Source organism: Mustela nigripes, chromosome 14 (assembly GCF_022355385.1).
Source record: "Mustela nigripes isolate SB6536 chromosome 14, MUSNIG.SB6536, whole genome shotgun sequence".
NCBI classification, from domain to species: Eukaryota; Metazoa; Chordata; class Mammalia; order Carnivora; family Mustelidae; genus Mustela; species Mustela nigripes.
In genome coordinates, this window is record NC_081570.1 from 33,458,262 (window position 1) to 33,562,994 (window position 104,733).

The 104,733-nt window shown below is 51.0% G+C and overlaps 5 protein-coding genes, 1 long non-coding RNA gene and 1 pseudogene across 11 annotated transcripts; 3 read left to right on the forward strand and 4 right to left on the reverse strand.

Moving 5' to 3' along the window:
* The first annotated feature begins 4,600 nt into the window (after positions 1 to 4,600).
* CDC20 (cell division cycle 20) lies at positions 4,601 to 9,404 on the forward strand. Of its 2 annotated transcripts, none has more exons than XM_059374423.1 (11): positions 4,601 to 4,711; positions 4,816 to 5,045; positions 5,162 to 5,310; positions 5,388 to 5,484; positions 5,622 to 5,750; positions 5,851 to 6,047; positions 6,162 to 6,256; positions 6,402 to 6,630; positions 6,790 to 6,915; positions 7,875 to 7,992; positions 9,140 to 9,404. In XM_059374423.1, exons 2-11 carry the CDS (start codon positions 4,865 to 4,867, stop codon positions 9,316 to 9,318), a joined length of 1,500 nt encoding a protein of 499 aa, XP_059230406.1. In that variant the 5' UTR covers positions 4,601 to 4,711; positions 4,816 to 4,864; the 3' UTR covers positions 9,319 to 9,404. The 2 variants fall into 2 exon arrangements, with proteins under 2 accessions (XP_059230406.1, XP_059230407.1); XM_059374424.1 differs by having other exon boundaries at positions 4,607 to 4,711; positions 4,789 to 5,045.
* A 139-nt stretch (positions 9,405 to 9,543) lies between these two features.
* Positions 9,544 to 14,283, reverse strand: ELOVL1 (ELOVL fatty acid elongase 1). 3 transcript variants are annotated; one of them, XM_059374426.1, is made up of 8 exons: positions 14,147 to 14,283; positions 11,605 to 11,664; positions 11,243 to 11,433; positions 11,037 to 11,117; positions 10,841 to 10,897; positions 10,651 to 10,756; positions 10,427 to 10,563; positions 9,544 to 10,265 (listed from the first exon to the last, which is right to left on the reverse strand). In XM_059374426.1, the coding sequence occupies exons 2-8, from the start codon at positions 11,648 to 11,650 to the stop codon at positions 10,044 to 10,046; spliced, it is 840 nt and encodes a 279-aa protein (XP_059230409.1). In that variant the 5' UTR covers positions 11,651 to 11,664; positions 14,147 to 14,283; the 3' UTR covers positions 9,544 to 10,043. The 3 variants fall into 3 exon arrangements, with proteins under 3 accessions (XP_059230409.1, XP_059230408.1, XP_059230410.1); XM_059374425.1 differs by lacking the exon at positions 14,147 to 14,283 and adding an exon at positions 13,589 to 13,836; XM_059374427.1 differs by lacking the exon at positions 14,147 to 14,283 and adding an exon at positions 12,202 to 12,304.
* A 302-nt stretch (positions 14,284 to 14,585) lies between these two features.
* LOC132000721 (uncharacterized) lies at positions 14,586 to 18,589 on the forward strand. The gene is made up of 3 exons (XR_009399443.1): positions 14,586 to 15,024; positions 17,637 to 17,862; positions 18,436 to 18,589. It is a non-coding gene; the product is annotated as an uncharacterized LOC132000721 (long non-coding RNA).
* A 6,486-nt stretch (positions 18,590 to 25,075) lies between these two features.
* Positions 25,076 to 30,560, reverse strand: MED8 (mediator complex subunit 8). 3 transcript variants are annotated; one of them, XM_059376462.1, is made up of 8 exons: positions 30,483 to 30,560; positions 28,836 to 28,954; positions 27,991 to 28,135; positions 27,327 to 27,467; positions 27,045 to 27,126; positions 26,423 to 26,671; positions 25,399 to 25,459; positions 25,076 to 25,324 (listed from the first exon to the last, which is right to left on the reverse strand). In XM_059376462.1, the coding sequence occupies exons 1-8, from the start codon at positions 30,486 to 30,488 to the stop codon at positions 25,321 to 25,323; spliced, it is 807 nt and encodes a 268-aa protein (XP_059232445.1). In that variant the 5' UTR covers positions 30,489 to 30,560; the 3' UTR covers positions 25,076 to 25,320. The 3 variants fall into 3 exon arrangements, with proteins under 3 accessions (XP_059232445.1, XP_059232444.1, XP_059232446.1); XM_059376461.1 differs by having other exon boundaries at positions 25,076 to 25,459; XM_059376463.1 differs by lacking the exon at positions 28,836 to 28,954 and having other exon boundaries at positions 25,076 to 25,459; positions 30,483 to 30,526.
* A 58-nt stretch (positions 30,561 to 30,618) lies between these two features.
* On the forward strand, positions 30,619 to 83,120 carry SZT2 (SZT2 subunit of KICSTOR complex). Its single transcript, XM_059374431.1, is given in 73 exon segments — positions 30,619 to 30,719; positions 42,777 to 42,902; positions 43,208 to 43,381; positions 43,670 to 43,840; positions 47,652 to 47,783; positions 48,542 to 48,683; positions 49,066 to 49,172; positions 52,137 to 52,347; positions 52,576 to 52,746; positions 53,135 to 53,369; positions 53,626 to 53,755; positions 54,442 to 54,584; positions 54,804 to 54,956; positions 55,097 to 55,211; positions 55,427 to 55,558; positions 55,560 to 55,645; positions 55,742 to 55,957; positions 56,348 to 56,426; positions 56,650 to 56,738; positions 56,998 to 57,166; positions 57,360 to 57,474; positions 57,585 to 57,698; positions 57,886 to 58,056; positions 58,231 to 58,325; positions 58,563 to 58,683; positions 58,772 to 58,936; positions 59,026 to 59,230; positions 59,528 to 59,643; positions 59,776 to 60,022; positions 60,877 to 61,018; positions 61,175 to 61,267; positions 61,410 to 61,488; positions 61,595 to 61,888; positions 62,051 to 62,192; positions 62,379 to 62,486; positions 62,575 to 62,638; positions 62,853 to 63,038; positions 63,374 to 63,541; positions 63,631 to 63,709; positions 63,842 to 63,913; positions 64,101 to 64,302; positions 65,037 to 65,136; positions 65,845 to 65,974; positions 67,730 to 67,882; positions 67,964 to 68,066; positions 68,156 to 68,261; positions 68,349 to 68,460; positions 69,099 to 69,217; positions 69,323 to 69,487; positions 69,740 to 69,824; positions 69,972 to 70,136; positions 70,216 to 70,383; positions 70,753 to 70,886; positions 71,282 to 71,448; positions 71,571 to 71,668; positions 71,761 to 71,893; positions 72,005 to 72,135; positions 72,236 to 72,336; positions 72,410 to 72,586; positions 72,789 to 73,056; positions 73,136 to 73,215; positions 73,304 to 73,429; positions 73,530 to 73,729; positions 75,876 to 75,966; positions 76,350 to 76,430; positions 76,506 to 76,580; positions 79,013 to 79,226; positions 79,594 to 79,747; positions 79,911 to 80,033; positions 80,143 to 80,548; positions 80,678 to 80,794; positions 82,063 to 82,131; positions 82,255 to 83,120. Coding segments are annotated over 73 exon segments (10,281 nt in total). The 5' UTR covers positions 30,619 to 30,692; the 3' UTR covers positions 82,399 to 83,120.
* Positions 32,994 to 34,130, reverse strand: LOC132001525 (small ribosomal subunit protein eS1-like; annotated as a pseudogene).
* On the reverse strand, positions 83,121 to 85,715 carry HYI (hydroxypyruvate isomerase (putative)). Its single transcript, XM_059374432.1, has 8 exons — positions 85,462 to 85,715; positions 85,272 to 85,383; positions 84,250 to 84,364; positions 84,015 to 84,093; positions 83,848 to 83,897; positions 83,665 to 83,734; positions 83,400 to 83,534; positions 83,121 to 83,278 (listed from the first exon to the last, which is right to left on the reverse strand). Exons 1-8 carry the CDS (start codon positions 85,658 to 85,660, stop codon positions 83,205 to 83,207), a joined length of 834 nt encoding a protein of 277 aa, XP_059230415.1. The 5' UTR covers positions 85,661 to 85,715; the 3' UTR covers positions 83,121 to 83,204.
* Positions 85,716 to 104,733: the final 19,018 nt, after the last annotated feature.

Sequence of the window (104,733 nt, forward strand, 5' to 3'; positions counted from 1 at the left end):
CTAGAGGCTAGAAGTTCAAGGTGTCATTAGGGTTGGTTCCTTCTGAGAGCTGTGAGGAAGAGTCTGTTCATGCCTCTCCACTAGCTTCTAGTGGTTCCCTGGCAATCTTGGTATTCCTTGGCTTGAGGATGTATCACCCTCATCTCTGTCTTTATCGTCACATGGCATTTTCCTTGTATGTCTGTGTTCAAGCTTCCCCATTTTATAAAGACACCAGTTTCACTAGATTGAATGACCTAAATGACCTCACCCAAATGACCTCATCTTCACTAATTACATCTGCCATGATCTTATTTTCCAAATAAGTTTCCACTGTGGAGTACTGGAGCTTAGGAATTCAACATATGAATTTGGGGGGGGGGGATTTAATCCATAGTATCCTTCCATTGGTGGAATCCAAACAGAAACCAACCCAAGGGAATCCATTGATATAAGCCCTATACCTCAGCCTCACAAGGCACAGGCCATGGTAGAGATGGATGGAAGAGTAGGCCTGAGTGGGACAGATGGAGGATATCCAATATACTCATTGTTCCACATTTCCTTCCCCTAGCCATGGTCAAGGCTCCGACTGCAGTGCTAGGGACTCAAGACGAGGATTGAGATCCAAACCACTGAACTTCTCATCTTGTCACTCACTCAGCCATCATGTCCTGACCACTTTTACTTCCTAGGGTCCATCTCCTCTGTCTCCACTGAACTATTGCTACAGCCTTCTAACTAATATCTTTGCCTCCAGGATTTCTCTTTAAACTCAACCTGTATGGTGCTTCTAGATTGATCTTCCTATTCATCCCACTCCATACCCCTAAATCTCCAGCTTCACTCTGCAGCAGCTGACCTCTTCTTCATCTAGTCTTTCCCTATGTTAGGATTAAAAGTATCAAAATAATACCAAGCACATAGTCAATACTCAATGTTTATTGAGCTATTTTTATTATCATCCCAACTGTGCTGGTCTACCATCTAGATGCCACCTATATTTTATTCCTTCCATGCCCTTTGCTTTCCTAGACTCAAGTCCTTTAGGTGGGAGTCTTCCACCTAACCAGTTCCTTGGCTTCTAATTACACATCTCTAAAGCCTTGTTCTCCTTCCCTCAGTGTATAAGGAAGTGATCTTTCTTTCCTAGACCGGAAAGCTCCCTGTGTTTTCTATCCCATTTCTTCCTGGGTGAGGTAACCCAGGCACCTTGTTCTATCAGCTGGCCTTTGCTCACTTTCATTCATTTCCCTTGGCTCTTTTGCCTTCACCTTCAAACATGCATCAGCCTCTTGGTACTGGTTCCCTTAGGTTCCCATGCACTGCCCCTTTCTCAGTGCCAAATTTCTCACGCAAATATCCCATGCTTGCTGCCTCTACGCTCTCCCCATCCCCAGCCTTTTTTCTGCAGCCCCTTCCCCCAAGCACACACTTTTCTGATCCAGCTCGCTCTCCAAGGTCACTGATGATTTACTTGTCAGTGGCCAAATCTGACCTCTGTCTTCAGTCTTCTTGACCATTTTGCATATCTTAGAATTCTTCCCTCTTCAAGGTCCTTGTCAGGATAATCTCCACTGGCTTCTTTCATTCCTTTATTTTAAAATGTATGAATTCCCTGAGGTCATCCCCTTATTTATAACCCTATCCTTCTTTTCCTCTAGTCACCCTTACTCCAGAAGCTTATTGGCCACATCCTATGTTCAGGCATGTTTTGATTGGCTCCTCTCTACGCAGAAATTCACTGATTCCACAATGCCTAGCAGATAAAGTCCAAACTCCTTAACTTAACATTTAAGGCACTGACCAGCCTTACTCTAAGAAGCCTCTTCTATGTTCTCTGAGGTTCAGGGTCCCCCTGTTGCCAACCCTTGGTCATCCATGTAATTGGAAATAAAAAAGTAATAATACGGGGCGCCTGGGTGGCTCAGTGGGTTAAGCCGCTGCCTTTGGCTCAGGTCATGATCTCAGGGTCCTGGGATCGAGCCCCGCATTGGGCTCTCTGCTCAGCAGGGAGCCTGCTTCCTTCTCTCTCTCTCTGCCTGCCTCTCAGTGTACTTGTGGTTTCTCTCTGTCAAATAAATAAATAAAATCTTTAAAAAAAAAAAAGTAATAATACTTCAAAATAAAAAATAATAAAAATAATAAGTTTGGGCTAAAACCCCTAGATTTTTCCCTGTCATCATCAGAGCCAATCTAAGGTAGTGAATGAAAATGTGATTTTTCCGGTCTCTCTCTGGGACAGCATTAGCATATGGTTAGACGTGCAGGCATAAGCCAGATAATTTGGCTCTGCTATTTATTTTTGGCTGTATGCCTTTGGGCAAGTTTCTAACCTTTTTCTGACCCAGTTTCTTTTTCTATAAAAAGGGAAAGGGATATCTGCCTTATGGGACTAAGGATTAAAGTCAATAATGTGTGTAAAATGTTTAAACACAGTAGTTAATAGATGGCCAATAAATGGTACCCATTATTATCTTTATTATTGCTGTTTCACCTCTAAGCATATTCATACAACTCATTCAAGTCCTTATTAGAGCACTGGATTGACTGGGAATCAGACCTGGCTTCCCACCAACTGTGGTCTCAGGCAAATCCCTTCCCTGGGCCTTGGCTTTTTCATCTGTAAAATATGGGTATGGTGCCAGGATGGGGAGGATGCACCACATACAGATAAGACTAGTGGATCTACAAAATTCCTGACACCACTAAAGCCCCATGGAGATAAGCCCATAATGTCTCTCTGAAGGCAATGCAGTCTTAGCTCCAGATAGGCAGGTCTGAGTCCTGAACTTTTTTTTTTAAGATTTATTTATTTATTTATTTGACAGACAGAGATCACAAGTAGGCAGAGCCGCAGGCAGAGAGAGAGGAGGAAGCAGGCTCCCTGCTGAGCAGAAAGCCGGATGCAGGGCTCCATCCCAGGACCCTGGGATCATGACCTGAGACGAAGGCAGATGCTCAACAACTGAGCCAACCAGGTGCCCCCTGAACTTTTTTTCCTGACCTTAAGGAATTCATCCCCTTTCCAGCCTCTTGTTTTTCCCCGTTTGTAAAACAACATTTTCCCTCTTTCCAAAAACAAACACACTTGCTACTTCCTTTCTAACAGTTCTCCTACAGGCACTGAGCTAACTAGCTCTGGCCTTCTTCCTGCTCCTAAGCTTCTCAGCTCCTTCCCCACCCCTGCCCTCCTGCTGCTTTCCCCTTCTTTGAACCGCTTAATTGCATTTGGTCACTCCACTGAGATCTGCACTTCTGTATCATTGATACAATCCACAAGCAGGTTTTTAAAAAAAAATATTTATTTTTGAAGTATAGTTGACATACAGTGTTATAATAGTTTCAGGTCTACAACACCGTGATTTGACAATTCTATGTATTACTCAGTGCTCACCATGATAAATGTGATCACCGTCTGTCATCATACATTATTCAATATTATTGACTGTATTCCCTATGCTGTGCTTTTCATCTCTGTGACTTATTTTATTTAATTTTTTAAAAGATTTTATTTGAGGGCACCTGGGTGGCTCAGTGGGTTAAGCCGCTGCCTTCGGCTCAGGTCATGATCTTAGGGTCCTGGGATCGAGTCCCACATTGGGCTCTCTGCTCAGCAGAAAGCTTGCTTCTCTCTCTCTCTCTCTCTCTACCTGCCTTTCCGTCTACTTGTGATCTCTCTCTCTGTCAAATAAATAAATAAAATCTTTAAAAAAAAAAAGATTTTATTTGAGAGAGAGCACAAGCACAAGCGGGGGGTGAGGTAGTGGTGGCAGAGACAGAGGGAAAGGGAAAAGTAGACTCCCCACTGAGCAGGGAGCCAGACCTGAGGCTCGATCCCAGGACCCTGAGATCATGACCTGAGCTAAAGGCAGACACTTAATCAACTGAGTCACCGCCACCCTCTGTGACTGTTTTATAACTAGAAGTTTGTACCTCTTAATCCCCTTCACCTATCTTACCCATCATCCCACCCACCTCGTCTCTGGAAATCATCAGTTTGTTCTCTGCATTAACTTTTTTTTTTTTTTTCACTTGTTTGTGTTTTGTTTTTTGGATTCTACTGTAAATGAAATTACATGGTATTTTCCTTTCTTTGACAATTTCACTTAGCATAATACCTTCTAGGTCCATCCATGTTGTGCAAATGGCAAGCTCTCATTCTTTTTTTTATGGCTGAGTAATATTCCACTGTATGTGTGTTCATATGTATCTTTTTTTTTTTTTTTAGTTTTTATTTTAATTCCGTTAGTGAACATACAGTGTTATATTGGCTTCATGGGTACAAAAAAAAGTGATTCAACAATTCCGCAGGTCACAACAAATGCACTCCTGGCGCACATCACATGCAGTTTTCTGCGTGAAGGGCTGATGAGGGGAAGCTGAGAAATGAATGGAAGAGGCTGGGGAATGCGGCGGCAGCGCAGGTCCCGCCCCCAGGCGCGCCCCGCTCCTCTCCGCCCCGCCCCTCTCGCTTTCATACACCGGTTCCCCGGGGGACGGGCCCTCACCCGCTCACTCTTCAAATCACGCTCCTTGGCTGGATTCTCGTGAGATCTATGACTTCACCGGAAGACCCGCCTCCTATGCCGTAAAAGACCAATGGGCGAAAACGACGGTTGCGACGGTTGGGTTTTGAAGGAGCCAATGAGTGCTCGGAGCGGAGAGTTTAAGAAGCGTAAATCGGCACTGCGGAAGCCGGTCCGGGATTGGAACCTGCTGCGGGCTGAAGGTGAGAGGCGGCCAGGGGGCCTGGGTCGGGTGGGGCTGCGGCGGGGATGCCCCTGAACGAGTGGCCAGCCGTCCCAGATCGAGCACGGTCACCTTTTATTCCAGGACTCGGCGGGCACCCACTCCAAGGACCCCTCCCCTTGCATACGCTCCCATGGCGCAGTTCGTGTTCGAGAGCGACCTGCACTCGCTGCTGCAGCTGGACGCACCTATCCCCAATGCACCCCCCGCGCGCTGGCAGCGCAAAGCTAAGGAAGCCGCGGGGCCGGTCCCCTCACCCATGCGGGCGGCCAACCGATCCCACAGCGCGGGCAGGACCCCAGGCCGAACTCCCGGTCAGTGGGGTGCGGCGGGACATCGGGGAGGGAGAGGGGACGACTGAGAAGCGGGCTTCGTGCCTCCTCCCGCAGAAGCCTGGTCAGACTCTCTGGCTTCCTTCCTTCAACCCCAGGCAAATCCAGCTCCAAGACCCAGACCACTCCCAGCAAACCTGGCGGTGACCGCTACATCCCCCATCGTAGTGCTTCCCAGATGGAGGTGGCCAGTTTCCTCCTGAGCAAGGAAAACCAGCCTGAAGATAGCCAGACGCCCACCAAGAAGGTATGTGTCCCAGAGGGGCTATAGGCAAAAGACCCGCCTGTGTAGGGATCATGCCTCACCCTCACCCTTTGTGCCAGGAACATCAGAAAGCCTGGGCTTTGAACCTGAACGGTTTTGATGTGGAGGAAGCCAAGATCCTTCGGCTCAGTGGAAAACCACAAAATGCCCCAGAGGGTAAGACCCCAAGTTATAGAATTGAGGAGTGATGCCTGTCTGCCATTCCCACCTGAGACTGAGGAGAGGGGAGGTGCTTGTCTGGGCAGGGGGAGGAATCAGTTGTCCCACTGTGTGGACCCACTCGGTTGCCACAGGTTACCAGAACAGACTGAAAGTGCTTTACAGCCAGAAGGCCACGCCTGGCTCCAGCCGGAAGACCTGCCGTTACATTCCTTCCCTGCCAGACCGAATCCTGGACGCCCCTGAAATCCGGAATGACTACTGTAAGTGCAGCCTTCTCTTTGCCCATCGGATGGAGGAAGAGGGCCTGGGGACCAGGCAAACAAGGAAGCTCATGCTCTACCCTTTCCCTGCTCTGGCAAGACCTGAACCTTGTGGACTGGAGCTCTGGAAATGTACTGGCTGTGGCATTGGACAACAGCGTGTACTTGTGGAGTGCTAGCTCCGGGGACATCTTGCAGCTGCTGCAAATGGAGCAGCCTGGAGACTATATATCTTCTGTGGCCTGGATCAAAGAGGGCAACTACCTGGCAGTGGGCACCAGCAGTGCCGAGGTGCAGGTGAGCCTTGTCCTCTGTGCTGCAGTTCTGCGGCGCCCAGACCCAGGGGGCTTGTCGGGGAGTTGGGTGTTCGTGTCAGGTCACCATCTGGTCCTAGCAGCCTTGTCTCTCTAGCTATGGGATGTGCAGCAGCAGAAGCGGCTTCGAAACATGACTAGTCATTCCGCCCGTGTGAGCTCCCTGTGTTGGAACAGCTACATCGTATCCAGGTTTGTGGCTGTCGCTAGTCTGTTGCAAAATCCGTCTGTGATTTTTGCCAGCTCTCCCCAGAGGTACATCTCTGAACTGAAGCAACTTGGTGCTGCTGGCACTGTTTGGCATTACCGCTGAACCTCATTCCCCTCCCCTCTGCAGTGGCTCACGTTCTGGCCAGATCCACCACCATGATGTTCGGGTGGCAGAACACCATGTGGCCACCCTGAGTGGCCACAGCCAGGAGGTGTGTGGGCTGCGCTGGGCCCCAGATGGACGACATTTGGCCAGCGGCGGCAACGATAACTTGGTCAATGTGTGGCCTAGTGCTCCTGGAGAGGGTGGCTGGGTTCCCCTGCAGACATTCACCCAGCATCAGGGGGCTGTCAAGGTGAGAGTGGGGCTGGGTTGGGGGTTCTGCAGACCCTCCCCCAGAACCTGGAGACCATTAAGGGGAGATGGGATGGTAGGATTGGACGGGATTACCCTGTGACCCTTGTAGCTCCTTGTCTAGTTCTATGGCAGCTGACCCCATCTTTATCCTATCTAGGCTGTAGCTTGGTGTCCCTGGCAGTCCAATGTCCTGGCAACCGGAGGGGGCACCAGTGACCGACACATTCGCATCTGGAATGTCTGCTCTGGGGCTTGTCTGAGTGCTGTGGATGCTCAATCCCAGGTAGTCTTTTACCTGTTATGTTCCAGCCTCTCCCTCTCAGAAATATTCTTACTCTGTCTTGGTTAACTGTCCCCTTGGGCAACTGTCCCCTTCAGTGGCTTTACCAACTCTATACACTGATGACTTCCAAAACTCTAACTCCACTCTCGTTCAAGAGGTCCAAACCATACTAATGTCCATTACTTAACCCCATCCTCCTGTCCTGAAGGTGGCAACATGCTAGTATGTCCTAAATTGAATTTGTCACTTCTTGTCTCCCTGAAATGTATTCCTCTTCCTCTTACATTGTTTGAGAGTGATAGAACTTATTCAGAAATCTGCACAACTTCCTAAAATCTTTAGGATTTTCCTCCTCACCCAGTCCCTAAAACATCATTTTTCCTTCAGTATTATTCACGTGACCCCCTCTCCCCTCATGGAGGCCTTCCATGTGGAAGGCCTTCCGAGTGGAGGCCCATTTTACTAGTCTCTCAGCATTCTTTATTTATCCCCTCCAATCTCTCCTCTGCACTGGGTCTGGGAGGTCTGTTCCTGTCCTAAAACCCTTCAGTAGCTCCCTATCACCTACAGCCCTTAATCCACATTAGGTAGAATGACATTGGAGGCCCTTGCTGGTGAGTCTCCTTGCATCTGCTCCAGCTTTCTCTCCTTCCACCTTCATCTCCCCTGTGCCACCTTCATTCTATTCTAAACTTGGGCTCTGGAGCCAGAGTTCAAATTCTGGCGCTGTCACCTACTAAACTTGCATGTGGTCTTAGGCAACTTGCTGAACTTTCTTCTGCTTGATTCCTTATCTCTTAAAATGGATAATAATTCTAACTCTCAAAGTTTTTATAAGAACTGTGGTGATTCAAGTCTGAGTCTGGCACCTGGCAGGGTGCCTAACATTCAAATGGACTTAGTTCTCATTTGAGTAGTGCTGGCTCTATGTTGTGCCCACACCCCAACCCCCTCCACAGGTGTGCTCTATCCTCTGGTCTCCCCACTACAAGGAGCTTATCTCAGGCCATGGCTTTGCCCAGAACCAGTTGGTTATTTGGAAGTACCCAACCATGGCCAAGGTTGCTGAACTTAAAGGTAGGTGCTTACCAGGTATTTACCCCAAAGATACAAAGGTAGCGATCTGAAGGGATACCCGCACCCCAGTGTTCATAGCAGCAATGTTCACAATAGCCAAACTCTGGAAATTGCCCAGATGTCCATCAACAGATGAATGGATAAAAAAGATGTGGTATACATAATACAATGGAATACTATGCAGCCATCAAAAAAGAAACCTTGCCATTGCAGTGACGTGGATGGAACTAGAGGTATCATGCTAAGCAAAATAAGTCAAAGATAATTATATGATCTTGTGGAATTTAAGAAACAAAACAAGATCATAGCGGAAGAGAGGAAAAATAAATAAAACAAGACAAAAGCAAAGAGGGAGACAAACCATGAGAGACTCATTCTTAATCATAGGAAACAAACTAAGGGTTGCTGGAGGGGAGGGAGGTGGGGGGATAGGGCAACTAGGTGACGGGTATTAAGGAGGGTATGTGATGTAATGAGCACTGGGTGTTATACCCATCTGATGCATCACTAAATTCTACCTCTGAAACTGGTGGGGGGAACCCATGAGGGGAACAGGTTTGGAGTGAATGGTGGGGAGTTTCCTTTTGAACATGTTAAATTTGAGTTGCCTCTGAGATATTAAGTTGAGGTGTCAATCAAGCAGTCTTATATAAGACTGATGAGTCACTGACCTCTACCTCTGAAACTAGTAATAGATTATATATTAATTTAAATTTTAAAAAATGGCTCAACATAAAAAAAAATAAAGGTAGGTGCTAAGTGACCAAAGCCAGACACAGAAGGCCACACACTGTATATGACTGTTTACATGAAGTGTCCAAAAGAGGCAAATGCAAAGAAATAAAACAGATTGATGGTTGCCAGGGGCAGCGGGGGAAAAGGTGACAAGGAGAGACTTTATGGGGTGATGAAAATGCTCTGGAATTACTGTTGTTCACAACATTTGTCGTTCGCAACAATTCACAACTTTGTGAATATACTAAAAACCAATGAACTGTATACTTTCAAAGGATGCACTCTATGGTGTGTGAGTTATTTTCTTGGGGGTAATTAAATAAAAAAGGTAGGTGGTTCTCAGCACTGGTGGCTGGGGGCTGTGTCTGCATTCACATGCTCCGCTCTCACCGTCTCCCTCCTCACGCCTCAGGTCACACGGCCCGGGTCCTGAGTCTGACCATGAGCCCAGACGGGGCCACTGTGGCCTCGGCAGCAGCAGATGAGACACTGCGGCTGTGGCGCTGCTTTGAGCTGGACCCTGCACGGCGGCGGGAGCGGGAGAAGGCCAGCGCAGCCAAGAGCAGCCTCATCCACCAGGGCATCCGTTGAGGACCAACTCATCACCTCGGTTGTTTTGGGTTTTGTTTTGTTTTGTTTTTTTTTATTTTTCTAATAAAGTCACGTCTCCCTCTCTTCTCTTTGCATCACCTCTGTCCCAGCAGCCTTCCCAGAGGCTCCTCTCCACCATGGTCCTCCGAGAGCCAGAACCATCTCTCCTGTTGGCAGACAGGGCTGGCACACCTCTTCCATTCCCACATGTACACACACAGCCTCGATGGTTTCCTCTGTCACTTTTAATGAAGACCTAAGCGAGTGAGCACAATCCCCCCAGCCACCCTGACCTTTGGCCAAGAAGCTTCTGCTTCAGTGTGGGGGAGAGAAGGAGGGATCATGGGTGCACAGTGACAGATTATTGCTGACCTCTTCAGTGTGAGGAAAAAGGCCACAAGACCCTGGTGGGGGCCAGTCCTGAGTGCTCCTCTCCCAAGTTTAAGGCAGGGAGGGGGAAATGTGTCCAGCCCTTTTGGCCCCCCAGCTCTGGAGTAGCAGAGGGCAATGAGGCCATGTCCTTGGTGCCGGCCGGGAGAAGTGGGTGAGGAACAGAAGCCATGGTCCCTGTGTACCAGCTGTGGTGAGGGGAGGGCCTGTCCCCTGCTCTGTCCTGACCACGTAAGCCCTGGTCACAGGTCACTGGTGTAGGTGGGGAGAAGTCAGATGCTGCCCAAGGTGCAGTCCTGAGGCACTTAGGTGGGCACCTAGCTAGGCCACACTTCTCAGTTGGCCTTGACTTTGGTGGTACCTGGAGCTCCATTCTGCTGAAGCACACGGGGCAGCCGCTTGCCTTTGGTGTAGGAGTGATACCAGAAATTGGAGAAGAGCACGAAGAAGATGGTGCCGTACATCCAGATGAGGTGGATGATGATGGGGTACTGGTAGTTGCAGCTGGGCATGAAGTAGTACTGGGAGATGTGCAGTGAGACCAGGACAAACTGGATCTGGAACGGAGATGGGCAAGGGTGAGAGGGAACAGCAAGAGGTGGTGTAGACCGACTGGATGTTGAACGCAGAGGCATGCGGTAAGAGGTGAGGCCAGCTGGATAAAGGGAGGATCCAGGCCAGGGAGGTGGGAGGTATGGCTACGGGCCAGGCCCCTCACCAGCTGGATGGCTGTCATATGCTTTTTCCACCACAGGTAAGGCTGAGCCACAGGGCCGAGGGCAGACAACCCGTAGTACAGGTACATGATGACATGCACAGAGGAGTTGATCATGGCGTGGAAAGAGCCCATTCCTCCTGTCGGTACAATGAATAGGGTCAGGAGAGTTGAACTGCTGGTCCTTCATGCCTATCCCTCTTCCCCCAGTGGCCTTTACCACTCACCCGGGGCAACTTGTACCCCCCACCACCAGCTCCAGGGAAGCACTGAGTGGTGGAAGACATGTAGGAAGGTCACCTGTCCATCTTTTTTCCGGAGAATGAAGATCACCTGAGAAGAGTAGGGATATGGGTTTCCGAGCCAGGGCCTCTCCTTTCTCCCCCCAGGGTCCCCGTATCTCTTATAACCACTCACCGTGTCCATCAGCTCGATGAACTTGGAGAAGAGGAAGAGCCAGGCCACTCGAACCATCTGCAAGAAGTCAGGCAGACTTAGGACACCCATGCTATTCCAGAAACTTCCCTGAACTGACCCATGAGACAAGGGCATGGCCAAACTGCTATCCCCAGAGTGCTTCTATGCTAGCTCCCCACCCTTGACCCCCACTTACCCTTAGTGCCTCCGGGCTATTGGAATAGTCCACAGGATCGCACCGCCATGTGTAGGTACTCAACCAGCCAGACATCAAGAACTAGGGAGGGGAGTGGATTAGGCCACCAGAGATCCATCCACCCAGCCCAACCCCTCCTGCTATCTAGCTGAAGAAACGGATCTGAGCCTGGCAGGAATTAAAACCTAGGCACCCCAGAGGCCTACCTCATAGACAATGTAGAGGGAGAGAGCCACCAGTGAGAAGTTATAGACAATCATGAAGCCCCGGAGCTGGAAGGGCTTCCGATTGGCCATGATGCGAGGCCCAAGTGAAAGAACGAAGTACACGTAGGTCAGGAGGATAGAGGTCATCAGCAGGGGGGACCCCATCAGAGGGTAGCCCTGGATCCGAGGATCTGTGGATAAGGGTCAAGGAGTCACAAAGAGTCACAGGGTCCAAAGGGTCCCCACCAGGTGTACAGGCATGGGGTCAGGTCACAGAGAGTCAAGGGGTTCGTAGGGAGTCTCCAGCAGGAGACAGCCCTAGGTTCAGGGATCCTGAAGCAGGAGGGAGGACAGCGTCTTACCTGCATTCTTCATTATCTCCTGGTACAAGTTCACAACCGCCTCCATCCTGGCTAAGGATTCTGGGGAGGTATGGGGGGTGTGGGTCAGGGCCGACTGTGCCCCCATCCCACCCCTGACCCACACACAGCTCACAGACCAGGTGGGACAGCTCCCGACACCTCTTTGCAGAAAGGACAGAAGAGTGAGAGGAAGGAGCTGCGAGGCGCTGGGGGTAGGAGACACACCGCTTTCACACGGCTTCCCGCACACCCTGCCTGCCTGCTGGGAAGGGCTGTACTGCCCTCCTCTCCGCACCTCAGTCGCCTCCCTCACTCCCTGCTCCACCGCCGAGATTCTTACCACCGGGCCTCACCTTCCCTCTTCCTCCACAGGAGGACTCTCCATTTCTGGTCTCTTTATGGAGAATCTTACCTCTCCACTCCAGAATGACCGCCTCTCCTTCCCTGCCAGTCTCCCCCTCTCCAGCCTCGAGAGGGTCCTCCCCCCCTCCCCAGGGATCCCCCCGTTCAACCGCTCCTCAGGATGCTCCTCTCCCGAGGGGGGATTCCCCCCATCCCTGCCCCTTCCTCCTCTCCCCTGCCCTCCCGGGCTCTCACCCCAGCGACTCTCTCCGCTCCCCGCTGCCCTCTTCTCTGGCACTCCCCTTCAGCCCTTCCTCTCCGGAGCCCGGCTCTTTGAGACTCCTGCCCTGGCGGCTCCACCTGTCTAACTAGCTCTGGGAGCGCCCCGCCCTCCACCCGCCCCCGCTGCACTAGGCATGGGGTGGAGGGTGGGTCCAGGCCACAGGTCAGGGCCTGGAGGAGCAGGACCCACCAGGATTGAGAAAGCCAAGAGTAAAGCATGGGACTCACCATCCACCCACCCTGGATGGCCAGATGAGCAAAGGATCTAGCTTTGTTTTGAGCCAGAAACCTCACAGGGCTCCAGCCAATCCCTAGCCGTGGCCCCAAGAGGACTGCTGAAAACCTACACCCAGCATCCTCTCCTAAACTAGCCATAAATTCTCTGTCCTGCTTCAGAATGGGTACGAGCACCCTTCTCTCCCTGGGAGGGGCAGAGAGGCCAGTGGCATGTGAGGAGGTGGGGGAGTGGGGGAGGTCTCAGGAATCTTCCCCTCCCTTAGGGAGGGTCCTAATGAGTTAGGCCCTCTCCCCCTCAGAATCTGAAGGAATGTCGGGGGAGGGCACCCTGGGACACAAAAGCCTCGGGCCAGACCCAGGAGAGCCTGGGATGCCAAGGCTGTCCCAGAGGGGCAAGGCATTCCCCAGCCAGTGAGGGAAGCAGATGCCCACCAGGTTCCCTCTTTCCAGAGAAAAAGCCATGCACAGGCACTAAGCGAAGAATGGCCACCTTCTGACACCTCCAGCGAGGCCATCCACGTGCCCCTCACACACTGAACTGGGCACACATCCCACAGGAGCTCCTGCAGCCACAATAGGGACCCACAACTGCCCCCAACATGGTCAGGCCCCAAGTCCTCCCTCTCACGCAGCTCTCCCCAGCACCAACGACAGGCTGACCCAGGGCTGACACGCCTATGTACACGCAGGGCCCACACACCTCCTACTGGCATTAGCCGCCCACCTCTGACACACCACCCAAACAGCCTCCACGGACTTTGACATGCAGAGCTTCTGATACTCAGACCCACTCCTAACTCCATTCATACTCACAACACACCCAAAACACTCACCCCGCCACCTTCTCTGGTCCTGCTAGTATTACCATGTGCAAATACTCACGCTCGCACCCCCGGGGCCCACACGCAGCTTTACTCACAGGTACGTTGAGTCACAGATAAATGTGGTCACAGACATAAACTCAGACACCCCACTTAGAGATGAATAAACATAAAATCCCCCTCACCACACTCAGACACACCGGCCTTCGGTCATGCACACAGATCACTTTCACAGACCACAATGACCATTCATTCATTCACAGGCAGACCTCGCTGGCTGCCTCTTCTGTGGCGCGGCCCACCTGACGGAGGCCTGCGCTCACACACACAGTTCCTCCCTGACCCAGGGGAGCCTGCCAGCTGGTTATCTCTCCCGCTCTCTCTCCACCACCACCTCGAGTTCACCCCCTCACAAACACTCATGCGCCCTGGAGGTCAGGAGTGGCTCCAGGCTCTGGAAAGGACCTCTCCCCTGGCTTGAGGAGCGCTGGGTGTGTCCCTGGTAGGGGAACTCAGGCGGGTGCTTCCTTCCTTTAAGATGGATGGAAGGGAAAGGGAGACAGGCAAAGGAGGGGGAGGGGAAGGGAGGAGAGAAGAACTGGGAGCCAAGGAGAGGGAGGGGAAGAGGCGGAGAGGGACTAGAGCAGGAGGTGGTGGAAGATGGCCTAGGTTTAAACAAATGGGGGCCGGGATCGGAGGGAGGGTACCGGCCAGGCCCGGCCCCAGAGAGCTAGGACCTCCCACCCACGGTCCCCGGGAACAGCCTCGCCCACAGGCTGGGCAGGGCAGGGCAGGGCAGGGCTAAGCGGGCAGGGTGCCCGGGCACGTGGACAGCCCGCCCGTGGAAGGTCCAGACTCACCAGTGGGGGGCCAGGCGGGCAGCAGTGAAGGGCTCGGAGGGAGCAGGGCCAGAGAGAAGTCCCCAGGGCCAGCCTGCCTGCCACTTCCTCATCTGCTGGGCCGACTTTCTGTCACCAGAGGGGGACGGGGCGGGCCGGGCGGGGGGCGCCTGCTGATTGGCCCCGACTCCGCTCGGCCCGAGGGGCGGGCGCAGGGGCGGGCCGCCAGATTCCGGGGCAGGAAGCAAGCCCAGCCCGGGCTCCCCACGCCTTCCTCTGCTTCGCGCTGCCCGCCTCCAGCGGCTCTCCCTGGGCCGACCCCGGCCCACCAGAATTGCACCTGGCTGCTTCCTGACACTCGGTCTCATTCTGGGACCTCCGGTGACGGTCCACCAACGCGACCGACACATCTTCAGCTTGTGGCAGGCCCACCCTGGGGACCCGGAGGAAAGTTCCAGCCTTTTCCTACTGTGCTTTCTCCCCAGGGGTTGGTGGGAGGGTTGGGCGGGAGGTAGCACGTGTGTGCGAGGGTCTGACCTGGAGTGGCAGGGAGGTCTCAGCCGGAGGGAGCAGCTGGGCAAGGAAGCCTTCTCCACTGGCCCATAAACTTGGCTGAGCCCTAGCATTAGGAACTAAGAGGACTTTGCAGTGGGAGAATACAAGTGGCCCGGGGCAGGAACAGTGAATCATTGGCTAAACTGGCCTTGAAGGTACTGAAAGGAAATAAAGGGAAGGGAGGCCAACTGTGGCCGAATGTAGTAGGGCTTGAAGGCCAACCCGGCCAGTTTGGTTTTATTCTGGAAGCAGAGAAGACAGAAACAGTGAAGATTTGTGAGGAGCCTGCCATCAGGCTTGCACGATCAAATACTGATTGAATGCCTACCATGGGCAAGACTGTGGTAAGTGCTAGGGACACACGGGTGAAGGGGGCAGGTGCTGCTGTCGCAGCACAGGGTTTAGGGCTGGCTGAGTCACGTCACTCTGATGGCAGGGGCCGTGGGCTGATTGAGGCCGACCAGGTGAGAGCTAACAGGCTGACCTAAGCTTTGGAAACTGATGGGATGGGCGTGGCAGACACTGGAGATGTCTCTGAGACAGGGGGATTGACTCTGTGCGGAGCTGTCCATCTGGCTTCTTGCATTCCCCGTCTAGCTCCACAGTGTACACACCCACTCCACTCAACAGGGTAAGGACTAAGTTGGAACAGAATGAACTCTGCAGCTCCAGCAGCTCCCAAATGGTTCTTGGCATCAAGTGGCTGGATGCCTTCTTGTCAGATCGGTGTAAATGTGGACAGAAGGAGAATTCAGAAGAGAGGGTGGTCTGGGAGAAACAATATGCTGGTAAATGGTGGGATGTAACTATGCAGGAGTTCAGTCTTCAAGGTAAGAGGTCAGAGCCACACTAGAGCCATGATCCAGCCCGAGAGCAGCTACCCTTGAAAGGAAACTGCGGGAGAATTCAAAAGGCTCAAATTTCTTCGAGTTAGAACACTAAGGCTTCCCTGAGCTGGCCCCTGGCCTCCCATTCTACCTGTGTTATTCTCCTGTGCTACATTTTACCTGTTCCCCAAGGATGTCCACATCTTGCATACACTCCCACCCTTCCAAGCCTTAGTCCCTTGGCTCGATACAGGGTACACACAGCTCCCCACCCCAGCTCTGGTGATCCTACAAGAATGCAATTATCTGCCACCTCCCCCTCTCTAAGTTCCTCTCAGCCAGAGGCATGTGTTAGTTGTCTCCATATCTCTTGTACCTGGCCCACTGGCTGGCTCATCTGATGCTTCGTGATGTTTGTGGAGTGAATATGAGAATAAATGAGACTGTGAGAAAGCCCAGAGAGGTCATGGGACCCAGAGTCAGGCGGGGAGGAAGCTGAGAATTCAGGCTTTCTGATTCCCTGGGGGTCGCAGTCTCCCTTGAGTCAATAAATATTTGTTGAAAGCCTAATGTGTCCCAGGTATAATCTGGTGGCTTTGGAGTCAGCCCTGACTCCACAGGCCTGAGTTTAAGTATTCCAGCGTGTACCTGCGTGTCCTTCTGCAAGTTGCCAAACCTTTATAAAATGGGAACAGCAGAGCCTCCCTCATCATCGGGCAGAGTGAAGGAGCCGACCCCCGTGCGATGCTCAACATTTCAGACAGGACAGGAACCAACCAATATGTCAAGAACATACCACTACCGACAACCAGTAGGTCAGTCTTGCGTGTGGACTCATGAGGACTGGTTCGGCAGATACTTCCTAAGCGCCTGCTGTGTGCACACACTGCTCTTAGATCTCTACTGAGCAGTTCTGGATTCAGTATCCAGCTAGAGACAAATGAGAGACGAACCAAGCAGACGACCAGAGAGGATGTACAGTGCCAGAGGTCAAGTGTAGTCAAGGCAGGGAACTTCAGCTACCCATTTATTGGGCCCCAGTGGTCAGTGAGCACAGCAAGCCCCCAGCCCACGTTGACCACATGAATGAACAGGCACCAAGACTCACTTCGCTCAGTTTCTGTCCCAGTCCTGGGAGAACTCATCTCTGATAGAGATCACTTGGCCCCATGTCCTACCAAATGGCATCTCTATAGCCCTGGGTTTTCCTGCAAAGCACTCACTATCTAGAGGAGGAAACAGATATCGAGGAGACCACTAGTAGTTAGCATGTGGTGAGTGTTCCCACAGAGATAAACACAGAGGCTTATGGAAGTACCGAGGAGGAGGGTCCCCCTGCCCCAGGGTGGGAGTGAATTCTTGAAGGCTTCACAAAAGGACACCACAATGAACGCTGAAGGGCACTTTCTAGAAAGCAGCGAAATGCATTCCAGGCAGAAGGAAGGATGTGTGTGAAGGCACAGAAGCAAGAGATGTGGCAGGCTGGGGGAACTCTAGGGAGTTCGGTGTGGCTCCAGCTCAGAGGGCAGAGAGGTCAGGGTAGGAAACATGGGCAGGAACCAGTTGCTACAGAGCCCTGAAGGCCACGGTGGGAAGTGTGCATTTTGTTCTGTTTATGGTTTTCAGCCCTGGCTGCACACGATCACCTAGGCAGCTTTTAAAATATCAGCGTCTGGCTCTTGCCTTCAGACTGATTCTAAAGGCTGTTTTTAACGGGAAGAGGCCCAATCATGTTTATGTGCAGTGTAGAAGGAGACCATGGGAGCCAGTATGCACACGGAGGGATTAGCCTTTGGCTAAGGAGAGCACCTCACAGACTGACATGTATGGAAAAGAAGAGTCAGTTTGTCAGGGGACTGGGGGAGAAGGAGGTCGTTTGGGGCCTGCAGAGAAGCTGGGTGGAAGGGGCAGGCTGATAAAATGGGGAAACCGACGGGGTCCAGGAACTCACAGGCTTGATAAGGATGAAAGCCAGGTGCTGGGGAGGGGGGGTGCAGGGGAAGTCTTTGCCAACCCAATGACTAAAATTCCCCCTCCTTCATGGAAGCTTCCTAACTAACTGGAAGTGAGGTGACTCCCCTTAGGGGTCCCACCCTGTGTGACTCACTGCTCACTCACTGCTCTCTCAGGGGCCCTTCTCCATCCTCATTCCCCAGAAGATAAGCCACTGATGTACTTTGAGCAAGGGTTCAGTCTGAAAACCACCATCCATATGAACGCAAACAACTCCATTCCCGTGATTATCTGAGGCTTTATACGTTTCAGCAGAAAAATTAAAAGGAACTGGGATCAAAGAAGCAGGAATGGCAATGAGGAATAATGAGGAAAAAGGCATGCCTGTGTGTCTATGAGCAGGTAGGTGACGCGTGAAGGGGACACAGCATGGGAGCCGCAGGGAGTCAGCTAAAAGGGATAGGAACTGAGGGTCTAGGCTAACGGCCCCCAGGAGCAGCAGAGAGAGATGGAAGTAGTCTCCTGGGGGCTGCATCAGGCTCCTCCCTTCCCCAACTTTCTACACAGTTGCCATGCAGAGGAGTTGGGGGCTGACTCTGTGAGGACAGGGGAGTGAAGAGAGGGTGAAGGGGATGTCAGTTAATCATTCTGCATATCCCTGGGTCTTGGCCAGCTAGCTAGTGTCCTCTGCCTAAGGCTGAGCCCTCTGCTGAAGGAACCGCAGCTGGAAAGACATCCAGCTGGCAGAAGGGAGAGACCGCGTGCGAACACTCATCACGTCTGGCTGTGGGTAACATGCAGTGTTCACTGAATGGAACTAAAGAAACTTGGGTGGGGGGAAGAGGGTTGTGACAGATCTGGAAGATGCGTTGAGAAGAGCCAAAGGGGAAAGAGAAAGCGTAGCTTATTATTCAATACTTTGTCTGGCAAGAGTGGGGCCCTAAGAGCTCCTTTCCCTATGTTCTTACAATCCAGTCCTATAACTACTATTACTGCACTTCATGGATGAAGAACTGAATGAGAAAGGGTGATGGATTTTTCTCAAGGTCACATGGCAAGCAAGGCAGAAGCAATGCAGGTGTTCCAGGCTGAGGAAAAACTGGCAAAAAGGGACGGAAGGAGGAAAGCACAGCACACGTGATTCTGCTACACGTGACTCTGCTTGGCCAAACCATCCGCTGAATAAGAGACCTTTATATGTAAGAAGGTGAAAAAGTTGGTTGGTCCCAAATTATTAAGTGGTTTGAATAAAAGAATAAGTTTTGTTTGTATCGGGGCATCCCAAAGAATTTTTAAGAAAGGGATTTGTGTGATCCCCATTGTTCTTCAGAAAGGCAAACATGGGGACAATATGTCACCAGGAGGAAAGGAGAGGGAGGGGAGCCAGCTGGGAGACCAGCCACAGTGCACAGGTGTGACGCGCAGGTATACACACACACACACACACGCACACACACACACACAGCTGTGACACATGGAAGGCCTGAAAGCATGGAGCAGAGAGAGGAAACAGAACTGACAGGAAGGTGGTTGTGCTGGGTAACTCAGGTGGAGCAGAGTGGAAGAAATGCACACATTGGGGGACATCTGCAGTGTGCAGAATGATGCCACATGCCACAGGCAATCCTGAACACAGTTCTGTAAGTTTGGAAGAAGAGATAGGGCTCGAGGGAAAAAAAAAAAAAAAAAACCCGAGGATTCCCCGAAATCACATAATGTGGGCCATGAGAGCTCACTTTCCCAGCTCCTTGCTTTCATTTCCTTTAAAATTCCTGCCCCCCTCCACTGGCCGGTTTCCCCCAATCCGAGCTCCTAGGAAGCTAGAATCCAAGCCAGAACAATCAGAGTTCCTGCACGAGGTGAGCCCTACTGCTGCAGAGTACAGAAATACAGAAACAGAGCACCTCGGACCCCCCAGCCCCTGAGCCCACCTGCAGCCAGTGACCCTTCAGCCCCCCACCCGAGTAATCTAAACACAATTGGGTCCCCCTTTCTTTGTTTTTGGCTAGGCTAGTTTGATTGCAATGTGCTACAATCAAAGCAGTCTAATATATCAGGATGCAATAAAAAATAAAATTGCTCAGGAGAGAGTAGGGGAAAAGAACAGTAGTTAGCATCTGAGTGCTGACTATACTTCCAGGGCTTTTTATGCCCTTCTGAGAAGTTTGGACTTTATCCTATAGAAAATTAATGAGCTACTTAAAGGTTTCACTTTAATTTTAAATATGTTCAGTTGAAGGTACCCTTCTGCCGTCTTGGCTATAATGCCATTTCACAAAGAGAGAAACTGAGGTTCTTGGAAGGGAGGTAACTCACCTCAGGCCACACAGTGGATGTGTCCAGATCAGGTATAACTGAAGAACGGTCGGGTGTAAAAGACCCGACAGGAGTAGGTGACACTGGCAGGATGAGTTATTAATTAGATGAACAAGGGAGCTGGGAGCAGGAAAAAGAGAGGGCAGACAGTCCAAGTAGAGGGCAGAGCCTCTGTCAGCATTGGTGGTGTGACACAGCACCTGACTCCCAGTCCTGACTCCAGCTGAGAGTACTTATGGCTTAGCGGCAAGGACAGCGGAGCAGCTGGGACACAGCAAGGCCTACAGGACTGGTGGGAGTGTGAAGAGAGGCAAGCATAGGCTCTGGTCGGTGATACCCGGGGAATCCCAACAGCAGCCCATGAAGACCTGCACCCAGACCTAGTAAGTGTGGACAAATGAGGAGGGAGCTCATCACAACTGCAGAGAGGGCTATGCGTGGTGCAGAGCCCCCTTTAGGGAGAGAACTGTAGGCAGACTGGAACTGAGCCTTCAGCTGGTTGGGACAGGAGATACAGTTTAGGAGGGAGGACAAAAAACACTTCAGGTGAGGGAGCTTGTCATTTGGTCTCAAAGCAAAATGACATGATTTAAGAGACCGAACTGGGCTTTAATGGAAGAGCATGGGTGTCAACTAAGAGGGAGAAAAAAAATTCACAAAACTAGATTCGAAAATGACTTATTACACCAGGTAAACCAATGTGAAAATGCTCTGCATTGGGGGCTGGAGAGACACCGTGGGGGATGAGATGTGCGCCAAGGATCTCTCTGGAGGCTGAGTCCTGAGGCTGAGCATTACGTCAGCATAGACAAGCTACAGAGGGAGGAAGAGGTGATCTTCTCAGAAAGGGACTGATTGATCACTGGCTTAAGCAACAATTACGGACAGCAGAGTTCTAGATGCTGCCCCAAGGATAGCGAATATTTATCAAGCTTTCATTGTAAAGCACTATTCTGAGTACTTCATTATGTATTAATCTCTTTAAACATCACGATATAGCAACCCTATGATATAGCCACTAATATCATCATCCCCAGGAATGAGGAAACAGGCACAGAGTAAATGAGCTTTACCAAGCCACACAGCTAGTAAGTGGCACAGCTAGGATTTGAACCTAGGCAGTCTGAACATGCTCATTTAACCAAAATGCTAGCTCCCCCAAGTCAACTAAATCACACTACTACTGCTAATAGTAGCAGCTAGCATTTACGGTGTTTATGATGGGCCCGATGCTGTAGGACACCAGACACAAAGATCATCGAGCTCCCAGGCAGATGAACTGCAATTCAAACCCTGACAGTTCAGGGTGCTTGAACTTGGGGGACAATAAAGAACATAAAAAAAGAGGTAACTGACCTTACTTAAGAGTGGCACTGAGTTGTGCCTGCACTGGGTTGTTGAATAAGAGACCTTTATATGTAAGAAGGTGAAAAAGTTGGTTGGTCCCAAATTATTAAGTGGTTTGAATAAAAGAATAAGTTTTGTTTGTATCGGGGCATCCCAAAGAATGTTGTTTCAGAGGACTGGCTTGTGGGCTGAATTTTGAAAAACGACTAGGTATTCATCAGACAGAATGATGGAGCTAATGTTACTTGCAGAGGGAATGGTGGGACTAAAGGAACGGAGGCTAGAAAGTTTGTTCCTTTCAGGAAACTTCAAGCAGCTTGTATGGCTCAGGAGCAGAATGGGCAGCAGGACAATAGAGAAACTAAGTCAGGAGAAGTCAGGGGGCCAGATCACACAGAATCTTACTTGCCTTTCCAGGAAATGTGAGAGGTTTTCAATCTTTTTCAATGAAGTAAATGTAATGGCAGAAAAGACAGAAAGAAATATCCCACAGGAAATCTGGTGGCTTACTCTGAACTCCTTCAGATTAGTAGGAACTCCCTGAAGTCTATTTTCTCCATATAATGTATACGTGATAATTTTGTGTTCTCTGTTTAAATTACTTACCCTCAAGAAAATGAGTGTTCCGGGGTGATTTGATCCTAGGACTTTCAGCATGCCTGGCACACCAACCTGCCAGGTGCGTGGACTCCAGTTTGAGAAACGAGGAGGGAACTATCAAAAGGATTTTAATCAGAGAAGCAATGTGATCTGATCAGCTGTTTAGAAAGACCTGGCAGCCACAGCAAAGATGGGTCGGGAGTGAGAGACAGGGAGCCTGAACAACACTTTCAGGGAAAGAGGCCCAGGGCCTTAAATGCAGGGCAGGATGGACAGTTATCAGGGAGCAAGAACAGATAGGATTTGGCCCCTGACTGGGTCATGAAGGGCTGGGACAGAGAGGGAAGGGTTTAGGATGGCTTCCACCGACATGGATAGGTCACACCCAGGAAACTACGGAAAAAAAAATCAGGTTCAAAGGGAAGGATGACTGGACTTGAACATTCAGAATCTGAGGAACCTATGGATCCTAGGGGCAGAGAGCTCTGAGCTGAAAATAAAAGCGGTAGTCACAGAGACAGCAGGCAGATGGACAGAAGGCCAAAAGCTGCAGAAATGGAATGGTCAGAGACACAGGGGCCAAGTGGGGAGAAAGAGATGAGAAGGAAGTGGTCAGTTCTAGGAAATGCCATGGAGATCAAGTAAAATGGACCCTGAAAAAATTCTGGATTAAGCCAGCAGGTCAACGTACATCCCTTAGTGATTTCTCTGGACAGTAATTAGGAGTTGACCCAGGGTGGGCGTTTGGAAAGGTTCAGCCTCCCGTCCTGCCTGGTGCTGGGATCAGCTCACATGGCTCCTATGTCCACAGGGCACAGAGAATACATTGTCTGTAAGGAGGATTATTCTGTACAAGAAGCTCAGACAAAGGGAGAGGTTGTTCCCAGCTGCCTGGGGGAGGTGAGAATGGGGTGGGAAAGGGGACCAGCCTTGCACTAGGGCATTCCTGCAGAGTTCAGCTTCCTCCCCAATAGCAGGACAGGAGGTGGGCAATCAACACCTCCAGCTCGGTCCTCAAGCCAGAACCCATTACAGAGCTGGAAGGAGCACTCAGCTACAATCGATTGATTTGGGCTGTTTCACAAGAAAGCACAAGGTTAAGTAAAGTTGGCTGGGTAGGGCAGCAGTAGACCTCAGAAGGGGTAGAGAACGGGGTGACTGGGGTAATGAGTAAAAGGGAGGGTCAACAATGACAGAATTCTAGCCACAGGGCAGAGCTGGGGACAGAGTGGTCCTAGGCAGTGGCTTTCATGCAGAAATGCATTAAGCTTCTGCCTTCAGTGGGATGAACTGTGTGCTGTAGAAAGCTCTCACGGTTTCACAGGGCTGCTTTCTCCACCCTAGGCACAATCCCGATTAGATGGCCTAATCTCCTCCTCCAGGCGCCCCAAGATTAGGAGAAAGCACAGTACCCAGGCAAAACCGAGTAGTCAGAAACAGGAATACCACCAAAGAGGAGCAAGAGAGCCATCTTTTACAAATCCTAAATCTGAGCAAGTAAGCACACCACTTCATCTTCTTCAAAGAGGGCGCCATATATATTCACTCCTGAGGGAATGGAGGAAATGCGTGTGAGGGGAGGGAGATACTTTCCACTGGGGCATTTACTGGGCTGTATAGGTCCCAAAGTTGGTGATGCTACACAGGTGTATGTACTCCAGAGGATGCAGGGGTGTGAGGGGGTTGGAAATAACGTGTTTCCAGAGTGAAGAATATAGGGATGTGAGTGCCTCCAGAGTATGGCTTGTTTGCATAATGGCCCAAGATGTAAGTGAGGTCCTGCTCATGCTTCTGTTGGGGCAGGAGGATACTTCCACCCTAGGAGGACAAGGAACCCATTTCAAATATTATGGTGGGAATGAAGGTACTATTGGTCCGAGACAACAAAGAAACTTGGGGTTGGTGCCTCTCAATAGAAGGGAATCTTCTGGTAGAATTAAGGACAGCAGTCCCCAAAAGCTGCTTCAGGGGTTTCAAAGATGAACTTTATCCAGTATTGACAGTTAGCTTTGACACTTCCAGTGGCGGGGGTAGGGGTAAGAACCTAAGGAACACTTGAGCAGGCAGGCAGAGCAATAAGGCAGTATTGCTGAAGTGGGGGAAAGGTCTGGCATTGCCTCACAGCTGAAAACAGGAGGCCCCCATGCTGCTGTATGCTATGACCACTGAACTCTGCGGATCCCATCTCGTCTTGATGAGGCAGGAAGGGATGACATCAGGGACCACTTTCCCAGTCCTTTGCTGCCACAGCCTGGCAGAATTCTGCCCGGCACAAAACAAATGCCAATGCCCCGCTGTGTGACGGGAGAGAACAGAAGACAGGCAGCCGGCAGGTATGAGCAGGCCCTCCTCATACCGCTCAGGATTTTCAGATCAAAGCTAATTGAAGCTAAGAAAACATTTTACAGAGAACAAATGAGAACTGCCTTGCAGCGACTCTGGAAGTCTCTGTCACTGGGTCTCTGATCCCTACGTAGCTCTCTCATAAATCGCTGTCTGCTAACCCTGACACGGTGGCCTCCAGTTTAAATAACTTCATTCAGAGAAACCCTTCCGTCCCCTCCTGACTCAGGCCCCACCCCAGCGCCCGCAAAGGCACACTGAGAAAGGCAGCTTAGCAGCAGATCCAACTCATGCCGCTCTTCAGCTTGATGCAAAGCAGGCAAAGGTCCTGGGTGGCTGTCCCCACCCACCAGCAATCTGGCTCTTAGCTGAGTTTCAGAGGACTGGAGGAAAGCCATCCTGGCTGGAGTCCAGGCACCACACACTTTTATGAGGACAACTAAAACCTGAAGAAAGATAGTGCGAAGTGGAATTCCCCTCTCCCTCTAAAATAAGGAAAATGAGTCCAGGAAGAAGGGGCTTCTTCATGTGCAAAGAAAATCCCTTTCTCACACAGTCCTACCTGGTAGAGCCCGATCTTGGGAAGCCCCCACCCAGAGGACCTGTCAACATCTTCTTTCCTCTGTATGGGATGAGGTAAAGGGTAGGCAACTTTGTGACTATTGCCTGGGTAAGAGCTGAACTAGCTTCTTAAAGGAGAGGAGGAGGAGAGCAGACCCACACTTCACCCGAGCCGCAGGTGGACCATTTGACCCAGCCCAGAAGCTTCGCCGCCCACAGCCTGGAGAGATGGCCAGGATGGAACCTGGGCAGGGGGGATAGCCGAGCCGGCATGCCCCTAAGGACTCACAGAGGCTACGACAGTTTCTGGCCGCACAAAGTAAGCACAGGCTTTCAAACAGAACGAGGCAGCCCGTGACCCTGAGTCCGTCAGCTCACCACTGAGGTGAAGTAGTGTCAGATCCCACTAAGTTCTGGATCCAGGACTGAGGAGGGCAGCGGGGAGAAGTGGCTATAGAAACTATCATTTATTGAATACCCGTCATTTCACAGACTGTACTAAGTATTTTACATTCATTTCTCTTTTTAATCTTTACAACATCCCTATGAGGTAGGTATCATTGCCATTTACAAACAAGAAAACAGGCTGAGAAAAATTAAGTCACTTGCCCAAGGTCACTCAGCTAGCCAGTGGTGGAGCTGGGATCTGTCTGGTGCTGAAAGCCCATGTTCTCTTCGTTGTACCCATCTAGTTCAGCTGAGGGAAGAAGGCAATTTCACCGCCAGCTCTGCAAGGGGCACCGGGGAGTGGAGGTTGCCGGCCACACTCACCGCTGGTAGGGATGCATTGAAGCTGACTTGATGTTGGTTTTTATTCCACTTGGCATTTTCCCTAAAAGAAAAATGAAGAAAGACACTTGTAGCATGGTGAGACTTTCATGATATACCAGAGCGATGGTCTCCCGGGTTCCCTTCCCTTCCCTTCCCTTCTTCCCCTCCGCTCTATTGTCTCAGAACCTATGTGGCCTCTGACCCTGGGTAGTAAAGATCAGAGGTATGGGTCTTAAACAGCCCTCTCCCTGAAGGTGTCTGGGAGGAGAGGGCTGGTAGCAGGAGGGGTTGAAACACACCCGTCAGTCTCCTACTCAGCTACTCCCGGAAGAGACAGCTAGTCCCCATTTAATGCCACAGGTTAAAAAAAAAAAAAATATATATATATATATATATATTTATTTATTTATTTATATTAAAAAATTTATATATATATATATCTTTTCTCTTATTTATTTATTTATTTATTTATATTAAAAAATTTATATATATATATATCTTTTCTCTTATTATAATTGCTCCTTTTCCCAGAAAGCTTTGAAAAAAAAATTAATAACTCTTTTAGCCACGTACATCTGAACTCATTCAGACTGTTCTCGTAACTATTAACAGTAAGCAGGAGAGACAGGATACAGAGAAGAATACCTGGAGCTTGCCTGTTTGTCACTTCCCAGTGCACCTACTGAATGGTCCTAAGACTGTTGGTCTCTCTAAGAAAAGACCCTGACAGCACACCTAGTATCCAGAGTAAAAGGGACAGAACATAGCTGAGGCAGCTTCTAAGACAGGTGTGGGGGGGGAGGCACAGTTTCTGTTGCTTGAAGTTCTTCCTTTCTCTGGAAAGGACTCTTGCTGCTACAGACTGTCAAGGAGATTTTTACTTCTGAAAAATTGTTTTATGGGTCATGGTCCACGAAGAAAAGGAGAAAATCTACAGCTCTGGGATGCTGGGGGCTCGGACAATGCAGCTTATTCCTGTTTCCATTCTCAAGGTCTGCTACCATGTCATTCCCTGCCCCCTCACCTGTTTGACCTGCTTGAGCCATCTGTACGCCACTGAGCAGCGGCTGCTGCTGGCTTGGAGCTCCTGCCATCTGCACCTGCTGCAGTCCTGAGGCTCCGGCAAGGATGGTCCCAGCTCCAGGCTGGCCTGGCTGGCCAGGACCACTGCTGCCTGAAGGTCTCCAGTTAGACAGCCCCTTCCCAAAGGCCACAGCAGCTACTAAAGCATTGGTGTCTGCAGGGTTAAAGGTCTGCTTGTTTGGCCGGAGACCTGAAGAAAAAGGTGAAGTGAGGAGGCTGAGGTATGCCTCTGACCCTGGACTGAAGCTAGCGGCAGGAAGATCAGGCTGAGCCCCAGGGCTCGGAGCACCAGAGTTCAGTAGCATCCACACTCACCAGCAGCCCAGAAGGAGAGCCCCCAAAGACTCCCACAACTATCTCAGAATTCCCTCCTCTCATTTTGCCCATTTCTGCCACCTGCTCTGGGGCTAGCCCTAAGTACACACGCCAAACAGAATGGACGTGTCCCTTTCCGAAGCAGTTGGGTCTCCTGTCCTCCCTCCACCACCACCGAAACCACCACTCCTATTCCAGCGAGTCCCTCACTCTTTTCCTTCTCCATTTCGCCACCCATCCCTCCGTACCTCCACTCTCCGATTCCCGTTCCTCTTTGCTGATTTTCTCCAGAAGGTTTGAGCACATTTTATTTAAGCTCTGGATCTGCTTCTGTAACACACACACGTTTGTGCAGAGATCAGGGATATCAAGAAATGAGTGTGGTGAAGTTTCTTCCCTGTGCTCTTCTTCCAGGGGCAACTTATGGGTAACCAGCTGTGCATCCCCAACAGACACAGATGCTAATGCCTAGCTTCTTGTGATGGGACTTGGGGTATGGGGCGGGGGATGAGGGGGGAAGGCTGTCCAACCTGAGCTGCATCAGCACCAATGCGGGCCGCATCTGTGGTTAACTGCTTTTCTTGTTCTTCGACCTCAGGGTCCGGCTTGGTTCTCAGATGGTCAGGGACCACCTCATGGCTGAAAACAGGCACTCGTCCTTCAGTCTGCCGCTGTAACACAGATTTTATTGATCCTCCTATGCAAACCAAGTAGACTCAGTCTAGCATGATATATACAGTTCCTTCCATAGGCAAATGATACATTCTCAGGGAAAACACCACCTGACACTTATGATATCTAGCTTCCAGGGACACTACTGCCCTTACTCTCTGCTTCCTTTCTGTCTCCATACTTCTCTTTCTACCAGACCTAGGGGCAAGTTTCTCTTTGCTACATTTTAACGTAATACCCAAACGGACAAACTCATAAAAGGACATAGTTTTTGCTCAAGGTAGGTATTGGAGGAGAAAGGTCTTTGCCTTAGTGACACAGGCCTCAGGTTTATTTGGCACTATTTGGGAGTGGCTCCCCAACTCCAGAAGTAAGAAAAGCAAGGTCTCCAAAATGCAGCCCTTGCTTTCTACCAGCACACACTATGCCTTCAGAACTTCTAAAATAACCCAGCAACAATTGTGCTCTAAGTCCTCATCTAAGAATTTAATTTTCCATGTCGTACCCTTCTCCTTCTCTTACCATAAGATCTTCATCGCGGTCTGGGGACAACACCAGAGGGATGATGACCTGGTTACGGAACAGTGGTGTCTTTTCATGCTTCAAGACCTTGTTCAAAGTGTTCAGCTGTCCGGAGAGCAAAGCAAAGCTGTCCAGGACAGAGGGCCTGGTGGTAATAAGAAGGTGTCAGAATGTTCTCAGTAAAGTAGCACTGAAGCGGTCCTTCAGACTAGGAATACCCAGGCTCACCCCAGAAAGGCTCCTAGCACTTCACCTGGACTGGGCAGTAATCAGACTGGCTCCCAGGGATTGTGGGGTTAGGAAAGAGGGACACACTTTAAGTTTCTGACACAGGTGGAAAATTAAGGCAGTTCATTCTCTGAATGGGATGAGGACCAGTGGCAAAATAAGAACCACGGCTATACCTATCACTAAACATTCAGAAACTGGGTGAAGATCTCCTTTCAGGCCTAAAAATAGGATCCACACTTCCAGAGTAGGCTGGACCTAAAAGACTCAGCAATATCTCTCATAAGAGATCCAGGATGAACACTGGATTCTTACTGTAGCAGGAGGACCCACTGAGGGAATACATCCTCCCAGAGAAGTCAAAGGGTGAGAATCGAAAGCTAGAAAGAACTTTGGTTGGGAAACTGGACATTTCTCTACTTCCTTGCCATGGTGGCCCTAAGACAAACTTCACTTGTTAAATGTTGGGAAACCCAGCTCTTTCCAAATCGAAAGATGTTTGCCTAGTTCTAAGTTATGACATCACTGGAGATGTCCTATCCACCAGGAGACCTGCCCCCCCTCACCGAACACACACACCCATGGAGCCCTCCTCAGCTTGCCCTGGCAACCCTTACCAGGTCAGCCGGTCATACTCGTTCTCCAACTTGTAAATGAAACTCCCCAGTGAGTTCTTCAGATCAGCAACTTGACTCAGCAGTGCATCTAATGATGCCTCAAGCTGCTTCTCCTCCCTCTGCACCAATAGGAACATACAGAGGAAGGCTGAAAACCCAGGATGACAGTATGCAAAACTAGTCAAGTAACACAGGATCTCCCTGGTGCAGGAGAGCCAGACTGTTTTCTATCTTTGGTATTTGGGTTACAGAGAGCATCAACCCTTAGACCTTTCAATCCATTCCCCTGACCTCAATTCCTCCTTTCTCTCATCATCTCCTAATTCATGTCTGGCTTTTCTCTGCATTGGAAACACTCTGTACTCACTCACTGAGACATTTTCACAAGACCTAATGCCTAGTGTTTATTATCTGTTGTGCATGTCTGCAGCATATGTATTTCAGCTTCTTCTGTACTAGAACCTGCCTCGTGAGCCTGGCAGTTCTTGCCAATAACAATCTCCAGGAAAACCTACCCACATATCAAGGCTTCCCTGAATACCACGCTTGTACCACCACTGCTCCCCACTCTCTCCCACTCTTCCTTTGGCCTTAGCATTTGATGTTTTCAAACTTCTTCTTGCCGAATTAATCGACACTCGTTTTATCTCTGTGCCAGTATTCCTGTGTCCCTTTCACAAGTTTAGTCAACTTATAAACATTTACTGACAAAGAACCAGGTGCAAGAAAGTAAGTGGCAAGTGACAAACAAAACAAAACAAAATAAAGGCACACGCTCCTAAGCACCAGAGAAACAATTTTAAATGCTGGGGTGTCTGCAAGCATTTCCTTTCCATCTGCTGTCTCCAGTTTTACTTCATTTCTTCATCCTTAACAACTAACGGGCTCAGGCTGGGAAGAATGATGCAAAATCGTCTTGCAAACTCACCAATGTGTATGACAGGAGCCTCGATCCTGGGTTCCACCCACAGCCTCAGATTATAATTAGCTCAGCTTTCTGCCACCCCACCCTGCAATTCCTTCACCGCCCCCCACCCACCCCAATCCCAGCTTCTCTCCAATTCCAGTTCCCTTGTTATGTCTGCATCCGACAGCGTCCATTCAACAGTCTAGGCCGGGGCCTGAGCCAACCCGCTACTTTCTTGAGCCGTCTTCCTTGAACTGCATTTCTTTCTCTTTTTTTTTTTTTTTTTAATCACAAGTAGAAGGAGAGGCAGGCAGAGAGAGAGAGATAGAGGGAAGCAGGCTCCCTGCTGAGCTGAGAGCCCGATGCGGGACTCGATCCCAGGACCCTGAGATCATGACCTGAGCCGAAGGCAGCGGCTTAACCCACTGAGCCACCCAGGCGCCCCTTTGGACTGCATTTCAACCTTCCCAGGTTACAGCAGCCTGATCCCTTCGTGCACCCCAGCAAGTCCGCGAGGTCTCCTTCCTCGCAACTCGGCCAGTCTCCTGCTAGATGGGCCCCACCCCCACCTCTGCAGTCGGCCGCGCCTCCCCATCCCGCGGGCCCATACCCGTCAGCTCTGGACTCTGCCCTCTCCTGCCAGCCCCAACTCCTCACTCTCCTCGGCCAGCCCACTCTCAGTCCAGTTGCCTGAAGCTAGCTAACTAGCTAGCGGTCAACAGTCCCAAAACCGTGCTCACCTGCATCGCGGCGGCAGCGGCGGCGGCAGCGACTTCCCCTTCCGGTTTTCAAGTCAGCGAGCCACTCTGAGAAAGCTCCGTCCCCCAATCAGAAAGCTCAGAGCTCGGCCCTCCCACTCACTTCCGGCTTCTGCGAGGCTCCTGTAGCCGGGTCAGGGGTCACCAGTGGAGCATCTTCTCTGGCCCGGGCCGGCGCGGGAGGGCTGTGTGATGGCCTCGGAGCGCCCGGAGCCGGAGGTGAGGGGCGGGCGGGCGCAACGCTGGGCGCTGGGCCCCGAGCCCCGAGAGGGAGGGTCCGGCAGCCCGGCGCGGCGGCGGCCTCCTCCTGGCCGGGGGGCGGCCGGGCCGAGTTGCCTGGGCAGAGATGGGCCCAGCCCGGAAGGCCCGACAATTGAACCTCCTCCCCGCGACCCGCAGTTTTCTCCGTGGGGGAAGGGGGGGGGGGGTTGCTAGAGCAAAAACCCGTCGCTTTTTGTTTATTAAAATTTCAGATACGTCGCCGACTCTAGAGCTCTCGAATTTTTCAGTTTTAATAATGATAGCAAAACCTGTGGTTTGATTTTCTGCTGCAGTTTCCATGGGCAACACGGCGATAGACCTACTTTGCTGGTTTATGCATTTCCCCAAACATTGGAATGCCATGAACAGCATGAATTAATTTAGTTGTGGCGCTTGTGGACTTAGGGAGCAGCTTTGGTTTCGTGAAAAAAACATTTGACTCGGAGTGATACCTCATCCCGATACTGGCTCTGCTCTTTAGCTATCTGTGCAACTTTGGGCAAGTCTTGACTATCCGGATCCTGTTTCCTTCTTCATAGAATACCTGTTTTATGGTGTGTTGTGAGGACCTTATGTATTAAAACAGAAAATGTATATGAGGCATCCATCGGGTGCTAATGCAAGGAACTTCTAGCCACACGATGTTATTCAAACTTGTAGGAGGAAGGGAAGGTGGCAATATCCTTTCTCACTTACAGATAAGGAAACTGAAAAATGAAGGAGGTTAAGTACCTTACCCAAGGGCTACTCGGCGGGGGAGTGGCAGAGTTTTGAAGTTAAAAGATCTGAGCATACCCTGGGGATAAAAATATATGTTTATAAAAAATAAAAAATTAAAAAAAAAAAGAAAAAGAAATTAGAAAAAAAAAGATCTGAGCATAAAACCTATTAGATTTGGAAAGAACAACATCACTAGAAGAGGTGCCCAGTGTTCTAAGAGTACATGAGTAGGTGGGAAGGGCGAAGGATGTGTTTAATGACATAAATAGTAGTCATGTAGCGAATGCTTACTGCATGCCAGGCACCAGCCTCTGCACTTCACCAATACCAATTAATGCTCTCATCCCTAGACACTTTCATCATCTCCATCTTTCGGTTGGGGAATTTGAAGCACACAGCTCACCAGAGTCACATGGTTATTATACAGTTAGTAAGTAGTAGAGCCAGGACTCTCAATCAGGTGGCCTGGCTCCAGATCTTACGTTTTTAACCATCGTGATTATAGTATAATAATACTGTAGCCACAGGATGGTAAATCTCCAGTTTGTTGGGATTTGATGTGTTGAGACCAGAGTTTAAGTAGGAAACCTTGTGCTGTTTAAAAGAATCAGATGGGGCGCCTGGGTGGCTCAGTGAGTTGAGCTCTTGGTTTCAGCCTGGGTCATGATCTTGGGGTCATGAGATCGAGTCCCACCTTGGGAAGGGAGTCTGCTTGAAATTCTCTCTCCCCCTTCCCTTTCACCCCTCAAATAAATAAATAAATCTTCAGGAAAAAAATAAAAGAATCAGATATGTTCCACAGGGAATGGTGGAATAGCCCATGCTTTGGAATATCAATATTGAGAAAGACGGAAAGAATTTGAAGTACATCTTAAGGATTAAGATGAGAGGAAATGGGGGGATGTTGTAGGGAAATACAACACACTTTTTTGGCAGATATGTAAAATGGCATTGTCCAGGGCATCTGGGTGGCTCTGTCGGTTAAGCATCTGGCATCTGATTTCGGTGCATGTCCTGATGTCAGGGTCATGAGATCAGCCCCAGGTCATGCTCCACATTCAGTGGGGAGTCTGCTTGAGATTCTTTCTCTCCCTCTCTACCCCCCCATAAATAAATAATTCTTCAAAAAAAAAAAAATATATAGCACTGCCCAGTAGAAATCTAATGGAAGCCATTTATGTAAATTTTTTAGTAGCCATGTTTAAAAGGATAAGAAAACAAATGAAATCAATTCTAGTAATGTGTTTTATTTAACTTTACATTTGCAAAATATTACCATTTCATTGTGATAAATATTAAAAATTATGAGATATTTATCATTCTTTTTTTTAAACAACACAAATAAGATTTTTTATTTGTCACCATTAAATATCTGAATTATAAACAGATTCTTTTTTTTTTTTAACATTTTATTTATTTATTTGACATACAGAGATCACAAGTAGACAGAGAGGCAGGCAGAGAGAGAGAGGAGGAAGCAGGTTCTCCACTAAGCAGAGAGCCTGATGCGGGGCTCGACCCTAGGACCCCAAGATCATGACCCGAGCCGAAGGCAGAGGCTTTAACCCACTGAGCCATCCAGGCGCCCCTATAAACAGATTCTTGGACTGGTGGCTCATATCCATCCCCTCGTTCAGCTTTAGTACTGGTCTCATTCCCCGTAGCTTTTCCAGAACTACTACCTGCACCATGAATCTCCATGAGCTTTCCCAGTTCAAACTTGGGCTTCTTCAGCATTTTTACTTTTCTAACCAAGACATCATAGAGTGGATAAATAGACTGACAAGCTTTTTCTGTATCTTTTCCAGTGCTGTCTGGAATCAGTTTATTGACCACTTCTTTCAAGTCATTTGTCTGAATCACTCAGGTCACAGTCTCCATCATCTTTTTCTGAATTTGGCGGACCTGTTGGTACTGAGCAGAAGAGGTCTTCCGAATCTGATTATTGCATTTTTTAGTAAAACTGACACGAAATGGACAAAACAAATAACCATCGGTAGTCTTTTTTTTTTTTTTTTTAAGATTTTATTTATTCGACAGACAGCGATCACAAGTAGGCAGAGAGAGAGGAGGATGCAGGCTCCCTGCCAAGCAGAGAGCCCAATGTGGGGCTCGATCCCAGGACCCTGGGACCATGACCTGAGCCGAAGGCAGAGGCTTTAAACCACTGAACCACCCAGGCACCCTTAGCTTGAATTTTCTAAGTGCAACTTCATTCTGCAAATCAGCAAGGCTCACTTGAAAAACATGACCCCTGAGGCCATCAGATACAATTTTGGTTCCTTGAGTTCTTGTGCCTAATGTTTTCCCAATATTTCTTTTTTTTTTTTTTTTAAGATTTTATTTTTTTATTTCACACAAAGTGAGAGGAGGCGGGGGGGGGGGTGAAGCAGGCTCCCTGCTGAGCAGAGAGCCCGATGCAGGGCTCAATCCCAGGACCCTGGGATCATGACCTGAGCCGAAGGCAGAAGCTTAACCCACTGAGCCACCCAGGCGCCCCCCAATACTTCTTAAATTGAACATAGCTGGTGCTTTCACATCATGCCAATATTTCTTAGCTCCCTTTCTTGGCTCCTTTTTTGCCGCCTTTTTAGGGTGCTTGTTCTTGCTGACTACCTTTTCGCTGCTCAGGGAGCCAAAAGGTATCATTCTTTTTGTACCAAATTTTTAAAAATCCAGCATGTGTTTTACACTTAACAGTACATTTCATTTTGGACCATTGGAATAGCCACATTTTACTCAGTAGCCCCATTTGGTAGTGGCTACTGTATTGATCAGTGCAGATCTGTAGTAACTTGGAGTGAAGACACAAACTGGTAGACGTCTCATTCAGCCAAAAGTTAAGCACGTGTTAAGTTCTTGATTTGCATTTCTGAAAATTTTATCTCAGAGAGTCAGGGGAGTGAAGAGGTCTGCCCCTGGGCAGAATAGTGACTTTTAGAGGTTGTTGCAATCCTAAGAGAAAAAAAAAAAAATTGGGCATAGTCAGATTTAAGAAGTCATTCATTCATCAAATACTGAAAATACTTTACGAATGCTACTATGGACTCAGAATTGTGCTAAGAATCAGGGTGGATGCCAAGCAGTGTGAGACAGACATGTCCCCTATTTTAATGGAGTAAACAAACGTTGACTTATAATGAGGGCTGCAAAGGAAAACTACAGAGTGAATGAGTGTTTGAAAGGAGTTCTTAACCGACTCTGTTAAGAAGTATGAGGGGAGAGGTGAGTTGGGATGCCTTTTCAGAGAAACGACATTTCACACTGAAGAATGAGTAAAAGTTGGCTGTGAGCAGAGGCAACAGTGAAAATCCTGGGGTGAGAAGGGTCTAGAAGCAGCTGCTAATGTGGGTGCAGTGGGGCAGTGAGAATAGCTAACACCGAGAATAGCTAACACTTCAGGAGGGCTTACCGACTATCACCTAATCCTTGTAGAATCTCCATGAAATAGGCATTATTATTTTCCCAGTGTCACAGATGAGGAAACTAAGGCACAAAGAGTTTAAGTAACTTCACCACCAAGGCCTTACACTAATAAGCAGTAGCAGAACCAGTGTTTAATAAAAGATCCTAGGTGCTCTAACTCTGTGGGAGATTGGGGAGAGAGGAGAAAAGGAGTGAGGCTGAACCTGTGCTAAAGGTTCCGGACTTTGGCCAGTAGTTAGGAGCCTTCAGACAGTTCAAGGGGGGAAGTATCGAAATTATTTCATGGGATTCTGTTAAGAGAGAATAGCATTAGGGTTGGAAAAGTCTTCAAAGATTATTTATACCCTAACCACAAAGGGGCAGGTGCAAAGAACAAACAAAACCAACAAATTGAGACAGGCAATGTTTCCTTCATCCTAGTATACGTGGTATGCAGCACAGTGCCTAATAATGTGTTATTCATCTTGTTAGACATGGTATGTAGGCCTCAATAAGTGTTCCAAAGAATGCTAGGCTTCTTCTATCATTGTTTGGATTCTCATGTTTAATTGCAACAACATCCGTATGAAGTAGACATTCTCACCTACATGTTATCAATGAAGAAACTGAGGTCTGGAAAAATTAAGTAACTTGTCCAAGCTCACATAGATAGCAAGTAGTAAAACCAGATTTGAATCCAGGTCTCTGACTCCAGAACCCTGCTGTTTCTTTGCCAGACCACTCCAAGAGTAATGCACATGAGTCTTGGGGATTAAATATCAGGGAACTGAAGCTCCGTGTGAGTGTGGATGCTGGGAGAACACAACCATTTCAGAGATTGTCAGGCATTAAAGTGGAAGAATCCCTTGGGGAAGCTTGTTAAATTTAGGTTCCTGAGTCCTGTCAACTCAAATTCGGTTGGTCTGGGTCATGCCCAGAAATCTGCATTTTTTTTTTTTAAGATTTTATTTATTTGACAGACAGAGATCTCAAGTAGGCAGAGAGGAGGCAGAGAGAGAGAGGAGGAAGCAGCCTCCCTGATGCAAGGATCCATCCCGGACACTGGGATCATGACCTGATCCAAAGGCAGAGGCTTTAACCCACAGAGCCACCCAGGCGCCCTGAGAAATCTGCATTTTAATAAGCACTTCAGGCCATTCTGATGTACCTGGTCCTTGGATCACACTTCGAAAACTACTGTTTTAGCTGCTTGGATTAATTCTTTATTTTTCTGGTTCTGATCAGTTATATCTTGAATATGAGGATCTCTTCGAGATGGTGGTTTGAACACATAGCTGTTGACTTTGAAGGCTCGTGGATGAGGGAGAATGTTGTGAGAAAGCTCACATTGAACAACCGTCCCTGGTTTCAAGAGGTGGATTCTGTAAGAACTAGTTGATGACCTAGGAAGGCTTCAGCTTGGCCTTGAGCAGTCAGTCCATAGTTCAAAATAACTTTCAAGACAAGGTGGAGAAATTAAAGCAATACAGTGATGGAATTAAGCAGCCTACTAACTACTACTAATCTAAAGAACATTTCTAATACCACAGCCCCCCAGTGTGTCCTCCATCTGGTTTATTCCCCCCTTTCTCCTCACCTAGCAAACCCTGCTCAACCTTCAGTGTCACTTTCTCCTAAGATCTAACCTGGGTTAAGTTACTTTGTTATATGCTGCCATAGAACCACATTCTTCTCCATTAGTGCACTTACTCAGTTTGTAATAATACAGTAAGTAGAATGGTTATATGATCAGGGTTGGTTTTTTTTCCCCCCCTTTATTATAGGGTAAATTTTGTGAGAGCAGAGAATGCCAATTTTTGCCTTCCATGGTATCCTTGGGACCTAGCCCGGTCCCATCAATTTGTTGACCAATGCCTGAATGCACACTCATCTTTTCTTTGTCCTCTTTGGACCAGGTTGAGTTTTTGATGGCATCTGACGAAATTAGCAGGGACATTAAGCTAGAAAGAGATTTGCTAGAGGGCAGAACAGCACTCTGAGCCTCACAGTAATAGACTGAATTTATCCAATGTAACAGGACTAATTGAATAATTGTATGTGTCCCAAAAAGCCTGCTTGAGGACAGAATGGAGGGTGTGTCTTAACAGCAACTCAAGTGAGAAAGTCATGAAGGTTCCCTGCACCAACAGGATGGTGAAGCTTCCAAATAGAGCTTAGGAGACTCTGAATCTGTGGCCACACCTAGGTATTGTGTTCCATTCTGGCCCCTACATTTTAAGTTGAAAAAGAGACCAGCCAGTGTTCATAGGCATATCATCGAAGATATAAAATAGTGAAGAAACTGGAGACCATGCCGTTTGAGATCTACCTGAAAAATTTGGGAGAAGTTTACTATGGAGAAGCAGAGACTTGGGCCTGCCCTCAGATGTTTGATTGATAGAGTCTCCTTAACCAAAAGTGGTTTAGATGTATTTAAGAGAACAGATCTCAAGGGTGGGTTAAGATGATCTCAAGAAGACATTTTGGCTCAGTATGAGGAAACGCCCAGCTATGCCACGGAACTGGAGAAGAGCAAAAAAAGCTGGCGAATGGCTGTGTGGGACTCCTTTCAGACTTAGAGAAGCACCTTTTCGATGAATTATTTGTTATTACTTGTTACGCTAATATGCACATTTATCCTTTTACATGCTGTTGGGGTAGGTGATCATACTTTATAGAGGAGGAAACTAAAACTCAAGCCCAGAGGCTCAGCTGTCAAAGTGCACATTGGAACCCACACCAGCAGCTCCTCCCCAGATTCCAAGAACAGTTAAAAAAGAGAGAGCAAGAGAGAGAATATTTAAAAGGCACATATTAGTGAAAACCTGGTAAAAACAACTTTCATGGAAGCAAAGGAAAAACCTAAACAATGAAATAGGCTAGTTTTTCCATAAAGTAGATGAGGAAGGATGGGAACTCTTGGACAACAAAGACCAGGTGTTGATAACAGTGAAAAATTAGGAATCACTGGTAAGAAATTCAGAACATAACTTGACACGGAAGAAAATAAATAAAGTTTGTGAGAGCAGTTTCCTTCATTTATACATTCATTCAACAAATATTTGAGCACCTAGTGTGTCTTGGCACTGTGCTAGTTGCTTGGGATACAGCAAAGAACAATATATAGACACAATTTCTACCTCCCTGGAGCTTCCAGACTTTGAGGGGAAACAGACATTATGAAATGCACAAATACTTTGTTATAAACTGGTAGGTGCTCTGAGGAGTTACAGACTGCCTCCTGAATGCCTGATAGAAATACTTAACTTAGTGTAGGGAATCATAGAAAGATCCATTCATTAAACCAGAATCACCAATATTTTAGTGCTAGAAGATGGAGTGAGCAAGTGTTCCCGGTTGTTCTTATGGTGCTGACCCATGGACATGTGTTCTCCCCCGTTTAACCCAGCTCAGATGGGACCCAAACTCCCTTTGGTGTTTCCTTGCATTTCCTTGTTTCTTTCTTTGGAAAGGAAGGAAAAAAAAAGTCTTTACTAACTACCAAAGAAGAACAAGAGGAAAATAGTACCGAGATTAGTGTTAAGATTATCTCACCTTGAGAAGAGTTGTGCTGAGTATTAGTTTTAATTTTTTTTTAATTTTTTAATTTTTTTTTAATTTTTATGTAGGCTCCATGCCCAGTGAGGAGCCCAACACATGGCTTGAACTCAACAACCCTGCGATCAAGACCTGAGCTGAGATTAAGATTTGGACACTTAGGGGTGCCTGTGTCTTAGTTGGTTAAGCCGCTGTCTTCGGCTCAGGTCATGATCCCAGGGTTCTGGGATCGAGCCCCGCATCAGGCTCCCTGCTTGGTGGAGAGCCTACTTCTCCCTCTTCTGTCTGCCGCTTTGCCTACTTGTACTCTCTATCTCTCTGTCAAATAAACAAAATCTAAAAAAAAAAAAAAGAAGAAGAAGTTGGACACTTAACCATCCGAGCCACCCAGGCTCCTGCTGATTATTAGTTTTAAACATTAACCTTGCTTTGCTTAGGACATATGGTGAATTCACTTATTGAGCAAAATCATATGGAGCATCTGATGTGCTAGGCACTGCTGTAGGCTTTGAGGATAGAGTGATAAACAGGACTGCTGAATTTGGGTATCCTTCCTATTCTGATAACACTGAGTCCCAGACCATCCTTTTCTAGATAACCTTGGCCCGGATCCAGCATCAGCAGTTAGACAAGAGTGGGCACTCACACCCACACCAGCTCAGCCAGTCCTGAAAGAGAGTTTGACTAGTTTATGAGAGCATCCCACCCTGAAACCAAGGGCGAGGTAGAGGGCAGGTAACTGCTACATTTTCCTTCTTTGCCAATAAATCCCTTTTCAGTTTCTAGCATCTTGGCAATGAGAGTGTACAATCTGACGGGACCTTTGGGGGGAATGGTGGTTAGAAGAGAATGGGGAGGGTATGTGCTTTGGTGAGTGCTGTGAAGTGTGTAAACCTGATGATTCACAGACCTGTACCCCTGGGGATAAAAATATAGGTCTATAAAAAATAAAAAATTTAAAAAAAAAAGAAGTGATGGTAAATACCTATATTTGATTTTTCTGTTTAACTTGGAAATTCCGCAGCTTACTGGTTTCCAGTGCTATCTTGGCCATCCTTGACACCTTTTTATTACTTTCCAATTAATCACCAATTTTTGTCTTGTTCCAAAGATTCCTTAAAATGTCAGCGAAGCTCAGTTGTCTTGAAAGTTAGTTCAGCTGAGTGTGTATGTGTGTCTGTGTATAAAACCAGGCTTTCTCAATGAAAGGCATTTCTGGCTTACATTCTGGCACAGCTGCTGTCTTGTGGGGGACCAGTCTCAGTGTATAGAATGGCTGCTTTGAGTAGCTCCGGTCTAGGCCATTGTCATCTCCCCTGGTCATTGGGGGATCTTTCTGAATCACATGGTAGCCAGAGGGAATTTTTTTTTTTAATGCAGATATAACATTACTGCTCTGCTAAAAAAAAAAAAAAGTTTGCCCTATAATATGGAATTACATCATATTGATGTTTTAATTTTTTTTTTATCTTTCTGATTATGCCAGAGCATCCTTTCTGCCTGTAGAGATCCTTCTCGTTCCTTTTTTTTTTTTTTTAATATTTTAGGGGCACCTGGGTGGCTTGGTCAGTAAGCATCTACCTTTTGGCTCATGTCATGATCCAAGGGTCCTAGGACTGAGTTCCACACTGGGCTCCTTGCTCAGTGGGGAGCCTGCTTCTGCCTCTGCCTGCCACTCCCCCTGCTTGTGCCCTCTCTCTCTCTCTGACAAATAAATAAATAAAATCCTTTTTTAAAAAGACTTTGAGGGGTGCCTGGGTGGCTCAGTGGGTTAAAGCCAATGCCTTCAGCTCAGGTCATAATCCCAGGGTCCTGGGATCGAGCCACACATCAGGCTGTCTGCTCAGCAGGAAGGCCTGCTTCCTCCTCTCTCTCTGCCTGCTTCTCTGCCTACTTGTGATCTCTGCCAAATAAATAAGTAAAACCTTTAAGAAAAATAAAAATAAAAAAGACTTTGAGGGCAAGAAAGAGAGAATGGGATGGGGGGAGAGGGAGAAGCAGACTCCCTGCTGAGCTGGTAGCCCAAAATATGTCACTCGATCCCAGGACCCTGAGAGCATGACCTGAACTGAAGGCAGACGCTCAACAGACCGGTCCATCCAGGCGCCCCAAATCTTCCCTGCTCTTTCCCCAGTTTTATCCATGTGTCATGCTCAGTCATTGGGCATTGTGGCTCATGAGGCCTGAGTTTGATTTCTGATCCTCTTCCTACTAATTGTGTTAAATCATTTCACTTTTTTGGACAAGTTTTTTTCTATTAATGTTTTATGTGCCAACTGAATGAGCATACTTGTGTGAAGAGGCTTGTGTTGTGCCTGGTAATAACCTGTAATAGTTATTTTATTTTATTTTATTTATTTGACAGAGAGAGAGAGAGAGTAAGAGAGGGAACACAAGCAGGGGGAGGGAACACCAAGCATGGAGCCCGATGTGGGGCTCGATCCCAGGGCCCTGGGATCATGACCTGAGCTGAAGGCAGATGCTTAACAACTGAGCCACCCAGGCGCCCCTGTACTAGTTCATTTTTATCATATTCTTTCTAAATGTGAGGCACAGTGCTGAGCACTTCATGTACCTGATTTCACTTAACCCACTGAACAACACTAGATTGGTATTAGGATTAGATCCATTTTATGTATGCTGGCACTGAGGCTTAGGGAGGTTAATTACCCTTTCCCCAACCTCACAGGCAACTAAGAGGCCAAACTGGGATTCATGCCAGGCTGTCTGAGTCTGAAGTTCTTGCACTTAGCTTCTCCAGGGGGCCATCAGATATATTACAGGTACTTAAGGAATGGGAGTGCCTTCCCTCTTCTTGCCTTCTGCTCTCACCCATGCCACTGCCAGAGGCTGTTTCTGCATCTTTTGCTACATGCCTTCTGTCCTGGAGAAGAAATGCTTTTTTCATCTTTAGTCCTCGAATCTCTGCTCTCCATGCTCCTCTGTGCCCCTAGGCACCCTTTCTTAGTGGTTTTTCCGGGCTTTTTCTATTTCTTCTCCCCATTACCCCATTTAGGGGAAGAAAAAAAACCTTCCCTTCCTTTCCATACCACATTTCTCAACAGGCAGTCACTGGCCTCTGCTCATTTCTCTTCTACCACTCTCTTCAGTCCTGGGAGCCTGGCGTCTCCCCTCCCCTGTCAGGGACCCAGGATGAGCAATTTGCAATTTGTCTAAACTGGGAGGAGTGTAATCTTCATCAGAGGCTAGAGTAAGGCATTGGGGCGCCTGGGTGGCTCAGTGGGTTAAGCCACTGCCTTCGGCTCAGGTCATGATCTCAGGGCCCTGGGATCAAGTCCCACATCGGGCTCTCTGCTCGGCGGGGAGCCTGCTTCCCTTCCTCTCTCTCTCTGCCTGCCTCTCTGTCTACTTGTGATCTCTCTCTGTCAAATAAATAAATAAAAATCTTAAAAAAAAAAAAAAAAGGAATTTCAGATAACCCTTGCTCAGGAAGAAACTTTGGGGGAGTTCAGACCAGTGGGCCCTTGTTTTCTGCCTGAGACAGTAGGTGAGTTTATCTGCCAGGAACCAAGGGGTTGAGAGATCAGGAAATGTTCTAGGGGGAGCAAAAGAGGTTGCTCACCAGGGAGAAGTCAAAGGATGGGTACAAGCCTCCCTGAGGTGGCACGGCAAACTGACACGTTTCTTCGTGTCAAAGTGCAACTGGAGTGGTATTTGTGTGGATAAGAGAGAATGGCAGATCCATCCTGAGCCAGGATTTGGCAGGGCTTCTGGGTGGAAGGACAGGACAGGGATAAGGCAGCTGGTGCTTGGCAGGACACAGTTGCGTCGATGGCTGTGAGGCAGTGGTGGGAAGGCTCTAGAGTGCTGGCCACTAAAAGGTGTGGAGGGCGGGGAAAGTGTGGGTTGTGACCTGAAGAAGTTGAATCTTGAGGCACTTGGCAGGCTGGCTTGTCACCCAGTGAAAAGTCCCTTAATGGCTGCTCTGGTCAAGGCTTCGTAGGAGGAGGCATCTGGCATCATTGAGTATCTGCTCTGTCGTAAGCAATTTGCCATGCGGAGGGACGAAAAAAAATAGGACAAGACGGAGTCCCTGCCCTCAACGAGCTCTTGGCTTATAGGAGAAACCCCTAAATGTTCAATAACGTGAAAACGTTACTTCATCAACCTAGAAGTCCACATAGGGGGACTGGGAGCAGAGACTCGAATCCTTGGGAACACCTTGCACGGAGGTGGGAGTTCACTTTTCACCTTTGCAGCTTTGCCTCTCGCATATCGTGAACTCCTTGGACAGGTTTCTTGCGAGGTGATCTGTGGATACTAGGAACTCAATGAACTGTTACAGATTTTTAAATGTCTCTTTGTCTCCAGGTAGAAGAAGCTGGGCAGGTGTTCCTGTTGATGAAAAAGGATTATCGAATCTCCCGAAATGTCCGCCTGGCTTGGTTCCTCAATCACCTGCATCAGACGGTGCAGGCCACACCCCAGGAGATGCTGGTGAGGTCCAGAAATGTAGAGGCTGTGAGGGGCTGGCCCCAAAGGATCTGCTCTTTTAAGAGGGTCCTAGAAATGGGAGGGGAGATTAACTCTGAGCGGTCCCATTCTAGGATGGGCAAGGGACTTTGCCCACAGGATGATTCCACAGGGGAAATGTTGAATTTTCCAGACAAGGAAAATATATGCTTGGGTTGCGGGAGGTGGAGCTAATGGTTTGCCATTTTTGGATATAGAAGTTCAGGTCCAGGAAATAAAGGGGTGACTCTTCCCGGACCCTTTCCTTTTCTCTCTGTCCTGATTGTCAGCTCCAGTCTGAGCAGGAGTTGGAAGTCCTCAGTGTCCTGCCCCCTGGGTGGCAGCCAGATGAACCAGTGCTTCCAAGGCCATTCCTCCTTGTACCTTCCACCCGGGTCACCTTCCTCGCTTGGCAGTATCGATTTGTCGTTGAGCTCGACCTTAGCCCATCTACTGGCATTGTGGTAAGGGGTTGGGGGGAGAACAGTAGGGGGAAAGGAGGGAGTAGGGGGTGAGAGAGAGAGAGAGGGAGAGGCCTGAGAGAAGTGAGAAGGGATGCCAGCTTACCATTGGAGGAAGGAAACGGGCTTTTAAATGGTGAGCATTGACAGATCCCCTTCCATCTGTGGCATCGTATTTGGGTGTGTGATCAACCTTCAGGAAAGAATGCCCGTGGAAGTTGCTCGTTTCTGCCCTCTGCTCAGGGCTGCTTATGGTCACACCTGAGAGATCTTTCTCTGCATTGCCCTCAGGATGATTCCACAGGAGAGATCTTGTTTGATGAAGTTTTCCATGCCCTCTCCCGCTGCCTAGGCGGGCTGCTTCGACCCTTCCGCGTACCCGGATCTTGCATCGACTTCCAGCCTGAGATCTATATAACCATCCAGGCCTACTCCTCCATCATTGGCCTGCAGGCCCACCAGGTACCGCATCTCTTCCCCAATTTTGTGCCCTCAGACCTCACTTCTGGGAGTCTGCTGACCAAGTCCTTGTCCTATCTCTGTGGTCTTGCGCCCAGAGTCCCCAGCTCCGCCAACTTCTTGAACCCCTTTACTAGTCATCTCTGAGTCTCTGTCTTCGTGAGAAGAATCTGCTCCTCTGCTCCACAGGAGCCTTCTCATGAGCTTTAGGTCAGGTGGCCTTGATGAGACACATGCCTCCCTCGCTCCTTCTGTAAGTCTGTAGTTCTGGCCCCTGGATGTCTGTTTTTTGCCTTTACCACCACCCACCTGGTTTGAATGGAAGGTTTCCTTGTACCCTAACACCTGGCACTATCTGTGGGAGACGATCTTTAGAATAATTTTATGATTTTGAAATATAACCAATAACCCAGAAACATTACTTCTCCCAAGGACGGAGGAGGGTCATTTTCTGTGAGGACCCTGTGAACTGCTGCATGTTCTGACCACACAGATAATGACAGGGCTTATCCACTACCCAAGCAGGCCAGCACAAGACACTCCTTTTGGACAATGGCCAAGTCTGTTACTGGAATTTTCTCTTTGGGGCTTAGATAAGCAGTGGCCCAATTTCCCCTCATCTGCTCTTAACCACCTTCAACTCATGGGTAGGGGCTTTCCCTGAAATTCCCTGATGGCCATGTTGTCACCTTCGCTGTCCAGCTGGCACCTGAGGGTCCAAAATCTACAGGGCAGTTGGCCCATGTCTGGATCCCAGCTGTGGTTTAAGGTGCTCTCCTAGCACAGCTGTTAGGACTGTTGGTTGTAGGCTGCGTCGCCAGGCAGAGGCGGGGCTTCACGGGCAATGATAGCCAGGACAGGGAAGGCACAGGTGTTAGTTAATCGCTCAATGCTCGATTCATTTTGGCAGGTGCTTACTGAAGCCCAAACTTTGCATGACCTGGGCTATGTCCTGGAGTCACAGATGAATCAGATACTGTCCCTGTCCTGATGGGAGGAGTTGAAAGTTGGGGGAGGAGGGGAGATGGATATTGAAGGAGGTAACTCCAATTGAATGTGATAAGGACACTGATAAGTAATGACTCAGGTGTGGTGGGGGCACCAAGAAGGAGCACCCAGCCAAGCTTGGGGCTGCAACAGAAAGATTTTTGCACAAAGAGGCATTTGAACTGAGTCTTAAAGGAAGGATTGAGGTGAGCCCTTCAAAGAAGGGGAAATGGGCTTTCTAGACAGAGGGGCCCAAGAGCAAAGCCACAGAGCTATGAAATGGTGCTTCCAATCTCAGGTGTCCCTTGATGCAGTAATTTTGTAATTCTGCTAGACACAGTAACATTGCGTGTGGGAGTTGGAGTGGTAGGAAAGGGGAGACGAGAGAGATAAGTGGAGGGACACCTAGCTGGCTCAGTCAGTGGAGTGTGCAACTCTTGATCTCAGGGTTCTCAGCTCAAGCTCTATGTTGGCTATAGAGATTACTTAAAAATAAAATCTTTAAAATAAAAGAGGGGTGCCTGGGTGGCTCAGTGGGTTAAAGCCTCTGCCTTTGGCCCAGGTCATGATCCCAGGGTCCTGGGATTGAGCCCCGTATCATGAGCGGCTTTGAACGTCATAGCTAAGAACTTGTCCTTTGTTCCATAGAAGAGTATAGCGTGGTGAACCAGATTCACACACCCATGTATTTGCTTGCTGGCTGCAGGCCCTTATGCAATATTTGTCCTTTCTACACATCTGTGTCTTTTATAACAGGACCGATATCATATGGTGACTGAGTTCATATATATCAAGCACTCAGAACAGTGCCTGCCGCATAGAAAACATGCAAAAATATTAGCTATTAAAACTATTCCCTGTTCTTAAAACTATTAAAAATGGAAGGTTTTTAAGTGAACGGTAGCGGGCTCAGATTTGTCCATGGGCAATATGGATTGGACGGCAGATTCTCTACTGGAGAGTGGGCAGAAGGTGACTGCAGCCCCAGAGAAGAGGCAGGCCCTGAACCAGGGCAGCAGCTGTGGAGAAGGAGGAGGCTTACTCAGGTTACCATTCCCCCCCAACGCCCCCCCCCCCCCCCCCCCCCCCGGGTCAGCCACAGGCTAGCTTCCTTCCCCCACCCCACCTTTAAAGCTCCCCAAGATGTGACCTGCTGTTCCAAAAAAAAAAAAAAAAAAAAAAAAAATCACAAGAATAATGGATGTCCCTTGAAGGAAATTTGAAAAATACATAAAATGCAAAGAGAAACAGAACTCTTCCCTAAGACGCCACTCAGAACTAAGTACTGTGATGGAATTTCCTTCTTGGCTTTGAGTTCTTGTTTATCCTCCCTCACTACCTACCACCCTTCCAGTCCGAAGAGAGGAGAAACATCAGGCCATTCGCACATGCTTTTGTAATGTATAATCTGGGCCTTTTTCCTTGGCAGTACATATTCTTTGAGAATATGAATTTTAATTGTTGCCCAGCTTGATATTTTATCACATTTTATCATTCCGCATCTAGCCAAACCCTGTTGTTGGATTCGTGGGTTGACCCACTTTTCATTCCTATAAACAGTGCCGCTATGAACATCTCTCCCACCTTAGAGCCCCAGTTCCTCCTATTCCCCTGATTCTGCTTTTCTTCTCATAGTCAGGCCTTCAGTGGATATACAGAACCCCCTTCTCCCCTCTTCTGGCTGTGACCACCCCAGCCCTGAGTAGGGAGTGAAGAGGTAGTTGTTGCCCAGGAGGGTGGGGGCAGGGGGGTAATGCGCATGTGAGAAGGTGGTGGGAGCCTGACAGAGAGGAGAGTTCTCAGGGGCCTCCAGGCCTATATGAAATTTCTAGGGTGGGGGCACTTACTTATGTTGGAAGGAGGAGGAAGGGAACCCTAGGGAGAAAGAATGAAGGTATTAGACAAAAGGTCCAAGATTAGTTGGAGAGATTAGCTTGAGGGGAAAAGCGGGGGAGGAGTCTTTTCTTGCCTTGGAAGAACAATAAAAACAGGTAGGTGTAAACATTGGGAAGACATTGTAAGTATGTCCAATTCTCTGGAAAGTAGTACACCCTTGGGGTTAAAGTAAGCCCAGAGTTCCCATTGGCTGGTTTCCTTTCACCGTGGAGAGAGGGGTGAGAGTTACCTGCTGAGGATAAAGGGGAGGAGGGAGCACTCACTGGGAAGATGATTTTGAGACTAAAAGAGAAAAGGTCCAGAGCTGCCTCTGTGTGCCATGCTTAGAAATCAACAAGAATTTTTAAAAAGTAGGGGTGCCTGGGAGGCTCGGTAAGTTAAGCATCTGCCTTTGGCTCAGGTTATGATCCCAGGGTCCTGGGATGGAGCCCCACATCGGGCTCCCTGCTCTGCGGGAAGCCTGCTTCTCCCTCTCCTACTCCCTCTGCTTGTGTTCCCTCTCTTGCGCTCTCTCTCTCTCTTCTCTCTGTCAAATAAATAAATAAAATCTTTAAAAAAAAAAAAAAAAGGAATAAAATACGTTATGAGTCAGAATGAGAAAGGCTTATTAGCCAGGCTGAGGTGGGGCAGTCTGGTGACCTGAGATGGCAAATCTTAGGGCACCCCCATGCGGGAGTTTGGGGAAACCCAGTGTGCAGGACTGAAAGCAAAGGAAGATTGTGAACCCAGATTAAGGTCACGAATGGCCCCAATTCCCTCATGAAGTAGATGATCTGATAAGAGAGGAACTGGCTATGGATTTAGTCAACTTGAGATCCTGGGTGAAAAGTCAGGATTGCCTACTGGGAGCTATAGAGAATAAACAGGCCAGAGAGGAGCTTTCCTGTGTCCCCCTGACCCTCATATCTTGTCTTTCCCTTGTGCTTCTCAGGTGCTGGTGCAGGGCTGCCTTTTGGACCCTTCCCAGCGGGAGGCGTTCCTGCAGCAGGTGTACGAGCAGCTCTGTCTCTTTGAGGACAAGGTGGCCACCATGCTGCAGCTGCAGTATGACCCCCAGAGTCAGGTATGCATGAGAGAAGGCCGCTGGAGGCCCCCCTAGAAAGAGGAGCTCTGAAGGGACCGAAGGGAGCGGGGAGGGACAGACCCTAATACAGAGGGAAGAGGGGGCAGGAAAAGGGGCTTAGGAGGCAGAGGGAGCCAAGGAGAGGATTGCTGGCAAGTGTACACCACAGGTTCCCTGCTGGAGGAGGGCTCAAATACACTGCCCAACACACAGACTTTGCTGGGGGTAAATGTGAAAGCCGTTTGCCGGTATGTTTTCAGTCCTAGATCTCCTCCCCCACTGGATCTGACAAGTTGATCGTGGGGGACTCTGTTCCCTAGGACTTTGTACAGTTAAGAATAAAGCTGCTTGGACTCACTTGAACACACTTGCTCATTCCTTTGGATATCCTAGAAGTAGCCAAAGAAATTGAGTCCTACCTTTGTGAAGACTTAATTTGATTGATGTAGAGAATATTTCATCAGAGTGATAGGAAACTCTGGGTCAAGAGCCTCCTTGACAAAAGGCGAGGAACCCTGCTCCTGGACAATCCAGTGCTCCTGCCGGTGCTGGACTCCCTGTCCATCTGCGGGCCAGCATGTGTGCACACCCCAGGGGAGCAAGCACAGTCAGGCCTCGGCTGCAGAGCAGGGGGTTGGGGTCTCAGCAGGATTGGACCTGTCTGTCCTGGCCAGTGCTGGGCTATAAATTCTGGCTTGGCTGTGGGTGGGATAGTAATGCCATCTGTCCAATTCTGTCTCTTCTGTAATTTGGGCCAGGCAGAGGACCAGTCCCCAGACTCAGGGGAGGCCCCGGGCCGGAAGGTGGGAGTCTCCATGGTGACAGCTGACCTTGGGCTGGTCAGTATGATTCGTCAGGGCATCTTGGCACTGCAGTTGCTCCCCTCAAACTCTAGTGCAGGTCAGTAGAAGGAATGCTGGTGGGGCTGGGGAAATAGGGTATAAGAAGGGGACATTGAGGCTCCCTGCGTCCCTGGGAAGAGGATGTGTCCTTGTTTCAGGAAGGGCAGTGTGCATCGGTGCATCTCTGGAGTACTCAGCTCTGACAGCCATCAGGGACCCTAGTGGGATTGAGTTGTGCTCCAAAGCCATCACCTAGGACACTGGGATCCAGCATTCAGGAGGGAGAAGCAGGATGGAAGGGAAGAAGGAAGGGTGTTTGTAGATCATAAAATGCATCGGCTGGTGGGCACCGAAGTCCTCAGGGCCCCATCATTTGGATGCCCCCCTGCGACTTCAGTCTGGTCAGCATCCCCAGGTCTGTCCACTATTTCCTATTCCAGGTATCATCGTGATTACAGATGGGGTGACAAGTGTCCCTGATGTTGCTGTCTGTGAGACGTTGCTGAACCAGCTTCGCAGTGGCACCGTGGCTTGTTCCTTTGTGCAGGTGAGGACTTTTCTAGAAAAGAGAAGAGGGAAGTGTGGTATGTCACCAAGTTGTACTTGGCTGGTTACTTTCTTACAGCTGATGATTTCCCACATAAAGCCAATAATGTAGTTGCCTGTGTGTTAGTGGGGAGAATAGGTGTCATGTCTAGAATAGGGTAGGTGGCAGTGGTGGGAGAGGATGTGAGGAGACAGCATGTTACGGGATAAAGAGTGCTGGATTTGAAATCTGACAGTCACACCCAGCCTCATCTCCCCTGTTAGATTGATTAGTTATCACTGTTTTGATTGTAAGGATCAGAAAACCTGACTCAAACTAGCTTGAGGAAAGGAAAGAATATGAATATTCAGCAAACCACAGCCAATTTGGATTGATGGGCCAGAGGGTAGAAAGCAAAACGCTCTGGGAAACAAGGCTGCTGGGTAGGCATCGGCTGGAACATGAAAAGCTGGTTCTGCTGTGTTAAGATGCTTTGGGATAATTCTGTGGGTGCTGCAGATAAGCACAAGGAAAGTCACTAGTTGGGCTTGTGTTTTATAAAAGTCATTCTTGCTGCTGCATGAAGGCAGAAGTGGAGGCAGGGGGTTTGTGCTCAAGGTGAGAGAGGAACAGGGCTTAGATTAGGGGAATAAAGGGTAAGAAACAAGCAGATAGAATTGCGAAAATGAGGAGGTCGTCAACATGACTTAAATTAGCAAGGTGTGAGGGGTGAGTAAGAAAGAGAGGTCAAGGATGTCTCCAGATTTGTCCATCGGTGGTGACTGGGTAGCTGGCGGGGCATGCAGCAAGAGAAGCAGCTGGCGTGGGTGAGGACAAGATGATGAAACCAGGCTTGTGGATGTCGAGTTTGAGGTTCCTGTGGGTCTACAGGATAGCAGCTGAAGGCATCACCTTTGGCGTTTGGCGTGCTCGGCCTGAATCCTGGCTCTAAGTACCAGCTGTGTGACATTGGGCACCTCACTTGATTCTTGGTCGGATTCATTTGTAAGTGGAAATCGTAGCAGTGCCTCCCTCTTCGGGTGAGACAATGCATGTAAAGGGCCCAGCAGAGTGCATAATTATGTCGTAGATGGCTCCTGTTCAGAGCGGCTAGCACTGGATATGCAGATCTGGTACTCAGGAGACAGCACTGGTTGAGAGAGGATTTGTCAGCCTGCAGGTGGTAATTGAGCAGAGAAGAGGGCCCCTGAAGAGCCTTGGGGAATACCAGTGTTGAGAGGTCTTTCCTAGGAAGGGGACCTAGCAAAGAATGAAGGGAAGGAATCAGACCAGAACCCGGAGATTCTCATGTCAGGGAAGTTGGAGTTTGGGGAAGAAAGGAGCAGTCTGCAGTGTGAGATGCAGGGGAGGGCAGGGGAGGGCAGGGGAGGGCAGGGGAGGGCAGGGGAGGGCGGGTGAAAGGAGGAATGAAAAGCCCCTTTTGATTTGGTGGTGAAGAGGTCACTGGTCCTTTTCAGGTCATTTTGGTGATGAGGTGACAAGGGGGTGGGAGATGAGCAGACAGAGGAGTGGGGGCAGGAGAGAATGGAACCTGGAGGAAAGGGCAGGGCTTGGTTCTGTTTGTTTTCTAAGCTAGACCTCAGCTTGTTTCTAAGAACCCATGAGGAAGCTGAGTTTGAAAATGAAGGAAAGAAAAGGAAGCCTGAGGGAGTAAAGTCTCTCTATTGACAAGAGGATGCTGGCTCAAAGAAGTAGATCAAGGGACTCTTTGGGAGTGGAGAGGAGTCATTCTCCCTCTGAAACTAGAAGGATAGAAGTGACAATGGGAATAAATTTGGCCAAGGGCCTTCCGTCCCTCTCTGAAGGAAAAGGTAGGGGTGAGTACTGTGAGGAGGGCTGGCGAGCATCGGGGAGAACTGTGTTGAGGACAGCCCTGAAGGACTTGCCGGACTCGGTGTAAACGTGTTCCCAGGTGGCACCAACCTAGACAAACATACAGCTTTCTCCATTTGGGATCCCATGGAGAGGTTGTGCTCCTCACTGGGGTTTGGAGGTCAAAGCAGAGTCAAGAGGGCCAGGGATAGACTTGGAGGTTAAGGGCTGGCAGCCTTAATTAGGTCAAAGAGCAGCAGGAGAAGGAGGATGGAAGGAATCCAAAGGGGTATAGTTGCATGTAATCGGTCAGATGTGGCAATTGAAATTGCAAAAATGAAATGGTTCCAAGAGAAGCCAAGGGACAGCGCGTAGGCAGTGGGCAGGCAAGTGGAATAGAGAGAGTTCCTGGAGATGAGGGTTCAGGAATGGAGAAGTCAAGGAATTGAGTGAAACATCTCGAGGTGGTCTTTCCCCATCTTCTGTCAAGGGCCACCTAGTAAATATTTTAAGCTTTGCTGGCCATATGGTTGTCACAATTACTCAGCTTTGCTCTTGTAGTGTCCCAGCAGTCATAGATAAGATGAATGGGCATGGCTGTGTTCCAGCCAAACTTTATTTAATAAACAGGTGATGTGCTAGATTTGGCCCACAGGACATATGTAGTTGGCCGATCTCTGATCTACAGGCTTAGTATTCACGATATGGTTCATGGACCAGCAGCGCTGGCATCATCAGGGAGCTTCTTAGAAATGGGAAATCTGAGGCACACCCCAGACCTATTGCGTTTTAACAAAACCCCCAGGTGTTTTGTATATACCCTAAGGTTTGAGAAGCACTTTTTTTAGAGATGCCTAGGTCTCTCCAATGGTAATAGGAAGCCAGTGACCCAGTTCCCAGAATCTTTAGTGAGTGGTACAGTCTAGCATTTGATGTTCTGCCGAAGGGTGTGGCTTCAGTTAAGGGCCTAGGGGAGGAAAGTTGCAGAGCAGTGGTCTGTCCCAGGAGAACACTGGCCCACTTCCTCTCTGTGGTCCTGGTCCTTGGGGCAGGGGTGACCACAGCCACCAGTTCAGTCTCTTCCACTCTTTTTGTACTTTTTTCTCCTGTGCCACTTTTGGAGCTAGGCCTCTAATTGCTCATTTTCTCTAGGTGGGAGGAGTTTACTCTTATGACTGCAGTTTTGGCCACGTGCCCAACGTGGAACTGATGAAGTTTATCGCAATGGCCACATTTGGTTCTTACCTGTCCACTTGTCCGGAAGCAGAACCAGGCAGCCCGGGTCTGACCGTCTACCACCGGGCATTTCTCCTCTACTCCTTCCTGCGCAGTGGGGAAGCCCTGAACCCTGAGTATTACTGCGGTGAGGGGCAGTCTGTGGGGGCCAGGGGTGGGGGCCGGGAAGTATAGCATGGACCCGGAGGTGATGCAGGAAGGGGTCCCCAGGGGCCCTGAGCTTGGGCCAGGGCTGACTGTTATGGCACGGTTCTCTCCCCTGGGATGTCAGCATAGCCACCCCCATTCCCCTGCCCAGCTCTCTGTCAGCTCACAGAGAGCTGCCCACCCCTCCCCAACCTTGCTGGTCTTCTAGGCTCTCAGCACCGCCTGTTTAATGAGCACCTGGTCTCGGCCAGCAGCAACCCTGCCCTCGCCCTGCGCCGGAAGAAACACACAGAGAAGGAGGTGCCTGCCGACTTGGTCAGCACGGTGTCTGTACGGCTCCGAGAGGGCTACAGTGTCCGAGAGGTCACACTGGCCAAAGGTGAGGGTCACCAGGCCCTGCCCCGTCGCGCAAATCTCAGACCTGCCAGACAAAGCAGAAGGCACCTGTGAGATGCTGCTTGTCATTGCAGATAAGTGGGTTCCGAGCCGCCTTCAGGGCCTTATGCTCTTAGCATTTAGCCTCCTGGTTCCATCTGCCAGGGGTGGGTCAGCAGCGGGTGGTGTAGCCAACTCTGTTTTCACATCACTCCTATATACTTCTGTTTGTGGCAGGCGGCAGGCCCTAGGCCTGAAATCTCTGAAAGCATGCTTGGAACCTTTTGCCAGGCTAGAATTGCAGGAGGCCGGTGGGGGTTTCGGATAGAGCTCAGTCCCAGGCTGGAGTGCTGTGCCTTCTTCCCGTAACTAGCCTCCCGCTTCCCCTGAAGGAGGGTCTCAGCTGGAGGTGAAGCTCGTGCTGTTGTGGAAACACAACATGCGCATTGAGTATGTGGCCGTGGCGCCCTGGCCCCTGGAGCCTGAGGGCCCTCGAGGAACACGGGTGGAAGTGACAATGGAAGGGGGCTATGACATTCTGCATGATGTGTCCTGTGCACTAAGGCAACCCATCCGCTCACTGTATCGTACCCACGTCATCCGACGATTCTGGAACACGCTGCAGAGGTGAGTGAGGTCACACCGCTCAGTGAGCAATGCCCCATTTGTTGTGTGGGTGGACAGAGGGATGAAACTGAGAACTGGTGAGAGCGCCCCTGAGGCCCAGGCTTGCGTCCAGAGTCCCACGAGGGATGAAACTGGGAACTGGTGAGAGCGCCCCTGAGGCCCAGGCCTGCGTCCAGAATCCCACGTCCCCCTGGGACTCCTTTCCTCTGTGCCCACTGGAGTCAGGGGTGGCTCAGGGTTGGCCCTTGCTCTGCAGCATTAACCAGACGGACCAGATGCTCGCCCACCTTCAGTCCTTCTCTTCGGTCCCGGAACACTTCACGCTTCCTGACAGCACCAAGAGCGGAGTGCCACTCTTCTATATCCCTCCCGGCTCCACCACCCCGGTGAGTGACTCCGAGGCTCATCAGCCCCACTCCACGCCCACCATGGCTCAGACCGGCACAGCTTCTGGAGCCCAGAGCCACCTCCTTTTTCCTTCCCTCTCAAGTCTCAATTCTGTTGCCCAGAATTCCTTAGCTTTAGCCTTGAGAGCAGTTCTCCTTCCTCCTTCCAAGTTGCTGACAGAGAAGGATCTGTAGAGAGGCTGTCCTCAGCAGATCACGGGTGTCAGGGGTAAAGACTTAGAGAATGCAAAGGTGCCCAGGAGCCCCTTCACCCGGTCTCCACATGGCGTGTTCTGCCCCCTCCCCACTGGCATCTTCACCCGTGCCCACTGCCATGAGCTGTGCACTTCCAGAAGACCATAGCTTACTTTGTCCCGTGCTGACTTCACCCTTGGCCTACGCTGGCACATGGCCGGCTCACCCTGAGTTCCTGCCGTCACTCAGCTGCTTTCCCCTAGGCAGTGATGGAGATGTGGTAAGCTCTGTCCTTCACCTGGATGCAGCTTCAAGGGCCACCCAGTCTGTCTCTGGGCTCCTCCTAATCTGGCCTTTGTCCTAGGCTCCCGTCCCAGGCTGGGCTCTGAGCTCCTCTCTGACCCCTGGACCCCACGGTCCTGTTTGCCAATTGGCTCTTGTGCCATGTTTCTCCACAAAGGTTCCTACAGGGCTGTCCTTTCCGTCCCCAGGTGCTCTCACTTCAGCACAGTGGGTCTGACTCCTCCCACGCCCAGTTTGCAGCCTACTGGAAGCCGGTGCTGTCCATGGATGCCAACTCCTGGCAGCGCTGGCTGCACATGCATCGGCTGGTGATCATCCTGGAGCATGACACGTGGGTACCTGCTGTGGGCTGGAGGCCCGGGGGGGGGGGAGGGGGACAGCAGACAAGCCCTCACCCCCCTCAGCCAAGGGAAGATGACGCTTCCCAGTCTTTCCCAGTTACCCACACCCACATCCTCAGACAGGACCTGGCAGAGAGCAATAGCAGTCTTTGTTTGGCCCCCACACTTGGGACCATGAGGCCTCACCTCAGCCCATCCCGCTCTTCCAGACCCATCCCCAAGCACTTGCACACCCCCGGCAGCAATGGGCGCTACAGCACTGTGCAGTGCAGGATCTCGCACTCCTCCCTGACTTCCCTGCTTCGGGACTGGAGCAGCTTCGTGCTGGTCGAGGGCTACTCCTATGTGAAGCTGCTCTCCAGGTATGCAGAGCGGTGGGCCCCCGCTCCTCCCTGTCCCCCACATCCTGCATCTCTTCCCCTAAGCCCAGACCTCACCATTCCTTCTCCTCCACCCACTGACTCCCACATAGAGCTGCTCACTGACCCCCATTTCTCCCTAGTGCCCCTGACCAGCCCCCTTCCTCCTTCTACATGGTCCGCATCATTTCCAAGGCCCCGTGCATGGTCCTTCGCCTGGGTTTTCCCATCGGCACACCGGCCCAGGCCCGACACAAGGTGAGCTGTGCCCTGACTGACTTCCAGACCCAGGAGCCCTGGAGGATGGACTGGCTATTTCTCCCCCCATCATATAGGGCCAGGGCCAGTGGAGAGAGGAGCCCCCAGACCAAGGAATGCTTGGAGTAGAGGGCTCTCTCACCTTGTCTGGGGGCCCCTTCTTCTGGACCTAGAAGGGATGGAGTTAGGGAGATCTGATCACTTTTCTCCCCCAGATTGTGTCGGGTTTGCGGGAAGAGATCCTGCGGTTGCGTTTCCCCCACCGGGTGCAAAGCAAGGAGCCAACACCCAAAGTCAAACGGAAAGGTGTGGGGGGCATTGGTGGGGGCAGCTCTCCCTCCAAGTCCCCCCCCCATGCTGGGCCCGCAGCAGGCGCTGTCTGACCGGCCCTGCCTTGTGGTCCTGCATAAACCCCTAGACAAGCTACTCATCAGGTTGGTGTCGAGTCTGGGGCCCAGGTCGGGACCCATGGGAAGGCTGGGGCTCAGCTGGGTCTGAGTGGTGATCGAGGTGTTGCCTCTGTTGCCCAGGTATGAGAAGCTACCCCTGGACTACCGGGCGCCCTTCTTACTGACCCTGGAGCCACCGGGGCCACTGCCATTGGTGTCGGGCCGCTCAGCCTCTTCTAGCCTAGCATCGCTGTCCCGCTACCTGTACCATCAGCGGTGGCTCTGGAGTGTCCCATCGGGCCTGGCACCTGCACTGCCACTCAGTGCCATTGCACAGCTCCTGTCCATCCTCACTGAGTATGTCATCTGGGCCAGGCCGGGCAGTTCAGGGAGGGGAGAGAGTGAGTATAGACTCTGGCTTTGGCCCTGGCAGAAAGCCTAAGTCAGACCCTGGCCCTCTCTGGGCCCCGCCGCCCCCATTGTTATGCACAGTACTGAGTGCAGAGTAGCGCCTGCCACTGCCCTCTCTGCCTACCCCCTACCCACCACAGCTGGCTTACTTTGGCCTATGCAGCTCCAGCTTGCTGCACCTGAGGCCCCAGTAGTCTGAGCATGGCTGCCAGCGGACAAGTCTGCCAGGACGGCTGCTGGAAGTGGCCACATAAGTGGCATGTGGTGCAGGAGGATGGACTCAGTGTCTCTCCACCATCTCATCCCGTCCCCACCCCTACCTTTATGGGGTTTCAGAGTCCGACTCTCCGAAGGCTTCCACTTTGCTTGCAGTGGGGAAGGAATCATCAACATGGTCCTGGAGCTTCCAATTCAGGTACCTGCCATCCCTCGTGACACCTCCCCACCGGGGCTCATCATCAGAGGGACATCTGCCTCTCAGCTGGGTTGGGACTGCTGTAAACGGCCTCATGGGGACCCTGTGGCCAGAGTTACCCAAAGCCCGAGACCAGTCACAGGACAGTGTGCCAGGGGCTAGGGTCCGAGGGCCCAAACTGGCCTGGCTGAGGTTTGCCCAAGATCTGCCATTGTGCCCACAGAATGAGCCCCAGGCTGCCGGCGAAGAGAAGCACACCTGTGTCGTCCAGTACATCCTCTTCCCCCCGCACTCTGCCTCTACCAAAGACAGGTGGGATCCGGGTCCTCTCTGGGAGCCGCCTCTCTCCACATTCCCACTTGTCGCTATGGCCCCCAAAGTGCTGTTCCTGGGCTGTTGGAGAGTTGGGGTAGGGGATGCTGTTTGCAGTTGCTTCATCAGGCAGATGCTGGTCCGGAAAGGCCCTATGGGAGTTCCATCCATCCTGTGCACCCTCTGTGAACTGACCTCCTACCACTCGCCTGTGGATTGGACTCTCCTCTCCGCCAGGCTCAGGGTTCCTCCTCCTTAGCTTCTCGACAGATGATGACAACGATGTGGAGGTGGAGGCCCTGGAAGGAGATTCCGAGCTCAACCTTGTCACCGAGGTGTGGGTGGAGCCTCAGTATGGGCGGGTGGCACCCGGCCCTGAGAGCTGGAAGCACCTCCGGGACCTGACTTACTCCGAGATCCCTCGAGCTGTGAGTGGCCTCTGAAGGACCCCCCAACCTTACTGGGGGTGGCACCGTCCCCTCCGGAGCAGCCCGTGCCCTTCCTGGGCCCTCTTCTCTGTGCTCTGCCCATCTCTGACTATGCGGTCTTCCTGCAGAGTGGCCACCCGAGTACTCTGGCCGAGGGCAGGCTGACCCCTGACCTCTGCTCTTTGTGCCCCAGCTCCACCCTCGGGATGCTGCCTGCATAGGCTCCATGCTGAGCTTTGAATACCTGATACAGCTGTGCCAGAGCAAGGAGTGGAGTCCCCTGCCCCCAGAGCCGAGGGTCTCTGCTGGTCAGTGGGGAAGGGGCCCCCAGGGTGGATCAGGAGAATTGGGTGGAGGGAACCATAGCTGGGGCTTCTGGGTCTCATCAAGGCTCTTGTCTTCCTTTCCTCCCTCCTAGCATTGGACCAGGGAGGAGATACCTGTGTCCACGAGATCCCTTTCCATTTTGACCTAATGGGGTTGTTGCCCCAGTGTCAACAGCTGCAGATGTTCTTCCTTCTGCTTTCCAGAGGTGGGTGAGCTTCCTCCTTACAGACCCTCACGGCCCACGGGCATGGGAGTGAGCGATCCGAGAGAGCAGATGAGCACTGGGGCAGGCGGTGGCTGGGAGGCCGCACGAGGGCCGCCATGGCCATGGCGGAGCCAGGGTGCCGGGGAGCAGGAGGCCCTCGGTGCTGAGCGGAGTGTGTGTCGGGCAGAGCCAGAGGGCGTCCCTCTCGCCGAGGGGCCCTGTCCCACCAACGACACGGTGCTGTGCCTGCTGCACAGCTGCCTGGGGCAGGAGCTGAGTGACCGGGAGATCCCGCTTACCGCTGCTGAGCAGGCCACCTTCTTGAGTGAGGTGCTGCGACGGGCCTGCCACAGTCCAGGTGAGCTCCCGCCTCTTTCCCAGACAGCACCCTCTGGCCCAGCCCCTTTCTCCCCATCCCTGTGCAGCAGGGCTGGGTTTTGTCTCTGGCTTTTGGCCTCCCTGTCTTGTCCCCTCAGAGCCCTGCCTCTCTGCTGGCCCTGCCCTCGCCCACCCACCTCTACCCCCATCGTAGGTCCGGCGGAGCCACCGGCAGGGGGCCACAGGATCCTAAAGGATGGAGCAGTCAGCAGCACCCAGGCCACTGGAGACGCAGCTCCTCCTCCCCTGGTCAGCACCGCTTTGTCTCCTTGGGCCTGTTTTCCCACTGAGCTTCTGTTAGCATGGATCCATGCCCCAGCTGTCTATCACCAGGGATGCTAAGTGCCTCCTACTGGAGACAGGATGCCATCCCTGCCCTTTGTCCTGGATCTCACAGCTCTACCTAGGGCTGCACTCCAGGGTGGGGGAGGGGAGCCGGGCTTGGGTGGCCCTGCAGACTGCTCTGAGGTTGTTTTTCTCTTACAGGGTGGAGGTCCTGAGACGCTCAAGCCTCTCGTCTCTGCTCAGGCCCCTCAGTGGCGCTGCTATGCAAGGCTTGTGACTCCCCAGCATGTGTTTCTGACTTTCCTCCCCGCTACCTTTTCAGGTACCGCCCCCTCACCTTCATCACTGGCCCCTAGACTCCCTCACCAGGCCAGCCAGCAGCTGACTTCTGTCTCTTTTTTCCTCTTCAGATGTCCAGCACCTGGCTGCCTATGGCCTGGAGGGACCCTCTCAAGAGGAGACAAAGCCAAAGTTTGGGGATTGGAGCGGGGCCGCCAGCCTGAAAGATCTGGGAGGACCTGGGGCGAGGGCTGCAAAGGCACAGGTCCCCACACTCAGTGTCACCCCAGCCAGTGGTAAGTCTGCCAGCTCTGAGTCAGTTAAGCAGGAGCAGAAACAGGAAGAAATAGAAGGCTTGGGGATCACGTGATACCTCTTCCCACAGACACTGCCCAAAACCCAGAAGACCTCAGCCCACCGTGCCGTCGGGACTTACAAGCTTATGCTGGGCGTCAGGCCCTGCAGACAGAGAGCGCAGATGCTCCCCGGACCCGGTGTCCTGTTTACGTCTATAGCTGTGCCCTGGAAGCACTGAGGGAGCAGATAGTTGGCCTGCAGCCCCCTCAGGCACCCCGAGACCTCATCTTCCGGTGAATACCCTCAGTGCTGACCTAGGTTCTGCCCCCCACTGCGGCCCCCAGCCAAGGCTTACAACCACCACGCTCAGGCGGATAGACTGACAGTTCGATGATCAGTGGCAGGAACTCAGTCCGTGTCTTGCCGGCTCCTGGCTTCATTAGCTTCCTTCAGCAAACCACTTGAACTTGCTGGGCCGTGAATATTTTCAGTGGAGATGTATGGGCACTCCACGGGAGCATGGGTGGTTGGGGAGTCTGAGATACCCCTCAGGAGAGTTGGCCAAGCTAGTTCCTCCCTCCCATTCCTAGGACTCCGTTCCTCGACCAGCCCTCCTCGTCCTCAGCCTGGATGGAGCCCAGGTTCAAGGAGGCAGCCAACCATTGTGCGTTGCTGCAGGAGCACGCACAGCGGTGCTACGTCCGTGGTGAGCAGGAGGCTACATGAGGGAGCGTCAGGAAGGAGATGGGGGCTTTGTGGGATTCCAGGCATGGGGGCTGGAGGGGCTGTTTCCAGAACTTGACCCTCATGGCACCTTCCCCTTCCTCCCCTTCCTCAGGGCTGTTCGGGAGTTTGCAGCAAGCACAGAGTGTCTCTTCGCAGGACTTGCTGATCGCAGTTGATGCCTGTGAGGAGCTGCTACAGGAAGTAGACATCACCCCTTTCCTGCTTGCACTGTGCGGCCACACTCGGGGTTTGCCTCAGGCACCTCCAAGCCCCGGGCCTCTCAGCCCTGGGCCCTTCAGCAGCAGCATCGAGGAGGGCCCAGAGCCTCGGGAACGAGCTGTCCTGGCTTCTGAGTCCAGGTTAGGTTGGTCCCAGAGGGACTCATCAGGGCTGCACCAGATCCCCGTAAACAGACTTCCCGAGCCAGGGGTCGGACTGCGCCAGGTCATGCCCACACATCGGGGAGGCAGTTGCTTTGTTGCTGGTTTCTTGCTCCCATATTTCCGTCTCCTCTCTGTCTCTCCTGTTCTGGCACGGAGTATGCAGCTGGTTGAGGGGTGGAGAGTTGCTGGCTGCCATCAGTGAAAGGGGAATCTTGTTCTGAGGACACTGGTGCAATAGTAGTAATCCCTGGAACCACTCCGTGAGTTCAGAGTGTGTTGCTCCCTGCTGGGTCCCCAGCTCACCTGAGGGGCCCAGCAGGTCCCCGATGAAGGGAAGGAGAAAGGCAAGCGAGCAGACAGCTATGTGTCTGGCCCCCGTGGTGTGTTAGCATCAAGAAAGGAGAAGAAGCAGAGGGAAGAGGGTCCTGATGACACCCAGGTCCAAACTCCAGCCCAGTTCCCTGTCTGGAGCTGTACAGCCTCCACCCTCCGTGCCCCCACATCCGTGCGTTTTTACCCCAGCAAACCTTGCTTCTCCACCTGTCTTCTTCCCTCGTGAAAGAGGTCACCTTCCACCCTAGTCAGAAAACTGGGAGTCCTCCTTACTCATACCTGTGTGTCACAGAAATGTCCAGCCATTAAGAAACGTGGGGGTTCGAGCCAAAAGGGGTGGGATGGTTGCTGCCTCTCCCACTGCCCTTGCCATTGTACTAAGCACCCTTGCTAGAACCAAAGACTTTATGAGCCACTCCCAGTAGGGACGCGGGCTCCTCTGGGACTTGGTGGCTCTTAACGCCTCAACTCCCCTCACCCCCACCCTGACCATTCAGCATAGAGACCGAGGACCTCAGCGAGCCTGAGTTTCAGAGCAGCCGTACCCCTGGCCACCCAGATCCCAGCCTGGAGATCTCTCTGACAGACGTCTGCCAGCTCAGAGGAGAGGCGCATGACGCCCTTCATGGCCTCATCCAGGTGGGACACTTGGTGGGGGAAGAGGAGGGTGGAGTCCCGCCTGCCCTCGGCCTTGGTGGGCTGTCCTGGGACGGCTTGTGGAGGTGTCTGCTAGGCTGGAGGCAGTGTTCTGCTGAGGGCAGGCTGACATAATAGCCTCCTTCTAACCCCAAACAGGAGAAGTTCCTGGAGATCAGCAGTCTCCACTTCCGCACGGTGCCCTCCAATCCACACTACTTCTTCTACTGCCCTCCGTCCAGCCGGAGAGAGGTCAGTGGCTTCCTCCCTTCCTCCCTCAGACCCCTGAGCCATAGCCCCATATACCCACCTGGATCCTCTTGACTTAGCTCCCTGAAGCCCCAATGTGGCTCTTGTCTGGCCTTGGCTAAAGCTGTCTCTTTCTTTTGCTCAGGATGAGGGCCCTCGGGACACAGTGGACAGAAAAGTCAGTGACCTGGAGTTCTCAGAGGCTGAGCTCATAGGAGAAGAAGGTGTGTGGGCAAGTGGGGAGAGATGGTACGGCTGCTTCAAGCCGGGATTTGGGTCTCTCTGCTATCAGCCTGTCCCAGTGAGCACACAACGTGCACCCTTGTCTAGGAGACACGGCAGCCTGCTGTGTGGTCACTGAGAGCGACCCAGAGCTTGAGGTGGAATATCGTGAGAGCCGTGAGCCAGAGCTGGGGCCGGCGGGGCTCGACTCCGCCTCACTGTCTGATGCCGACACCATGAACCCTGATGAAGACTCCTTCAGTATCCTGGGGGGCGACTCACCGACGGGACCGGAGAGCCTGGTGCGCGACCTGCCGCCTCTCTTCCTGCACCTCACGTGCTCAGTGCGTCTGCGTGGGCAGCACAGCTCAGTACCCGTGTGCAGCCTGCCCACCTGCCTGGGTGAGTGCGGGGTCCCTGGGGGCGGGCCACAGGTCCCAGCACAGCCCGCCTGCCTGTCGGGGATGGGGGAGAGGGCCTATGGATGTAACTCATTAGCACAGGGACTTGAAGTCTGTGCTTGTCCCCGGGCTTCAGCAACCCCTGATGTTCCCCCTCTCCCAGGCCAGGTGCTTTCCAGTCTGGAGGGACCCCCTGTTGGAGGCCGAGTGCCCCTGAGGGACCTCAGTGTTACCCTGGATGTCTTCGTGCTGACCTTGCCTCTGGAAGTGGAACTTCCCCCGACCTCGGACCCTCAGCACCACCGGTGTGGCCACAAGTTTGGTGGGAGGGGAGGCCTGGGCCTTGCTGGGGTGGGGGCCCATTAAAGGAATCTAGAGGCACTTGGGTACTCGGGATCCCTTAAGGATTCCCTAGGAGGGCCTAGGACTTCCTAGGAGGCCTAGGAAAAGAGTAGCTGCTGATCTTTGACCTTCGCTCCTACCCTATTCAGGTCCACGTCTGAAAGCAGTGCTTCATTCCCACGATCCCCAGGGCAGCCGTCATCTTTAAGGTCGGATGATGGCCTGGGGCCCCCACTGCCACCCCCAGAAGAAGACAGGTACTTCCCCTTCTGCCTCTCAAGAGTTCCTCACGCCATGTCAGTTTTGTTCCCTGGAAGCCAGCATCTAACCCTTTCTTTCACTTAGGCACCCGGGACTGTCCAATTTGGCCACACCCCACAGACTGGCTATTGAGACCACCATGAGTGAGGTGAGGGCCTTCCCTCCCCCAGGCTAAGTGACAGCCCCTCAGCACTAACTGATACCCTTGCCAGCATATGAGGAAGGTGAGGTGCCCCTTTATTCTGGGATCAAAGTAAGGCCTCCCTAATCTGTGAGGCAGGGTGTCTTCTAGTCTGCAAGTGAGGTGATGCCCTAGGTGGCAAGGAGGTGCCCTTGGCCATTTCCCGGATTGCTCTGTGTAGATCCACTGGTTGCTGGAGGATGAGATGGTGGGAGCCCTGCGAAGAGGGGGCATCCCTCAGAGCCCTGCCCTGCACCGTGCAGCTGCCCACATCCACAGCTCTCCTGGACGCTCCACCTGCCTTCGCCAAACCCTGCCACTGAGTTTTGTGTTTGGGCCAGAACGTTCCCTCACACAATTCAAGGAGGTACGCTGCCCTCAGAATGCCCGCTGATGGTTCTGGGGCCCATTCTTCTCCAGACTCCAGATACGGAAATAGAAGGGCCTCTTCCTGGTTTCAGTCCGTAGCGTTCCCCTCGGAACAGCCTCCTCACCGCATTGTCCCCTGTCCCATGCCTGGCAGCCCAACTCAGCAAGAAGAGACCCAGCCCCTTTCCTTGCCACTAGGCCTGTTGAAGTTTAGGCAACTTCCAGACCCTTTGCGTACCAGGTGGTTGTGAGGGTCTGATGAGGAAGTGTGGGGTGCCGTGAACAGGGAGGGCTGCTTCTGCCTTAACTGTGACCTTGGCTTCTGCTCCCCAGGAGTTTCGCCGCCTTCACCTCCCTGGCCATGTTCTTCTTGAGGATCCTGACAGTGGCTTCTTCTTTGTGGCAGTTGGCCAACAGCCAGGTGGGTCCCAAGGGGAGCCCCCTTCAGCAGCCTGGGCTTGGCACAGCCATGAGGACAGGGCCGAAGGCATCGAAGGGGAGGTAAGCCTTTCCTGGGATGACCTGGGAATGGAGGGGGGTGGAGGTAGGTGTGTGGGGCCTGTATTCAGCTCTGACTTCCTGCCCTTCAGGCCCTGACAGCCAGCCCCCAAGCCCCAGGCTCCCCAGAGGGTTCCGAGGGCACCCCCCTCCTCAGCCTGCCACAGGGAGGTAAGAGAGGACTTGGGCAACAAAGTCTGGGGGCTAAGACCAGGGACTTACAGATCCCTAGCCCTGCTTCCCTCCTCGGGCAGTCCTAAGCAAGTTCAGTAGAGGTTCCAGACCTTTCCCTTCTCTTCCCAGGGAGCCAGCCTGGGCCCAGCCGGGGGCTGAGCCTTATGTCCAGTCAGGGCAGTGTGGACTCTGACCACCTGGGTAAGCCGGGACAGTTTGGGGAGGACTCTAAGCTGATGGGAGGCAGAGACTGGGCTGTGCGGCAGAAGGACTGGGCAGGGGCCATCAGAAGGGACTGACGTGAAGGGGCTGGGCCCATCAAGCCTGACACGCTTGGAGAATCAGATGAGCCAAAGGTTGGGGCTGAACCTCAGCTCATTTGACACAGGTTACGATGGTGGCAGCAGTGGCTCAGACAGCGAGGGTCCCAATGAGACCTTGGGGGAGAAGGCTCCCTTCATGTTGCGGACCCCACCCGGGCCGACACCTCCACAGCCTTCGCTCTCAGGCCTCCCTGGGCCCTGCCTGCCTGACTTCTGGCTCATCGTTCGGGTGCTACAGGATCGTGTAGAAGTGTATGCCCACGCACAGTAAGTAGAGGCCTGCACTGTGCCGCTTTTCCCCAGTCCCACAACACTCCTCTCCAGGGTCATCCCAAAGTAAGACATGGGACTGAGGGTTTGGGTCGGGGTCTGACTGTGTTCTGGGGCTGGAGGGTCCTGACCACTTCCCACAGCCTGTAGCAAAGCAGGTCACTCTCTGCTTTCCTAGTGGAGTTCAAAGCTGGTAGGATTTGGGGCTCCTAACCTCACATTGAGAGCTTCTCCAGTTCAGAGCAGCTTCAGAAGTTGATGTGGGACTAACAGGTGATATTTAACAAGCACTTAGTACATGGCAGACACTGTTCTGAGCGTTCCTCCTAGACCAGCTCCTTTTGTGATGGGGGGAGGAAACTCAAGCACAGTTAAGTTAAATACTTGCCCAAGGTCACGGGAAAGGGCAGAGCCAGGACTCACAGCAAGGCCCCTGGTTAAAGATGGCTCCTGTCACGGGGTGGGCTGGGTTTGAGAAGGGAAGACCACCATTCTGCTCAAGGTCTGAGAATGGAGAAGAAGGAAGCTTACATGTCCTGCCCACGTGAAAGCTGGTAAAAGCAAGCCTAGAGCTTGTGCTTCCGTAACTGCTATGGAGAATTCTGCTTTTCCCAGTTCCCACCATGTTTGCTTCCCTTGGTCCAGTCCTATTCCCTTCTCATGGCTTCTCTTGGCCCCAGCTGCCAAACCCCACCCCCACCAGCCATGTCCATTCCATCCCTCCCCGCCAGGAGCCTGATTCGGGAGGATGGGGGGCCAGGCGCCGAGTGTCGCCACCTGCAGCAGCTCCTGGTGAGGCGAGTTGGGGAGATCTGCAGGGAGGTCAACCAGGTAAGGGACAGCGGGGAGCGGGGCTTTCTAAGCACGGGACACTGCTCAGATGAGGAAGGAATTTCTAGGAACTTGACCTTCAGAAGCTGTTGATCTATCACGGACATTTTCTTTGACACTTGGTTACTGGGGTACTCTTACTCCTTGGGCCCTACAAACTGGGGAACACTCCCCCACCCACTCCCAGTAATGTGGGTTACTCTTCCAGACCCTGACTGTGAGCTGTTCCATCTTGTGGCCTTGCACTGGTATTAGGGATTCAATAGTGAATAAGACAGGGAAACCCCGACTCTCTGGAACTTCCGTCGAGTGAGGGAGATAGACGCCGAACAACTAAATTACACAAATTGTTTCCATTATGATTGTGAAAAATCATACAGAGGAAAAGTAGAAACTGATGAGAGCATATGATGGGGTCTGACCTTCTGAAGTGTCAGGGAAAGAATTGATCTTTCTAGGCTGAGACCTGAAGGGTGGAGAACAGATTCTGGCAAAGAAGAGGATCTAGTGTTCCTAACCTGGGGTTCAGATCCCTGAGCCCGGTGACTGTAGGACGCATCTCTGACCCCCCCATGATTACTGATGCTCTCTTGATCGCTGACCCCCTATGATAACCACCATCTTCTCTGGCCTTTGATCACCCCTGACCACTGCCACCAATTCTTTGAGAAATATTTCAGTTCCCTGATACCCGGCTCCTTCTCCCAGCGGCTGCTTCTGCAGGACCTCCATGACAGTCACGTGTGTAACTCTCTTCTGGTGGCCGAGAGCGAAGAAGATCTGTGGCGCAGTGAGACCCCCTTCCACTCCCGTCAGCGGGCACCACTGCCCAGTGATGGTGAGACCCCACCCAGGAGCCTCCCTCCCGGGCTGCTGCTGCCCTTCCTGTGTCCGTGCTTGGGTGAGAAGACCAGGGCAGAGTCGCCGTGACTTGGTCACCGGTGCCAGGAGAGCAGGGAGGATAGGACAGGAAAGGGTCACTGGGTTTAGCCATTGAGAGTTCCCGAGTGTCGTTAGTGAAAGTGTTGGCAGAGAAGTGGGATTAGGAGCCAGAGGAGACAGAAGTGAGAGGATCTTACACAGGTGAAGCAGAGGAGAACCACTTGTTTATGTAGTGTGGCAAGCACACAAGGAAGGAATTTGACAACAAGGCAGACTCGAGCACATCTGTGTTCCACAGGGAAGGAGCCAAGAGGCAAGGAAGCGTTAAAGAACACAGGAGAAAAGGGACCATGGAAGGGGCACCGGCTGTGACCTGTCTTCCTAAGGCCGTGCCTCTGCTCACCCCACCTTCCTTTCCAAAATGACCATCTTTCCCCTTTGGGTAATAGGACCGAGGAACGGTGTTGGGGTGAGGAGTGGGCGAGTAGGCCAGGTCACAGGTGGGAGAAGATCAGAGGGGAGGAGCCTAAGGCCCGGTAGGAGGATCTGCCTTCCTATCAGCTGTCCCTCCTGATAGGCAGGCACAGGACCCCTCTGGGCTTCCTGAGATTTCTGGTTGTGATAAGGAAGCCCGATACTCTACTCAAGATGTTAATGGAAGTCTTGACACTTCCGCTCTCTTCTTTGACTCCTGATGACCCCTCAGCCCAGCTCAGAGGGGAAAGCCAAATGATGTCATTCCTTTGCAGTTCTCCCATCTGGTTGAAAAGGAAAATCAGAGCACTTCTTGTTTTTAATAGTCTCAGCAAGTCTGTAGGTGAACGTTCCTACCAATCCCGGACGTCACGTCTCAGCACATCCCGAGACGCGCTCTGTATCAAAGCACCATTCCCCTAATTAGCGGACTTCCCAGGGTCTGATGGCGTCTTCTGCACATTGAGCACGAGATAGGACAGCCACACACCTTTGTTGCCAGTGCCTCTAGCAGCGTGTAATGGAAGGCCGGGCAGAGCCTGGAGACAGCCCTTCCTCATTATAGTCTCTCCACGTGATTTTGCTGGAGCCTTCCGCAACCAGCATTCCGTTTCAGACAACCTCCTGTGTGCTTTATACACGGCTCACATCTGGCAGCAGCTTCTCTGGGAAACCAGATGGCTGCCTCTGCCGTGTTGGGGGGCTCCTCTTCAACCTGGGAAGCTGGAAAGGGTCAGACCAGGCTCTGGACTGTGCCCCTGGGCTCTTGCATTCTGCTTTCCTGCCCTATGAGTCCTTTTGGGTCAGCTGTCCTACAAAGCGCAGCGTTTGCCCTGACTCTGCAGGTGTGTATCAGCTCTCCTATCCTATCCTCCTATCCTATCTGACGGGGTTCTCATTGCCCCTCCATGTGAGTACACAGATAGGGTGTGTGTTATATATCATATTAGTATACAGCCGGAGTGTCTTCAGAAAATTCTTCAGAATTTTCTCATGCTCTGCCTCACCTGACACTTCTAGCTCCTCCTCCACAACTGCCTGAGAGCCTTTGTGCTGTGACCTGGTTTCCGAAGAGTATGGTCCTGCCTTGTTACCTGAAATGACCGTCTTTCCCCTGCAGGGTGATAGGGCCAAGGAGTCCTGGGGAGTAAGGACAAGTAGGCCAGTTCATAAGTGGGAAGTAGCAAAGGCAGAGGGCCGTGTCCTGCCTCTCATCCACTCTCTCCCTTCTCCCCAGATTACGCTGCTGATGAGAGCTGTGCACCCCGAGGGTACCTAGCCGCCACAATGCAGTTTGTCCCTGGCCATTTCTCCTGTGACGTTGTGTGGGGAACCGTGATTCGAGTCCATTCACGCCTGAAAATGGGGCCCAGCATGGGGGTCTCTCGGGGTGTGTGATGGGCATGAGAGGCAAGTGGAGGGGGAGGGAATCTGGAGAAGGGGCTGTCCTGAGCCACTATTACTCCCACAGCCATCCAGGCCCTGCGCTCCGTGCTCAATGCCTTCTCTGTGGTGAACCGGAAGAATATGTTTGTCTATCAGGAACGAGCAACAAAGGCTGTGTACTACCTGCGGTACGTGGGCCTTGGGAATAGGGGGTAGAGCAGGGATCAAAGATGGTGGCCAAAGAGCTATGTCCAAAGTCTGTGCCACTCTCTCCCAGGCTCCTGGAGACATCCTGCAGCGACCGGCCATGGGAAGGCGATGCACTGCCCCCCTCCCTAGCTCTGTCCCGAAGCCAGGAGCCCATCTACTCTGAGGAGGCCTCGGCACGTATCACCCCCACCCCGAGGCCCCTGTGCTCCCCCTCATACTTTGCCCATTGGAGCCAGGCACTTAACCAAGTTTCCCTATAGGGGCCTCGGTCTCCCCTGGACATGGCTTCTAGCCGCAGTTCTGATGCTGCTCGTCCTGTGGGCCAAGTGGACAGGCATATCCAGCTTCTGGTGCATGGTGTAGGACAGGCAGGTAAGCACTGCTCAGAGGGGGCTGGGGAGTGACCAGAGGAGGTTCCAGAATCCTCCCAAGTCTTCTGTTGGCACCTTTCTACTGTAGCTCATGCTGTGCTCTGGGTTTCCCTCAAGCAGGAGCTGGGTGGGACAGACAGACAGATGTTTAGAGGATAGGTCCTCTAGCTGATTGAAATGCAGCTTGGGGAAGGGGAGCCGTGAAAGCTGACACAGGATGTCTAGCCTGGGTGACTGGGTGGTTGATGGCTCCACTGGCTGGAGATCAAGGGTTTGGGTTGAAGGTCATAGGTTTGGTTTGGGAGATGGTGAGCGTGAGGTATCCAGCAGGCAACTGGATGTTGCTGTTCATGTTTACAGTTGTTTTAACATGTACGGGGTCTTGGGCTAAGGCTGTTAAGTACGAGGTAGATGTTATTATTACTTTCATCTTAGAGATGAGGACACTGAGGCTTTGAGAGTTGGCACTTACTTGTCCATAGTCAAACAGTGAACTAGAACTTGGGCAGAACTAGAACCTAGTGCTGGCTGCCTCCAGTGTGTGGGGGAATGTTCGAGTCTAGGGGTCAAGGGCCAGGCTGGGGGGAGTCGCTGGATCCTCTACCAGGGTCTCCATTTTCCTGCCATGGCTGTGTCAAGGTCCTGAGATTACCGACGAGCTAGTACGGGTGCTGCGTCGGCGACTGGACGAGGCCACGCTGGATGTCATCACAGTCATGCTTGTTCGGAACTGCAAGCTGACACCCGCTGATGTGGAGGTCAGCTCCCTCCCAGCCTCCGACGGCCCTCCAGGGCTTGGGTATAGGGACCATCTGCTCTCTGCTCTCCCTGTGCGGCTCTGATGCCCCTTCCCCTCTCTGCAGTTCATCCAGCCGCCTGGCAGCCTCCCCTCCGAGGTGCTGCACCTGGCCCTCCCTGCCTCCTGCAGGCCCTGGCTTCCTGCCCTGGCCTGGTACCTGCGGCAGAACCTGCTCATCTTCCTGCACTCACCCAAGTACACGGACAGCAACAGCCGCAACCACTTCCAGGTGAGGGTGGGCCCCTCTCCATACTCCCCCCCGACTGTGGAACTGTTCCCTGCGGGCACTGCACGTGACCTTGCCCTGTGGACATGCATATACCACTGCCTCCCCCACCCCCTCCACCTTTATTTTCTGCCCATGTCTTCCTGCGCTCCCAGCCGTGTCTGTCCGCCATTCCCCACCGTGGACACCATCCCCTGATGCTTTCTGTCTGTCCGCCCACTTGGGCTTAGTTCTCTGTGGTACTTCCTTCCTCAGCATCCGCTGCCACCACAGGGCGGCCTCCCCGACTTGGACATCTACTTGTATAACAAGCCTGGCGGACAGGGCACCGGCGGCAAAGGTACACTGCAGGGCGCAGCCCCATGCCCCTGCTGAGCGTGCGAGAGCATCTTCCTGCCTCGAGGCTTGGGGGGGGCCTCACCCAGCCTGGCCACTCAGGGCGATCTGGAGGTCTCGGACCCGAGCCTTTCTCTGAATTTCTACCCAGGGGTCGCCTGCATCACTCTAGCCTTCGTGGATGAAGCAGGAAGCCCCATCTCACTGGCCTCTTGGCCCCCCTCCTCTCCGGGGCCCCTAGACCCACTGCAAGAGGAGGAATTTGAGCAACTGACCCAGGTCACTCGCTGCCCGACTGTGCCGGATGGTTCTTCAGGTGGGTCAGCAGAGGGGGTGCTGAGTTAATGCTCTGGGAACCAGAGGCCCCCTCATGTCATCCCCATTCTTTCCCCCAGCTCAGAACGGGGCCCCACGGCTTCGACTGGATGTGTGGGAGAAGGGGAATATCAGCATCGTGCAGCTGGAGGAGAAGCTCCGGGGAGCGGCCCGCCAGGCCCTGGCTGACGCCGTCATGGAGTTGCGGCTACTGCCAGCCTCCCTGTGTACTGAGGACGTGTCTCCAGGTACGCAGGCTCCAGAGTATGTGCCAGGCCCAGGCAAGACCGGGTCTCTAGTGAGCTTGCAAAGGTGGGGCTCCGGGATGGCATCGCAGAGGCTCCCTCCAAAGTACACATTCAATACACAGTTGTCCTGTATCTTCTCTGCGTCAGCAAGGTGACATGCCAGCAGAAGGGTCCACACCCAGTTGGTCCCCCATTTCGAGAGGGATACTGCACCCGGAACTCCCTTCACACAAACACGTAGCTCTCAGATGCATACGCCACCATTGCCTGACAGGTGGAATAAGGGGCAAGTCACTGTCATACCTATTGCGGGGCTGGGCTGTCTGAAATAGGCACAGTGACAAGAGTCTGTAATGTCTGATGTCACAGGAAATCTCCGGAGCGGGTCATTGGAAACCAAGAGCCCTGCAGGCCGAGCTAGCACCTTTCCCCCTGGCCCTGGCCCTGGCGAGCCCGTGACTGCCCCCAGCAAAGCCAGCCGGCGTAGCTTCTGGGATATGCTGGTAATGAGAGGACGGGAAGAGGTGATGTAGTTGGCGTCCGCCTTCTTGCCTGTCTCCTGGCTCCCCTACTGCCCCCGTAGACCTTGCCCCAGACAGCCTGTCACATAAAGCAACTCTGTCCCTTTAGGGTATGCAGCAGGGCAGGGTCTCTCTGACACAGAGACCCTCAGCTGAGCAAGTGCTTTCACTTCCCTTTTCTCATGGAGTGCCCACAGGAGAAATCAGGCTTGCACCAGTGAGGGTGCCAGGGCTCGGGAAAGCGGAGTGCTGCCTGAGGCTGGGCCTGCCCCGGGCCTCCAAGCCCCGCAGGCTCTCATTACTGGTTCACGATGCCCCCATCCTCCACACCATCCCTCTTCCCAGCAGCACTTCCTCATTCACTGCCTTGCCCCCAGAGTAAAACAGAATGTGGGGACTTGGGTTCCCCCAAAACAACCGATGACATTGTCCTGGATCGGCCAGAAGACACCCGGGGCCGGAGGCGTCACAAAACCGAAAGTGTTCGGACTCCAGGTGGCACTGAGCGGGCACCAGGCTCAGATTCTGGAGCCCAGAGACAAAGGTGTGTGTGTATTATGGTGTTGCATCATTGTGTTGGGGGTGAACTCACAGGTAGGTGTTGGGTTTGTGTAAGCACACACATGTCCCATGTGGAGGTGAGGCTCATTCCCGATGTGTCCTCAGACGCAGGACCACACAGCTAGAAGAGGGTGAGGTAGGGATCCTGCAGCCTGTGTTTGCTCGCGTGACTCAGCGCTGGATGGAGTTTATGGTTCAGATCGGTGAGACCCCCAGCCCCTTCTCACCTGTACTCAACCCCATGGCCTAGTCCCCAACCTACAGCTCCACCGTGACCTCTCTCCCCCGGTTCCAGGTTGTGCCTCAGTGTCCAGGAGCTCCACCCACATGGTGTCCCGATTCCTTCTTCCATCTGTCCTCTCTGAGTTCACGACTCTGGTCACCTCCATGACCGGAGATACCAGTGTCCGTATCTTTGAGCAGCATTTGTGAGTTTGGGTCTGCTGGAGGCTAAGCTCGGCTAGGCCTGGGAGGTGATAGCCAGGGAATGGGTCTGTGCATGGATGGTCTGCTTTCTGTCCCTCCCTTCCTCCCTCCAGGGGTTCAGAGCCAGAGATCTTCAGTCCTTGCTCCCTTGGACAGCTGTGCCCAACGCCACGCCCAGCGACGGAACGGCACCTGCTACTTCTGGGAAGGAACTTCTTGCAATGGAGGAGACCAACCCAGCAGGGTGAGGGCATGGCCCAGAGGGAGTGAGTTCAGAGTTCTGGGGAACAGGGTGGGCTCACGGGGATCTACATCTGGACCTCAACTGAGCATTCCTCCCCTAGCTGCCAAAGCTGTGCAGCGCTTTGAGCCAGGAGGCGACGGGAGCTGTGGGCGAAGCGCTCCCCGGCAGAGGTTCTTGCTGCTGGAGGTTGTGGACAAGAAGGTAGATGGGGGGCCAGGGGCTGGGTGGGAGAAGGAGTTCAGTGATGTCACTGACCCTGACCCCTGACTTCCAGCTACAGCTGCTGACCTACAACTGGGCTCCAGACCTGGGAGCGGCCTTGGGCCGGGCACTGGTTCGCCTCGTGCAGTGGCAGAACTCACGCGCCCACCTCATCTTCTGCCTCCTCAGCCAGAAGCTGGGACTTTTCCATCATTGTGGCCAGTTGGACTTCCCAGTGCGGGACGAAAAGGTGCCTGTTGCTTGGGCTCCCTCCTCTAGTTCTGATTCCTAAGGGATTAGTTGAAGGAGGTGCCAGCCAGGAAGCAGGGGAGAGGGACAGACTGAGGGCAGAGATAGTAGGGAGGGAACATCTGAGAGAGGAGGCCATTGGGTGGGAGAGAGGGTCTGAAGGCAAAGGCCATGAACCCATCGTGACACTCCATCTCTCTCAGGAGCCAAACCCATTCCTCCTGCCAACCATGGAAGCAGAGACCCTCATCCGGAGTGCAAGCCCCCCGCTGAGCCGCGAACAGGGCCGGCTGAGTGCCTCCTCTCGGGGTGGGGGCTCCCTTCCCCTCGACACATTCCCCTTTGATGAGGCCCTGAGGGATATCACAGCCGCCCGCCCCAGCTCCTCTCTCGGCCCTGTGCCCAGACCCCCTGATCCCGTCACCTACCATGGACAACAGTTCTTAGAGATCAAGATGGCGGAGCGCAGAGGTGAGGGCCCTGGCCCTGGAGTGTGGGAGGAGAGGAGTGACAGCTCCTGGGGGCCATTACTAATGCCTGCACCCACCAGAGCTGGAGCGCCAGATGAAGATGGAGAACCTGTTTGTGACATGGCAGCAGCGTTCTGCCCCAGCCAGCATGCCCATCAGTGTGAGTGGCTCGAGCCTGTGTCCTCCCTGAGCATCCTGGGACCCCGTCCCTGGCCACCATTCCCGTGCTCACCACCTCGTCTCCCCAGGCTGCAGAGCTAGAGACCCTGAAGCAGTCGTCCCGCCTGGTACATTACTGTGCAACGGCCCTGCTCTTCGACCCAGCTGCCTGGCTACATGGGCCCCCCGATACCTCTGGGCCCCCCGAGGGCCAGGTAAGGCTCCAGACTCCTGGGTCTCTCCCACGGGACCTCCTTCCACCCCCATGGTGCGGTTGACCGCAGCTAGAGCCTGCCTTAATCTCCACTCCCCCAGCGGCGCCATCGCCCCGAGTCTGGGGCTGGGAGCCGGGAGGCCCCCACCAGCTGCGAGTCCTCAGATGCGCCCCCGCCAGGGGCCCGGGAGGAGCCATGGCTGAAGGAGCTGAGCCTGGCCTTCCTGCAGCAGTACGTGCAGTATCTACAGAGCATGGGCTTCGTGCTGGTCCCGCTGCGGCCCCCTTCCCCGGCCCGCAGGTGAGCACCCTCCCCATCTCTGCTGCTGCGGACACGGCCCCACACACCCTTGCTGTCTTCGCCCCGGCTCCCTCTGAGCCCTGTGGGCCTTGTTGCACGTCCCTCCCCACCGGGCCAAGGATACCCACAAGGGTCAGGGTCGCCTTCCCACGGGCCCCAGGCATGGCCTGTAAACCTCCCAGCCACCCAGGTGTACACACGGCTATGCACACATATGGCTTACACACTGATGGGCTGTGTACCTCCATGCCCTGGATCTGGGCCTTAAGGATTCCTGGCCTGGTCACCACAGGGGCCTCTCCGGGTATCTCATGTGGTTCGTGGCCCAGGAAGCCCTGTCCTTGCTGAGTTAGCCTCTCTCACGAGGGACCCCTGTGCCAGGCCCACCTGCGTCATTGTCCTCCAGCCCGTTCTGGGACAGTCGTGACAGGTCTCAGTGTTGGGAAGCAGGCAACTCATCTCTCACCGCTTTGCAGCTCCCCGGAGCACAGTGATGCAGCCACGGCCACTCTTCCTGTGCTGTATCAAATCTCAGATTCCTGTTTCTGTGGCCCCTGCTTTATGCTTTTCTCAACATCTGAGCCTCCAGAATCTGTGCTCCAGCCCCTTCCCAGTGGCTATGGAACCTCCCTCTTTGTGTTGCACACAATTACTTTTGAGTACGAGTTGTACTTCCTTAGTTGGGACACCACCTGGCCCAGAGAGCCAATTCCAACTCCTGAGCGTTTCTGAAACTAGCTCTCCTGCTCCCAGACCTCCCACCCTCTCCCGGGCATTAGGAAGAGAGGACAGGCCTTATCCTTTGGGACCCCACCCCTCTCATTTCTGGGCATCAGGGCCTGAGAAGGAACTCTACCTGCTTCCCAGTGGGTCCCCCTAAAGGAGTGTCTCTGAGAGACTTCAGTTTCCATACTTTCCATTCAGTTTGAAGCTCTTCCCAAAAGTCTGGGTTCCTTTTTAAAACAAAAGACAGTAGGGGCACCTAGGTGGCTCAGTCACTTGGGTGTCCAACTCTTGATCTCAGCTCAGGTTTTGATCTTCAGATCATGAGTTCAAGCCCCACACTCGGTATGGAGCCTACTTTTAAAAAAATAATTTTTTTTTTAAGATTTTATTTGTTTATTTGACAGAGAGAGATCACAAGGAGGCAGAGAGGCAAGCAGAGAAAGAGAGAGAGTGAGAGGAGGAAGCAGGCTCCCCGCTGAGCAGAGAGCCCGATGTGGGACTCGATCCCAGACCCCGAGATCAAGACCTGAGCCGAAGGCAGAGGCTTAACCCACTGAGCCACCCAGGCACTCTCAAAAATTATTTTTTTTAAAAAGACACTGGGGGGCGCCTGGGTGGCTCAGTGGGTTAAGCCGCTGCCTTCGGCTCAGGTCATGATCTCAGGGTCCTGGGATCGAGTCCCACATCGGGCTCTCTGCTCAGCGGGGAGCCTGCTTCCTCCTCTCACTCTCTGCCTGCCTCTCTGCCTACCTGTGATCTCTCTCTGTCAAATAAATAAATAAAACTTTAAAAAAAAAAAAAAGACACTGGGATGAAAAATACGTTTCCAGAGACAAATTTACAGTCAGGCCTTCCTCTCTCACCAATCTCACCAATCACTGTCAAAGTCTTGTTCCAATTTCCTTGAGGATCAAATGAGACATTTCTTTTCTCCAGAGGCTTTCACACACCCCACCTCACCGTCCAACCCGATTGCCAGCAAGCGCTCTGGTGGTTTGTAGCTCCTGATGTAATGAGTGCATCCTGCTGGCCCTTGCTGTTTTCCTGGTTCACAGTACCTTTCCTGCTTCTCTTCTCCCCTTACCATTGAGTTGAGTAGGCCTAGGGGGCCCTGAAACAGTCCCAGCAGCTTCTTGTGCCCTAACCTGTCCCCTCTCTCACCAGTGGAAAGGGGCCTGCTCTCCACCCCACCGTGGAGCACTCCTCCAGCTTCCCCTTAGAGCAGCAGCTGCCCCACGGTGTACACCTGGACTCTAGTCCCAGCCGCTTCCCCAACATGATACCCTAAGCAGGTCCTTTCCCTCTCCAGTCCCGTTTCAGCTCCTGCAGGTCGCTTGCCTGTGAAAGTGATCATGGGGCTGCTGGCCAGACCACTTCCCCCGCTGGCCTGCCTCATCCTCTTTCCCCCTCTTTTCTGCAGCACCAGCCGGCTACGGGCCATGGCCATCCTTGGAACGGAAGGTCGAGGCTCCTTCTCCTGCCCTAAAACCAAGACTGATGGGAGCCCCAAGGTAGTGCATCGTCGTGTACCTTCCCCGGCAGTATAATCAATGGGGCCCCAGCCCCAGGTGTCACTGAGCCGAATCACTGACCCAAATCCTTATCTCGGGAACAAAATGAGAGCCACAAAGAAGGCACAGGCTCTCACGTGACATGCGTGGTGACTGAAGGAGCTGAACTAAAGTCTAGAGGGCTTCAGGTCCCTGACCTCACTCAATCTCGACTCATTCTCAGCAGTCCTGGGAGCTGGCCCTGCCCTGAGGCAGACAGACAGGAACATAAATAACCACCAAATGCCAGGGGTACATTGGTACCCAAAGGACTCCCCTGCTGGTTCCAGGCTGGTGAATCCCCAACCCTTGCCCCTGATCCCTAGTGTTTCTCCTTTCTTTAGAGCACCGGCTCTCCAGTCACCACCTACCACCTGCAGCGTGCACTGCCTGGGGGCATCATCCTCATGGAGCTGGCTTTTCAGGTGAGCAGGAGGAATAGTGAGTGGGGAGAGCTGGACCCACCTATCCTTCTGATCTCATCTTCACCTTCTCTCCAGGGCTGTTACTTCTGTGTCAAACAGTTTGCCCTAGAATGTTCCCGGATCCCCATGGGGCAAGCTGTCAACTCTCAGGTATGTGGTGGGGCCGGAGAAATACAAGGTCTCAGGCATAGTGCATCCCCAGTGTGCTGTGGCCAGTGGGGTTAGTCTGGGTTAGTTAGGATTAGTTAGTTAGTCTGGGTTAGTTAGTTAGTCTAGGTTAGTTAGTTAGGATGGTTTAGTCTGGGCCAGTGGGGATCTAATGCTGTGGAGTGGCCAAGTTATGGCCATTCCGACATCATGACTGGGTCATCCACCCCTCAGCCTCGCTCTGTCAGTGGGCCAGACCATATTCCACCGCAGCGCTAGAGGCAGAAGGCAGTCCAGCACAGTGGCTGCTCTGGTCCTGTGGTCACTGTGGGACTGACAGGAGCCCAGTACCATAATCAGTTCATAACGTAGATGATCAGTGATGACCTTTGAACATAGTGGGTAATCTGACACATGGGGACGTCAGTGCCACAGGCAGTCCTGGCCTGATCTAGAGCTGGAAATAGCCAGGCTTTGTCAGGATCGCCACTAACACATAGAATGAGGACCAGAGTTCCCAGCCACACAGCGTACCCCTGGCATTTGGCGGTTATTTATGTTCGTGTCTGTCTGCCTCAGGGCAGGGCCAGCTCCCAGAACTGCTAAGAATGAGTCAGGATTGAGTGATGTCAGGGACCTGAAGCCCTCTAGACTTGAGTTAGTTCAGCTCCTTCAGTCACCAGACATGTCGCGTGAGAGCTTGTGCCTTTTTTGTGCCTCTCATTTTGTTTCCGAGATAAGGATCTGACTGGGCCTAGTCTGCCTGACTCCTCATACCTGGATAGCTCACATCTAGCCCATGGATGGTTGCCTTTGACTTGAGTGTGGACACCTAGAAAGCCCTCAAGGGATAAGGTGACCCAGAAAAGCATGGTGACCTTACGTTCAGAAACCTGCCTGGGCCAGAGTGCTCCAAAGGAGCTCTGGATGGGCAGGTACACTTTCTCACTTTGCTGTTGTGCTGGCGGAAATGACCCAGCCCCGTGACTCTCTAGAGCTCCTTGAAGTCCTTGTAGCTTCCTGCCCCTGATCTCCATCCAGCTAGCCTCTCTCTGCCCCTACTTGTGTAATCGCCGGCCCTGTGTTACGTACCGAAATTGCTGCACTGTTGCTGTTGTTGCCAAGTGCACAGTATGCAGGCTCAGCAGAGAGGAGAGCTTTCCTCTGCCTGTACACCTAAGGGGACCTGCATGCATGGAGGTTAAGTGCGTGCCCCCTGCAACGTGCTAGTCGGTGGCAGGACTGAGGCTGAAATCTAGTTCTGTGGCCGGGAGCCCTCAGCTAACATACCATCATGCACCATCGCCGACAGTGACATCATCAATGCCCCTGAGCCTGAATTACGTCCCCCCGGCCTTCCTCTCTTCCTCTTCCCTCCTTCACAATCATCCCGAGCTCTTTCCACCCTAGTGCTCATGATCATCATAATCCATGGGCCATTCAGTTTACCACACATTCTCTAACTTTACGAAGATCTCTACTTCGTATGAGGATAAGGGAGCTTAATATGTCTCACACGAGATGTTGTGACTCAGCCAAGACCACACAGCTACTCTGACCACTAGTCCGTAGTTTCTTTGACAGCCAGTTCTTTCCTTTCCTTATAACTCCTGCACCCATTGCTTTCGTGGGCCTGGGTCTGTAGATCCTGCCAGCCCAGCACCACGGGTCCAGCAGCTGACACACTCTCAGTGATGGTGGCTTCCATCAGGAGAAGCACCAGCTCCGTGTCTCCACCTTCTTTTCTTCCTCCCTCCATGGTTCATTCATTCATTCACAGATCAGTTAAAGGAGGTCCACTCTGGCCTAGCCTTGGCAGGGTGTCCCAGAGGACGCTTTATGAACCAGTAGGAGCTAGCCAGATTTGGGAAGCAGGGGGAACAGCGTTCCAGGCAGACAGAACAAGCAGGTACAAAAGTGTGAAGAGAACATGCAGTGTCCTGGGAAGAGCAGGTAGTTGAATGGGAAAGTCAAGCTGGAGACATAGGAGGAACCAGGAGAGACTCCCAACAGTGCATTCCATGCCTGGCCTCCCCTGGCCACCTGCACAAAACTGGCACTTGGCTAGATTCTGCATAACATTGTCTTCTAACGTCTTACATCCTCCTGTCTGAGGCCTAACATTGGCCACCCTGTCTGCCCGCCGCTAGAACGGACACTCCTTGAGGGCCAGGTCCGCCCCCTCCCTAGCACCTCAAAAAGTATCTGGCGGGCACTAAGCAAGTATGTTTTGCATCCGTGATCTGGGCCAGACTTTGGCGGACTCGGGTAGTCAAAGGCCCATCCGTCAAAACGATTATAGTTTTCAGGTATGAAAAAGGGAGTATGGAAAGGGGGGCTTCCCGCGGAAGGGGCTTCCCAGGGAAGAGGGAGAGAAATGGGACTGTGCCAAGCGGCCTGCCAGGTCCTGACCCGTGCCCCGCCCCCCTCCCCAGCTGTCCATGCTGTTCACAGAGGAGTGCGACAAGGTTCGAGACCTGATGCACGTGCACTCGTTCAGCTATGATTTCCACCTGCGCCTCGTGCACCAGCATGTGCTGGGCGCCCACCTGGTGCTGCGGCACGGCTACCACCTGACCACCTTCCTGCGGCACTTCCTGGCTCACCACCCAGACGGGCCCCACTTTGGCCGCAATCACATTTACCAAGGTCGGTGCCAGAGGACAGGCCGGTGAACCAGAGCTAGGCCCCATGGGGTCTCCAGACCTGGACCGATGGACCACTTCCTGGGACCAGACCTCCGCCTCTCCTGTCCCATCCTATCCCATGTTGTTGATCACCTCATGTCACTTGGACCATATCCCTGTGTCTCTGGTTTCTGTCTTTCTCTGAAGTTCTTCATGGTGTTTCCCATCAAAGTTTAGATTCTGAGCCACATTGGGCCCACCTCTATGTTCCCCAGGACCTTAGGAGCCCCCCAGAATAACAGCCAGAGCCTTAGGGATGTCTGTCTTCCCGTCCCACCTGTTCAGTATGTCTGTCTCAAGCTCAGCGTCTCCTATAACTCACCCCTCAGGGACACTGGAGCTGTCCACACCACTCATTGCTGCCCACCAGCTGTACAACTACGTAGCTGACCACGCCAGCTCCTACCACATGAAGCCCTTGCGGATGGCCCGGCCAGGAGGCCCAGAGCATAATGAATATGCCCTGGTATCAGCATGGAACAGGTGAACTTGGATGTGTGGGGGGCACCAGTATGTGCTCTGGCTGAGGTCAGGGCCCGCTCCCTGCCCCGGGGCAGTAGGGAGAGAAGTTTTCTTGAGCCAGACTGGATGGGCGTGGCTTCATTAGAACCTCAGGGCTGGCATCTTCCCCACCCCCACCATACAGCTCTGGCTCCTACCTGGACTCCGAGGGGCTTCGTCACCAGGACGACTTCGATGTGTCTCTGCTGGTGTGTCACTGTGCTGCACCCTTTGAAGAGCAAGGAGAAGCCGAGCGGCACGTTCTGCGGTCAGCAGATCCCCTACCTCAAATGTGCTCATGGCCCAGCCTTCCCAGTGCCCTTGCTTTCTCTGTGTCCCACTCTGATCACCACATTCCTACCCCGTCCTCACCCCAGGCTGCAGTTCTTCGTGGTGCTCACCAGCCAACGAGAGCTCTTCCCCAGACTCACCGCAGACATGCGCCGGTTCCGGAAGCCACCCCGACTGCCCCCTGAGCCAGAAGCTCCTGGGAGCTCAGCTGGTAGCCCTGGGGAGGCCTCGGGGCTTGGTCTGGCCCCTGGACCGACTCCCCTGTTCCCCCCGCTGGCTGCAGAGGTGGGGGTGGCGCGGGCACGGCTGGCTCAGCTGGTCCGGCTGGCTGGAGGCCACTGCCGTCGGGACACACTCTGGAAGCGCCTCTTCTTGCTGGAGCCTCCGGGGCCCGACCGGCTACGGCTTGGGGGGCGCCTGGCTCTGGCAGAGCTGGAGGAGCTCCTGGAAGCAGTTCATGCCAAATCCATTGGGGACATTGACCCCCAGCTGGTAAGCGGCCATACATTCTAGAAGGGGCCGGTTTGGATACTAGGGGTTCTGGCAGCAGCCAGGGTGGAGGGTGCAGAGCTCTCAGGTGGCTCTCGGACAGCAGATCCAGCCCCTTGGACCTTCCCCTAGGACTGCTTCCTGTCTATGACGGTCTCCTGGTACCAGAGCCTGATCAAAGTTCTCTTAAGCCGTTTTCCTCAGAGCTGTCGTCATTTCCAGAGCCCAGACTTGGGAACTCAATACCTGGTAAGTCTCCCTGAGACTTCTCTGAAGGGGGAGATGTAGCCGAAGGCCTCATCAGAGAGATGACATGTCCCTGAAGGAGCCCCAACCCAGCTGGGTCTGCTTTGGCGGGAAGGCCTAGGTGGAACAGGATCCATGTGAAATCAGGGCTTGAAAGCCCTGAGCACCGAGCCTTGACATAGGATTCATGAGAGCAGTCTGGAGCTCTGACCTTAAAACCTCACAAAAACACACGTCTTGCTAGAGATCCTGAGGGCTAAGGTCTGGAACCTCATCAGCCTTAGGGGCTGACTCCCAAGAAGGACCTCTGGGGCTTTAAAGCCTCGTCACCCAAAGCATGGTCGTCACACTGGCGGCGGTGGCAACACCTGGAAGCTTGCCAGAATGCAGGCTCTCAGGCCCCAGCCCCAACCTGCTGAGGGAGCAAGTCTAGCCTAATCCCCAGGGGCACACGAGAGGCTAAAAGCACTACCTGGGCCAGGTAGAGGGGAAAAGGCTCAGGTGTCGACCAGACAGCATGGGGGATTAAGAAACTGAAGACGTGAGCCTGATGAGAGCAGTGGTTGTAGGGAGGAGAGATTTGGAAGAAGACTTCCAAAAAAGTAGGCGCTGGTCCATAGGGTGGGGTCCCGCAACAATGCTTGTGAGGAAGGCGAGTTTCAGGGCCTGAAGGGGCATTCCCGGGACACTGAGGTGAGTTGGTAAGGCTACGGTTGTTGGGGGGGGGGGGGTGAGCCGATGGGGGCTCTCCTGTGGATGGGTGATGACCGGAGCCCAGGAGAGAAAGACCTGAGCAACAGCTACGTGAACAGGTGGTCACTGAAGCCTGGGAGTAGAAGGAATCACTTGGAAGAGATCACTGAGCTGAGCAAAGGGACAGCCAGATATAGGGGGTTAGTCCGAGGGGAGGTCAAAGCGATGCAAGACCAAGGACAGGAGGCAAGGGGGAGTTGTGCCAAGGGTAGAGAACTCTCAACGTGCCAGCTTTGTGCAGGGCCTCTAGACAGACGAGCTCTGAAGCCTTCCAGTCAGGCGCATCCCCCTCATTCTGAGGAGGCTGGTTGGGCTGACGGGGAACCAGCGAGGATGAGGACGGAGGTTCAGTTTAGAGACAAGGTCCTGGGCGCCTGGAATGCAGGTGGGCTCAGGTGTGGTGATGGGAGCAGGCCTTCCTCAGACCAGCCCCACTTCCAGAATGCCCTCAAGGAAGGTGGATGCTGCGTCAGATGACACAGATCGTACTCCCCGTGTCACTTTGTCTTTCACTGCAGGTTGTACTGAATCAGAAGTTTACAGACTGTTTTGTACTGGTGTTTCTGGATTCCCACTTGGGAAAGACGGTAAGAATGGGTGAGGGGCTTTGTGTCAGCCTAGTGGGAGGCTTCCCCTAGAGCCTAGGGAAGCTGGGGAACCCTGCCCTCTGTGCCTACCTCACCACTGCACCCCTGCCGTGTTCCCCACAGTCTCTGACAGTGGTTTTCCGAGAGCCCTTCCCAGTACAGCCCCAGGACAGCGAGAGCCCCCCTGCCCAGCTGGTGTCCACCTACCACCACCTCGAGTCCGTCATCAACACAGCTTGCTTCACCCTCTGGACCCGCCTCCTCTGAGGACCAGACCACTGAATGGCACCATTCCTTGAACCATGGGGGTCTGGAAGCTTGCCCACTTGAAGGAGGACTGACCAGCCCTTCTGGGCCCAGACTGAAGGGGACACCAGAAGCTTTGTGACTAGATCTCGGGTCTGCAGCCCTGGCCTCACGGTGGGAGCTACCCTCCTGAGCACTTGCCACTGTTGACCAGCCAGGCTTCGGAGGGGTAGCCCAACTCCCTGAGGTGCCCATCTCCTCTCAGTCCCCTGGGCCCTTCCAGGAAGGGACTCCACATTCCTGCTCACCTGGTGGAGTCCCAGGAATTCACAGCAGTTGGCAAGCGCTCACCCGAGAGCTCCTCTGCCTGAACACTGCCTCCAAGGCCCCAATGGCCAGCAGCCACCCCGCCCTGCTTTGAGCCCTCTGGTCTTCATTTCCCACTTGAACATAATTACTGGACGTTGCCACTGAGATACGTCACCTTGGTTCCAATGCCTGCTCTGCTTCTGAAGCCCCTGTGACCACAGGCAAGTCCCTTAGCTCTTGGACCTGTGGTCTGTGGTGTGTAAATGAAGAAGTAGACTCAGAAACCCCCGTGTGCGCAGGAGACTGGAGCACTTGAGCGTGAGCCGGACGTCCCTTCTCTTCCCTTCTCACCAGGCGGGAAGCAGCCCCGGGAGAGTGAGGGGTTGGACACTGTGTGTCCTCCTACTGCCCAATAACACACACATGGGACAATGTTCAGCAGGTGGTCTTTAATGCAGGAGATGCAGGCCGCTTTGGGCCCTGTCCCCCAGAGGCACCAGGGGGTGCAGGGCAGGCCCTCACTGGCCAGCCTGAGGGTGGCCCCGCCTGTCCCAGTATGCACGAAGCCAACTCAAGCCCTCGGCTGTGTCTCCTGAGGAGAGAGGGAGGTGGTGGCATCTCGGCCCGTGAGGAGAAGAGCAGCCATGTCCAATACCTGTCAGTCCAGAGCTCCCTTCCCCCAGGCCCAGCCTGGAGCCCCGGCGCCCCCTCACCTTGAGGCTGGTACTCGCAGCCCACAAAGCCCTCGTAGCCTTCATCCTCCAGCAGTTGGAACAGATAGGGGAAGTTCAGCTCGCCGGGGCTGTTAGGCTCCCCCCGGCCTGGGACTTGAGCCACCTGCACATGCCCTAGACACAGATGGCGGCAGGTGGGGGGCTCAGGCTCCACCTGAGGCCTGAGGGGCAGAAGCGGGGGGGGGGGGGGGGTGGAAGGGGGGGGAGCACAGCAGACAAGGAGGAGCAAAAAGACCCCTCTCACCAACGAGGGGTAGGAACTCCCGTATATTCCCTGTCAGGTTCCCGTCCATGATCTGCCAGTGGAATAGGTCCTGGGTAGAGAACACTAGTCAGAGACCCTGCAAGCCCCCCTGCTCTCACCCCATTCTCCCCAGATGTGGGGAACACTGGGCCTTCTGAGAAGCATTTCCTTTCTTCCACTTACCATCTGTAACTGGAGGTTGGGTCTTCCGACCTTCTGTAAGATGGCTGCCGCTGGGAGAGAAACCGGGGAGGGGGCCGTGAAACCCAAGGAGAGCACAAGATTCAGAGAGGACTGGGGGAGGCACAGGGCTGCGTCCTGACTGGGGGAGGCACAGGGCTGCATCCTACCCTGCTGGGGGGTGTCCAGGAAGTACTGGGGGTCGGTGATGCGGGTGTTGATGGGCTCCAGCAGTCCCACGAGGCTCTCCTAGCACCACGGCGGACCCGTGAACAGAGCTCTGCTCCAGTTTCCTGCCCCCTCCGCCAACGACTGGTGAAGCCCGTCCCCATTCCCTCTGAGCTGGGCCAGTGCCCCGCCTCCTGCCTCCTTTGCTCTCGAGGCTCTATCTGTCCTTGGTCTCACCTGAGCCAAAACTCCAGCTGCATGCTTCAGGTTCTCCAGAAAAACGGTCTCCATTTCACTCCTGACTGCTGCTCGGTCAGCCCCCTGGGGCACTCGGCCAGCCATCAGGTGAATCCTGGTGGGAGGAGGCACTGGAGGAGGTTGGGGAGGCCATCCTGACAGCAGCAGGGCCTCGTTCCTGTGGCTCCTTGAGTGCCCCTCCAGCTGTCCTCCCTACCCCCCGCTGGCTGGGCTGTCACCTGCCCTCCTGTGGCAGCCTGAGGCCAACCCGTTTCCCAGGTACCATCCTCCCGCCTAAGAGACCTCTCATTTAGCGCTCCAGTGGCCCCTGTCTTCGGGGCTATAACATGCGGGTCAGCCTCACTTTCTAGCAGGTATTTTGACCCTTCCCTTAAGTATCCCGTGCTGCTCGTCTCCACTTTTTGCAGCTGTTCCTTAGATCCTTCCCATCTGCGCTCTGCCCCCACCACTCAGACCCCCTTGCCCTTCATTTGATCTGCCCCACTCTGCCTCTAACACCTCCTCCTGCCATCACCCGATCTCTTGGCCACACCCAGCTCCAAAGGGCCCCATCTCCAGCCTCAGGAACTCTGCTGAGCGCCCCAAGCCTTCTCTTGCCTCTGATCAGTGCACCCTTGCCTCCCGTGCTCCCTACATCAGGCAAACGCGTGTTCATTTCTTTGAGCCCCAGTTCAACATCACTACCTGTAAGAAGCTTCCTCTAATCCCAGACAGTTGCCATAAACTGACCCTCAATGGATCACTCCCTGTGTTTACTTTCTATCTCCCTGGTCAGAGGTCCTGGCACGGGATCCCTGCATGACAGTGTGGCGAACACAATGACACAGGACAAATACAAAAGGCAATTGACAAAGGACCGGGACTGGCAGAGTGAAGGGCCAGTGCGCGGACTTCTGAACCTCTCCAACCTGGCGTTCCGTTCTCCGAGACCCCAGACGTGGGGCAGGGGCTTGGAGCAGACCGGGCAAGGTGAGGAGGAGGTGGAGGAGAGCGTAGGATACCTGGGACAGCCCAGAGCCTTGGCGTACAGCACTGCCTGTTCCAGCCCCTCTCGGAAGGCCGCTTGCCTCCCGGGCACGGCCCCCAGCCCCATTTCCCCTTTCTCTCGGTCTCCTGCGGAGAGAACAGGCCTCAGACCCGGCTCGCGTTCCCGGGCCTCCCGGAGCCCCCCGCCCCAACCCCGCGGCGCACCAGGGGGCGTGTTGATCAGCACCAGCCGCAGCCCCGCTTCCCGCGCCGCGCGCGCCAGTGCCTCGGGCGGCTCCGCGTACGGCCAGGCCACCTCGGCGGCCTTGAAGCCCGAGCCGCCGGCCGCCCGGAGCCTCGCGGGGAGCCCGGGGAGCTCGGGGAACAGCCACGACACGTTGGCCGAAAAACGGAGCGGAGCCATGACTGGCCGGGCACACGCGCGCAGGGCAGAGTCCAGGACCCGCCGGAAGGCGGAAGCAGGCGGGGCGCGGCGGGGCGGCCCTGACCTGGCCGGGCGGGGAATCGCGGATCCGGGGGAGGGCGCTGCGGGGCCAGGCCGGGCCCGGCTCCGGAGGGCGCGCCTGGGGAACCCGATCCGAAGGGGGGCGCGCTGGCGCCGCGAGCCGAGCCACGGGCCCTCTGTGCCAGCCTTTTTTGGTTAGAAAAGCATTGTAGGGTGAAGACCGAGGACGGCCCAGAAAAGTGACATTTTCGAGACTGGAGAAAGAGAAATGCGGGGAGAGGCGACAGAACCAAACGAGAGGAGCTCGGCCCGGGGGGGTCGGCGGGAGAGCATCCGCCCCCCACGCCCCCGCCCCCGCCGCCTCCTACAGCAGGGGGGTAGACGGGGCGGGCAGTGGCGGGGGATGGTTGGGAGCCCCAGGGGCTGAGAGCCCAGAGAGAAGGGCAAGAGAGAGCTGGCCCGTCCCGAGAACCCAGTTAAAAGAGAGAGGAACGTGAACTTTAACAAATAACTTAGTATTTTCCCCATTATAAAAATAGTATCTGTTTGTTATGCAACGTTTGAAAGCTACAAGACGAAATCAAGAAAATTTAAATCACCAGTCATCGCACCACTAACCGCTAACTTTCCCTTACAGATGAAAAAACAAACATAAGCAGTTTTTTTTTTCCTTAGAGAATTCTGATCATACTGTACATGCAGTTTCATGGTCTGCTTTTTCATTTAATATTATTTTGCTAACATTTCCCCGTGTTCAATATCCTTCAAAGTCATTGCATTCGCTGCTCATTGTGCCATACCCACAGCCCAGAGTTTATCCCACTGCTCTGTTGATGGTCATTAGAGTTTTTCAACATTCGTGTGTGCGTGTGTTGTGAAAGCACTTGAATGCACCTCTTGGCTCCACCTCTGAATTTTTTTCTGAGGTTCCTTTGAAATGTCCATTACAGTACTTGCCGCCCTAAGTCCTTTATAAGGAGAACTGGCCCCGCCCCTGGTCTCCGCACTGAGCGGCTGTGGGTGAGGGGATTCCCCCTTCCCCCAGCTGATTGGGCCACAGGAGGACATCTGATCCAAGGGCAGCGGAAGCCTCCACTGGCTGAAGACCCATCAGCTGCCTAGTCTGGATCTGGCCAATCAGATTCTGTTTCTCAAAGTCCAAACCTGGAAGTACTGAGAAAGTCAACTAAGAGGTAGTCTTGCCAAAAAAATGATTGTGGCTGTAGAAACCAAGTAAGCAAGAGTCAGTTGGTGAAGGAACGCAGGCCGGGGAGTAACCAAGCACCAGAGTACGAGGGGTAGATGGCACTTCGAGAAACTTCTAGGTGGAGTTTATCCGGCTGGTGAAACCCACAGACCTGGGGTCTGTGCACTTCCCAGGCTGGGATGTTTAGACCTTCCTAGGTTTCCGTTGTCGGTAGCCTCTTAATGTTCCTTTTCTTTTCTTTTTTAAGATTTTTATTTATTTATTTGACAGATAGAGATCAAAGCAGGCAGAGAGAGAGGGAAAAGCAGGCTTCCTGCTGAGCAGAGAGCCCAATGTGGGGCTCGATTCCAGGACGCTGGGATCAGACCTGAGCCGAAGGCAGAGGCTTTAACCCACTGAGCCACCCAGGTGCCCCTGTAGCCTCTTAATGTTTCTTGAGAGAAGCAGAATGAATTTGTTTCATCCTCAATAACCCGAGTGATTGGGAAGAATCCTAAGGCTGGAATTACATAGTCAGCAAATAGGAACATGTTTAAGGTCTTGATGCTCTGCTAAACTGCTTTTTTTTTTTTTTAAGATTTTTAAAATTTATTTATTTATTTATTTATTTATTTATTTATTTATTTGACAGAGATCACAAGTAGGCAGAGAGGCAGGCAGAGAGAGAGGAGGAAGCAGGCACCCGGCTGAGCAGGGAGTCTGACTCCCGGCTTGATCCCAGGACCCTGGGATCACGGGCTGAGCCGGAGGCAGAGGCTTCAATCCACTGAGCCAACCAGGCTCCCCCCTAAACTGCTTTTTAAAACCACATACTGGTGGGTGGAAGTCCTCTTGGTCGGTTTTCTGTGCTAGCTTTGAGAGAAGGAAGCTCCAAGGGCCACATTAGGAGCCACTCCCTGTAGCTGTGGACCTCTATCCCCAGACAGGCTCTCAAAGACACCTAGGGTCCAGGCCAGCATCAGAGTTCATCCAAGCGGCCAGCCAAGTTCCATTGCTTAGCTCTGCCTCTAAGAACGGACTGCCACCGTTCCTGATCACCTGACTGCCACTCTTCCTGATCACCTGATTTCTTGCCCATTTGCAGCTGGTGTTATACTTGGAACTTGAACTTGTCCTGAAATGTGTTTCTTGGGTATAGTCCAATCAGGATGTGACCTCATTAAGTTTAACATCTTAATCAATCCCAACTTCAGCATGTTTGTAGTCCAATGTTGACCATGCAGAATAACATCTAAGGAAAGTATTTCCTTTTTTTTTTTTTTTTTTTTAAGATTTATTTGTCAGAGAGAGCGAGCACAAGCAGGGAGAGTAGCAGGCAGAGGGAGAAGCAGGTTCCCCGCAGAGGAAGGAGCCCAATGTGGGAACTTGATCCCTAAACCCTGGGATCACGATCTGAGCTGAAAGCAGACACTTAACCGACTGAGCCACCCAGGTATACGGAAAGTAATTCCTTTTTAAGACCTCATTGTAAATCTTGGAGTGTGTAAATTCCACTTAAGACTTTAAAAGCACCACCATCTGCTGGGGTCCACTCCCTTGTATGTATACCCTTTGGACAGCAGAGATGATGTATAAATATAAACTAGAGAGGCATGACTCACTTTCCCCCTTAATTTTCGTCAACACCTTCACATATTACATCAAAATAAATGCAAAAGGAGGACAATGCCCATGAAAATTATTCTCTTTTTTAAAAGATTTTATTTTTAAGTAATCTCTACACCCAATGTGGGGCTTGAACTCACGACTCTAAGATCAAGGGTTGCATACTCCACCAACTGAGCCAGCCAGGTGCCCTGAAAATTATTTTCTTTACTCACTGTTTGACTTTCTACCATATACCACTTTGCAACATAGGCATTACACTAAGTTATTATTATAAATCCTGATTCTTTAGGTGCTCCTGGGTGGTTCAGTTGTTAAGCATCTGCCTTCGGCTCAGGTCATGATCCCAGGGTCCTGAGATCAAGCCCAGCATCCAGCTCCCCGCTCAGCGGGAGACATGCTTCTCCCTCTCCCACTCCTGCTGCTTGTGTTCCCTCTCTCTTGTGTCTCTCTCTGTGTCAATTAAATAAGTAAAATCTTAAAAATAAATAAATAAATCTTGATTCTTTACATTTAAATTTTAACCAAAGAATTTGGTATGACAATGAATTAAAGTAGATGGTGGCTAAGACCTGAGTGTGGAGTTCAGAGTCTTGTTTGGTTACTGGATTGCACTTACCAATTGGTGTATATATATATATTTTTTTAATATATGTAATATATTTATATATATATACACATACACACACACAAAATTTCATATACACACGTGCATACACACACACTTCATGTGAAATGCAAATCAAAACCTCAATGAAATTCATTTTATAACTTCCAGATTGACAAAAAATTTTAAGTCAGACATTATCAAATACTGGATTGGATTTGGAAAAACTGGAGCATTTATTCACTGCAGGTAGAAGTGTGTGAATCACTACCGTCACTTTGGAGATCAATCCTGTGGCATCTGTTAAGGCCGGACATCCGTATACATTTGATCCCGTAGTTCCTTCCCCAGGTATAGCCCCTGGAGGGACGTTTGCACAGATGTAAAGGAATACCACTCTTTACGTACCAAAATGTGAAACTAACCCTAATGTCCACTAGGTAGGCATAGAGATGAGTCGCAGGATAGCCATCCAGGGTTGTATAGAAAAGTGAAGACAAAGCCAGTGGCCCAAATAACCCAATTAAGTTTGCTCTTGAATTCTGGTGATAGATGAAGAGCTTAGTGAAGGTTGGGTCACGCTGGAAACATCAGTGCGAACATATCAACCGGATAAATCTCAGAAACATACTCTAGGCACCTGTGAGGGAATAAATCTCAGGGATAAATCTGAGGGATAAATCTCAGAAACATACTCTAGGCACCTCTAGAACCTCTGTGAGGGAATCAACCAAGCTGGTCTTCTGACTTTATCTTAACTCTTTCTAGAAACCAGAGTGAAAGAAGCGAATCACAGAGAAATACATAGAGTGTGATCCCATTTATACAAAGTCCAAAGCGGAGAAGACCAAACAATGCCTCATGTAAGGGTATGAGCCTCTGTGGTAAAAATGTGAAGATGAGCAGGTGAATAAAGACTGCAAAATCCAGGGTGACCGTGAGCTCCAGATGGGGAGAGAAGAGGGGAACGTCAGAGGCTTCAAAAGCCATGGCCATCCCCTTTCTCTCAGGCTGGCTCCATTTTATCACAACTCCCTCTACCTCGCATCTCTTTTATAAATACCATGTTGTGTCTGTTTCATATTTAATAAAAATGAGTTTGTAAAACCTTCTGTAAGCATGACTGCCACCTGTTAGCACATTTTGCATTAACATCCTTCTGGTAATGTCATCTTAATCGCAAGGCTTCTTTTACAGACTCAGCTTGTTTGTGATAGACGGTAATCACCACGTTCTGGAATCAATGTGTCACTGTTCCATGTAGTGGTCTTGTATCATATTACCTGCCTAGAACCTATGGTCGGCAGCCTGTCCAGTCCCCCAGTGATGTCCTCCTCCTGTCCTCACACTCTCTCTCCTTGAATGTGGGCTGGACCTGGCAACTTCCTTCTAACTAATAGACTAGAACCTCAGAGATTAGGTCACAAAAAGGCTGTGGCTTCCGTCTTCAGCGCCCCCTCTCACTCTTTCACTCCCTCGCTCTGAGGAAAACCAGCTGCCCTGTTGTGAGCTGCCTTATGGAAGACACAGGTCAAAGGGCTAACATCTGGCTAACAGCCAGCAAGGACCTGAGGCCTGCCAACCGCCATGTGAGGGAGCTTAGGAGCAGATCTACTGCCATTAAGCCTCAACACTGTACCTCCAACCACATCTTAATTGCAGCCTTGTGACAGATACGGTTTGAATCAGAGATACCACACCTGGATTCCTGATCTACAGAAACTCTTTGGTAATAAATGCTGGTTGTTTTAAGCCACCAAGTTTTGAGGTAATTTGTTGGCAACAGGGGATAACTAAGAAAGGATCTCTTTTTCCTTCTGGGATAAGTACCCTAGTTTGAGGAAACAACATCACTTCTACCACTCTGGCACCTTAACGTATAAATGGGTGCTGCCATTTTCCGATATGATTCTCTCGTTCAGGTCCCACTGATTGGTCAATGAGTGGGCACCTGACCCAAGCCGTGTAACCATATAACCTGTCACAGACATTGTAGGTCACCTACCCAACCTCTGCTCCCTCTGTTCTGCTTCCTAAGAGAACCATAGCTCATGGGGACAGTCAGCCAGAGAGCATAAAGCTAACGTACAGAGCAGAGTGGCAAAGAAAAACCAAGTGTCACTGTGTTCAGCATTTGGAACCTCTGTGAGGGAATCAACCAGGCTGGCCTTCTGACTTCATCGTAACTCTTTCTAGAAACCAGATGTACCAGAACAAACTTGCTTTTTCCATCCCCAGATCCAGCATGGTGCCCAATTCCAAGAAATACTTGGTTCTCTTGGTAAAACATAACTTCCTCAATTTAAAGACCTGAACCCTGGGCCCTGGGGCTATGTATTTATGTCATTTTCTGAATTTATATAATTTCATGTAGCCTGTAGCAGAGCCTTTATCTTTTCAAAGTCGTGAGTTTATGCTGTTTTCATTTCACTCCGACTTCCTTAAGCTCTTTCCTACCTTGTTCTAATACAAGAGCGTCTTCATTTCTTTTTTGAGCTACCAGTCTTTATACCTCTTCTATACAGCAATGCTCAAATCGGATTCCACAGATCATGTTCTATATTTTCATGTCCAACCATGTGTTCAGTTACAGGTGCCTAGATGTAAGAATAGCAGCATTCAAGTGTTACTCAATTATTGTTATTTTTTTGAGCCGCTGAAGGTGCATCGCTAAGGTTTGGGAACCGATCTTCCCTGCTTTTCTCAGTATGCCCACAGTCGTCCATATCACACAGACCCATGATTGCTTGGAACCACAATGGAAAGGAAGCGAGGTCTTCGGTAAAGTTTTCCTTTCATAGCTTTCTCGTGGATCCAAGCACATCATAGAGAAATATCCACGGTGCATCCACATTAGGACTCTCCCACTCCAATTTCAGCACATTTAAACAGAATCATCTCACACACAACAGTACGTTGAATAACATCATTATACAAAACAGCATGGAATCATTTTATGAAAATTGTTTGCACGAATGATCATATAATATTCTTGGAAAGGTATTATCATATTTGCTGTCTCATGTTATACGCCCTTATCTTGCAAAGGAGATTTCCTATAACTGGTCCTTTAGTTTCTATTCTGTTGCTGGTGGTCCGGATCACATCCAGACCCTCTCCTCGTGCCCTTCCCTTCCATGTGTGTGCTGTTAGTGACACACAAGTCCCTTGACAGCCTTAACTAGTGCCGAGTTAATTAACCAGGCACCCCATGCAAATTCTAAGCTTGGTTAGATACAACCAGCGTATGTGTGACTCAAAGGGCACAGGTGTGAATATTCAAAAAGCTGGGTTTTATATTGGAAATTTTGAAAAATCTCAATAACCCTGACTACAGAACCCTATCCTTCCCTTGTTTAATCTTTACACATGTGAATTCTACTCTTGGTGTTATGTACCTACTTTTTGCTTCTTGTTTCTTTTTCAATATGTATCAGATATATGTAGGGAATATATTTTTAGGAAAATATAAATAAACTCAGTCTACCTTACTGTTCTCTTCCCCTCTAGAGCTTTGGCCGTTCTTTCAACTGCATTTTATTCCAAAATATGTTAATCCAAAAAGATTTTAAATATCCAAAAGATTTTGTTATTAAGTAATCTCTACACCCAACATGGGGCTCGAGCCCCCAACCCCTAGATCAAGAGTTTCACGCTCTATCGATCGAGCCAGCCAGGTAATCCAAAATATGAAGACTTTTATCATTCCCCTGCTGATGAACAAGGTTGCCTCCAAATCATCACTATTACCAACAAAAAGCATTCTTGTATATGTTTTATGTGTGTGTACAAATATGAATATTTCTCCATCATCTGTCCCATAAGAGGACTTGCTGGGCCACAGGACAAGGGCACTGGAAATTCTAATTTGGGGCGCCTGGGTGGCTCACTTAGTTAGGGTACTGACTCTTGGTTTCAGCTCAGGTCTCGATCTCAGGGTCATGAGATCAAGCTCCACACTGGCCTCTGTGCTTAGCACAGAGTCTGCTTGGGATTCTCACTCCCTCTCCCTTTGCCCCTCCCCCTTGCTCCCTCTCTCTCAAATCAATATATATATCTTTTTAAAAAAAGAAGAAAGCTCGGATTCACCACTATAAATTGCTCTTCAAAAGGTTTTATCAATTTGCATTCCTTCTGACAGTCTGTCACAGTACCTATTTCTCTATATCTTCATCAATACTGAATCATATCAGTTTTTAAGATTCTTGCCAACCATGGGATGCCTGGGTGTTTCAGTCATTTCAGTGTCTGACTCTTGATTTTGGCTCAGGTCATGATGTCAGGATAATGAGATCAAACCCCACGTCAGATTTGGGGCTATATGCTCATCAGGGAGTCTGCTTGAAATTCTCCCTCTTTCTCTCTCTCTCTCCCTCTGCCCCTCCCCTGCTAAAATAAATAAATAAATCTTTTAAAAGATATTTTCACTAACCTGAAGGGGAAGAAATGTCTTTTTTTGTATTTTTTTAAAGATTTTATTTATTTATTTTTGAGAGGGAGAGAGAGAGCGAGAGAGCACAAGCAGGAGGAACAGCAGAGGGAGAAGGAGAAGCAGACTCCCTGCTGAGCAGGGAACCTCATGTGGGACTCCATCCCAGGACCCTGAGCTATGACCTGAGCCAAAGACAGCCGCTTAACCCACTGAGCCATCCAGGTGCCCTGGAAGAAATGTCTTTCAAAATCAAGTCCTTGATTATTACTGAGATTGAACATCTTTCCAGGTGTTTATTTGCCATTATTATTTCTTCTTCTGTGACTCGCTCACTGGTAACCTCTGTCCGCTTCTCAGCTGGATTCTTAGTATTCTCATGAATCAGTTTGTGGGTGCTCTTTATAGAAATCCCAGACATTACGTCTTTGGCTCTCTTGCTTATCTTTCACTTTATTTAAAGCAACATTTGCTGTTCAGAGGGGAGGAGGAGCGCGGCCTTTCCATGGAGCTTCTTGCTCCCATGCGGAAAGAAGCCTGCCCTCAGTCTTCCCCAGGGCGAAGGAGTGACCCCCGCGGTTGGTAACTTGGGCAGAAAAGAAAAGCCAAAATGCTCAGTTCAGTCCCATGCTCCCTGATCTCTGTAAGAAAGCACTCCTACTCTGCCGGGGCCTCAGCCCTCACAGGCCTGACCTCAGGGTGGAAACACAGCAAACCCGCTTGCCTGGCAGACCTAAGCCATATTGTCCAGTATCAGCGATAGCAGTCATGAAAGTAATATTTGTCTCTCCATCTGTCACACTCCTGTGTCTATCTCTTGATAGGTTCTTGGATCAGTCAGAGTCCAAACAGAAAACAGATGGCACATTCAAATTAGGATAATTCAGGAGATTTTAAAAAGGCACCATTTACGGAGGTGTGGGCAGGGCGTACGTGAGATCTGCGGGCTAGCCCAGCAATCCGGGGCTAGGAGCAGCAGGTCTGCCGCCATTCCCAGGCCTGGCAAGGTGAAGTAGAGGGGGCTGTGGGGGACTCGAATCCAGGATCATGTGGAGACAGCTGCCCTCCCAGGAGCAGAAGCCTTCCATTGAAGGACACTGGTGGCTTGAAGTGGCTTGCCAGGAGGAAGCCCGAGAAATAGGTAGCCAGACCTTCCTCTCCTCCGTGCTTCCAATCTCTAGATAAACCAAACAGATAAGCCAAATGGAGCAGATGCAGAGAACAAAGGAACCCCTTGATGTAATCCACATAGATCTGCCTACTTGGACAGAGAGCAAGGAGAACAAGCTCTGGAGGGACACACACCATATATCTGGCACAGTTCATGTCGCTCCTCCCTGGGGATACCCTTTCGTCCTGCATCTGATTGAGAAACTCATGTCCCAATCCACGGGATACACAGAGTCCCATTGGCTCCTGTTTTGCCATGAGGCAATCTTAATCCGGCATAATCCCCTCCCCCAAAACAAAAGCATTATTACCACTGATCGCCTTCGGGTAAGGAATCAGGTGAAAGTTAAGGGAAGTGAGCCAGCAGAATCCCGAAGTGTCCTCTGAAATTCCTGCTCCCAGACATATGCACACGTGCTTTCCAATGTTCAATCAAACACTCATCTAGGTACTGCTAGAAAGAGAGTTTGCAGATGTCATTAATGTCCCAAACCAGTTATGAAAGGGAGAGTACCCTGGGTGAGCCTGACCTAATCCGGTGAACTCCTGAAAGGGTGAGAGCTCTTCCCAGAAAAGGAGTCTATGGAGGCTTCCAGCCTCCCGTCACAGGGAACTGAATTCTACCCCAACCACGTGCTCCTGAAAGCAGACCCTGAGCTCCAGAGGAGAACGCAGCTCATTACTGACATTAACCTTCTGAGGAGAGAGCCCAGCCATGTTCTCCATGCCTGGACTTCTGACCTCCGGAACGTGAACTGATGAATGGGTATTGTTTTCAGCTGTTGTAGTCGTGATAACGTGTCAGATACACCATATATCTGACCATACCATGTCAGATAGCGGTAGAAACCAAACAGGGAGTGAGCAGTAAAGTCACGTAAGCATAGCTGTTACCGTCCTCATCTCTGGCTGATGATAGGCCCAAATCAGATCCCATCAGGCTGCTGCCAGCACTGGATCCGAGTCTCCCCTCTGCCGTCTACCAGCCCTTCGTAAGGTCAGTGGGATGACTCACGCCTTCCCTCTGGAGGAGCCGAGTCATCCGTAGTCTTGACGGTACTGGGTTGTCCATCTTCCACTGACCAGAGCTTCAGAGCAAGAAAAGAGGTACTGGCCACAGTACCACTGCCCTCACAGGGACAATACAGTTTCTCCCCCGATAATCAGGGATCCTTGCCCCCCTCCACATTTGAGAACCCCTGCACTGGCTGTGTAGGGACACGAGAGCCTAAAATGAGCAGGGTCCATTTCAGCTTCGAGTTTATGAGCACCATGACCATTCTTCCTGTGGAAGAATTGCTACGGGGCATGCTAGAAGTTTCAGATCCCCTGGGGCCTGCAGTTCAGAGGTCGGAAAGCCAGAAGGTCTTCTCTGAATCACACGCATCCTGGCTCTGGAGGATGTGGCTCATACAATGACCTCTGGCTTAAAGCCTATGCTCTTTTTCCTTTTTGGGGGGTTTGTTTGTTTGTTTGCTTGTTTATTAGTAATCTCTACACCCAACGTGGGGCTTGAACACACAACCCTGAGATCAAGGGTTGCATGCTCTTCCAACTGACCCGGCCAGGTGCCCCCAAGCATATGCTCTTTGGAAGTCCTTTCCTTCCTGATGGCACATAACTCAGGCTGTAGTAATCCACTTCATCGTTCTCTCCAGCCACTCGGGCCCAGGCAGGAAGCCAACATGGTCGTACCAGTGAAGCTCACAGGCACGTGCCCACGGCCACACTCTTTGTGCTGTGAAAAGCGTCTCTTGTCTGAGGTACGGTGTCTGATAGCTCCGTGAAGGCTAAGGCGGACTGTAAGTCTGCATGTGATGCTGGAAGAAACACGTCAGGCAGAGAAGACAAAAAAGCAGGATACGTATTTAACCCCAAGAGCAAAGCTCTGCTCCGTCCACGATGGATTTGACCCCGGTCCTCCCTCTGGCCCCAGCGTGTCCTTCATTGTGCTGTGACATTCAGGAGCCAGCCCCTTGCCTTTCACTCTAGAAGGAGGCCCCAGACCCTTGAGGCCACAGAAATTGCACTACCTGGGAGGGCTCTCAGCCTCGGGCACATGCACATCTTAGAGAAGCATCTAGAGTGCTAGGAGGCACTTCGCCCTCCCTAGGCTGGCTAGCAGAGCAGCCGTCACTGGAAGGAACCAGGGTGACATCCTGTAGGTCATCAAGATGACTGAGTCCCTGATCTCAGGGTCCTGGGATCGAGTCCCGCATCGGGCTCTCTGCTCAGCAGGGAGCCTGCTTCCTCCTCTCTCTCTCTCTGCCTGCCTCTCTGCCTACTTGTGATCTCTCTCTGTCAAGTAAATAAATAAAATCTTTAAAAAAAAAAAAAAAAAGATGACTGAGTCCCCCTGCCACAATATGATGGCAAGAGGAGGAGACACAGTGGTGCAATTCATACCCATAGGCCTGTGTGTGTCAAGGACTATATGCAGTCTGGCCTACGTCGGTCACTTTCCAGCGCTACCACACAGCTTGTTTTGTTTTTCTTAAGATTTTATTTATTTGACAGAGAGAGAGAGAGTGAGAGCGATCACAAGTAGGCAGGGTCGGGGGGAGGCAGGGTCGGGGGGAAGCAGGCTCCCTGCTGAACAGAGAGCTGGATGTGGGGCTCGATCCCAGGACCCTGAGATCAGGACCTCAGCCGAAGGTAGAGACTTAACCCACTGAGCCACCCAGGCGCCTCCAAACGACTTATTTAAAAATCCTGTCCAGCTTTTACACTTGTTCCCAGGGGGCGGGTTGGTCCGAAATAAGCTACTCTCCATTGCCTTTTATGATATTTAGGTGTTTTTCTTGGTTATAGTATGAAATACAGAATATATTCAAAAGGATATGTATAACATACAGATAACTTATTAAAAACAATAAAAGATAATACATGTTTTAACAATATAAAAAAATAAAATATAATAGTGAGGTGAGGAAGTAGAATAAGAAGAGAAACTTTGAGGCTTTGCCTGTGACCCTTTTTAAAGGCGAATTCATCCTCCTCCCTGAACCCAGAGGTAGCTGCTATCCCAAACTGATGTTGATCATTTCATGGCTTTTATTTTGTTGTTGTTGTTGTTTTAAGATTTTATTCATTCAGGTGCCTGGGTGGCTCAGTTGGTTGAGGGACTGCCTTCAGCTCAGGTCATGATTCCGGAGTCCCAGGATGGAGTCCCACATCGGGATCCCCCCTTCTCATGTTCTCTGTCTCTGTCTCTCTCTCATTCTCTCTCTCTCAAATAAATAAATAAAATCTCTTTTAAAAAAATTTTAGATAAGATTTAGATAAAATCTTTTTTTAAGATTTTATTTATTTATTTGTCAGAGAGAGAGAAGCACACACAAGCAGGCAGAGAGGCAGGCAGAAGCAGAGAAAGAGAAGCAGACTACCCGCTGAGCAAGGAGCCCTATGGAGGGCTCAATCCCAGGACTCTGGGATCATGACCTGAGCAGAAGGCAGATGCTTAACTGAACGAGCCACCCAGATGCCGCATACCCAAATATCTTTTTGAGTGAAGTGTCTGTTACAAACATTTGCCTATTTTTAAATCGAGCTATTTTGTTGTTACTGTGTTTTGAGGTTTTTTTTTTTTCTTTATGTCTTCTAGATCCATATCCTTTGTCAGATATGTCTTGGGCAGATAGTTCCTCCTAGTCTGTGACTTGTCTTTCCATTCTTCAGCAGGGCCTTCCACAAAGCAGAAATGTTTAATTTTGATGAAGTCTAATTTATTTTTTTAATTAAAGTTGTTATTTATCTTTATTTAAATGAATCATGCTTTTGGACTCCTATATAGAAAAGACACAGCAATTTTCTTTTATGGTTTCTTCAAGAAGTTTTATAGCTCTAGGTTTTACATTCAGGCTGTGACCCATTTTGAGTTAATTTTTGTATAAAGTGCAACATATGTGTCAAAGTTCAGCTTTTGCTTGTGAATATTCCAATGTTCCAGCGCCATTTATTAAAAATATCATCCTTTTTCCACATTTGCATTTGCATCTTTGTAAAAAACAAAAAAACACATTGACCACGTACGTGTGGTCCATTTCTGGTCTCTCTTCTTCTTTCCTACCTTGTTTACTTTCTAGAACTTTTTTTTTTTAAAGATATTTTATTTATTTATTTGACAGACAGAGATCATAAGCAGGCAGAGAGAGAGAGGAGGAAGCAGGCTCCCCACTGAGCAGAGATCCCGATGCAGGGCTCCATCCCAGGACTCTGGGATCATGACCTGAGCCAAAGGCAGAGTCTTTAACCCACTGAGCCACCCAGGCGCCCCTACTTTCTAGAACTTTTATTCAGTTTCTTTTCAACTCTGCCTAATCCTTCCTAATAGTCCGTTGCTCCTTTGTCAAACTTCTGTGTCTTCTGTATTTCTTGAGGCGCCTGGGTGGCTCAGTTGGTTGAGTGTCCCACCCTTGATTTAAGCTCGGGTCACGAACTCAGGGTGGTAGAATCAAGCCCCGCATTGGGCTCTGCTCTCAGCACGAAGTCTGCTTGTCCCTCTCCCTCTGCCCCTCCCCTCTCTCTCTCACCCAATCAATAAAAATAAAAATGAAAGGGACACCTGGCTGGCTCGGTCAATGGAGAGCACGATTCTTGATGTCAGATTATGAGTTTGAGCCCCATGTTGGGTGTAGAGATTACTTAAAAATAAAATCTGTAATAAATAAAATGTGTATGAACTCACGTTCTTTGGAAATTTCTCTGAGCAAAGTGAGATCTCGGTGCAAGCGTGTTCCTCCATGGAGGAATCTTCCATGTTCACTTGTGCCAACTGATTGGAGACAGCACAAACCTAGAATCTATTCTAAGTTTCAGACTTGAGAAGTTTTCTTGACACACAGTTATCAGGCATCACTTCCAAAGTGAGGACAGCCTCCAGGTCTGGAGACAGAACATCCTCATTGTCTTTTTCTGTCGGTAGTATTTTTCAGTTCAGTCATATCTCTAGTTCACCCGCAGGGAATCCCAACCTCACCTGGAGGTCCAAACTCCTTGCCAGGCGCACCAGAGGTGGTATCATTTAAATCAACTTTTAATACATTTCCAGGGCACCTGGGTGGCTCAGTTGTTAAGCATCTGCTTTTGGCTCCGGTCATGTTCCCAGGATCCTGGAATCAGAGCCGCACATCTTCTCCCTCTGCCTCTGCTGCTCCCCCTGGTTGTGACCTCTTTCTTTCTTTCTCTCTCTCTCTCTCTCTGTCAAATAAATAAAATCTTTAAAAGAAAAAACATTTTTCCACCCTATTTTTTGTTGCTCATGGGGGCAGGATATCTAAAAGAGTCATGAAAACCTATTTTTAAGTGAGATATCCCCAACATAAAAAATTGTACTAATATTCACTCCTTTAGTGGCTCTGGGATTTTTACACCTGCGTATTGCTTTACGAATAAATCAAACATATCCAAAAATCTGTATTACAAAGTTTCTAACAATCCAATTTTATCACTTGATCAGAAGGAAGAGGGAGCTAGGTCTTCTGACATAAGGATGAAGCAAACACAGGTCAACATCATTTCATGTTAAAAAAAAAAAAAAATCAGGGGCGCCTGGGTGGCTCAGTGGATTAAGCCTCAGCCTTCAGCTCAGGTCATGGTCTCAGGATCCTGGGATCAAGCCCTGCATCAGGCTTCTTGCTCAGCGGAGAGCCTGCTTCCCCCTCTCTCTCTGCCTACTTGTGATCTCTCTCTCTGTCAAATAAAATCTTTAAAAAATTAAAATTAAAAAAAGTTTTTAATCATAAATTTTAAAGAAGGAATTTATAACTTTGGATTCTCAAAACCAAAAGTCATGCTACAACAGAATTTAATATCAGTTTAAAGACCAAGTCAATTTTCTATCAGGCAAATTCACTGCAATAGATGGAAAACAGAATATGTGGCAAAATAATTTACAGTGTGTTTTTCATAAATTTTAACATAGGCGGAGGAGAGAGTACACTGCTCAGCCCCATTCACAGGTAGGCAGACAGACGTTAGAAAGAAAACATCAGTTCACAGCATAAATTTATATTTTCAATCATGTTAAATTGTTACTTGGGAAGCACAATCCTAAGGAAACAATAATTTCTGAAGCCCTATAAACACTGTTTTTTGTTTGATTGGCCCTCAATCAAGCTAAAATATCAAAGAAGACCTCTAGAACAAAGCTCTCTGTTCCAGATATCATCCCAGTTAGAAGAAAAGATATTAGGGGGGAAAGTTAAACATGCTTTTTAAAGATCTATTTTTATTTTAATCAGTGACTACAATTCATGGGTGGGGGAGGGACCTCCTCTTGGTTCTTCTATTAAGGTATAAAGTTATTATGTACAATAAAATGCTCAGATTTTAATGGATTTTGACAAGAAAATTCATTCAAATATCATTACAATCAAAATATTAAACATTTCCATTGTACAGGAAAGTTCCCCCTGCCCTGTTTGAATCATTCGCCTCCACCCTCGCCCCCAGACATAGCCACTGTTCTCATATCCGTTGTCATGGTTGTTTGTCTGGATCACACATTGGAAACTCTTCTGTAAATAAGAGTATTCTGTAAAGAATAACAGAGCTCCTGGCTGGCTCAGTTTGTGGAGCATGTGACTCTTGATCTCGGGGCTGTGAGTTTGAGCCCCATGTTGGGTGCAGAGACTCCTTAAAAATAAAAGGTCTTTAAAAAGAGACACATAGTGGGGCGCTTGGGTGGCTCAGTGGGTTGAAGCCTCTGCCTTCAGCTCGGGTCATGATCCCAGGGTCCTGGGATCGAGCCTCACATCGGGCTCTCTGCTCAGCAGGGAGCCTGCTTCCTCCTCTCTCTGACTGCCTCTCTGCCTACTTGTGATCTCTGTCTGTCAAATAAATAAATAAAATCTTAAAAAAAAAAGAGAGACAAATAGTAAGTATTTCAGGCTCTCAACCCATTTATGATTTGTGTCATTACTACTGCTCTTCCTCCTCCTCCTCGTTTATAATCCTCTAAACATGTAACAACCACTCTTAGCTCAAGGTCATGCAGAGAAATAGGTATCAGGCCAGATTTGACCAATGGGCTGTCTCTCATCTAGAACCCCATGTATGGAATCAAACGGTATGTATGCTTTTGGTCTGGCTTCTTTCACTTAACATGCTTTTTTTTTTTTTAAGACTATTTATTTATTTGGCAGAGAGATAGAGAGTACAAGTAGGCAGAGGGAGAGGGAGAAGCAGGCTCTCCGCCGAGCAAGGAGCCTGATGCGGGACTCGATCCCAGGTCTCCAAGATCATGACCTGAGCTGAAGGCAGAGGTCCAACTGACTGAACCATCTAGACGCCCCTTAACGTGCTTTTAATATTCAAACCATGTTATTACATGTATCAGTCACCTTTTTTTTTTTTACTGATTTGAGGGTTGTTGATTTTTTTTCTGTTTTGTCTGTTTCTCTTTCATTTTTTCTACATTTATCTTTATTATTTCTTTTCTCCTTTATTATCTGAGTTTAATTTGCTCCTCTTTTTCTAGCATTTTAAGGTGGAAACTCAGATCACTGATTTTGTAATTTTTTTGTTTTTTCTACCATTAGCATTTAAAGCTACAAATTTCTTTCAAAGTGTTGTTTTAACTGTATTCCCTAATTTTTGATATGGTATAATTTCATTATTCTTCACTTACAAATATTTTTTAACATCCCTGTGATCTCTTATTGATATATAGGCTAAAAGTTAGTCCTCTAATATCTAAATGTTTAGGTATTTTCTGGTTTTTAAATTTATTTTTGTTTTTAACTGACTTCCATGGTGATCAGAGAACATACTCTGTATGGTTTAAGTCCTTTGAAATTCACTGAGACTTGTCTTATTGCCTAGAAAATAGTCTACTTTGGTAAATGTTCCCTGTGCACTTAAAAAGATGTATTCTGAGGTTTTGAAATCAAGGTTCTATAAATGTCAATTAGGTCAATTTGGTTGATAATGTTAGTTCAAATTTTATGTACCCTTATGATTTTTAGTGCACTTCTTTTATCAATTACCAAGAAGAGATAACAATTTGAAATATGCATATGTACCTGGATCAATCAGCTCCAGGCTGCCATAACCAAATACCACAACTGGGTGGCTTAAACAACAGATGTTTACTTCACATGGCTGTGGAAGCTGTGAAGTCTAACATCAAAGTGCTAATAGACTCAGTTCAGAGCAGGAGCCCTCTTCCTAGGCTGTAGACAACCAAGCTTGTCACTGTAACCTCACATGCCAGAGAGAGGGAGAACCCCAATTTCTCCCTTTTCTTATTAAGGACACTAATTTCATCATGAGGGCCAACCCTTATGACCTCATCTAAACCTAATTACCTGCCAAAGGCCCTACCTCCAAAAACCATCATTTTTGTGGATTAAGGCTTCGGCATATAAATTTGGGGCTGGGGGGAATACATTCAACCCATAACAGCAGCTAATAACAGCTTCAAAATACATAAAGCAAAACTGACAGAACTAGGGCCTCCTGGGTGGCTCAGTGGGTTGAAGCCTCTGCCTTCGGCTCGGGGTCATGATCCCAGGATCTCGGGATCAAGCCCCACATCGACATCTCTGCTCGGCGGGGAGCCTGCTTCCTCCCCTCTCTCTGCCTGCCTCTCTGCCTACTTGTGATTTGTCTGTCAAATAAATAAATAAATAATATATATATATTTTTTTAATTGACAGAACTATCAGGAGAGCTAGTCAAATCCACAATCACTGGAGATTTCACCCTCTTTCTTGAAAGGCTGATCCTTTTATGACCAAGAAATGATCTCTTTGTCTCTTATAATATTCCTCATCTTAATATTCCTTGTCTTAAAGTCTACTTTTTCTTTTTTCCCCCTCCTCTACACTTTATTTTTTTATTATTTAAATTTTACTCAGTTAACATTCAGTGTAATGTTGGTTTCTGGAATAGAATTTAGCAGTTCATCACCTACATAAAACACCAAGTTCTCGTCACCAAAAAAATCCACTTTTTCTAATATTAAATCAGCCATAAATGATTTCTTCCAGCCAAAATAGAGTAGCAGGGACCAGATTTACCCTCTCCCTGGAAACAAACAAAAACAGGCAAAATATGTGGAACAAAAGTTTTTGAAATAGTGAACATCAGGCAAAGAAGAACAGAGATCACTGAGAGAGGGGAAACAACTGATTTAAATTCCTCTGATTATCAGGGTATCTGGGTAGCTCAGTTGATTGAGCATCTAACTCTTGGTTTTAATCTCAGGGCCATGGGATCAAGCCCAGCATCGGACTCTGCTTGGTATGGAGTCTGCTTGAGATTCTTCTCTCTTTGCCTCCCACCCTGTCCCTCATCCCACTCACACTGCCTCTCTCAAATAAATAAATAAATAAATAAATAGGTTTTTTGTTTGTTTTTTTTTTTTTAAATAAGAATAAATCTTATGATGGCCCAAACTTAATGCCTGGAAGAGTTTCTAGATCATGGCATAAATAGGAAGAACTTGGGCAGAATCTAGAGATGCCAGGAGTTGAGAAGTTGGAATGCAGAATCTGGAGACAAGGCAGCTAGAGTTTACAGGACAAAATACAAAAGTGCGGAGAGGTATACAGAGAGAAAACCCTGAAGGTTTACAGAGGATCTCACTCCAGTATTCAACAGAGTCCTGGTCAGCGTATGTATGTGGGGACACATCCTGAGACTAGAGAAAGAATCATCGAAAAGGATTAAAGGGAATAGTGCCTGACACTTACACAAGTCCACACTAGAAAACTCTAAGTTCACCAGGTATTAGGCACAGTACTCAGGCATTTTATAGAATGCTTCCCAGGAATGAGAAATAACTGATCTAAGACTCAGCACTGCTGCAGACTCACCTAACACATCATAAAAGCAAGACCTAAAAGGATCAAACTGTTTGAAAGTAACTTAGTTGCATCCCAGAACAAAGCCCAAGAAACATTAAAGGGCCCTGCTTAAAACAAACAAACAAACAAACAAACAAAACTAGTCTGTCAATTTGTACCTTTTAATTGGGATATTTAATCCATTTACAGTTATCAATATTG

Excerpts from the sequence above, each read along its gene's own strand:
- CDC20 (XM_059374423.1), top strand. The coding sequence starts at position 4,865 with ATGGCGCAGTTCGTGTTCGAGAGCGACCTGCACTCGCTGCTGCAGCTG. Across the intron at positions 5,485-5,621 it reads ACCACAAAATGCCCCAGAGG|GTTACCAGAACAGACTGAAA; the intron begins GTAAGACCCCAA and ends CGGTTGCCACAG. Across the intron at positions 6,257-6,401 it reads AACAGCTACATCGTATCCAG|TGGCTCACGTTCTGGCCAGA; the intron begins GTTTGTGGCTGT and ends TCCCCTCTGCAG.
- ELOVL1 (XM_059374425.1), bottom strand. The coding sequence starts at position 13,709 with ATGAGTGTTTGTGAGGGGGTGAACTCGAGGTGGTGGTGGAGAGAGAGC. Across the intron at positions 11,665-13,588 it reads TGAGCGCAGGCCTCCGTCAG|AATCCTTAGCCAGGATGGAG; the intron begins GTGGGCCGCGCC and ends ATACCTCCCCAG. Across the intron at positions 10,757-10,840 it reads TCATCGAGCTGATGGACACG|GTGATCTTCATTCTCCGGAA; the intron begins GTGAGTGGTTAT and ends TACTCTTCTCAG.
- MED8 (XM_059376462.1), bottom strand. Across the intron at positions 28,136-28,835 it reads GAGTATGACCGGCTGACCTG|GCCCTCTGTCCTGGACAGCT; the intron begins GTAAGGGTTGCC and ends TATTACCACCAG. Across the intron at positions 27,127-27,326 it reads TTGGTGCTGATGCAGCTCAG|AAGCAGATCCAGAGCTTAAA; the intron begins GTTGGACAGCCT and ends TGTGTGTTACAG.
- HYI (XM_059374432.1), bottom strand. The coding sequence starts at position 85,660 with ATGGCTCCGCTCCGTTTTTCGGCCAACGTGTCGTGGCTGTTCCCCGAG. Across the intron at positions 85,384-85,461 it reads GCTGATCAACACGCCCCCTG|GAGACCGAGAGAAAGGGGAA; the intron begins GTGCGCCGCGGG and ends TTCTCTCCGCAG. Across the intron at positions 83,898-84,014 it reads CCTGGACACCCCCCAGCAGG|CGGCAGCCATCTTACAGAAG; the intron begins GTAGGATGCAGC and ends TTTCTCTCCCAG.